Source organism: Lineus longissimus, chromosome 13, assembly GCF_910592395.1.
Source record: "Lineus longissimus chromosome 13, tnLinLong1.2, whole genome shotgun sequence".
Taxonomy (NCBI): domain Eukaryota; kingdom Metazoa; phylum Nemertea; class Pilidiophora; order Heteronemertea; family Lineidae; genus Lineus; species Lineus longissimus.
Genome location: NC_088320.1, coordinates 10,053,883 through 10,177,216, shown reverse-complemented (window position 1 = coordinate 10,177,216; position 123,334 = coordinate 10,053,883). Strand labels below are relative to the sequence as shown.

General features: G+C 41.3%; 1 long non-coding RNA gene across 1 annotated transcript; it reads left to right on the top strand.

The window, feature by feature from the left end:
- Nucleotides 1–34,846: 34,846 nt before the first annotated feature.
- LOC135497896 (uncharacterized) lies at nt 34,847–72,476 on the top strand. Its single transcript, XR_010448967.1, has 10 exons — nt 34,847–35,186; nt 38,824–38,941; nt 42,579–42,696; nt 50,885–51,002; nt 54,640–54,757; nt 58,396–58,513; nt 62,152–62,269; nt 65,909–66,026; nt 69,664–69,781; nt 70,285–72,476. It is a non-coding gene; the product is annotated as an uncharacterized LOC135497896 (long non-coding RNA).
- The last annotated feature ends 50,858 nt before the right edge of the window (nt 72,477–123,334 follow it).

The following is a 123,334-nucleotide window of genomic DNA, read 5'->3' as shown; positions in this document are numbered from 1 at the left end:
TACTGCCGAAAGGCGCATATCTACTGCTGAAAGGCTCTTATCTACTGCCGAAAGGCGCATATCTACTGCCGAAAGGCGCATATCTACTGCCGAAAGGCGCATATCTACTGCCGAAAGGCGCATATCTACTGCCGAAAGGCTCTTATCTACTGCCGAAAGGCGCATATCTACTGCCGAAAGGCGCATATCTACTGCTGAAAGGCTCTTATCTACTGCCGAAAGGCGCTTATCTACTGCCGAAAGGCGCATATCTACTGCTGAAAGGCTCTTATCTATTGCTGAAAGGCGCATATCTACTGCCGAAAGGCGCATATCTATTGCTGAAAGGCACATATCTGCTGCCAAAAACCTCTTTATAACCTATCTTCCGTTAAGATAAGTCAAACCTTCTGACAACAAATATGGCCATTGATCTTCCACAATATCGATTGGCTGTTGGTTGTTATGTACCCAAAGCAAGAGCTAAGAGCCAACCTCTACTGAAGCGATGTGGATGTCAGCCAAATACTAAGAACAGTTCAAATATGCCAAATATGAGAGATTATGGTATAGAAATCATTCCTAATTCTATGTGGTACCTTAGTTCAATTTGGTTTTTATTAGCAATGAAAACTAGAATTGAAGAATTGGTCAAAAAGCAGGTTCTGCTGGAAAAGAAATATCAGCTTCAACAAAAGTTCTCTTCTGAAAAAAGGCAGAAAAAATGGTTTGAAAGAATATTTGCTAATTATAAAAGTAGGAATTACTGTAAAGGAAATGTTCTTCATTCAGAATCTGTCACTGAAGTGAGAAGCACCAAAGGAAAGTTTGCGCATATACTTGACATATGCCTGTTACTGACTTTGACCATGGCTTGTGCTTTCACTAGTATTTCTTATTACTACTACTACTCATCAAATAAACTTAAACTCAGCAATGATGTCGAAACAAATCCAGGGCCATTTCCTAGCAATACGCTTCACGTGGTCAAAGTGACACAAGGTTCATTTCATCAAGCAAACACTAGGTATTCTGCAGACTCTATGGGAAAACAATGTGTTACAAATTCTGCTGCTGCTTTGTTTTATTCAATCATTGTTTCACCTTCCCATTGGCAATACCAAGATCTTGATGATATTTTAGATGAGGGCGATGCATGGTATAGAGAGCTGAGGCAATCAATACCATCTCTGAGAACAGGAACAAATTACCTAGCTGTTGATGAACTGCCTCTATATCATTCTTCTTTCAATGAACATTTCAAACTGACTTGTTCAGGAATACCACAAAACATTTTGTTAGATGACAGTGTCCCCACTGACAGTTTAGCTTTGTCTATAGAAGGTTTTATTGCAAAATTGGAAACTGAATATATGGTTATTGTAGTCATTGGATCTGACGCTTTTGCAATTATACACCTTGAAAGTAAATTTCATTTGTTTGATCCTCATAGTAGGGACAGGTTCGGTAATCCTACCTCTGATGGCCAATCAATTCTGCTTTCATATTCAGATGCATCGCATTTGAACATTTTTTTGCGGCAGTATGCTCTCAATTTAAACCGAAATATTTTCGAAGTGACATTCTTCAAAGTAAAAAAAATAACACAGAAGGCTTTGAAACTTGGAATAAAGAGACTCGGTGCTAAACCAACACATGAAATATCAACTCATTCATGCAATACTCATAATATACTTGCATCAACTACAAATATGCCACAGGTGGATCCAAATACTAGCGGTATTAATGATGTACCAACCTCTACCTCTTCTGAAAAAGAACCAAACAGAAACACAACTTTTCTGAATGTAAATCTGGATACCCACATTGAAAATATACATGGCTCAACTCCTATTTCTGATATAAAACATTTAGAAACAATGCTTCCAACAGCGAGTTCAGCCAATGTAACTACTACTGGTGATCAAACCAGGAAATTAATTCTGAACTATTTCCAGGATCAATCCCATAAAAAGAAAAAAAAATATCATAAAATGTACATGCAATTGATCAGAAAAAATGACTCAAAACATCAAATGGAAGTAGTTCGTGATAGATTTCGAAAGCAAAAACTACGAAGAAATCTTGTTAAATATGAGAAAGAGAAAGAATTTGACAGGATGAGAAGATGTAAAGCAAGACAAGATCAAGCCAAGCGTGATCGAGATAGAAACCTTGACAAAGTCCTCAGACAAGAAGCAAGACAAGATAAATCCAAACGTGAACGAGATAGAAACCTCGACAAAGTCCTCAGAGAAAAAGCAAGACAAGATCAACCCAAACGTGAACGAGATAGAAACCTGGACAAAGTCCTCAGAGAAAAAGCAAGACAAGATCAAGCCAAACGTGAACGAGATAGAAACCTGGACAAAGTCCTCAGAGAAAAAGCAAGACAAGATCAAGCCAAACGTGAACGAGATAGAAACCTGGACAAAGTCCTCAGAGAAAAAGCAAGACAAGATCAAGCCAAACGTGAACGAGATAGAAACCTGGACAAAGTCCTCAGAGAAAAAGCAAGACAAGATCAAGCCAAACGTGAACGAGATAGAAACCTGGACAAAGTCCTCAGAGAAAAAGCAAGACAAGATCAAGCCAAACGTGAACGAGATAGAAACCTGGACAAAGTCCTCAGAGAAAAAGCAAGACAAGATCAAGCCAAACGTGAACGAGATAGAAACCTGGACAAAGTCCTCAGAGAAAAAGCAAGACAAGATCAAGCCAAACGTGAACGAGATAGAAACCTGGACAAAGTCCTCAGAGAAAAAGCAAGACAAGATCAATCTAAACGTGAACGAGATAGAAACCTGGACAGAGTCCTCAGAGAAAAAGCAAGACAAGTTCAATCTAAACGTGAACGAGATAAAAACCTGGACAAAGTCCTCAGAGAAAAAGCAAGACAAGATCAATCTAAACGTGAACGAGATAGAAACCTGGACAGAGTCCTCAGAGAAAAAGCAAGACAAGTTCAATCTAAACGTGAACGAGATAAAAACCTGGACAAAGTCCTCAGAGAAAAAGCAAGACAAGATCAATCCAAACGTGAACGAGATAGAAACCTGGACAAAGTCCTCAGAGAAAAAGCAAGACAAGATCAATCTAAACGTAAACGAGATAGAAACCTGGACAAAGTCCTCAGAGAAAAAGCAAGACAAGATCAATCTAAACATGACCGAGATAAAAACCTGGACAAGCTTCTCAGAGAAAAAGCAAGAGAAGATGAAACAAAACGTGCCAGAGACAGAGTACTAAGCAAATTGCACAAACAAAAAACAAGAAGAGATAAGACCAAACAAGATTTTGAAACAAAGAGAAACTTTCAGCCTGGAACAAACATCACTCAGACAATCCAAACATGCCAAACAATTGAATGTACGAAATCAAACAATATGTACTGACAACACGGCCAAAACATCTTATGAACATGATAAGGTTACAAACAATGGCAACAGTCACAATGCATTCTCTTCCTTTCAAAAGAGAACCTATGGATCAACTTTAAGTGCCAATATTGAAATATTCCATAAATTGAGTTCAAAAGGTCCCATTTATGTTTGTGCTTGTTGCCAGCAAACCTGGTTCCATCATTCAGTAAAGCCATCTGAAATGTGGCCAAAAAGCTTTGATTCAGATTTTGTTCAGAGTATATTAACATCAATGTCATCAGTTGATCAAAAACGTTGGCTCTGTACTACATGTATTCTTAATCTGAAATCTGGCAAAGTTCCAAAGCTGGCTGTAGTGAATGATATGACATTTCCCGAAAAACCGCCAGAATTAAATTTGCACCAACTTGAAGAACGACTGATTGCTTTACGTATACCTTTCATGCAGATACGTCAATTACCAAGGGGTTCTCAATTGTCAATGAAAGGGTCTGTTGTAAATGTACCAGCAGATGTACAGGCAACAGTAAATTCTCTTCCAAGAACTATTAATGAAACAGCCACAATTCCAATAAAACTAAAAAGAAAATTATCTTACAGTCATGCTGTTACAACACAAAATGTGAGACCTGTTGCTATTCTCAATGCACTACACTACTTAATGAACCACTCTGAAATGTATAAAGATGCCAAAATAACAGTGAATCATGATTCGATTCAGAGCTTTCAAGCTCATCTAGAAAACAACAGCAGTCAGCTAAATGATGAGGAATCTTTGAATGAGGATATCATTGATGGGGAAAATCCAACTACCTACGACAAAGACAATAACGATACCAATAACATTGATGAAAATGACGATTACTTTGAAGAGATCACTGACGAAAATACTGGCAACCTAGACACATTACTTGATGAACCAGAAATATCTATATCTGATGTTTATTCTTTTGCTCCTGGAGAAAATCAAACACCACTGGGCCTTTTTCAAGATCAAGATTCTGAGTATTTATCTTTCCCATGTATATTTATTGGCCAAAGGAGAAAAAAGAATGAAAATAGGAAAGTTCCTGTCCACTACAGTGATATCTGTAAATGGGAATTAAGGTCTGTTGATAGAAGATCTGCCACTTCTGTTCCCAATCTATTCTATAAAATGAAAAAGCTTCAAATTAAACAGATATCAGATAAAGTTCAGCTTGCCATGCGCCGCTGTAAAACTAAAGGTAAAAATTATTCTGCCAGTGATTTACTAAATGCAAATACTGTAAATGAAATTGCAAGATTAGATGAAGGTTATCGTATTTTCCGAACAGTTAGAAGTTCCCCACCTTATTTTGAGTCGAGGAAAAAAGACATGTTTGCTATGATCAGACAATTAGGACTTCCTACATGGTTCATTTCACTCTCAGCTGCAGAAACTAGATGGGTTGATCTGCTACGTGCCCTTGGCAATCTCTTAGAAAATAAAAACTATTCTAATGAAGAAATAGAAAACTTCACCTGGACCAAAAAATGTGATCTAATCAAGGCTGATCCTGTAACTTGTGTAAGATTCTTCGATCACCGCCTCCATACCTTCATTTATAATGTCTTATTGAGTCCTCATAAACCCATTGGTCTAATCAGTGACTACTTTTATCGCATAGAGTTCCAGAATCGCGGTTCTCCTCATGCACACATGTTATTCTGGATTCAAGGTGCACCCCAGCTCGATAAAGATTCAGATGAAAATTTAATCCAATTCATTGATCAATATGTGTCATGTTCTCTTATCCCTGGCTCGCTTTTCCTAGATCTTCAGCTTCACAAACATAGTCGCACATGTCGTAAAAATGGGCAAGCCATTTGTCGTTTCAATTTCCCACTTCCTCCTATGCCACATACACAAATTTTGCATCCATTTGAAATTCCACCAGAAGACATAGAAAAACACAAGGCAAGTTATAAAAAAATAACTGCTAAACTCAATGAAATGAAAGATGGCTCAGATATATCATTTAGTGATTTCCTGGCACAACTAGAATTATCTGAAGAAGATTACTATTCAGCTCTTAGAACATCTTTAAAGGGGCCCAAAGTATTTTTAAAACGCCAACCATCTGAAATCAGAGTAAATGCTTACATGAAAAATTTGATTGATGCCTGGAAAGCAAACCATGATATACAGTTTGTATTAGATGCATTTGCATGTGCCTCATATATTGTTTCATACATTAGCAAATCAGCGCGAGGCATGAGCAATTTATTGCACAATGCTTGCCAAGAGGCTAGAAATAACAATAGCAATCTGCGCCAACAAGTCAGACAAATAGGTAATAAATTCTTAAATGCTTGTGAAATTTCCGCCCAAGAAGCTGCATATCTTGTCCTTCAACTGCCTTTAACCAAAGCAACAAGGAGCGTCATCTTCCTTCCAACTTCTCCACCAGAAGATCGTACCTTCTTGATAAAGAATACATCTGACTTAGAAAAACTACCTGCAAACTCCACTGACATCAGTGTTGGTAATATTATGACAAGATACAGTGCGCGTCCAAAACAATTAGAAAACTGGTGCTTAGCTGATTTTGCATCACAGATCGATATCATTTATCCTAAAACAAAATTCGACGATCCCTTTGAAGATAATTTAGATGATACTCCCAATGATACTGATGCAGATAACCTCGAAAGACACTATCAGGATATCACTGAAAATAATTTCATCAATTTCACTACAAGGCAAGGCATTACATACAAAATAAAAAAAACACCAAATGTTATACGTTATGTACGCTACAATAAATCCACAGATCCTGAAAACTATTACCGAGAACGACTATTGTTGTTTCTACCATGGAGAAATGAAAATACCGACTTACTTGATAATCATTCATCATACTATGCTCATTTTCAAACAAAACAAGCTCTGATAGAAAATAAGATGAAGCAATATGAATATATGGCTGATGTCATTGAAAAAGCTGCACAGCAAGCTGAAGCTGAATATTATGGAGATGTCGCCCCCAATAACATGCACATGGAAACTGAAGATGCTGCCAAAGATGTTGAAGACAGTGCAGAACTTGCATTTTTTAATCCAGCCAATAATAATACACAGACGAAAGAATATGATATAGGCATTGATATTGGTCTCCCTCCTCAAAGTCATTCACCCCAGTTTGAAAAACTACCTGGCAGGTTGCCTGATGAAGAATACCATCAACTTGTAAGAAATTTAAATGAACGCCAACGCCTAATTTTCAAACACATTTTAAAACATTTAAAAACATCACCTGACCAAAAACTACGCCTCTTCATCACTGGTGGAGCAGGTGTAGGCAAAAGTGTGGCAATAAAAGTAATTTATCAAGGCCTTATTCGGTATTTGACAAGCAGGCCTGGTGAAGACCCTGAAACATGCCATGTTCTTCTGACTGCTCCCACCGGTACTGCTGCTTATAACATCAATGGAACCACTTTGCATAATGCTTTCCACATTCTTCCAAACCAGGGGCTTACTTACACTTGTCTATCATCGAATCTAACCGAAAAATATGTTCAACACTATCGTAATTTGTCAGTCCTTATAATTGATGAAATAAGCATGGTTGGTAAAAATATGTTCAATTTTGTATCACTGAGACTACAAGAAATTACAGGTATTAAAAAACCATTTGGAGATATTCATGTCATAACGTTTGGTGACCTATATCAACTGCAGCCTGTTATGGATCAGTGGATTTTCTTGGACCCAACCAAAAACAGTTCCTCACTTCAAAAGACAAATGAAGACAAACCTCGCCGTGCTAAAAATAAACCCATTCGTGACTACACTGATTTGGCAAGTAATTTATGGTCAGGTCAAACCATAGATGTGGAAAAAAACAACGGCAACATCAACCCAAACATGCTAAATACTAATGCCACCAACAGTCAATTCAATGTTGAAATCTCAAATCCAGAAAATAATGTTGTAAGACAAGAACAGCCCTTTCAAATATTTGAATTAACACAGGTAATGAGACAACAGGAAGACATGGATTTCGCCATGCTTCTTAATCGCTTAAGAGAAAGCAACCACACTACCAATGATATAGAAACATTGAGATCTAGACAGATCAGCAGAAATGACCCAAATTATCCAGAAAATGCTTTACATCTTTTCTGTACAAAAGAAAAAGTTGCTGAACATAACCAGATTGTCTTTGATCGTGCTCTTAGTGAAAAACGGGTTATTTTTGCTGTTGACACAGTTTTAGCAGATTTGACTGAAAATGTAAAGAAACAAATTATTGAAAGAATTCCTGATGATCAGTCCCAAACAGCTGGATTAGTTAAAAAACTTTCTATAGCGATTAGCCTCCCATACATGGTAACATGTAACATTGACATTGCCGATGGATTAACCAACGGGACTATGTGTGAAATGAAACGTATTTATTACATGGACAAATTTGAAAACCCTGCTCTACTATGGGTATTGTTTCTAGATAAAAACGTTGGTAAATCTACAAGACAAAAATACAAATCATTCTACAGAACTGATATTCCAAAAGAGTGGACACCTATTTTTGCAATCAAACGAACATTTTATAGGAGTAAAAGCTACATTCCAGTTGTAAGAACACAATTCCCATTAGTCATAGGTGCCGCCAAAACGGTATGGAAAGCTCAAGGTTATTCCTTAAAAAAAGTTGTTGTTGATATGACCACAAAAAGTAATCGAAAAATCAGCCATATTCATTACGTTGCATTTAGTAGAGTAACAAGCATTACTGGATTATTCATTTTGAATTTGCTTGAGAACAAAATTGCTACAGATGAACGAGTCACAAGAGAAATCAACCGTCTTAGAAATAATTGTGAATTGAAACTCAATTATTTGATACCATCATCAATCGACTCCGCCAGCTACGTTAAAATTATTTTCCACAATACTAGGTCTTTACATGCCCACTTTCAAGATGTTGCTGCCGATGATCAGATAACTAAATGTAATCTCCTTATTTTTACAGAATCACGCCTCATGTTAACTGATAATGAGAACGATTTTCATATCCCACACTTCCATCTCTTTAGAAACAATCAGGCAATACCAACTGGACGCAGACCACCACATGGAATTGCATTGTATATATCAGATGAATATCTTCCATTTGCAAGAGTACATCATTTTTCAGAACAAAACTTTGAAGCTTCCCTTATTATTCTCTCCTCACCATCCCTCCAAATTGTCTGCCTATACAAGTCACCAGGAACTCCATTTCATCAACTGTTGTCAAAATTAAGAACCCTTGCCATTGAAGTTGACACCACCCAACCTTTGATAATAATGGGAGATTTCAATTTCGACATATCCAAAGGAAACAATAAAGATCAACTAAAAACTGTTTCCGAAATAATAAATTGTCATCAAATTGTTCATGAAATTACTACTGATTATGGATCCTTGCTTGATATGGTCTTCACAAACGAGCATGATGCCACCAAACTTCTCCTATCAACCATTGAAAGTTCTTGGTCAGATCATAAGCTACTGTTTCTTTCTTTCAAAACAGGCTGATGAGTTAAAAGACAGTCAAGTTCTACCATGCAACTCTTGCAGATGTTTTGCTTGGCCTAGCAATAAGGAACCACTTATATAAAAGCCACGAGTTCAGACTTGCCACTAGTCGCAATTCACGCAGTCTAGCAACTAGAAATCTTATTGTCAATCCCATTGCATTTACTTGCAGATATCAACATCATGGACCAACAAAAACCTGATTTAGAAAACCCAAAAAGTAGGTAAAAATCTTCTATACCTCATCTATACTCTTACACATATCTCAACCAAAGCCTACACTTTACCATTATCCCTCCCAAAATACTGAAATGAATGAATTTCAAGTACATGTACATTTGTATCTCTTTCACTTACAGACAGACAAGACATGACATGTTCAATAATAGGATGCACCGACATTCTTCACAGCCATCCACAATTTACAATTCTGTTTGCTTGTTTTCAAATCCTGCTACATCTACGTAACAACCTTATAATTACTCTCTAAATGGTCCATCTCTGCCACCACATAGGCAGATGGCAATACTAACACAACTTTTTATTCACACAATTTACTCTTCGGTTTAGTTTAAAAGAAGCCATTATCTTTTCAGGTCCAACAAGTGCCTCGACTCCAACAAGTGATTGTTCACCTCGTCTAAAAAAGGCCTCGACTAAGAGTACCAAAACCGCTTCTCCCAGTAAGAAATTGAAGACTGTAGAAAAAACAGGTAAATCTTGTTCCTGACCAATGTTTTAAGCAACTGATTCAACAGTTATTTTCTTTCTATTACAACGACTCTTCTAATTTGTTTACAGCTCCTCCTCCTCAACCTACAAGCCCTTTCAAAGTCAAATTCAAGCCTTCAAAGAAAGTTGACTTGAAACATGCAGGTAAATACGAAATTACATGCTTCCTACAGAAATTCACTATGCGTTGAATTTTCTAGTGTTGCATTCTTAAATAGAAGGGAGTCATTGCATTCAAATTCAGTGATATTGTGACTGTCATCCATGCTGTTGTCACAGTGCATTCTTAGATGAAAGAGAATCCACTGCTAGTGTCATCTACAGTGTTGTCATAGTGCATTCTTAGATGGAAGGGAATCATTGCATTGCATTGCAAGTTTTTGCTAAGGCCTTACTTACAACAGTTTCGTGGATGGAAAGTTATCATTCAATTCAAATTCACTAATAATGTTGTCCTTCCATACGTGTGTACTCATGAAATTATCAGCATATTGCAAAAATTCAGTTGTTTTGAAATTGTCATCTATGTTTATCTGAGTATACATTGTATGTGATTATAAGAGCACTTCTATAACTGGTATCATATCTATACTTGCAGCCTCTGCAGCCTCGCCAGGTCTAACTACCCCTACAAAATCGAACACTACATCATCATCAAGTAAGTCTCTTATCCATCATAGGCTACATTAGAAACAAAGTTTTTCCTAAGCCCTTACTTATACAATTTAGTGGATGGAAGGTTATCATTCAATTCAAATTCACTAATAATGTTGTCCTTCCAAACCTGTGTACGCATGAAATTATCGTATTGACATCTCTATTTATCAAAATAAAACCATGAGGTAAGAAAATTCCCTCAAATAGAAACTCTTTTAGAGGAATTTACTTCCTAAATTCAAAATAAAACATTCATTCAAATTTTCCACTCTGCAATATACAAAATGCACACAGTCAGGTGGAATGATATACTAGTACTCATGATGATCAAAATGGCCACTACATCAGTGTTGCATCTACAAATACCTATAATTATTCGCTGATTGACAATGTCCCTATTGAAATGTGTGAAGTTTTTACCGAAGTAAACAGATTACATAGGCATCACTGAATACACCATGCTCAAGACCAAGTGGGAAATACCTTTGCCCACAGCAGTTATGCAACCTCCATATTATATATAATCCATTATGACATCAGCTCATCACAGACAGTGATACAACTCCATCCATTATAGCATTAAAGTCTAACAACCACTACACTGTTTTAAATACTTTCTATCTGACTTCTTTCAGTTACTTCTGCAAGCCCATCAAAACTCGTCTTTAGCCCTGACAAAATTAAGACAGTTCACCCAGGTAAGTCAATGCTTATTAAATTCATTGTTCTACAAATCTATACCTCAAAATGAAAGTCTAATTGCAGGAATAATCAAAAAATCTTTTGTCTATTATCTATGCATTTCCAAGTCCACAGACAAAAACATGTCTTTCAATTACATGTTCCAAGCAACTGAGAACATATGATCATAAATCTTAACACTGATTTTGAGATCCAGTGAAGTCCCCCCTTTTCATTGCAAAAGCCATCAATACAATATGTACCAGTATATAAGTAACCAGGTCAAAGCCAAAGCTCCTCCCCCCCCATTGCAGCAACCCACTTTTCTATAGCTACAGCTCTAGATTGCATTACAGTTATTAAATTCCTTTATCAAATGCCAGGAAATCACCGACTACTGCTCTCCACTTGTCCTGACTCAGGCCTTCAGCTGTTGCGTGCCATTCACAAACGTGCAACAAATGACAAAACTAATTATGACTCCAGCTCCTCCCTCAGGAAGCTGGACTCAGTATTGTTTTCGCTCAGGTTTCTCGTACAATCACGTGACCTCTCCAACGCTCGATAATGCACACTTTTTCGTCCACGTTTTAGGCCAATCTTTGGCATGAACATCAAATCTAATAAGCGCAGTACTTAAATCAGATGTTTCCCTCGCCTTGAAAACATTCCTGGGTAATATCCATGGAGATTAGCCGAGTTAATCTACTTTTTCTGTGCTTAAAATCTCTGCCGCTGAATTCTATAAATAGAAACTATTAACATGGCGGCACTGTGGTTCCCATTGTGCGCCCTCCCACTTCACACCATGTCAGGAAGTTTTACGGAGGGGGAGGGCGTGCGGAAAGAAGAATGACCAAAATGACGTCACGTTTTTGCTCTTCCCAGACCAGTCAAGCATTGGGAAAGCATCTTTAATTCAGACAACGTTAGAACTAAAAGAACCAATATATTAATTTGCAAAAGTAAAAGCAGATTTCACCACTAACCAGTCAAATCGGAATACGACGGCGCAAAATGTTCTCGCTTTCCTCCTGCTAAAAAAAACATGTTCCCGCACTCGAAGGTTCCCATACTCAAGACCAACTCTTACGAAATCGCCCTCAAAACAACCCTGTAGTCATGAATTCACAGGTGCTGCCTGTGAAATCTAAGTTCTAGTGTTCCACTTCCTCTTCATATTTCCTAGATATCCCCCTGAATCAAGTTGATGCTTCATGTAAAATTGACATCATTCTATAACTTCAATAGATTCTTCTTATCATTTCAGCATCTTCAAAGACATCACCATCTCAGAAACCAGAACCTAGCAGCAGTCTCAACTCCTATACAGGATATGTTCACAATGTCTTGCGTCAGTCAACTTTCATCTCATTTCTGCTTCAATTAGATGAAGACAAGTATAGGCGTGTCATCACGTTTCAACCCGACAGATTCAACAACATATTGATAGATTACTGCCAAGAACGAACACTTGTTCAAATCAACAAACTGTCATTCATTCCCTCCAGATTCTCAAATGAACCTGATTTGAAATTGACCAATACAAGTGTCATTGCTGTCTCTGGTGATAAACCTCATTTTGCCTGCAATCCACCTGCAGAACTCATCACAGCCATTAAAGATGTTGAATCATTGACACCAAACAGCAAAATTAATATAATAGCAGTTGTAGTGGAGGAGGAAGATGGGATGCAAACCAAAATGACTGCATCTGGGTCCCTCAAGTTGCAACATAAATATGTTGCTGATGCAAGTGGCCTAATTGAATTGTCAGCCTGGGAAAACCATATTTTCACATTACAGAAGGGCAACACATACAAGATGACAAATGTTGTTGTTAAGTATTACATGAACAAGTTCTATCTCTCAACAAGTCCACAAAGTGGCATAACTCCAATTGCAGCTATGCAAAACTATGTGGAAATGCAAACCAACACAATTGAAGCAGAGCTGATCGGAATTGATGTCATCAAACATTTCCGATGTACCTCTTGCAGTGCTCTCAACCAGTACACTCCAGAATTGGAAATAAAATGTGTACACTGTCATATGAGCCAGAAATCAGTGAAAACCGAGAAGATTTATACAGGAGAAGCTAACTTCAATGAAGTTGTAAACCATCGCGCCCACAAACTAACATTCAGTCGTAACTGCCTAGCTGAAGTAGTTAATGCTATTAAAGAAGCCAACCAAGAACAGCACAATGACCTGTATCCATCCAACAAGGATATTGTATCCTTTCTTCTCAATTATGAATCCAACTTTAAAGTAGTATACCAGGAACTAACAAAGACCATCATTGACCTCACACCGGTAGAGTAACTACATGATCTCCTTCACACCAGTAGAGTAACTACATAACCAAACCCAAAAATGTGTCTTGTTTTTTGTAACCCACATAAATGCTATTCAAAACCTTTTATGACTCATGAGCCTTTAATTGAAAAAAAAATTTTTTCATAAAATAGAACAATGAAGTTACAGCAAACAGACATATTTTTGGGTATGGTCCGATCTGATTCCTCTGGAATACTCGTATCCTTTTAGATCAAAGTTTGTCCACTATGCAGTCTGGGTGAAGACTTCAAAGACCTTTTTTAGTGTCAAATTGACCCAAGGCAAGATGTTCAGTATACATGTACATGTAATAGTACTCGTTGTATACAAATACTGGTATACTCAGTTACTTGCAATAATTTTACCAGTGCGTGTATCAATAAACAAATATCAGTATCATTATTGCAACTTCATAATTTGGCAGTTAATGTTGACTGCTTCATTCTTATAATTTTGTGAAAGGGACCATCCATCACATACATTTCCTGTAAAAAATGTACAGTGGTATGCTCTTCGGAAAGTTCGCCCACATCATTTGGCCCTCAAGCAGAAGAACTGCTCTTCAGATGGAACTACCATCATGGATGGGCCCTGATATGCTCTTCTTACTTTTTGGCTCACCGTAGGGGAGTCTATACAATACCGCAGTGTCCGTCGTCCGTCGTCGTCCGTCGTCGTCGTCGTCGTCGTCGTCGTCGTCGTCGTCGTCGTCGTCGTCGTCGTCGTCGTCGTCGTCGTCGTCGTCGTCGTCGTCGTCGTCGTCGTCGTCGTCGTCGTCGTCGTCGTCGTCGTCGTCGTCGTCGTCGTCGTCGTCGTCGTCGTCGTCGTCGTCGTCGTCGTCGTCGTCGTCGTCGTCGTCGTCGTCGTCGTCGTCGTCGTCGTCGTCGTCGTCGTCGTCGTCGTCGTCGTCGTCGTCGTCGTCGTCGTCGTCGTCGTCGTCGTCGTCGTCGTCGTCGTCGTCGTCGTCGTCGTCCGTCGTATCCTAGTTCAAAAACAGTGGCACGTTTCTTGACCGCTAGGCCTATGAACTTAAAACTTTGTACACATGACCCCCTAGGTCAGATGACCTGTGACACTAAATTTCTGTCCGATCTGATTCTCTACTTGGCCACCAGGGGGCCAAATGTGGATATCTAAAAAGTGTGATATCTCGTTTATTAGTGACTTGTTTTCGATGAAACTTTTGTTGTAGGTACTCATAGCAGATATACATCTTATATCATACGGGTTTTTAATTTGACCTACTTTTCAAGGTCACAGAGGTCATATGGCGTAAATTGGCCGTTAGAGTGTAAACTATGGCACGTTTCTTAACCACTAAAGCTATGAACTTGAAACTTGGTACATATAACCCCCTATATCACATAGCCTCTGGTGCTGAATTTCAGTTTGATCTGATTCTCAACTTTGCCACCAGGGGGCCAAAAGTGGAAATCTAAAAAGTGTGATATCTCGCTTATAAGTGACTTGTTTTCGATAACATTTTTATGGTAGGTACCCTTAGGAAGAATACATCACATATCTTAGGGGTTGTCAATTTGACCTACTTTTCAAGGTCACAGAGGTCATATGGCGTAAATTGGCCGTTAGAGTGTAAACTATGGCACGTTTCTTAACCACTAAAGCTATGAACTTGAAACTTGGTACATATAACCCCCTGTATCACATAGCCTCTGGTGCTGAATTTCAGTTTGATCTGATTCTCAACTTTGCCACCAGGGGGCCTAAAGTGGAAATCTAAAAAGTGTGATATCTCGCTTATAAGTGACTTGTTTTCGATAAAATTTTTATGGTAGGTACCCTTAGGAAGAATACATCACATATCTTACGGGTTTTCAATTTGACTTACTTTTCAAGGTCACAGAGGTCATATGGCGTAAATTGGCCGTTAGAGTGTAAACTATGGCACGTTTCTTAACCAGTAAAGCTATGAACTTGAAACTTGGTGCATATAACCCCCTACATCAGATAACCTCTGATGCCAAATTTTGGCTCGATCTGATTCTTAATTCGGCCACCAGGGGGCCATAATGGAAAAAGTAAGAAGTGCAATATCTTGCTTATTTTTAGTGATTCGTTTTCAATAACATTTTTATGGTAGGTTCTCCTAGCAAGGATACATCACATATCATATGAGTTTTTGATCTGACCTGCTTTTCAAGGTCACAGAGGTCAAATGGCGTAAATTTGTCGTTTGATTGTAACTATGGCACGTTTCTTAACCACTAAAGCTTTGAACTTGAAATTTGATACACATGACTCCCTACGTCATGTAACCTCGGACACCGAATTTCGATCTGATCTGGTACTCAACTCGGCCACCAGGAGGCCAAAACTAAAATAGGTAAAAAGTGCAATATCTCGTTTATTATTGACTTGTTTTTGATGATATTCTTATGGTACTAACTCCAAGCAACAATACATCACATGTCATACCGACTTTGGTTTGACCTATATACTATACATGTATAATGTGTCTTAATCTGGATGAATTACAAAGCACCAAATATCTATACGGTGAGCACAATGGCCCCTGGCCGTTTCATTTTTCATAAAATAGAACAATCAAGTTACCTAGCAGCAGTCTCAACTCCTATACAGGATATGTTCACAATGTCTTGCGTCAGTCAACTTTCATCTCATTTCTGCTTCAATTAGATGAAGACAAGTATAGGCGTGTCATCACGTTTCAACCCGACAGATTCAACAACATATTGATAGATTACTGCCAAGAACAAACACTTGTTCAAATCAACAAACTGTCATTCATTCCCTCCAGATTCTCAAATGAACCTGATTTGAAATTGACCAATACAAGTGTCATTGCTGTCTCTGGTGATAAACCTCATTTTGCCTGCAAACCACCTGCAGAACTCATCACAGCCATTAAAGATGTTGAATCATTGACACCAAACAGCAAAATTAATATAATAGCAGTTGTAGTGGAGGAGGAAGATGGGATGCAAACCAAAATGACTGCATCTGGGTCCCTCAAGTTGCAACATAAATATGTTGCTGATGCAAGTGGCCTAATTGAATTGTCAGCCTGGGAAAACCATATTTTGACATTACAGAAGGGCAACACATACAAGATGACAAATGTTGTTGTTAAGTATTACATGAACAAGTTCTATCTCTCAACAAGTCCATAAAGTGGCATAACTCCAATTGCACCTATGCAAAACTATGTGGAAATGCAAACCAACACAATTGAAGCAGAGCTGATCGGAATTGATGTCATCAAACATTTCCGATGTACCTCTTGCAGTGCTCTCAACCAGTACACTCCAGAATTGGAAATAAAATGTGTACACTGTCATATGAGCCAGAAATCAGTGAAAACCGAGAAGATTTATACAGGAGAAGGTAACTTCAATGAAGTTGTAAACCATCGCGCCCACAAACTAACATTCAGTCGTAACTGCCTAGCTGAAGTAGTTAATGCTATTAAAGAAGCCAACCAAGAACAGCACAATGACCTGTATCCATCCAACAAGGATATTGTATCCTTTCTTCTCAATTATCAATCCAACTTTAAAGTAGTATACCAGGAACTAACAAAGACCATCATTGACCTCACACCGGTAGAGTAACTACATGATCTCCTTCACACCAGTAGAGTAACTACATAACCAAACCCAAAAATGTCTCTTGTTTTTTGTAACCCACATAAATGCTATTCAAAACCATTTATGACTCATGAGCCTTTAATGAAAAAAAAAATTTTTTCATAAAATAGAACAATCAAGTTACAGCAAACAGACATATTTTTGGGTATGGTCCGATCTGATTCCTCTGGAATACTCGTATCCTTTTAGATCAAAGTTTGTCCACTATGCAGTCTGGGTGAAGACTTCAAAGACCTTTTTTAGTGTCAAATTCACCCAAGGCAAGATGTTCAGTATACATGTACATGTAATAGTACTCGTTGTATACAAATACTGGTATACTCAGTTACTTGCAATAATTTTACCAGTGCGTGTATCAATAAACAAATATCAGTATCATTATTGCAACTTCATAATTTGGCAGTTAATGTTCACTGCTTCATTCTTATAATTTTGTGAAAGGGACCATCCATCACATACATTTCCTGTAAAAAATGTACAGTGGTATGCTCTTCGGAAAGTTCGCCCACATCATTTGGCCCTCGAGCAAAAGAATTGCTCTTCAGATGGAACTACCATCATGGATGGGCCCTGATATGCTCTTCTTACTTTTTGGCTCACCGTAGGGGAGTCTATACAATACCGCAGTGTCCGTCGTCCGTCGTCGTCCGTCGTTGTCGTCGTCGTCGTCGTCGTCGTCGTCGTCGTCGTCGTCGTCGTCGTCGTCGTCGTCGTCGTCGTCGTCGTCCGTCGTATCCTAGTTCAAAAACAGTGGCACGTTTCTTGACCGCTAGGCCTATGAACTTAAAACTTTGTACACATGACCCCCTAGGTCAGATGACCTGTGACACTAAATTTCTGTCCGATCTGATTCTCTACTTGGCCACCAGGGGGCCAAATGTGGATATCTAAAAAGTGTGATATCTCGTTTATTAGTGACTTGTTTTCGATGAAACTTTTGTTGTAGGTACTCATAGCAGATATACATCTTATATCGTACGGGTTTTTAATTTGACCTACTTTTCAAGGTCACAGAGGTCATATGGCGTAAATTGGCCGTTAGAGTGTAAACTATGGCACGTTTCTTAACCACTAAAGCTATGAACTTGAAACTTGGTACATATAACCCCCTGTATCACATAGCCTCTGGTGCTGAATTTCAGTTTGATCTGATTCTCAACTTTGCCACCAGGGGGCCTAAAGTGGAAATCTAAAAAGTGTGATATCTCGCTTATAAGTGACTTGTTTTCGATAAAATTTTTATGGTAGGTACCCTTAGGAAGAATACATCACATATCTTACGGGTTTTCTATTTGACCTACTTTTCAAGGTCACAGAGGTCATATGGCGTAAATTGGCCGTTGGAGTGTAAACTATGGCACGTTTCTTAACCAGTAAAGCTATGAACTTGAAACTTGGTGCATATAACCCCCTACATCAGATAACCTCTGATGCCAAATTTTGGCTTGATCTGATTCTTAATTCAGCCACCAGGGGGCCATAATGGAAAAAGTAAGAAGTGCAATATCTTGCTTATTTTTAGTGATTCGTTTTCAATAACATTTTTATGGTAGGTTCTCCTAGCAAGGATACATCACATATCATATGAGTTTTTGATCTGACCTGCTTTTCAAGGTCACAGAGGTCAAATGGCGTAAATTTGTCGTTTGATTGTAACTATGGCACGTTTCTTAACCACTAAAGCTTTGAACTTGAAATTTGATACACATGGCTCCCTACGTCATGTAACCTCGGACACCGAATTTCGATCTGATCTGGTACTCAACTCGGCCACCAGGAGGCCAAAACTAAAATAGGTAAAAAGTGCAATATCTCGTTTATTATTGACTTGTTTTTGATGATATTCTTATGGTACTTACTCCAAGCAACGATACATCACATGTCATACCGACTTTGGTTTGACCTATATACTATACATGTATAATGTGTCTTAATCTGGATGAATTACAAAGCACCAAATATCTATACGGTGAGCACAATGGCCCCTGGCCGTTTCATTTTTCATAAAATAGAACAATCAAGTTACCTAGCAGCAGTCTCAACTCCTATACAGGATATGTTCACAATGTCTTGCGTCAGTCAACTTTCATCTCATTTCTGCTTCAATTAGATGAAGACAAGTATAGGCGTGTCATCACGTTTCAACCCGACAGATTCAACAACATATTGATAGATTACTGCCAAGAACAAACACTTGTTCAAATCAACAAACTGTCATTCATTCCCTCCAGATTCTCAAATGAACCTGATTTGAAATTGACCAATACAAGTGTCATTGCTGTCTCTGGTGATAAACCTCATTTTGCCTGCAAACCACCTGCAGAACTCATCACAGCCATTAAAGATGTTGAATCATTGACACCAAACAGCAAAATTAATATAATAGCAGTTGTAGTGGAGGAGGAAGATGGGATGCAAACCAAAATGACTGCATCTGGGTCCCTCAAGTTGCAACATAAATATGTTGCTGATGCAAGTGGCCTAATTGAATTGTCAGCCTGGGAAAACCATATTTTGACATTACAGAAGGGCAACACATACAAGATGACAAATGTTGTTGTTAAGTATTACATGAACAAGTTCTATCTCTCAACAAGTCCACAAAGTGGCATAACTCCAATTGCACCTATGCAAAACTATGTGGAAATGCAAACCAACACAATTGAAGCAGAGCTGATCGGAATTGATGTCATCAAACATTTCCGATGTACCTCTTGCAGTGCTCTCAACCAGTACACTCCAGAATTGGAAATAAAATGTGTACACTGTCATATGTGCCAGAAATCAGTGAAAACCGAGAAGATTTATACAGGAGAAGCTAACTTCAATGAAGTTGTAAACCATCGCGCCCACAAACTAACATTCAGTCGTAACTGCCGAGCTGAAGTAGTTAATGCTATTAAAGAAGCCAACCAAGAACAGCACAATGACCTGTATCCATCCAACAAGGATATTGTATCCTTTCTTCTCAATTATCAATCCAACTTTAAAGTAGTATACCAGGAACTAACAAAGACCATCATTGACCTCACACCGGTAGAGTAACTACATGATCTCCTTCACACCAGTAGAGTAACTACATAACCAAACCCAAAAATGTCTCTTGTTTTTTGTAACCCACATAAATGCTATTCAAAACCATTTATGACTCATGAGCCTTTAATGAAAAAAAGAAATTTTTTCATAAAATAGAACAATCAAGTTACAGCAAACAGACATATTTTTGGGTATGGTCCGATCTGATTCCTCTGGAATACTCGTATCCTTTTAGATCAAAGTTTGTCCACTATGCAGTCTGGGTGAAGACTTCAAAGACCTTTTTTAGTGTCAAATTGACCCAAGGCAAGATGTTCAGTATACATGTACATGTAATAGTACTCGTTGTATACAAATACTGGTATACTCAGTTACTTGCAATAATTTTACCAGTGCGTGTATCAATAAACAAATATCAGTATCATTATTGCAACTTCATAATTTGGCAGTTAATGTTCACTGCTTTATTCTTATAATTTTGTGAAAGGGACCATCCATCACATACATTTCCTGTAAAAAATGTACAGTGGTATGCTCTTCGGAAAGTTCGCCCACATCATTTGGCCCTCAAGCAAAAGAACTGCTCTTCAGATGGAACTACCATCATGGATGGGCCCTGATATGCTCTTCTTACTTTTTAGCTCACCGTAGGGGAGTCTATACAATACCGCAGTGTCCGTCGTCCGTCGTCGTCCGTCGTTGTCGTCGTCGTCGTCGTCGTCGTCGTCGTCGTCGTCGTCGTCGTCGTCGTCGTCGTCCGTCGTATCCTAGTTCAAAAACAGTGGCACGTTTCTTGACCGCTAGGCCTATGAACTTAAAACTTTGTACACATGACCCCCTAGGTCAGATGACCTGTGACACTAAATTTCTGTCCGATCTGATTCTCTACTTGGCCACCAGGGGGCCAAATGTGGATATCTAAAAAGTGTGATATCTCGTTTATTAGTGACTTGTTTTCGATGAAACTTTTGTTGTAGGTACTCATAGCAGATATACATCTTATATCATACGGGTTTTTAATTTGACCTACTTTTCAAGGTCACAGAGGTCATATGGCGTAAATTGGCCGTTAGAGTGTAAACTATGGCACGTTTCTTAACCACTAAAGCTATGAACTTGAAACTTGGTACATATAACCCCCTATATCACATAGCCTCTGGTGCTGAATTTCAGTTTGATCTGATTCTCAACTTTGCCACCAGGGGGCCAAAAGTGGAAATCTAAAAAGTGTGATATCTCGCTTATAAGTGACTTGTTTTCGATAACATTTTTATGGTAGGTACCCTTAGGAAGAATACATCACATATCTTAGGGGTTGTCAATTTGACCTACTTTTCAAGGTCACAGAGGTCATATGGCGTAAATTGGCCGTTGGAGTGTAAACTATGGCACGTTTCTTAACCAGTAAAGCTATGAACTTGAAACTTGGTGCATATAACCCCCTACATCAGATAACCTCTGATGCCAAATTTTGGCTCGATCTGATTCTTAATTCAGCCACCAGGGGGCCATAATGGAAAAAGTAAGAAGTGCAATATCTTGCTTATTTTTAGTGATTCGTTTTCAATAACATTTTTATGGTAGGTTCTCCTAGCAAGGATACATCACATATCATATGAGTTTTTGATCTGACCTGCTTTTCAAGGTCACAGAGGTCAAATGGCGTAAATTTGTCGTTTGATTGTAACTATGGCACGTTTCTTAACCACTAAAGCTTTGAACTTGAAATTTGATACACATGGCTCCCTACGTCATGTAACCTCGGACACCGAATTTCGATCTGATCTGGTACTCAACTCGGCCACCAGGAGGCCAAAACTAAAATAGGTAAAAAGTGCAATATCTCGTTTATTATTGACTTGTTTTTGATGATATTCTTATGGTACTTACTCCAAGCAACGATACATCACATGTCATACCGACTTTGGTTTGACCTATATACTATACATGTATAATGTGTCTTAATCTGGATGAATTACAAAGCACCAAATATCTATACGGTGAGCACAATGGCCCCTGGCCGTTTCATTTTTCATAAAATAGAACAATCAAGTTACCTAGCAGCAGTCTCAACTCCTATACAGGATATGTTCACAATGTCTTGCGTCAGTCAACTTTCATCTCATTTCTGCTTCAATTAGATGAAGACAAGTATAGGCGTGTCATCACGTTTCAACCCGACAGATTCAACAACATATTGATAGATTACTGCCAAGAACAAACACTTGTTCAAATCAACAAACTGTCATTCATTCCCTCCAGATTCTCAAATGAACCTGATTTGAAATTGACCAATACAAGTGTCATTGCTGTCTCTGGTGATAAACCTCATTTTGCCTGCAAACCACCTGCAGAACTCATCACAGCCATTAAAGATGTTGAATCATTGACACCAAACAGCAAAATTAATATAATAGCAGTTGTAGTGGAGGAGGAAGATGGGATGCAAACCAAAATGACTGCATCTGGGTCCCTCAAGTTGCAACATAAATATGTTGCTGATGCAAGTGGCCTAATTGAATTGTCAGCCTGGGAAAACCATATTTTGACATTACAGAAGGGCAACACATACAAGATGACAAATGTTGTTGTTAAGTATTACATGAACAAGTTCTATCTCTCAACAAGTCCACAAAGTGGCATAACTCCAATTGCACCTATGCAAAACTATGTGGAAATGCAAACCAACACAATTGAAGCAGAGCTGATCGGAATTGATGTCATCAAACATTTCCGATGTACCTCTTGCAGTGCTCTCAACCAGTACACTCCAGAATTGGAAATAAAATGTGTACACTGTCATATGTGCCAGAAATCAGTGAAAACCGAGAAGATTTATACAGGAGAAGCTAACTTCAATGAAGTTGTAAACCATCGCGCCCACAAACTAACATTCAGTCGTAACTGCCTAGCTGAAGTAGTTAATGCTATTAAAGAAGCCAACCAAGAACAGCACAATGACCTGTATCCATCCAACAAGGATATTGTATCCTTTCTTCTCAATTATCAATCCAACTTTAAAGTAGTATACCAGGAACTAACAAAGACCATCATTGACCTCACACCGGTAGAGTAACTACATGATCTCCTTCACACCAGTAGAGTAACTACATAACCAAACCCAAAAATGTCTCTTGTTTTTTGTAACCCACATAAATGCTATTCAAAACCTTTTATGACTCATGAGCCTTTAATTAAAAAAAAATTTTTTTCATAAAATAGAACAATCAAGTTACACCAAACAGACATATTTTTGGGTATGGTCCGATCTGATTCCTCTGGAATACTCGTATCCTTTTAGATCAAAGTTTGTCCACTATGCAGTCTGGGTGAAGACTTCAAAGACCTTTTTTAGTGTCAAATTGACCCAAGGCAAGATGTTCAGTATACATGTACATGTAATAGTACTCGTTGTATACAAATACTGGTATACTCAGTTACTTGCAATAATTTTACCAGTGCGTGTATCAATAAACAAATATCAGTATCATTATTGCAACTTCATAATTTGGCAGTTAATGTTCACTGCTTCATTCTTATAATTTTGTGAAAGGGACCATCCATCACATACATTTCCTGTAAAAAATGTACAGTGGTATGCTCTTCGGAAAGTTCGCCCACATCATTTGGCCCTCAAGCAGAAGAACTGCTCTTCAGATGGAACTACCATCATGGATGGGCCCTGATATGCTCTTCTTACTTTTTGGCTCACCGTAGGGGAGTCTATACAATACCGCAGTGTCCGTCGTCCGTCGTCGTCCGTCGTCGTCGTCGTCGTCGTCGTCGTCGTCGTCGTCGTCGTCGTCCGTCGTATCCTAGTTCAAAAACAGTGGCACGTTTCTTGACCGCTAGGCCTATGAACTTAAAACTTTGTACACATGACCCCCTAGGTCAGATGACCTGTGACACTAAATTTCTGTCCGATCTGATTCTCTACTTGGCCACCAGGGGGCCAAATGTGGATATCTAAAAAGTGTGATATCTCGTTTATTAGTGACTTGTTTTCGATGAAACTTTTGTTGTAGGTACTCATAGCAGATATACATCTTATATCATACGGGTTTTTAATTTGACCTACTTTTCAAGGTCACAGAGGTCATATGGCGTAAATTGGCCGTTAGAGTGTAAACTATGGCACGTTTCTTAACCACTAAAGCTATGAACTTGAAACTTGGTACATATAACCCCCTATATCACATAGCCTCTGGTGCTGAATTTCAGTTTGATCTGATTCTCAACTTTGCCACCAGGGGGCCAAAAGTGGAAATCTAAAAAGTGTGATATCTCGCTTATAAGTGACTTGTTTTCGATAACATTTTTATGGTAGGTACCCTTAGGAAGAATACATCACATATCTTAGGGGTTGTCAATTTGACCTACTTTTCAAGGTCACAGAGGTCATATGGCGTAAATTGGCCGTTAGAGTGTAAACTATGGCACGTTTCTTAACCACTAAAGCTATGAACTTGAAACTTGGTACATATAACCCCCTGTATCACATAGCCTCTGGTGCTGAATTTCAGTTTGATCTGATTCTCAACTTTGCCACCAGGGGGCCTAAAGTGGAAATCTAAAAAGTGTGATATCTCGCTTATAAGTGACTTGTTTTCGATAAAATTTTTATGGTAGGTACCCTTAGGAAGAATACATCACATATCTTACAGGTTTTCAATTTGACCTACTTTTCAAGGTCACAGAGGTCATATGGCGTAAATTGGCCGTTAGAGTGTAAACTATGGCACGTTTCTTAACCAGTAAAGCTATGAACTTAAAACTTGGTGCATATAACCCCCTACATCAGATAACCTCTGATGCCAAATTTTGGCTCGATCTGATTCTTAATTCAGCCACCAGGGGGCCATAATGGAAAAAGTAAGAAGTGCAATATCTTGCTTATTTTTAGTGATTCGTTTTCAATAACATTTTTATGGTAGGTTCTCCTAGCAAGGATACATCACATATCATATGAGTTTTTGATCTGACCTGCTTTTCAAGGTCACAGAGGTCAAATGGCGTAAATTTGTCGTTTGATTGTAACTATGGCACGTTTCTTAACCACTAAAGCTTTGAACTTGAAATTTGATACACATGACTCCCTACGTCATGTAACCTCGGACACCGAATTTCGATCTGATCTGGTACTCAACTCGGCCACCAGGAGGCCAAAACTAAAATAGGTAAAAAGTGCAATATCTCGTTTATTATTGACTTGTTTTTGATGATATTCTTATGGTACTTACTCCAAGCAACGATACATCACATGTCATACCGACTTTGGTTTGACCTATATACTATACATGTATAATGTGTCTTAATCTGGATGAATTACAAAGCACCAAATATCTATACGGTGAGCACAATGGCCCCTGGCCGTTTCATTTTTCATAAAATAGAACAATCAAGTTACAGCAAACAGACATATTTTTGGGTATGGTCCGATCTGATTCCTCTGGAATACCAGTATCCTTTTAGATCAAAGTTTGTCCACTATGCAGTCTGGGTGAAGACTTCAAAGACCTTTTTTAGTGTCAAATTGACCCAAGGCAAGATGTTCAGTATGCATGTACATGTAATAGTACTCGTTGTATACAAATACTCGTATACTCAGTTACTTGCAATAATTTTACCAGTGCGTGTATCAATAAACAAATATCAGTATCATTATTGCAACTTCATAATTTGGCAGTTAATGTTCACTGCTTCATTCTTATAATTTTGTGAAAGGGACCATCCATCACATACATTTCCTGTAAAAAATGTACAGTGGTATGCTCTTCGGAAAGTTCGCCCACATTATTTGGCCCTCAAGCAGAAGAACTGCTCTTCAGATGGAACTACCATCATGGATGGGCCCTGATATGCTCTTCTTACTTTTTTTTCATAAAATAGAACAATCAAGTTACAGCAAACAGACATATTTTTGGGTATGGTCCGATCTGATTCCTCTGGAATACCAGTATCCTTTTAGATCAAAGTTTGTCCACTATGCAGTCTGGGTGAAGACTTCAAAGACCTTTTTTAGTGTCAAATTGACCCAAGGCAAGATGTTCAGTATGCATGTACATGTAATAGTACTCGTTGTATACAAATACTCGTATACTCAGTTACTTGCAATAATTTTACCAGTGCGTGTATCAATAAACAAATATCAGTATCATTATTGCAACTTCATAATTTGGCAGTTAATGTTCACTGCTTCATTCTTATAATTTTGTGAAAGGGACCATCCATCACATACATTTCCTGTAAAAAATGTACAGTACTATGCTCTTCGGAAAGTTCGCCCACATCATTTGGCCCTCAAGCAGAAGAACTGCTCTTCAGATGGAACTACCATCATGGATGGGCCCTGATATGCTCTTCTTACTTTTTTTTCATAAAATAGAACAATCAAGTTACAGCAAACAGACATATTTTTGGGTATGGTCCGATCTGATTCCTCTGGAATACCAGTATCCTTTTAGATCAAAGTTTGTCCACTATGCAGTCTGGGTGAAGACTTCAAAGACCTTTTTTAGTGTCAAATTGACCCAAGGCAAGATGTTCAGTATACATGTACATGTAATAGTACTCGTTGTATACAAATACTCGTATACTCAGTTACTTGCAATAATTTTACCAGTGCGTGTATCAATAAACAAATATCAGTATCATTATTGCAACTTCATAATTTGGCAGTTAATGTTCACTGCTTCATTCTTATAATTTTGTGAAAGGGACCATCCATCACATACATTTCCTGTAAAAAATGTACAGTGGTATGCTCTTCGGAAAGTTCGCCCACATCATTTGGCCCTCAAGCAGAAGAACTGCTCTTCAGATGGAACTACCATCATGGATGGGCCCTGATATGCTCTTCTTACTTTTTTTTCATAAAATAGAACAATCAAGTTACAGCAAACAGACATATTTTTGGGTATGGTCCGATCTGATTCCTCTGGAATACCAGTATCCTTTTAGATCAAAGTTTGTCCACTATGCAGTCTGGGTGAAGACTTCAAAGACCTTTTTTAGTGTCAAATTGACCCAAGGCAAGATGTTCAGTATGCATGTACATGTAATAGTACTCGTTGTATACAAATACTCGTATACTCAGTTACTTGCAATAATTTTACCAGTGCGTGTATCAATAAACAAATATCAGTATCATTATTGCAACTTCATAATTTGGCAGTTAATGTTCACTGCTTCATTCTTATAATTTTGTGAAAGGGACCATCCATCACATACATTTCCTGTAAAAAATGTACAGTGGTATGCTCTTCGGAAAGTTCGCCCACATCATTTGGCCCTCAAGCAGAAGAACTGCTCTTCAGATGGAACTACCATCATGGATGGGCCCTGATATGCTCTTCTTACTTTTTTTTCATAAAATAGAACAATCAAGTTACAGCAAACAGACATATTTTTGGGTATGGTCCGATCTGATTCCTCTGGAATACCAGTATCCTTTTAGATCAAAGTTTGTCCACTATGCAGTCTGGGTGAAGACTTCAAAGACCTTTTTTAGTGTCAAATTGACCCAAGGCAAGATGTTCAGTATGCATGTACATGTAATAGTACTCGTTGTATACAAATACTCGTATACTCAGTTACTTGCAATAATTTTACCAGTGCGTGTATCAATAAAAAAATATCAGTATCATTATTGCAACTTCATAATTTGGCAGTTAATGTTCACTGCTTCATTCTTATAATTTTGTGAAAGGGACCATCCATCACATACATTTCCTGTAAAAAATGTACAGTAGTATGCTCTTCGGAAAGTTCGCCCACATCATTTGGCCCTCAAGCAGAAGAACTGCTCTTCAGATGGAACTACCATCATGGATGGCCCCTGATATGCTCTTCTTACTTTTTTTTCATAAAATAGAACAATCAAGTTACAGCAAACAGACATATTTTTGGGTATGGTCCGATCTGATTCCTCTGGAATACCAGTATCCTTTTAGATCAAAGTTTGTCCACTATGCAGTCTGGGTGAAGACTTCAAAGACCTTTTTACCTCACCTCTTAGCAGAGGTGAGCTTATCCCATACCGTGGCGTCCGTCGTCCGTCGTCGTCGTCGTCGTCGTCGTCGTCGTCGTCGTCCGTCGTCCGTCGTCCGTTAGCAGGGCACGTTTCGTAACTGTTAGAGCTATTGAGTTGAAACTTGGTACACATGTACCCTTATGTAATGACACCTGGGAGACCAAGTTTCGGTCCGATTCGTTTCATGGTTTGGCCACCAGGGGGCCAAACGTTAAAAGTGAAAATATGCAATATCTCCCTTAATAGTAGTCGGGAAATTTTGAAAAAAATATGGTAGGTACTTCTAGCAAAGGTGCATCATATATCCTCCGGGTTTTTGATTTGACCTCCTTTTCAAGGTCACAGAGGTCAAATGGTGTAAATTAGCCGTTAGGATGTAATGATAGCACGTTTCTAAACTGCAATGACTATTGATACCAAATTTGGTACACATTTACCCCTTAGTCAGGTGATCTCAGGGACCGAAGTTTGGTCCAATATGATTCACCACTTGACCACCAGGGGGCAAAATCCAAAAACCTTAAAAATGTCATTATTCCTTAACTTCTTGCCCGATTGCCACCAATTTGATATCATGGGTACATCTAACCACCATACAGTATATGTCACACAGGTTTTTAATTTGACCTTCTTGTCCAGGTCACAGAGGTCAACTGGCGTAAATTGGCCGTCAGGCCGTAACTATGGCACGTTTCTTAACTGCAATGACTATTGATCACAAATTAAGTACACATGTACCCCTTGGTCAGGTGATCTCAGGTACCGAAGTTTGGTGCGATCTGATTTGCCGTTTGGCCTCCACGGAGGGGGCCAAATCCTAAATTCTTCAAAATGCCATTATTCCTAGTAATGACTTGCCCGATTGGCACCAATTTTATATCATAGGTACATCTAATTCTAACAACCATTCAATGTGTCACCCGGGTCTTCTTTGATTTGACCTACTTTTCAAGGTCACAGAGGTCGAATGTACTGTAAATTGGCCATTTTGGGGAAATTGTAATTGCTTGGACCTACATCAAACCTAACACTACATGACACAAGACCATGCTCTTTATCCATCTTTCCTCCACATGAGGTGAGCACAATGGCCCTGGCCATTTCATTTTTTAGTGTCAAATTGACCCAAGGCAAGATGTTCAGTATGCATGTACATGTAATAGTACTCGCCCACATCATTTGGCCCTCAAGCAGAAGAACTGCTCTTCAGATGGAACTACCATCATGGATGGGCCCTGATATGCTCTTCTTACTTTTTTTTCATAAAATAGAACAATCAAGTTACAGCAAACAGACATATTTTTGGGTATGGTCCGATCTCATTCCTCTGGAATACCAGTATCCTTTTAGATCAAAGTTTGTCCACTATGCAGTCTGGGTGAAGACTTCAAAGACCTTTTTTAGTGTCAAATTGACCCAAGGCAAGATGTTCAGTATACATGTACATGTAATAGTACTCGTTGTATACAAATACTCGTATACTCAGTTACTTGCAATAATTTTACCAGTGCGTGTATCAATAAAAAAATATCAGTATCATTATTGCAACTTCATAATTTGGCAGTTAATGTTCACTGCTTCATTCTTATAATTTTGTGAAAGGGACCATCCATCACATACATTTCCTGTAAAAAATGTACAGTAGTATGCTCTTCGGAAAGTTCGCCCACATCATTTGGCCCTCAAGCAGAAGAACTGCTCTTCAGATGGAACTACCATCATGGATGGCCCATGATATGCTCTTCTTACTTTAAATCAAAATAGTCTTTATTAAAAGTAATCTACATTGCAAGAACTTAACTTCTGCTGTCTATAATTTGTTCCTTGCAATCAACCTCAAAATCTATTTTATTTATTTATTTATTTAGTATTGCATGATCAAAGTTGACAGGGGATATTAAGTTCATCCAAAAAATCTTATCAGTCCGATTATGATGTGCTATCCACATGTTCTTCTACTTGTAAATTTCCATTGCAGATACTAAATTTCTCCAAACAGCTTATGAATCAGATTATGATGTGCTACTATCCATGTGTTTTCCTACTTATAATTTCCATTGTGAATATTAAATTTGTCCAAAACATGTTATCAATCAGATTGTCATATGCTGTCTACTTGTTTTTGTACTTGTAATTTTCATTGCAGATATTAAGTTTGTCCAAAACATCTTACCAGTCAGATAATGATGTGCTATCCACTTGTTTTCCTACTTGACATATTATCAGATTCTGATATGCTATCCATTTGTTTTTCTACTTGTAGTTTTCATTTTGATTCAACACTGATCCTGTGATTCTTTCTTATTTCAATGCTTATTCCAATCGCCTGCTGGACAGGATAGTCATTTTGAAATAAATATATTTTTCTTAAAAATGAATTGTTATTTCAACTTCTTCAGAACACATTTTGGACTACATTCATATTCCCCCACTCCAACCTCCACTCCCCATGCTAAAAGACTGTGAAGCAGGAAAATTCTGCAGCCAGGGGGGTGTTCATAATGTACGTACTCGCCCCCTCCCCCCTAATGTGCAGGCAAAATGTACATGCATGCATTAGCGAACATGACCCCCTCCCCCCGAGGTGCGTACATACTTTATGAACGGCCCCCAGTTTAATTTGGCAGTTTTTGCAGTGTGCTTCTATCAGTAAACAAAATAAATTGCACAAATTTCCTATTTTTAGCCCAGCTGACAAAGTTGGCGGAGCTAGTCAAATAGCTATTCGATTGGTGTCCGTCCTTCCACCCATCCTGCCATCCTTCCATCTAGCCATCTGTAGACAAAGTTGGGCATTTTGTAATCATACAACCGAGGCACTTCAAATCTAGTCTTGCTTAAAAACACCGCAGAAAATATTGCTTACGGAAACAAATTTGGGCGATTCGACTCCAATTCAGCTCCCCAGGGGGCAAAATGTGTAAATGAAAAAAAAAGTTTTTGACGCTCTATTCCAGCAAATAAAAGCTTGAAATAAAGTTCAAAAGGTCTTCATGATACAGAAGTTTTGATATAAAATAGATTAGTGTCGATTTATATCACCAGTTGGCGGTAGTGAGCAAATCTGTTGTTTGACCCCGGATGATTCCGCTTTAAATTTCCCGCCGAGGTTACCTGGACTACTATCATCAAGAAAATGCCGCTGACCTTTTTATTTCTACCGGAGCGATGATTTTGTAAGTGACAAATTTTCTTATTTAAGCCTTTACGGAAATGTATTTTAGTACGAAACTTCACACGTTTATAGAAAAGATCAGATGCCCTGTGTTCAGATGCCCTCATAACGATGAGTTCAACGGAATTTGGTCAAAACAACCTTCTAATGGAGTGTACTTTCTTTGCAAAATTGAAGCGACAACCTCATTATTTATCGTAATTTATGCAGATCTGAGTCCAGCTGATGGGTGATGTTCTGAGTTGTGTTCAAACTATTCAAAACTTCGGAAATTAGTTCTATTAGTTCTACTATTCTGCCATTGATGTTGGCAACTAAAAGCACGTAAACTTTGTTTATTTATCAAACTGTATCGAGTGTTATCTAATCGAATGGATGTGTCGATCGTCGGGACGGATTGATATGTGGTTGTGCGTCCAAGACGATTAGGTCATTCAGTTAGTTTGAGAAAGATCATGATCATGAAGATGCGTGTAGTGTTATCAAAACCAGAAAATAAGTTGAAGTTATTAGTGGTGTTGTCATTGCCATTTTTTGCATGAAATGATAGTTCGAGAGCTCTCATCGACGTATTCAGCATTGACGGAAAGTAGGTCCAGATTTGGCAACACGCCAGCTGTCTCACATGTTCCCCCTGAAGTCACCAGGTGCTACAGCCAACACTGTACAATCACTTTCCATCTTGACGTCTAGTAATAATCTTTGCCGAATCAGTGATTCTTATATAATTTACTCCATGATTGCAATCAGCCTTTGTTAAATTCCAATCGCCTGCAGGTCAGGTCAATCTTTTACCAATAAAGTTAATTTTCTTAAGCACCTGTTTATCTTACTTCTTCACATACAGGGCATCCCAATTAATTTACTTGTATTGTATCTGCTTACTCAGCTGAGCGCCAGGCCCTTGGGCCTCTTGTTAGATAAGCCGGTCACAATGACGGCACACCGGGCAATGTTTTTGTGTGACCATGATGAATTGAAATTCAAAACTGGCGCAGGTTATCATATAAGTCATCTTTGTCATAATCCTCTGTGCGTGAAAGTCGAGCACTTGACAATAGAAAGAGGAAGGGTCAATCAAAGTAGAAAAAGGTGCAATGCCAAGAAAGTCTGTGCAGGCCATGGCAACCGCCCTAAATGCATTTTTCCTGGTAAGCTATATGTTGAAGTTGAAAGAAAATATCATTATATTGAATTGACATTTGAAAGTTTTCTTACCGCGATGGCAACCTCTTGGATGTCTTGGTGGCTGGTTGGATCTTGAAGGATCGCCGAAAGTAGGAGTGGTCATAGTTTCTGCTGTTTGGGTCGAGACATTTCCACTCTGGTACAGGCGGTCTGTCTCGTCGTGCAACAGCCTTCTTGACAGCCTTCCTTCGCAAGTCCGGCATTGTTATCATCACATGTTTCTTGTAGTCACCACCCCTGGTTTTGTTTTTCTTTTTGGTGAAGTAATCTGTTGCCCTGATGTTTTTCAAAACACCAGCTAACTTCTGGTGTCTAGCACTCCGTTGGTACCTGACTGTGTACTGCCTGTTCATTGCAATTCTGTCCAGTGCTTTCATTGGGCGGCAACAAGTATCGACTTCGATGTTGAACCACTTTAGTTTCCGTCGCCCGCTCTCGGCTATGTTATGGTTCATTCTGTGGGCTGCTGAATGGATACGAGGGGTTGAGTTCCTGCTCCTGGTCACAATCTTAGGATCGCTGGCCGACAGACCTCGATTCTTGGACTCGACCCCCTGGGTTGTCACGCCAAGACTCAGCTGTTGCAACGCTCCTTTACTAAGGCATACCTCCAAAACGAGATGTACCAAGTTCTTGTCAATCACTGTCATTTTAAACTTGGGAATCTCACCGTAAGATGACCATCGTGTTGATTTGTGCCACCAAGAACCAGTTGTGCCTGAGCACAGTGAGAATTCGTTCTGTCGACAACCAGTGCAGTCACCACCATAGCAGTTCACAACACAGGCAACAGTGTCATACAGGTATCCCATGATCCTGTCAAGATCACCGTTGCAGCGCTTGAATAGAGATTGCAAAATCTTGGATGACCTTACCCTAAGATCATTCAGAAACGTTGTTTTTAACAGTGTTCTCTCCTCAGCAGTACGTCCCGGGAACATACCTTTACTGAATTCAGCTCTATGTCCTGCACGCGTCTGGGCTTGATGCAAATGTATAGAGTCAAGTTGATGCTTCACCGTGAACAAGCCGCCGAAGAGCTTTTTTGTTGCATCAGTTAACCCTTTGAATGAACTGGAATCACCATCTGTAGTCAAATGTTCTACATGTAGGCCCTGTTTCTCAAAAGTCTCGGCAAATGCAACCCCAAGATCATATTCTCTGAATGCATCTGCTTCAGGAAAGTTAGCCGTGCACTTCGAGTGTCGTTCGTCAACGTTTGTGCCAGTGGCACCACATTTAACTTCAAAACCTTTCGCCCGCATTGCAGCCCCTATCCAGCAGAGTTTTGTTTTAACCTCAATGTCAATGATTTTGTGTTCATCTGTCACATTTTCAACACATAATCCAGTCATTGTGCTCGCACAACGGCCCATCTTGTTCCTCGAAGTGAGGTGTAAACTATTATAGCGTCCATCAGCTTGGACATTGATTCCTGTGTCGTCCTGATTTCTTAGGCGCAGTATCCTTTTCAAGTTCTCGCGTATGTCTGCCATATCGGCCACATTCATTTTAACTGTTTCATCACCAACCTTATTTGCCTGCTTTTGCATGATACTCCTACAGGGGGGCGGGATTCCCATCATGCTCAGTATGTAACTCATACTCTCGTTGCCAATCATTGTGTCCTGCATCGCAATCTGTAAAGCAACATTTGGAAGAGCGGCTTTTCGTCCGCGCTTGCCAGTGTCTATGTCCTCAAAAAGTTTATACAATTTCGAATAAAAACCACAGTTTTTACACACCACAGTGACTGAACAACACACCCCCTGCTTACGTACCTCTCCATATTTGAATATCGGCTGACAGTTCACGTGATATTCGCTATGGGCCCTGTTAACGTCGTTGAGCACATCCATCAGTTTGGTTGTCTGAACAACGAAACTCTCGTGATCATGCTCCATGGTCTCATCTGGTATCTCCATCTCATCATCAGTGTCTTCTTTCATGTTCAGCCGTAGTAAGTTGACATTCTTGGCAGTACGGTTATTAATATCCGGTATGTGTCTTTTGCCGTCGTGTCCCATCGTTGTGACCTGTCCGTACTCCTGGGGCGTGAGTCGTCTCCATGTGGGTTATAGGCCTACTTCTCGTTCGTCGTCGCTCACCACCTCGACACCTCCACTCCGCACGTGTCCGCTCTTGAACATTGTTCTCATTGCTGCATTCGATGCCCTAGCACGCCTCGGAGAACCCCGTTTTCCTATCAATCTCCTCGCCTTTGTCCTCATCTTGTCTTGTCTTTTCGTATACTTGTCTTTCTTCGCTTAAAATCGTACTCCTAGGAGATGTCTATTTCGGGATGCTTCCTTCAACAGACTGAAAATACACAAGAAAGGACAAGAGATTACAAAAGGGTCGATGTTGATAGGACAATAGCGATGACAATGGTTGCTGTTGTGGAAGTGTCAGACTTGGATGTGACAGACAGGGAGATAACATATGGGTTAATCTTTTTCTCATTTCACACCTTACTAACAAGCTTTCCATGCTTATAATGCATCATATATTTGTTGTTTTTCAAATTTCAGACAAAGTTAATATTGTTCGATTTGAAATTTTGACATTTTCAGCATGATACCACTGTCACAACCTTGGAACATCCTTTAAAAAGACAACTTTTTTCCAAAAAATTGAAATTTTTGAATATTTGTCATGAATTAAAATTGTTTCAAATTCCTATTTCAGATTGACTGTAGACCACTGGTGATTTGTCGAAGATTCGGTACCATTCGATTAAGAATTCTACGAGTTAATGAGCTTAACTTGAAGACAGTCTGTAAACAATTTGAAGACGAAATATAAGGTAGGTTGTCCGTATCGGACAAAATTTTAAAACGTTAATAGCTCGCTCAAATCAAGTTCATTTTTGATGAAACTTGGTTATGTTAGTCAAGACATCTCAAATGCTTGGGAAAAGGCATATTTCATTGATATCTCAAGATTATCCCTCTTCATTAGAGGGTTTTGGGTTACAGGTCAAAAATAGTAAATGAGCTCTGAAATCCACAAAAACCGTTTGAATTGGCTGAAATGTGTTGAGAATGTGTGGACATATCATTGAAATTGGAAAATGTGGAAAAAAAGAAAATTCTCAAATTTAACCCCCCCTGGCCTACAGGGCTTTTAAGTGAAAATGCCAAAAATTGAAATTTTCAAAAAATTTCAAATAATTTCAAATTTTTCTACTTTTTTGGGCTAGATATGTTTCATAACAATCATCAATTGTGAATAGTAATGAAAGTGTTGATTGTTTTGCATGTTATTTTCATTTTGGGAGGTGTCGGGCACAGAGCACGCTGGGTGGCAGGGTACCAAGCTTTCACTAATTTTTTTATTTCAGCAGGTGAATTAAAGAGAAAAGTATCTGAATTACGAGCAAGAATATTAGCAAAGACTAAAAGTAATGGTTTTTGTTTGAATTGGGAGGGGGCTAAACAAAAAAAGAGGGGGGTAACATACGGGTTTGTTAAAGTAAGTTTTTTAGATAAGCCGGTCACAATGACGGCACACCGGGCAATGTTTTTGTGTGACCATGATGAATTGAAATTCAAAACTGGCGCAGGTTATCATATAAGTCATCTTTGTCATAATCCTCTGTGCGTGAAAGTCGAGCACTTGACAATAGAAAGAGGAAGGGTCAATCAAAGTAGAAAAAGGTGCAATGCCAAGAAAGTCTGTGCAGGCCATGGCAACCGCCCTAAATGCATTTTTCCTGGTAAGCTATATGTTGAAGTTGAAAGAAAATATCATTATATTGAATTGACATTTGAAAGTTTTCTTACCGCGATGGCAACCTCTTGGATGTCTTGGTGGCTGGTTGGATCTTGAAGGATCGCCGAAAGTAGGAGTGGTCATAGTTTCTGCTGTTTGGGTCGAGACATTTCCACTCTGGTACAGGCGGTCTGTCTCATCGTGCAACAGCCTTCTTGACAGCCTTCCTTCGCAAGTCCGGCATTGTTATCATCACATGTTTCTTGTAGTCACCACCCCTGGTTTTGTTTTTCTTTTTGGTGAAGTAATCTGTTGCCCTGATGTTTTTCAAAACACCAGCTAACTTCTGGTGTCTAGCACTCCGTTGGTACCTGACTGTGTACTGCCTGTTCATTGCAATTCTGTCCAGTGCTTTCATTGGGCGGCAACAAGTATCGACTTCGATGTTGAACCACTTTAGTTTCCGTCGCCCGCTCTCGGCTATGTTATGGTTCATTCTGTGGGCTGCTGAATGGATACGAGGGGTTGAGTTCCTGCTCCTGGTCACAATCTTAGGATCGCTGGCCGACAGACCTCGATTCTTGGACTCGACCCCCTGGGTTGTCACGCCAAGACTCAGCTGTTGCAACGCTCCTTTACTAAGGCATACCTCCAAAACGAGATGTACCAAGTTCTTGTCAATCACTGTCATTTTAAACTTGGGAATCTCACCGTAAGATGACCATCGTGTTGATTTGTGCCACCAAGAACCAGTTGTGCCTGAGCACAGTGAGAATTCGTTCTGTCGACAACCAGTGCAGTCACCACCATAGCAGTTCACAACACAGGCAACAGTGTCATACAGGTATCCCATGATCCTGTCAAGATCACCGTTGCAGCGCTTGAATAGAGATTGCAAAATCTTGGATGACCTTACCCTAAGATCATTCAGAAACGTTGTTTTTAACAGTGTTCTCTCCTCAGCAGTACGTCCCGGGAACATACCTTTACTGAATTCAGCTCTATGTCCTGCACGCGTCTGGGCTTGATGCAAATGTATAGAGTCAAGTTGATGCTTCACCGTGAACAAGCCGCCGAAGAGCTTTTTTGTTGCATCAGTTAACCCTTTGAATGAACTGGAATCACCATCTGTAGTCAAATGTTCTACATGTAGGCCCTGTTTCTCAAAAGTCTCGGCAAATGCAACCCCAAGATCATATTCTCTGAATGCATCTGCTTCAGGAAAGTTAGCCGTGCACTTCGAGTGTCGTTCGTCAACGTTTGTGCCAGTGGCACCACATTTAACTTCAAAACCTTTCGCCCGCATTGCAGCCCCTATCCAGCAGAGTTTTGTTTTAACCTCAATGTCAATGATTTTGTGTTCATCTGTCACATTTTCAACACATAATCCAGTCATTGTGCTCGCACAACGGCCCATCTTGTTCCTCGAAGTGAGGTGTAAACTATTATAGCGTCCATCAGCTTGGACATTGATTCCTGTGTCGTCCTGATTTCTTAGGCGCAGTATCCTTTTCAAGTTCTCGCGTATGTCTGCCATATCGGCCACATTCATTTTAACTGTTTCATCACCAACCTTATTTGCCTGCTTTTGCATGATACTCCTACAGGGGGGCGGGATTCCCATCATGCTCAGTATGTAACTCATACTCTCGTTGCCAATCATTGTGTCCTGCAACGCAATCTGTAATGCAACATTTGGAAGAGCGGCTTTTCGTCCGCGCTTGCCAGTGTCTATGTCCTCAAAAAGTTTATACAATTTCAAATAAAAACCACAGTTTTTACACACCACAGTGACTGAACAACACACCCCCTGCTTACGTACCTCTCCATATTTGAATATCGGCTGACAGTTCACGTGATATTCGCTATGGGCCCTGTTAACGTCGTTGAGCACATCCATCAGTTTGGTTGTCTGAACAACGAAACTCTCGTGATCATGCTCCATGGTCTCATCTGGTATCTCCATCTCATCATCAGTGTCTTCTTTCATGTTCAGCCGTAGTAAGTTGACATTCTTGGCAGTACGGTTATTAATATCCGGTATGTGTCTTTTGCCGTCGTGTCCCATCGTTGTGACCTGTCCGTACTCCTGGGGCGTGAGTCGTCTCCATGTGGGTTGTAGGCCTACTTCTCGTTCGTCGTCGCTCACCACCTCGACACCTCCACTCCGCACGTGTCCGCTCTTGAACATTGTTCTCATTGCTGCATTCGATGCCCTAGCACGCCTCGGATAACCCCGTTTTCCTATCAATCTCCTCGCCTTTGTCCTCATCTTGTCTTGTCTTTTCGTATACTTGTCTTTCTTCGCTTAAAATCGTACTCCTAGGAGATGTCTATTTCGGGATGCTTCCTTCAACAGACTGAAAATACACAAGAAAGGACAAGAGATTACAAAAGGGTCGATGTTGATAGGACAATAGCGATGACAATGGTTGCTGTTGTGGAAGTGTCAGACTTGGATGTGACAGACAGGGAGATAACATATGGGTTAATCTTTTTCTCATTTCACACCTTACTAACAAGCTTTCCATGCTTATAATGCATCATATATTTGTTGTTTTTCAAATTTCAGACAAAGTTAATATTGTTCGATTTGAAATTTTGACATTTTCAGCATGATACCACTGTCACAACCTTGGAACATCCTTTAAAAAGACAACTTTTTTCCAAAAAATTGAAATTTTTGAATATTTGTCATGAATTAAAATTGTTTCAAATTCCTATTTCAGATTGACTGTAGACCACTGGTGATTTGTCGAAGATTCGGTACCATTCGATTAAGAATTCTACGAGTTAATGAGCTTAACTTGAAGACAGTCTGTAAACAATTTGAAGACGAAATATAAGGTAGGTTGTCCGTATCGGACAAAATTTTAAAACGTTAATAGCTCGCTCAAATCAAGTTCATTTTTGATGAAACTTGGTTATGTTAGTCAAGACATCTCAAATGCTTGGGAAAAGGCATATTTCATTGATATCTCAAGATTATCCCTCTTCATTAGAGGGTTTTGGGTTACAGGTCAAAAATAGTAAATGAGCTCTGAAATCCACAAAAACCGTTTGAATTGGCTGAAATGTGTTGAGAATGTGTGGACATATCATTGAAATTGGAAAATGTGGAAAAAAAGAAAATTCTCAAATTTAACCCCCCCTGGCCTACAGGGCTTTTAAGTGAAAATGCCAAAAATTGAAATTTTCAAAAAATTTCAAATAATTTCAAATTTTTCTACTTTTTTGGGCTAGATATGTTTCATAACAATCATCAATTGTGAATAGTAATGAAAGTGTTGATTGTTTTGCATGTTATTTTCATTTTGGGAGGTGTCGGGCACAGAGCACGTTGGGTGGCAGGGTACCAAGCTTTCACTAATTTTTTTATTTCAGCAGGTGAATTAAAGAGAAAAGTATCTGAATTACGAGCAAGAATATTAGCAAAGACTAAAAGTAATGGTTTTTGTTTGAATTGGGAGGGGGCTAAACAAAAAAAGAGGGGGGTAACATACGGGTTTGTTAAAGTAAGTTTTTTAGATAAGCCGGTCACAATGACGGCACACCGGGCAATGTTTTTGTGTGACCATGATGAATTGAAATTCAAAACTGGCGCAGGTTATCATATAAGTCATCTTTGTCATAATCCTCTGTGCGTGAAAGTCGAGCACTTGACAATAGAAAGAGGAAGGGTCAATCAAAGTAGAAAAAGGTGCAATGCCAAGAAAGTCTGTGCAGGCCATGGCAACCGCCCTAAATGCATTTTTCCTGGTAAGCTATATGTTGAAGTTGAAAGAAAATATCATTATATTGAATTGACATTTGAAAGTTTTCTTACCGCGATGGCAACCTCTTGGATGTCTTGGTGGCTGGTTGGATCTTGAAGGATCGCCGAAAGTAGGAGTGGTCATAGTTTCTGCTGTTTGGGTCGAGACATTTCCACTCTGGTACAGGCGGTCTGTCTCGTCGTGCAACAGCCTTCTTGACAGCCTTCCTTCGCAAGTCCGGCATTGTTATCATCACATGTTTCTTGTAGTCACCACCCCTGGTTTTGTTTTTCTTTTTGGTGAAGTAATCTGTTGCCCTGATGTTTTTCAAAACACCAGCTAACTTCTGGTGTCTAGCACTCCGTTGGTACCTGACTGTGTACTGCCTGTTCATTGCAATTCTGTCCAGTGCTTTCATTGGGCGGCAACAAGTATCGACTTCGATGTTGAACCACTTTAGTTTCCGTCGCCCGCTCTCGGCTATGTTATGGTTCATTCTGTGGGCTGCTGAATGGATACGAGGGGTTGAGTTCCTGCTCCTGGTCACAATCTTAGGATCGCTGGCCGACAGACCTCGATTCTTGGACTCGACCCCCTGGGTTGTCACGCCAAGACTCAGCTGTTGCAACGCTCCTTTACTAAGGCATACCTCCAAAACGAGATGTACCAAGTTCTTGTCAATCACTGTCATTTTAAACTTGGGAATCTCACCGTAAGATGACCATCGTGTTGATTTGTGCCACCAAGAACCAGTTGTGCCTGAGCACAGTGAGAATTCGTTCTGTCGACAACCAGTGCAGTCACCACCATAGCAGTTCACAACACAGGCAACAGTGTCATACAGGTATCCCATGATCCTGTCAAGATCACCGTTGCAGCGCTTGAATAGAGATTGCAAAATCTTGGATGACCTTACCCTAAGATCATTCAGAAACGTTGTTTTTAACAGTGTTCTCTCCTCAGCAGTACGTCCCGGGAACATACCTTTACTGAATTCAGCTCTATGTCCTGCACGCGTCTGGGCTTGATGCAAATGTATAGAGTCAAGTTGATGCTTCACCGTGAACAAGCCGCCGAAGAGCTTTTTTGTTGCATCAGTTAACCCTTTGAATGAACTGGAATCACCATCTGTAGTCAAATGTTCTACATGTAGGCCCTGTTTCTCAAAAGTCTCGGCAAATGCAACCCCAAGATCATATTCTCTGAATGCATCTGCTTCAGGAAAGTTAGCCGTGCACTTCGAGTGTCGTTCGTCAACGTTTGTGCCAGTGGCACCACATTTAACTTCAAAACCTTTCGCCCGCATTGCAGCCCCTATCCAGCAGAGTTTTGTTTTAACCTCAATGTCAATGATTTTGTGTTCATCTGTCACATTTTCAACACATAATCCAGTCATTGTGCTCGCACAACGGCCCATCTTGTTCCTCGAAGTGAGGTGTAAACTATTATAGCGTCCATCAGCTTGGACATTGATTCCTGTGTCGTCCTGATTTCTTAGGCGCAGTATCCTTTTCAAGTTCTCGCGTATGTCTGCCATATCGGCCACATTCATTTTAACTGTTTCATCACCAACCTTATTTGCCTGCTTTTGCATGATACTCCTACAGGGGGGCGGGATTCCCATCATGCTCAGTATGTAACTCATACTCTCGTTGCCAATCATTGTGTCCTGCATCGCAATCTGTAATGCAACATTTGGAAGAGCGGCTTTTCGTCCGCGCTTGCCAGTGTCTATGTCCTCAAAAAGTTTATACAATTTCGAATAAAAACCACAGTTTTTACACACCACAGTGACTGAACAACACACCCCCTGCTTACGTACCTCTCCATATTTGAATATCGGCTGACAGTTCACGTGATATTCGCTATGGGCCCTGTTAACGTCGTTGAGCACATCCATCAGTTTGGTTGTCTGAACAACGAAACTCTCGTGATCATGCTCCATGGTCTCATCTGGTATCTCCATCTCATCATCAGTGTCTTCTTTCATGTTCAGCCGTAGTAAGTTGACATTCTTGGCAGTACGGTTATTAATATCCGGTATGTGTCTTTTGCCGTCGTGTCCCATCGTTGTGACCTGTCCGTACTCCTGGGGCGTGAGTCGTCTCCATGTGGGTTATAGGCCTACTTCTCGTTCGTCGTCGCTCACCACCTCGACACCTCCACTCCGCACGTGTCCGCTCTTGAACATTGTTCTCATTGCTGCATTCGATGCCCTAGCACGCCTCGGAGAACCCCGTTTTCCTATCAATCTCCTCGCCTTTGTCCTCATCTTGTCTTGTCTTTTCGTATACTTGTCTTTCTTCGCTTAAAATCGTACTCCTAGGAGATGTCTATTTCGGGATGCTTCCTTCAACAGACTGAAAATACACAAGAAAGGACAAGAGATTACAAAAGGGTCGATGTTGATAGGACAATAGCGATGACAATGGTTGCTGTTGTGGAAGTGTCAGACTTGGATGTGACAGACAGGGAGATAACATATGGGTTAATCTTTTTCTCATTTCACACCTTACTAACAAGCTTTCCATGCTTATAATGCATCATATATTTGTTGTTTTTCAAATTTCAGACAAAGTTAATATTGTTCGATTTGAAATTTTGACATTTTCAGCATGATACCACTGTCACAACCTTGGAACATCCTTTAAAAAGACAACTTTTTTCCAAAAAATTGAAATTTTTGAATATTTGTCATGAATTAAAATTGTTTCAAATTCCTATTTCAGATTGACTGTAGACCACTGGTGATTTGTCGAAGATTCGGTACCATTCGATTAAGAATTCTACGAGTTAATGAGCTTAACTTGAAGACAGTCTGTAAACAATTTGAAGACGAAATATAAGGTAGGTTGTCCGTATCGGACAAAATTTTAAAACGTTAATAGCTCGCTCAAATCAAGTTCATTTTTGATGAAACTTGGTTATGTTAGTCAAGACATCTCAAATGCTTGGGAAAAGGCATATTTCATTGATATCTCAAGATTATCCCTCTTCATTAGAGGGTTTTGGGTTACAGGTCAAAAATAGTAAATGAGCTCTGAAATCCACAAAAACCGTTTGAATTGGCTGAAATGTGTTGAGAATGTGTGGACATATCATTGAAATTGGAAAATGTGGAAAAAAAGAAAATTCTCAAATTTAACCCCCCCTGGCCTACAGGGCTTTTAAGTGAAAATGCCAAAAATTGAAATTTTCAAAAAATTTCAAATAATTTCAAATTTTTCTACTTTTTGGCTCACCGTAGGGGAGTCTTTACAATACCGCAGTGTCCGTCGTCCGTCGTCGTCTGTCGTCGTCCGTCGTCGTCGTCGTATCCTGTTTCAAAAACAGTGGCACGTTTCTTAACCGCTAAGCCTATGAACTTGTAACTTTGTACACAGGACTCCCTTGGTCAGATGACCTGTGACACTAAATTTCGGTCCGATCTGATTCTTAATTTGGCCACCAGGGGGCTGAATGTAGATATCTAAAAAGTGTGATATCTCGCTTATTAATGACTTGTTTGGAATGAAATTTTTGTGGTAGGTACTCATAGCAAGGATACATCATATATCATACGGGTTTTTAATTTGACGTACTTTTCAAGGTCACAGAGGTCAAATGGCGTAAATTGGCTGTTTCAGTGTAACTATGGCACGTTTTTCAACCTCCACAGCTATGAACTTGAAACTTAGTACATATAACCCCCTATACCAGATAACCTCTGGTGCTGAATTTCGGTCTGATCTGATTCTCAACTTGGCCACCAGGGGGCCGAATGTGGATATCTAAAAAGTGTGATAATTCGCTTATTGATGACTTGTTTTCGATAAAACTTTTGTGGTAGGTACTCATAGCAAGGATACATCATATATCATATGGGTTTTTAATTTGACCTACTTGTCGAGGTCACAGAGGTCACAACGCAGACACAGATATGGCCGAAATTGCATGTTTTGTGTTTTTCGTGTTGTGGCAATCCAAAGGTCGTGAGTTCAAATCCCGGTCGGGGACGGCCAAAAATATTTTTTTATTTTATTATTTTTTATCTTTTCCCTTTTGTCTTTTCTGACTTGTATCTTACATTTTCTTGATTTTTGGCTCACCGTAGGGGAGTCTTATGTAATACCGCAGTGTCCGTCGTCCGTCGTCCGTCGTCGTATCCTATTTAAAAAACAGTGGCACGTTTCTTAACCGCTAGGGCTATGAACTTAAAACTTTGTACACAGCACCCCCTAGGTCAGGTGACCTCTGACACTGAATTTCGGTCCGATCTGATTCTCAACTTGGCCACCAGGGGGCCAAATGTCGATATCTAAAAAGTGTGATATCTCGCTTATTAGTGACTTGTTTTCGATGAAACTTGTGTTGTAGGTACTCATAGCAAATATACATCTTATATCATACGGGTTTTTAATTTGACCTACTTTTCAAGTTCACAGAGGTCATATGGCTTAAATTGGCCGTTAGAGTGTAAACTATGGCACGTTTCTTAACCACTAAAGATATGAACTTGAAACTTGGTACATATAACCCCCTATATCACATAGCCTCTGGTGCTGAATTTCAGTTTGATCTGATTCTCAACTTTGCCACCAGGGGGCCAAAAGTGGATATCTAAAAAGTGTGATATCTCGCTTATATTAAGTGACTTGTTTTCGATAAAATTTTTATGGTAGGTACTCTTAGGAAGAATACATCACATGTCTTACGGGTTTTCAATTTGACCTACTTTTCAAGGTCACAGAGGTCATATGGCGTAAATTGGCCGTTGGAGTGTAAACTATGGCACGTTTCTTAACCAGTAAAGCTATGAACTTGAAACTTGGTGCATATAACCCCCTACATCAGATAACCTTTGATGCCGAATTTTGGCCTGATCTGATTCTTTATTCGGCCACCAGGGGGCCATAATGGAAAAAGTAAGAAGTGCAATATCTTGCTTATTTGAGTGAATTGTTTTCGATAAAATTTTTATGGCAGGGACTTCTAGCAAGGATACACCACATGTCCTACGATTTTTGGATTTGACCTCCTTTTCTAGGTCACAGAGGTCAAATGGCGTAAATTGGCCATTAGAGTGTAACTATGGCACGTTTCTTAACTGCTGAAGCTATGAACTTGAAAGTTGGTACATGTAACCCCCTACATCAGATAATCTCTGACACCGAATTTTGGCCTCATCTGATTCTTGATTTGGCCACCAGGGGGTCAAAACTGAAAAAGTAGGACGTGCAATATCTTGCTTATTAATAACTTTTTTTCGATGAATTTTTTATTGCAGGGACTCTTAGCAATCACACGATATCGATCTTGTTGATGTCATAGACAATTATTGGTTGGATCATAAACTTATATATACTGCCCTGTCTTATTACTTGACATCAATACACATCTAAAAATCAATACACATCTAAAAAAAGTCTTCATGCCTGATTGTGTTCACCATATTCACCTCTAAACTAAGCATGATCCTGCCTACTAAAAGATGTATACGGTGAGCACAATGGCCCCTGGCCGTTTCATTTTTGGCTCACCGTAGGGGAGTCTTTACAATACCGCAGTGTCCGTCGTCCGTCGTCGTCTGTCGTCGTCCGTCGTCGTCGTCGTATCCTGTTTCAAAAACAGTGGCACGTTTCTTAACCGCTAAGCCTATGAACTTGTAACTTTGTACACAGGACTCCCTTGGTCAGATGACCTGTGACACTAAATTTCGGTCCGATCTGATTCTTAATTTGGCCACCAGGGGGCTGAATGTAGATATCTAAAAAGTGTGATATCTCGCTTATTAATGACTTGTTTGGAATGAAATTTTTGTGGTAGGTACTCATAGCAAGGATACATCATATATCATACGGGTTTTTAATTTGACGTACTTTTCAAGGTCACAGAGGTCAAATGGCGTAAATTGGCTGTTTCAGTGTAACTATGGCACGTTTTTCAACCTCCACAGCTATGAACTTGAAACTTAGTACATATAACCCCCTATACCAGATAACCTCTGGTGCTGAATTTCGGTCTGATCTGATTCTCAACTTGGCCACCAGGGGGCCGAATGTGGATATCTAAAAAGTGTGATAATTCGCTTATTGATGACTTGTTTTCGATAAAACTTTTGTGGTAGGTACTCATAGCAAGGATACATCATATATCATATGGGTTTTTAATTTGACCTACTTGTCGAGGTCACAGAGGTCACAACGCAGACACAGATATGGCCGAAATTGCATGTTTTGTGTTTTTCGTGTTGTGGCAATCCAAAGGTCGTGAGTTCAAATCCCGGTCGGGGACGGCCAAAAATATTTTTTTATTTTATTATTTTTTATCTTTTCCCTTTTGTCTTTTCTGACTTGTATCTTACATTTTCTTGATTTTTGGCTCACCGTAGGGGAGTCTTATGTAATACCGCAGTGTCCGTCGTCCGTCGTCCGTCGTCGTATCCTATTTAAAAAACAGTGGCACGTTTCTTAACCGCTAGGGCTATGAACTTAAAACTTTGTACACAGCACCCCCTAGGTCAGGTGACCTCTGACACTGAATTTCGGTCCGATCTGATTCTCAACTTGGCCACCAGGGGGCCAAATGTCGATATCTAAAAAGTGTGATATCTCGCTTATTAGTGACTTGTTTTCGATGAAACTTGTGTTGTAGGTACTCATAGCAAATATACATCTTATATCATACGGGTTTTTAATTTGACCTACTTTTCAAGTTCACAGAGGTCATATGGCTTAAATTGGCCGTTAGAGTGTAAACTATGGCACGTTTCTTAACCACTAAAGATATGAACTTGAAACTTGGTACATATAACCCCCTATATCACATAGCCTCTGGTGCTGAATTTCAGTTTGATCTGATTCTCAACTTTGCCACCAGGGGGCCAAAAGTGGATATCTAAAAAGTGTGATATCTCGCTTATATTAAGTGACTTGTTTTCGATAAAATTTTTATGGTAGGTACTCTTAGGAAGAATACATCACATGTCTTACGGGTTTTCAATTTGACCTACTTTTCAAGGTCACAGAGGTCATATGGCGTAAATTGGCCGTTGGAGTGTAAACTATGGCACGTTTCTTAACCAGTAAAGCTATGAACTTGAAACTTGGTGCATATAACCCCCTACATCAGATAACCTTTGATGCCGAATTTTGGCCTGATCTGATTCTTTATTCGGCCACCAGGGGGCCATAATGGAAAAAGTAAGAAGTGCAATATCTTGCTTATTTGAGTGAATTGTTTTCGATAAAATTTTTATGGCAGGGACTTCTAGCAAGGATACACCACATGTCCTACGATTTTTGGATTTGACCTCCTTTTCTAGGTCACAGAGGTCAAATGGCGTAAATTGGCCATTAGAGTGTAACTATGGCACGTTTCTTAACTGCTGAAGCTATGAACTTGAAAGTTGGTACATGTAACCCCCTACATCAGATAATCTCTGACACCGAATTTTGGCCTCATCTGATTCTTGATTTGGCCACCAGGGGGTCAAAACTGAAAAAGTAGGACGTGCAATATCTTGCTTATTAATGACTTTTTTTCGATGAATTTTTTATTGCAGGGACTCTTAGCAATCACACGATATTGATCTTGTTGATGTCATAGACAATTATTGGTTGGATCATAAACTTATATATACTGCCCTGTCTTATTACTTGACATCAATACACATCTAAAAATCAATACACATCTAAAAAAAGTCTTCATGCCTGATTGTGTTCACCATATTCACCTCTAAACTAAGCATGATCCTGCCTACTAAAAGATGTATACGGTGAGCACAATGGCCCCTGGCCGTTTCATTTGGGCTAGATATGTTTCATAACAATCATCAATTGTGAATAGTAATGAAAGTGTTGATTGTTTTGCATGTTATTTTCATTTTGGGAGGTGTCGGGCACAGAGCACGTTGGGTGGCAGGGTACCAAGCTTTCACTAATTTTTTTATTTCAGCAGGTGAATTAAAGAGAAAAGTATCTGAATTACGAGCAAGAATATTAGCAAAGAATAAAAGTAATGGTTTTTGTTTGAATTGGGAGGGGGCTAAACAAAAAAAGAGGGGGGTAACATACGGGTTTGTTAAAGTAAGTTTTTTAGATAAGCCGGTCACAATGACGGCACACCGGGCAATGTTTTTGTGTGACCATGATGAATTGAAATTCAAAACTGGCGCAGGTTATCATATAAGTCATCTTTGTCATAATCCTCTGTGCGTGAAAGTCGAGCACTTGACAATAGAAAGAGGAAGGGTCAATCAAAGTAGAAAAAGGTGCAATGCCAAGAAAGTCTGTGCAGGCCATGGCAACCGCCCTAAATGCATTTTTCCTGGTAAGCTATATGTTGAAGTTGAAAGAAAATATCATTATATTGAATTGACATTTGAAAGTTTTCTTACCGCGATGGCAACCTCTTGGATGTCTTGGTGGCTGGTTGGATCTTGAAGGATCGCCGAAAGTAGGAGTGGTCATAGTTTCTGCTGTTTGGGTCGAGACATTTCCACTCTGGTACAGGCGGTCTGTCTCGTCGTGCAACAGCCTTCTTGACAGCCTTCCTTCGCAAGTCCGGCATTGTTATCATCACATGTTTCTTGTAGTCACCACCCCTGGTTTTGTTTTTCTTTTTGGTGAAGTAATCTGTTGCCCTGATGTTTTTCAAAACACCAGCTAACTTCTGGTGTCTAGCACTCCGTTGGTACCTGACTGTGTACTGCCTGTTCATTGCAATTCTGTCCAGTGCTTTCATTGGGCGGCAACAAGTATCGACTTCGATGTTGAACCACTTTAGTTTCCGTCGCCCGCTCTCGGCTATGTTATGGTTCATTCTGTGGGCTGCTGAATGGATACGAGGGGTTGAGTTCCTGCTCCTGGTCACAATCTTAGGATCGCTGGCCGACAGACCTCGATTCTTGGACTCGACCCCCTGGGTTGTCACGCCAAGACTCAGCTGTTGCAACGCTCCTTTACTAAGGCATACCTCCAAAACGAGATGTACCAAGTTCTTGTCAATCACTGTCATTTTAAACTTGGGAATCTCACCGTAAGATGACCATCGTGTTGATTTGTGCCACCAAGAACCAGTTGTGCCTGAGCACAGTGAGAATTCGTTCTGTCGACAACCAGTGCAGTCACCACCATAGCAGTTCACAACACAGGCAACAGTGTCATACAGGTATCCCATGATCCTGTCAAGATCACCGTTGCAGCGCTTGAATAGAGATTGCAAAATCTTGGATGACCTTACCCTAAGATCATTCAGAAACGTTGTTTTTAACAGTGTTCTCTCCTCAGCAGTACGTCCCGGGAACATACCTTTACTGAATTCAGCTCTATGTCCTGCACGCGTCTGGGCTTGATGCAAATGTATAGAGTCAAGTTGATGCTTCACCGTGAACAAGCCGCCAAAGAGCTTTTTTGTTGCATCAGTTAACCCTTTGAATGAACTGGAATCACCATCTGTAGTCAAATGTTCTACATGTAGGCCCTGTTTCTCAAAAGTCTCGGCAAATGCAACCCCAAGATCATATTCTCTGAATGCATCTGCTTCAGGAAAGTTAGCCGTGCACTTCGAGTGTCGTTCGTCAACGTTTGTGCCAGTGGCACCACATTTAACTTCAAAACCTTTCGCCCGCATTGCAGCCCCTATCCAGCAGAGTTTTGTTTTAACCTCAATGTCAATGATTTTGTGTTCATCTGTCACATTTTCAACACATAATCCAGTCATTGTGCTCGCACAACGGCCCATCTTGTTCCTCGAAGTGAGGTGTAAACTATTATAGCGTCCATCAGCTTGGACATTGATTCCTGTGTCGTCCTGATTTCTTAGGCGCAGTATCCTTTTCAAGTTCTCGCGTATGTCTGCCATATCGGCCACATTCATTTTAACTGTTTCATCACCAACCTTATTTGCCTGCTTTTGCATGATACTCCTACAGGGGGGCGGGATTCCCATCATGCTCAGTATGTAACTCATACTCTCGTTGCCAATCATTGTGTCCTGCAACGCAATCTGTAATGCAACATTTGGAAGAGCGGCTTTTCGTCCGCGCTTGCCAGTGTCTATGTCCTCAAAAAGTTTATACAATTTCAAATAAAAACCACAGTTTTTACACACCACAGTGACTGAACAACACACCCCCTGCTTACGTACCTCTCCATATTTGAATATCGGCTGACAGTTCACGTGATATTCGCTATGGGCCCTGTTAACGTCGTTGAGCACATCCATCAGTTTGGTTGTCTGAACAACGAAACTCTCGTGATCATGCTCCATGGTCTCATCTGGTATCTCCATCTCATCATCAGTGTCTTCTTTCATGTTCAGCCGTAGTAAGTTGACATTCTTGGCAGTACGGTTATTAATATCCGGTATGTGTCTTTTGCCGTCGTGTCCCATCGTTGTGACCTGTCCGTACTCCTGGGGCGTGAGTCGTCTCCATGTGGGTTGTAGGCCTACTTCTCGTTCGTCGTCGCTCACCACCTCGACACCTCCACTCCGCACGTGTCCGCTCTTGAACATTGTTCTCATTGCTGCATTCGATGCCCTAGCACGCCTTGGAGAACCCCGTTTTCCTATCAATCTCCTCGCCTTTGTCCTCATCTTGTCTTGTCTTTTCGTATACTTGTCTTTCTTCGCTTAAAATCGTACTCCTAGGAGATGTCTATTTCGGGATGCTTCCTTCAACAGACTGAAAATACACAAGAAAGGACAAGAGATTACAAAAGGGTCGATGTTGATAGGACAATAGCGATGACAATGGTTGCTGTTGTGGAAGTGTCAGACTTGGATGTGACAGACAGGGAGACAACATATGGGTTAATCTTTTTCTCATTTCACACCTTACTAACAAGCTTTCCATGCTTATAATGCATCATATATTTGTTGTTTTTCAAATTTCAGACAAAGTTAATATTGTTCGATTTGAAATTTTGACATTTTCAGCATGATACCACTGTCACAACCTTGGAACATCCTTTAAAAAGACAACTTTTTTCCAAAAAATTGAAATTTTTGAATATTTCTCATGAATTAAAATTGTTTCAAATTCCTATTTCAGATTGACTGTAGACCACTGGTGATTTGTCGAAGATTCGGTACCATTCGATTAAGAATTCTACGAGTTAATGAGCTTAACTTGAAGACAGTCTGTAAACAATTTGAAGACGAAATATAAGGTAGGTTGTCCGTATCGGACAAAATTTTAAAACGTTAATAGCTCGCTCAAATCAAGTTCATTTTTGATGAAACTTGGTTATGTTAGTCAAGACATCTCAAATGCTTGGGAAAAGGCATATTTCATTGATATCTCAAGATTATCCCTCTTCATTAGAGGGTTTTGGGTTACAGGTCAAAAATAGTAAATGAGCTCTGAAATCCACAAAAACCGTTTGAATTGGCTGAAATGTGTTGAGAATGTGTGGACATATCATTGAAATTGGAAAATGTGGAAAAAAAGAAAATTCTCAAATTTAACCCCCCCTGGCCTACAGGGCTTTTAAGTGAAAATGCCAAAAATTGAAATTTTCAAAAAATTTCAAATAATTTCAAATTTTTCTACTTTTTTGGGCTAGATATGTTTCATAACAATCATCAATTGTGAATAGTAATGAAAGTGTTGATTGTTTTGCATGTTATTTTCATTTTGGGAGGTGTCGGGCACAGAGCACGTTGGGTGGCAGGGTACCAAGCTTTCACTAATTTTTTTATTTCAGCAGGTGAATTAAAGAGAAAAGTATCTGAATTACGAGCAAGAATATTAGCAAAGACTAAAAGGAATGGTTTTTGTTTGAATTGGGAGGGGGCTAAACAAAAAAAGAGGGGGGTAACATACGGGTTTGTTAAAGTAAGTTTTTTAGATAAGCCGGTCACAATGACGGCACACCGGGCAATGTTTTTGTGTGACCATGATGAATTGAAATTCAAAACTGGCGCAGGTTATCATATAAGTCATCTTTGTCATAATCCTCTGTGCGTGAAAGTCGAGCACTTGACAATAGAAAGAGGAAGGGTCAATCAAAGTAGAAAAAGGTGCAATGCCAAGAAAGTCTGTGCAGGCCATGGCAACCGCCCTAAATGCATTTTTCCTGGTAAGCTATATGTTGAAGTTGAAAGAAAATATCATTATATTGAATTGACATTTGAAAGTTTTCTTACCGCGATGGCAACCTCTTGGATGTCTTGGTGGCTGGTTGGATCTTGAAGGATCGCCGAAAGTAGGAGTGGTCATAGTTTCTGCTGTTTGGGTCGAGACATTTCCACTCTGGTACAGGCGGTCTGTCTCGTCGTGCAACAGCCTTCTTGACAGCCTTCCTTCGCAAGTCCGGCATTGTTATCATCACATGTTTCTTGTAGTCACCACCCCTGGTTTTGTTTTTCTTTTTGGTGAAGTAATCTGTTGCCCTGATGTTTTTCAAAACACCAGCTAACTTCTGGTGTCTAGCACTCCGTTGGTACCTGACTGTGTACTGCCTGTTCATTGCAATTCTGTCCAGTGCTTTCATTGGGCGGCAACAAGTATCGACTTCGATGTTGAACCACTTTAGTTTCCGTCGCCCGCTCTCGGCTATGTTATGGTTCATTCTGTGGGCTGCTGAATGGATACGAGGGGTTGAGTTCCTGCTCCTGGTCACAATCTTAGGATCGCTGGCCGACAGACCTCGATTCTTGGACTCGACCCCCTGGGTTGTCACGCCAAGACTCAGCTGTTGCAACGCTCCTTTACTAAGGCATACCTCCAAAACGAGATGTACCAAGTTCTTGTCAATCACTGTCATTTTAAACTTGGGAATCTCACCGTAAGATGACCATCGTGTTGATTTGTGCCACCAAGAACCAGTTGTGCCTGAGCACAGTGAGAATTCGTTCTGTCGACAACCAGTGCAGTCACCACCATAGCAGTTCACAACACAGGCAACAGTGTCATACAGGTATCCCATGATCCTGTCAAGATCACCGTTGCAGCGCTTGAATAGAGATTGCAAAATCTTGGATGACCTTACCCTAAGATCATTCAGAAACGTTGTTTTTAACAGTGTTCTCTCCTCAGCAGTACGTCCCGGGAACATACCTTTACTGAATTCAGCTCTATGTCCTGCACGCGTCTGGGCTTGATGCAAATGTATAGAGTCAAGTTGATGCTTCACCGTGAACAAGCCGCCGAAGAGCTTTTTTGTTGCATCAGTTAACCCTTTGAATGAACTGGAATCACCATCTGTAGTCAAATGTTCTACATGTAGGCCCTGTTTCTCAAAAGTCTCGGCAAATGCAACCCCAAGATCATATTCTCTGAATGCATCTGCTTCAGGAAAGTTAGCCGTGCACTTCGAGTGTCGTTCGTCAACGTTTGTGCCAGTGGCACCACATTTAACTTCAAAACCTTTCGCCCGCATTGCAGCCCCTATCCAGCAGAGTTTTGTTTTAACCTCAATGTCAATGATTTTGTGTTCATCTGTCACATTTTCAACACATAATCCAGTCATTGTGCTCGCACAACGGCCCATCTTGTTCCTCGAAGTGAGGTGTAAACTATTATAGCGTCCATCAGCTTGGACATTGATTCCTGTGTCGTCCTGATTTCTTAGGCGCAGTATCCTTTTCAAGTTCTCGCGTATGTCTGCCATATCGGCCACATTCATTTTAACTGTTTCATCACCAACCTTATTTGCCTGCTTTTGCATGATACTCCTACAGGGGGGCGGGATTCCCATCATGCTCAGTATGTAACTCATACTCTCGTTGCCAATCATTGTGTCCTGCAACGCAATCTGTAATGCAACATTTGGAAGAGCGGCTTTTCGTCCGCGCTTGCCAGTGTCTATGTCCTCAAAAAGTTTATACAATTTCAAATAAAAACCACAGTTTTTACACACCACAGTGACTGAACAACACACCCCCTGCTTACGTACCTCTCCATATTTGAATATCGGCTGACAGTTCACGTGATATTCGCTATGGGCCCTGTTAACGTCGTTGAGCACATCTATCAGTTTGGTTGTCTGAACAACGAAACTCTCGTGATCATGCTCCATGGTCTCATCTGGTATCTCCATCTCATCATCAGTGTCTTCTTTCATGTTCAGCCGTAGTAAGTTGACATTCTTGGCAGTACGGTTATTAATATCCGGTATGTGTCTTTTGCCGTCGTGTCCCATCGTTGTGACCTGTCCGTACTCCTGGGGCGTGAGTCGTCTCCATGTGGGTTGTAGGCCTACTTCTCGTTCGTCGTCGCTCACCACCTCGACACCTCCACTCCGCACGTGTCCGCTCTTGAACATTGTTCTCATTGCTGCATTCGATGCCCTAGCACGCCTCGGAGAACCCCGTTTTCCTATCAATCTCCTCGCCTTTGTCCTCATCTTGTCTTGTCTTTTCGTATACTTGTCTTTCTTCGCTTAAAATCGTACTCCTAGGAGATGTCTATTTCGGGATGCTTCCTTCAACAGACTGAAAATACACAAGAAAGGACAAGAGATTACAAAAGGGTCGATGTTGATAGGACAATAGCGATGACAATGGTTGCTGTTGTGGAAGTGTCAGACTTGGATGTGACAGACAGGGAGATAACATATGGGTTAATCTTTTTCTCATTTCACACCTTACTAACAAGCTTTCCATGCTTATAATGCATCATATATTTGTTGTTTTTCAAATTTCAGACAAAGTTAATATTGTTCGATTTGAAATTTTGACATTTTCAGCATGATACCACTGTCACAACCTTGGAACATCCTTTAAAAAGACAACTTTTTTCCAAAAAATTGAAATTTTTGAATATTTGTCATGAATTAAAATTGTTTCAAATTCCTATTTCAGATTGACTGTAGACCACTGGTGATTTGTCGAAGATTCGGTACCATTCGATTAAGAATTCTACGAGTTAATGAGCTTAACTTGAAGACAGTCTGTAAACAATTTGAAGACGAAATATAAGGTAGGTTGTCCGTATCGGACAAAATTTTAAAACGTTAATAGCTCGCTCAAATCAAGTTCATTTTTGATGAAACTTGGTTATGTTAGTCAAGACATCTCAAATGCTTGGGAAAAGGCATATTTCATTGATATCTCAAGATTATCCCTCTTCATTAGAGGGTTTTGGGTTACAGGTCAAAAATAGTAAATGAGCTCTGAAATCCACAAAAACCGTTTGAATTGGCTGAAATGTGTTGAGAATGTGTGGACATATCATTGAAATTGGAAAATGTGGAAAAAAAGAAAATTCTCAAATTTAACCCCCCCCTGGCCTACAGGGCTTTTAAGTGAAAATGCCAAAAATTGAAATTTTCAAAAAATTTCAAATAATTTCAAATTTTTCTACTTTTTTGGGCTAGATATGTTTCATAACAATCATCAATTGTGAATAGTAATGAAAGTGTTGATTGTTTTGCATGTTATTTTCATTTTGGGAGGTGTCGGGCACAGAGCACGTTGGGTGGCAGGGTACCAAGCTTTCACTAATTTTTTTATTTCAGCAGGTGAATTAAAGAGAAAAGTATCTGAATTACGAGCAAGAATATTAGCAAAGACTAAAAGTAATGGTTTTTGTTTGAATTGGGAGGGGGCTAAACAAAAAAAGAGGGGGGTAACATACGGGTTTGTTAAAGTAAGTTTTTTAGATAAGCCGGTCACAATGACGGCACACCGGGCAATGTTTTTGTGTGACCATGATGAATTGAAATTCAAAACTGGCGCAGGTTATCATATAAGTCATCTTTGTCATAATCCTCTGTGCGTGAAAGTCGAGCACTTGACAATAGAAAGAGGAAGGGTCAATCAAAGTAGAAAAAGGTGCAATGCCAAGAAAGTCTGTGCAGGCCATGGCAACCGCCCTAAATGCATTTTTCCTGGTAAGCTATATGTTGAAGTTGAAAGAAAATATCATTATATTGAATTGACATTTGAAAGTTTTCTTACCGCGATGGCAACCTCTTGGATGTCTTGGTGGCTGGTTGGATCTTGAAGGATCGCCGAAAGTAGGAGTGGTCATAGTTTCTGCTGTTTGGGTCGAGACATTTCCACTCTGGTACAGGCGGTCTGTCTCGTCGTGCAACAGCCTTCTTGACAGCCTTCCTTCGCAAGTCCGGCATTGTTATCATCACATGTTTCTTGTAGTCACCACCCCTGGTTTTGTTTTTCTTTTTGGTGAAGTAATCTGTTGCCCTGATGTTTTTCAAAACACCAGCTAACTTCTGGTGTCTAGCACTCCGTTGGTACCTGACTGTGTACTGCCTGTTCATTGCAATTCTGTCCAGTGCTTTCATTGGGCGGCAACAAGTATCGACTTCGATGTTGAACCACTTTAGTTTCCGTCGCCCGCTCTCGGCTATGTTATGGTTCATTCTGTGGGCTGCTGAATGGATACGAGGGGTTGAGTTCCTGCTCCTGGTCACAATCTTAGGATCGCTGGCCGACAGACCTCGATTCTTGGACTCGACCCCCTGGGTTGTCACGCCAAGACTCAGCTGTTGCAACGCTCCTTTACTAAGGCATACCTCCAAAACGAGATGTACCAAGTTCTTGTCAATCACTGTCATTTTAAACTTGGGAATCTCACCGTAAGATGACCATCGTGTTGATTTGTGCCACCAAGAACCAGTTGTGCCTGAGCACAGTGAGAATTCGTTCTGTCGACAACCAGTGCAGTCACCACCATAGCAGTTCACAACACAGGCAACAGTGTCATACAGGTATCCCATGATCCTGTCAAGATCACCGTTGCAGCGCTTGAATAGAGATTGCAAAATCTTGGATGACCTTACCCTAAGATCATTCAGAAACGTTGTTTTTAACAGTGTTCTCTCCTCAGCAGTACGTCCCGGGAACATACCTTTACTGAATTCAGCTCTATGTCCTGCACGCGTCTGGGCTTGATGCAAATGTATAGAGTCAAGTTGATGCTTCACCGTGAACAAGCCGCCGAAGAGCTTTTTTGTTGCATCAGTTAACCCTTTGAATGAACTGGAATCACCATCTGTAGTCAAATGTTCTACATGTAGGCCCTGTTTCTCAAAAGTCTCGGCAAATGCAACCCCAAGATCATATTCTCTGAATGCATCTGCTTCAGGAAAGTTAGCCGTGCACTTCGAGTGTCGTTCGTCAACGTTTGTGCCAGTGGCACCACATTTAACTTCAAAACCTTTCGCCCGCATTGCAGCCCCTATCCAGCAGAGTTTTGTTTTAACCTCAATGTCAATGATTTTGTGTTCATCTGTCACATTTTCAACACATAATCCAGTCATTGTGCTCGCACAACGGCCCATCTTGTTCCTCGAAGTGAGGTGTAAACTATTATAGCGTCCATCAGCTTGGACATTGATTCCTGTGTCGTCCTGATTTCTTAGGCGCAGTATCCTTTTCAAGTTCTCGCGTATGTCTGCCATATCGGCCACATTCATTTTAACTGTTTCATCACCAACCTTATTTGCCTGCTTTTGCATGATACTCCTACAGGGGGGCGGGATTCCCATCATGCTCAGTATGTAACTCATACTCTCGTTGCCAATCATTGTGTCCTGCAACGCAATCTGTAATGCAACATTTGGAAGAGCGGCTTTTCGTCCGCGCTTGCCAGTGTCTATGTCCTCAAAAAGTTTATACAATTTCAAATAAAAACCACAGTTTTTACACACCACAGTGACTGAACAACACACCCCCTGCTTACGTACCTCTCCATATTTGAATATCGGCTGACAGTTCACGTGATATTCGCTATGGGCCCTGTTAACGTCGTTGAGCACATCTATCGGTTTGGTTGTCTGAACAACGAAACTCTCGTGATCATGCTCCATGGTCTCATCTGGTATCTCCATCTCATCATCAGTGTCTTCTTTCATGTTCAGCCGTAGTAAGTTGACATTCTTGGCAGTACGGTTATTAATATCCGGTATGTGTCTTTTGCCGTCGTGTCCCATCGTTGTGACCTGTCCGTACTCCTGGGGCGTGAGTCGTCTCCATGTGGGTTGTAGGCCTACTTCTCGTTCGTCGTCGCTCACCACCTCGACACCTCCACTCCGCACGTGTCCGCTCTTGAACATTGTTCTCATTGCTGCATTCGATGCCCTAGCACGCCTCGGAGAACCCCGTTTTCCTATCAATCTCCTCGCCTTTGTCCTCATCTTGTCTTGTCTTTTCGTATACTTGTCTTTCTTCGCTTAAAATCGTACTCCTAGGAGATGTCTATTTCGGGATGCTTCCTTCAACAGACTGAAAATACACAAGAAAGGACAAGAGATTACAAAAGGGTCGATGTTGATAGGACAATAGCGATGACAATGGTTGCTGTTGTGGAAGTGTCAGACTTGGATGTGACAGACAGGGAGATAACATATGGGTTAATCTTTTTCTCATTTCACACCTTACTAACAAGCTTTCCATGCTTATAATGCATCATATATTTGTTGTTTTTCAAATTTCAGACAAAGTTAATATTGTTCGATTTGAAATTTTGACATTTTCAGCATGATACCACTGTCACAACCTTGGAACATCCTTTAAAAAGACAACTTTTTTCCAAAAAATTGAAATTTTTGAATATTTGTCATGAATTAAAATTGTTTCAAATTCCTATTTCAGATTGACTGTAGACCACTGGTGATTTGTCGAAGATTCGGTACCATTCGATTAAGAATTCTACGAGTTAATGAGCTTAACTTGAAGACAGTCTGTAAACAATTTGAAGACGAAATATAAGGTAGGTTGTCCGTATCGGACAAAATTTTAAAACGTTAATAGCTCGCTCAAATCAAGTTCATTTTTGATGAAACTTGGTTATGTTAGTCAAGACATCTCAAATGCTTGGGAAAAGGCATATTTCATTGATATCTCAAGATTATCCCTCTTCATTAGAGGGTTTTGGGTTACAGGTCAAAAATAGTAAATGAGCTCTGAAATCCACAAAAACCGTTTGAATTGGCTGAAATGTGTTGAGAATGTGTGGACATATCATTGAAATTGGAAAATGTGGAAAAAAAGAAAATTCTCAAATTTAACCCCCCCCTGGCCTACAGGGCTTTTAAGTGAAAATGCCAAAAATTGAAATTTTCAAAAAATTTCAAATAATTTCAAATTTTTCTACTTTTTTGGGCTAGATATGTTTCATAACAATCATCAATTGTGAATAGTAATGAAAGTGTTGATTGTTTTGCATGTTATTTTCATTTTGGGAGGTGTCGGGCACAGAGCACGTTGGGTGGCAGGGTACCAAGCTTTCACTAATTTTTTTATTTCAGCAGGTGAATTAAAGAGAAAAGTATCTGAATTACGAGCAAGAATATTAGCAAAGACTAAAAGTAATGGTTTTTGTTTGAATTGGGAGGGGGCTAAACAAAAAAAGAGGGGGGTAACATACGGGTTTGTTAAAGTAAGTTTTTTAGATAAGCCGGTCACAATGACGGCACACCGGGCAATGTTTTTGTGTGACCATGATGAATTGAAATTCAAAACTGGCGCAGGTTATCATATAAGTCATCTTTGTCATAATCCTCTGTGCGTGAAAGTCGAGCACTTGACAATAGAAAGAGGAAGGGTCAATCAAAGTAGAAAAAGGTGCAATGCCAAGAAAGTCTGTGCAGGCCATGGCAACCGCCCTAAATGCATTTTTCCTGGTAAGCTATATGTTGAAGTTGAAAGAAAATATCATTATATTGAATTGACATTTGAAAGTTTTCTTACCGCGATGGCAACCTCTTGGATGTCTTGGTGGCTGGTTGGATCTTGAAGGATCGCCGAAAGTAGGAGTGGTCATAGTTTCTGCTGTTTGGGTCGAGACATTTCCACTCTGGTACAGGCGGTCTGTCTCGTCGTGCAACAGCCTTCTTGACAGCCTTCCTTCGCAAGTCCGGCATTGTTATCATCACATGTTTCTTGTAGTCACCACCCCTGGTTTTGTTTTTCTTTTTGGTGAAGTAATCTGTTGCCCTGATGTTTTTCAAAACACCAGCTAACTTCTGGTGTCTAGCACTCCGTTGGTACCTGACTGTGTACTGCCTGTTCATTGCAATTCTGTCCAGTGCTTTCATTGGGCGGCAACAAGTATCGACTTCGATGTTGAACCACTTTAGTTTCCGTCGCCCGCTCTCGGCTATGTTATGGTTCATTCTGTGGGCTGCTGAATGGATACGAGGGGTTGAGTTCCTGCTCCTGGTCACAATCTTAGGATCGCTGGCCGACAGACCTCGATTCTTGGACTCGACCCCCTGGGTTGTCACGCCAAGACTCAGCTGTTGCAACGCTCCTTTACTAAGGCATACCTCCAAAACGAGATGTACCAAGTTCTTGTCAATCACTGTCATTTTAAACTTGGGAATCTCACCGTAAGATGACCATCGTGTTGATTTGTGCCACCAAGAACCAGTTGTGCCTGAGCACAGTGAGAATTCGTTCTGTCGACAACCAGTGCAGTCACCACCATAGCAGTTCACAACACAGGCAACAGTGTCATACAGGTATCCCATGATCCTGTCAAGATCACCGTTGCAGCGCTTGAATAGAGATTGCAAAATCTTGGATGACCTTACCCTAAGATCATTCAGAAACGTTGTTTTTAACAGTGTTCTCTCCTCAGCAGTACGTCCCGGGAACATACCTTTACTGAATTCAGCTCTATGTCCTGCACGCGTCTGGGCTTGATGCAAATGTATAGAGTCAAGTTGATGCTTCACCGTGAACAAGCCGCCGAAGAGCTTTTTTGTTGCATCAGTTAACCCTTTGAATGAACTGGAATCACCATCTGTAGTCAAATGTTCTACATGTAGGCCCTGTTTCTCAAAAGTCTCGGCAAATGCAACCCCAAGATCATATTCTCTGAATGCATCTGCTTCAGGAAAGTTAGCCGTGCACTTCGAGTGTCGTTCGTCAACGTTTGTGCCAGTGGCACCACATTTAACTTCAAAACCTTTCGCCCGCATTGCAGCCCCTATCCAGCAGAGTTTTGTTTTAACCTCAATGTCAATGATTTTGTGTTCATCTGTCACATTTTCAACACATAATCCAGTCATTGTGCTCGCACAACGGCCCATCTTGTTCCTCGAAGTGAGGTGTAAACTATTATAGCGTCCATCAGCTTGGACATTGATTCCTGTGTCGTCCTGATTTCTTAGGCGCAGTATCCTTTTCAAGTTCTCGCGTATGTCTGCCATATCGGCCACATTCATTTTAACTGTTTCATCACCAACCTTATTTGCCTGCTTTTGCATGATACTCCTACAGGGGGGCGGGATTCCCATCATGCTCAGTATGTAACTCATACTCTCGTTGCCAATCATTGTGTCCTGCAACGCAATCTGTAATGCAACATTTGGAAGAGCGGCTTTTCGTCCGCGCTTGCCAGTGTCTATGTCCTCAAAAAGTTTATACAATTTCAAATAAAAACCACAGTTTTTACACACCACAGTGACTGAACAACACACCCCCTGCTTACGTACCTCTCCATATTTGAATATCGGCTGACAGTTCACGTGATATTCGCTATGGGCCCTGTTAACGTCGTTGAGCACATCTATCAGTTTGGTTGTCTGAACAACGAAACTCTCGTGATCATGCTCCATGGTCTCATCTGGTATCTCCATCTCATCATCAGTGTCTTCTTTCATGTTCAGCCGTAGTAAGTTGACATTCTTGGCAGTACGGTTATTAATATCCGGTATGTGTCTTTTGCCGTCGTGTCCCATCGTTGTGACCTGTCCGTACTCCTGGGGCGTGAGTCGTCTCCATGTGGGTTGTAGGCCTACTTCTCGTTCGTCGTCGCTCACCACCTCGACACCTCCACTCCGCACGTGTCCGCTCTTGAACATTGTTCTCATTGCTGCATTCGATGCCCTAGCACGCCTCGGAGAACCCCGTTTTCCTATCAATCTCCTCGCCTTTGTCCTCATCTTGTCTTGTCTTTTCGTATACTTGTCTTTCTTCGCTTAAAATCGTACTCCTAGGAGATGTCTATTTCGGGATGCTTCCTTCAACAGACTGAAAATACACAAGAAAGGACAAGAGATTACAAAAGGGTCGATGTTGATAGGACAATAGCGATGACAATGGTTGCTGTTGTGGAAGTGTCAGACTTGGATGTGACAGACAGGGAGATAACATATGGGTTAATCTTTTTCTCATTTCACACCTTACTAACAAGCTTTCCATGCTTATAATGCATCATATATTTGTTGTTTTTCAAATTTCAGACAAAGTTAATATTGTTCGATTTGAAATTTTGACATTTTCAGCATGATACCACTGTCACAACCTTGGAACATCCTTTAAAAAGACAACTTTTTTCCAAAAAATTGAAATTTTTGAATATTTGTCATGAATTAAAATTGTTTCAAATTCCTATTTCAGATTGACTGTAGACCACTGGTGATTTGTCGAAGATTCGGTACCATTCGATTAAGAATTCTACGAGTTAATGAGCTTAACTTGAAGACAGTCTGTAAACAATTTGAAGACGAAATATAAGGTAGGTTGTCCGTATCGGACAAAATTTTAAAACGTTAATAGCTCGCTCAAATCAAGTTCATTTTTGATGAAACTTGGTTATGTTAGTCAAGACATCTCAAATGCTTGGGAAAAGGCATATTTCATTGATATCTCAAGATTATCCCTCTTCATTAGAGGGTTTTGGGTTACAGGTCAAAAATAGTAAATGAGCTCTGAAATCCACAAAAACCGTTTGAATTGGCTGAAATGTGTTGAGAATGTGTGGACATATCATTGAAATTGGAAAATGTGGAAAAAAAGAAAATTCTCAAATTTAACCCCCCCCCTGGCCTACAGGGCTTTTAAGTGAAAATGCCAAAAATTGAAATTTTCAAAAAATTTCAAATAATTTCAAATTTTTCTACTTTTTTGGGCTAGATATGTTTCATAACAATCATCAATTGTGAATAGTAATGAAAGTGTTGATTGTTTTGCATGTTATTTTCATTTTGGGAGGTGTCGGGCACAGAGCACGTTGGGTGGCAGGGTACCAAGCTTTCACTAATTTTTTTATTTCAGCAGGTGAATTAAAGAGAAAAGTATCTGAATTACGAGCAAGAATATTAGCAAAGAATAAAAGTAATGGTTTTTGTTTGAATTGGGAGGGGGCTAAACAAAAAAAGAGGGGGGTAACATACGGGTTTGTTAAAGTAAGTTTTTTAGATAAGCCGGTCACAATGACGGCACACCGGGCAATGTTTTTGTGTGACCATGATGAATTGAAATTCAAAACTGGCGCAGGTTATCATATAAGTCATCTTTGTCATAATCCTCTGTGCGTGAAAGTCGAGCACTTGACAATAGAAAGAGGAAGGGTCAATCAAAGTAGAAAAAGGTGCAATGCCAAGAAAGTCTGTGCAGGCCATGGCAACCGCCCTAAATGCATTTTTCCTGGTAAGCTATATGTTGAAGTTGAAAGAAAATATCATTATATTGAATTGACATTTGAAAGTTTTCTTACCGCGATGGCAACCTCTTGGATGTCTTGGTGGCTGGTTGGATCTTGAAGGATCGCCGAAAGTAGGAGTGGTCATAGTTTCTGCTGTTTGGGTCGAGACATTTCCACTCTGGTACAGGCGGTCTGTCTCGTCGTGCAACAGCCTTCTTGACAGCCTTCCTTCGCAAGTCCGGCATTGTTATCATCACATGTTTCTTGTAGTCACCACCCCTGGTTTTGTTTTTCTTTTTGGTGAAGTAATCTGTTGCCCTGATGTTTTTCAAAACACCAGCTAACTTCTGGTGTCTAGCACTCCGTTGGTACCTGACTGTGTACTGCCTGTTCATTGCAATTCTGTCCAGTGCTTTCATTGGGCGGCAACAAGTATCGACTTCGATGTTGAACCACTTTAGTTTCCGTCGCCCGCTCTCGGCTATGTTATGGTTCATTCTGTGGGCTGCTGAATGGATACGAGGGGTTGAGTTCCTGCTCCTGGTCACAATCTTAGGATCGCTGGCCGACAGACCTCGATTCTTGGACTCGACCCCCTGGGTTGTCACGCCAAGACTCAGCTGTTGCAACGCTCCTTTACTAAGGCATACCTCCAAAACGAGATGTACCAAGTTCTTGTCAATCACTGTCATTTTAAACTTGGGAATCTCACCGTAAGATGACCATCGTGTTGATTTGTGCCACCAAGAACCAGTTGTGCCTGAGCACAGTGAGAATTCGTTCTGTCGACAACCAGTGCAGTCACCACCATAGCAGTTCACAACACAGGCAACAGTGTCATACAGGTATCCCATGATCCTGTCAAGATCACCGTTGCAGCGCTTGAATAGAGATTGCAAAATCTTGGATGACCTTACCCTAAGATCATTCAGAAACGTTGTTTTTAACAGTGTTCTCTCCTCAGCAGTACGTCCCGGGAACATACCTTTACTGAATTCAGCTCTATGTCCCGCACGCGTCTGGGCTTGATGCAAATGTATAGAGTCAAGTTGATGCTTCACCGTGAACAAGCCGCCGAAGAGCTTTTTTGTTGCATCAGTTAACCCTTTGAATGAACTGGAATCACCATCTGTAGTCAAATGTTCTACATGTAGGCCCTGTTTCTCAAAAGTCTCGGCAAATGCAACCCCAAGATCATATTCTCTGAATGCATCTGCTTCAGGAAAGTTAGCCGTGCACTTCGAGTGTCGTTCGTCAACGTTTGTGCCAGTGGCACCACATTTAACTTCAAAACCTTTCGCCCGCATTGCAGCCCCTATCCAGCAGAGTTTTGTTTTAACCTCAATGTCAATGATTTTGTGTTCATCTGTCACATTTTCAACACATAATCCAGTCATTGTGCTCGCACAACGGCCCATCTTGTTCCTCGAAGTGAGGTGTAAACTATTATAGCGTCCATCAGCTTGGACATTGATTCCTGTGTCGTCCTGATTTCTTAGGCGCAGTATCCTTTTCAAGTTCTCGCGTATGTCTGCCATATCGGCCACATTCATTTTAACTGTTTCATCACCAACCTTATTTGCCTGCTTTTGCATGATACTCCTACAGGGGGGCGGGATTCCCATCATGCTCAGTATGTAACTCATACTCTCGTTGCCAATCATTGTGTCCTGCAACGCAATCTGTAATGCAACATTTGGAAGAGCGGCTTTTCGTCCGCGCTTGCCAGTGTCTATGTCCTCAAAAAGTTTATACAATTTCAAATAAAAACCACAGTTTTTACACACCACAGTGACTGAACAACACACCCCCTGCTTACGTACCTCTCCATATTTGAATATCGGCTGACAGTTCACGTGATATTCGCTATGGGCCCTGTTAACGTCGTTGAGCACATCTATCAGTTTGGTTGTCTGAACAACGAAACTCTCGTGATCATGCTCCATGGTCTCATCTGGTATCTCCATCTCATCATCAGTGTCTTCTTTCATGTTCAGCCGTAGTAAGTTGACATTCTTGGCAGTACGGTTATTAATATCCGGTATGTGTCTTTTGCCGTCGTGTCCCATCGTTGTGACCTGTCCGTACTCCTGGGGCGTGAGTCGTCTCCATGTGGGTTGTAGGCCTACTTCTCGTTCGTCGTCGCTCACCACCTCGACACCTCCACTCCGCACGTGTCCGCTCTTGAACATTGTTCTCATTGCTGCATTCGATGCCCTAGCACGCCTCGGAGAACCCCGTTTTCCTATCAATCTCCTCGCCTTTGTCCTCATCTTGTCTTGTCTTTTCGTATACTTGTCTTTCTTCGCTTAAAATCGTACTCCTAGGAGATGTCTATTTCGGGATGCTTCCTTCAACAGACTGAAAATACACAAGAAAGGACAAGAGATTACAAAAGGGTCGATGTTGATAGGACAATAGCGATGACAATGGTTGCTGTTGTGGAAGTGTCAGACTTGGATGTGACAGACAGGGAGATAACATATGGGTTAATCTTTTTGTCATTTCACACCTTACTAACAAGCTTTCCATGCTTATAATGCATCATATATTTGTTGTTTTTCAAATTTCAGACAAAGTTAATATTGTTCGATTTGAAATTTTGACATTTTCAGCATGATACCACTGTCACAACCTTGGAACATCCTTTAAAAAGACAACTTTTTTCCAAAAAATTGAAATTTTTGAATATTTGTCATGAATTAAAATTGTTTCAAATTCCTATTTCAGATTGACTGTAGACCACTGGTGATTTGTCGAAGATTCGGTACCATTCGATTAAGAATTCTACGAGTTAATGAGCTTAACTTGAAGACAGTCTGTAAACAATTTGAAGACGAAATATAAGGTAGGTTGTCCGTATCGGACAAAATTTTAAAACGTTAATAGCTCGCTCAAATCAAGTTCATTTTTGATGAAACTTGGTTATGTTAGTCAAGACATCTCAAATGCTTGGGAAAAGGCATATTTCATTGATATCTCAAGATTATCCCTCTTCATTAGAGGGTTTTGGGTTACAGGTCAAAAATAGTAAATGAGCTCTGAAATCCACAAAAACCGTTTGAATTGGCTGAAATGTGTTGAGAATGTGTGGACATATCATTGAAATTGGAAAATGTGGAAAAAAAGAAAATTCTCAAATTTAACCCCCCCTGGCCTACAGGGCTTTTAAGTGAAAATGCCAAAAATTGAAATTTTCAAAAAATTTCAAATAATTTCAAATTTTTCTACTTTTTTGGGCTAGATATGTTTCATAACAATCATCAATTGTGAATAGTAATGAAAGTGTTGATTGTTTTGCATGTTATTTTCATTTTGGGAGGTGTCGGGCACAGAGCACGTTGGGTGGCAGGGTACCAAGCTTTCACTAATTTTTTTATTTCAGCAGGTGAATTAAAGAGAAAAGTATCTGAATTACGAGCAAGAATATTAGCAAAGAATAAAAGTAATGGTTTTTGTTTGAATTGGGAGGGGGCTAAACAAAAAAAGAGGGGGGTAACATACGGGTTTGTTAAAGTAAGTTTTTTAGATAAGCCGGTCACAATGACGGCACACCGGGCAATGTTTTTGTGTGACCATGATGAATTGAAATTCAAAACTGGCGCAGGTTATCATATAAGTCATCTTTGTCATAATCCTCTGTGCGTGAAAGTCGAGCACTTGACAATAGAAAGAGGAAGGGTCAATCAAAGTAGAAAAAGGTGCAATGCCAAGAAAGTCTGTGCAGGCCATGGCAACCGCCCTAAATGCATTTTTCCTGGTAAGCTATATGTTGAAGTTGAAAGAAAATATCATTATATTGAATTGACATTTGAAAGTTTTCTTACCGCGATGGCAACCTCTTGGATGTCTTGGTGGCTGGTTGGATCTTGAAGGATCGCCGAAAGTAGGAGTGGTCATAGTTTCTGCTGTTTGGGTCGAGACATTTCCACTCTGGTACAGGCGGTCTGTCTCGTCGTGCAACAGCCTTCTTGACAGCCTTCCTTCGCAAGTCCGGCATTGTTATCATCACATGTTTCTTGTAGTCACCACCCCTGGTTTTGTTTTTCTTTTTGGTGAAGTAATCTGTTGCCCTGATGTTTTTCAAAACACCAGCTAACTTCTGGTGTCTAGCACTCCGTTGGTACCTGACTGTGTACTGCCTGTTCATTGCAATTCTGTCCAGTGCTTTCATTGGGCGGCAACAAGTATCGACTTCGATGTTGAACCACTTTAGTTTCCGTCGCCCGCTCTCGGCTATGTTATGGTTCATTCTGTGGGCTGCTGAATGGATACGAGGGGTTGAGTTCCTGCTCCTGGTCACAATCTTAGGATCGCTGGCCGACAGACCTCGATTCTTGGACTCGACCCCCTGGGTTGTCACGCCAAGACTCAGCTGTTGCAACGCTCCTTTACTAAGGCATACCTCCAAAACGAGATGTACCAAGTTCTTGTCAATCACTGTCATTTTAAACTTGGGAATCTCACCGTAAGATGACCATCGTGTTGATTTGTGCCACCAAGAACCAGTTGTGCCTGAGCACAGTGAGAATTCGTTCTGTCGACAACCAGTGCAGTCACCACCATAGCAGTTCACAACACAGGCAACAGTGTCATACAGGTATCCCATGATCCTGTCAAGATCACCGTTGCAGCGCTTGAATAGAGATTGCAAAATCTTGGATGACCTTACCCTAAGATCATTCAGAAACGTTGTTTTTAACAGTGTTCTCTCCTCAGCAGTACGTCCCGGGAACATACCTTTACTGAATTCAGCTCTATGTCCTGCACGCGTCTGGGCTTGATGCAAATGTATAGAGTCAAGTTGATGCTTCACCGTGAACAAGCCGCCGAAGAGCTTTTTTGTTGCATCAGTTAACCCTTTGAATGAACTGGAATCACCATCTGTAGTCAAATGTTCTACATGTAGGCCCTGTTTCTCAAAAGTCTCGGCAAATGCAACCCCAAGATCATATTCTCTGAATGCATCTGCTTCAGGAAAGTTAGCCGTGCACTTCGAGTGTCGTTCGTCAACGTTTGTGCCAGTGGCACCACATTTAACTTCAAAACCTTTCGCCCGCATTGCAGCCCCTATCCAGCAGAGTTTTGTTTTAACCTCAATGTCAATGATTTTGTGTTCATCTGTCACATTTTCAACACATAATCCAGTCATTGTGCTCGCACAACGGCCCATCTTGTTCCTCGAAGTGAGGTGTAAACTATTATAGCGTCCATCAGCTTGGACATTGATTCCTGTGTCGTCCTGATTTCTTAGGCGCAGTATCCTTTTCAAGTTCTCGCGTATGTCTGCCATATCGGCCACATTCATTTTAACTGTTTCATCACCAACCTTATTTGCCTGCTTTTGCATGATACTCCTACAGGGGGGCGGGATTCCCATCATGCTCAGTATGTAACTCATACTCTCGTTGCCAATCATTGTGTCCTGCAACGCAATCTGTAATGCAACATTTGGAAGAGCGGCTTTTCGTCCGCGCTTGCCAGTGTCTATGTCCTCAAAAAGTTTATACAATTTCGAATAAAAACCACAGTTTTTACACACCACAGTGACTGAACAACACACCCCCTGCTTACGTACCTCTCCATATTTGAATATCGGCTGACAGTTCACGTGATATTCGCTATGGGCCCTGTTAACGTCGTTGAGCACATCCATCAGTTTGGTTGTCTGAACAACGAAACTCTCGTGATCATGCTCCATGGTCTCATCTGGTATCTCCATCTCATCATCAGTGTCTTCTTTCATGTTCAGCCGTAGTAAGTTGACATTCTTGGCAGTACGGTTATTAATATCCGGTATGTGTCTTTTGCCGTCGTGTCCCATCGTTGTGACCTGTCCGTACTCCTGGGGCGTGAGTCGTCTCCATGTGGGTTGTAGGCCTACTTCTCGTTCGTCGTCGCTCACCACCTCGACACCTCCACTCCGCACGTGTCCGCTCTTGAACATTGTTCTCATTGCTGCATTCGATGCCCTAGCACGCCTCGGAGAACCCCGTTTTCCTATCAATCTCCTCGCCTTTGTCCTCATCTTGTCTTGTCTTTTCGTATACTTGTCTTTCTTCGCTTAAAATCGTACTCCTAGGAGATGTCTATTTCGGGATGCTTCCTTCAACAGACTGAAAATACACAAGAAAGGACAAGAGATTACAAAAGGGTCGATGTTGATAGGACAATAGCGATGACAATGGTTGCTGTTGTGGAAGTGTCAGACTTGGATGTGACAGACAGGGAGATAACATATGGGTTAATCTTTTTCTCATTTCACACCTTACTAACAAGCTTTCCATGCTTATAATGCATCATATATTTGTTGTTTTTCAAATTTCAGACAAAGTTAATATTGTTCGATTTGAAATTTTGACATTTTCAGCATGATACCACTGTCACAACCTTGGAACATCCTTTAAAAAGACAACTTTTTTCCAAAAAATTGAAATTTTTGAATATTTCTCATGAATTAAAATTGTTTCAAATTCCTATTTCAGATTGACTGTAGACCACTGGTGATTTGTCGAAGATTCGGTACCATTCGATTAAGAATTCTACGAGTTAATGAGCTTAACTTGAAGACAGTCTGTAAACAATTTGAAGACGAAATATAAGGTAGGTTGTCCGTATCGGACAAAATTTTAAAACGTTAATAGCTCGCTCAAATCAAGTTCATTTTTGATGAAACTTGGTTATGTTAGTCAAGACATCTCAAATGCTTGGGAAAAGGCATATTTCATTGATATCTCAAGATTATCCCTCTTCATTGAGACAAGACCACTAATGAATATTCATAGGTTGGAGGGTCCAGGCCTATCTATTAGACGAGTGCATGTTTTTTACTCTCAAGTACATATTTGGAGAGGTATTGAAAAAATATTTGCTGTGGCAAGTCTACAGATATAAATAAATTGTTTGGTAAAAAAAATAATTTTGAATTTTGACAACCTGGCCATAGGGGGGGTGGTTCAAATTTGGAGTGAAAATGGCCGAAATGGGTAAAAATGTCCACTTGTGTCAAACTTGTCAATTTTAAAAAAAATTTCCGTGGTCAATCACCAATTTCCATCGCACCAGTTACTCGCAAGACTAACCCGTATATCATATCCGAATTTCAGTTTCACAGCTCCACGCATTCTTTAATGGCAGGCATTTTAAATAACTGGAAATGGCTTGGAAAATCAATTGTGGTCTTGTCTCCGATCCACGGCCAAGGGAAAATCAAGTCATCAAAAAAGTTAGATTTTTCGCATCAAATCAGAGTTATTAGTACTTTTCTGCTATGAAATAAGTCTTCAGACAATAAGCTATCATTTGAATAATGAAAAGTGCTGTTTTGATGGGGAAAATAGGGTTTTTTAAACCAAATAGCCGGGCACCGATCTTCCAAAATTAGCGATGGTTTCAAAACAGTCTCCCAGATATGGGGCAATCTCTTCATTATCATAATGGGATTTGGAGGCATGTTTACAGATTTTACAAGTTCGAGACCTGTAATACCTAAAACTCGCATAGATCCCCATAGATCCCCTCTATTTGTCGAGTTAGCGCCCCTGTAAGATCATGCATTTTCGGACACTAGAACGAAATCTTCCTGCGGATATCGCGGTTTCGGTGATGATTTAAGGAGAAACTGACTGTTCTTAGAGTTGTATGGGACAGAAATGAGTCATACTTCATGAATACATGAATATATTATGATATGGGCGGGCTTCTAAGTCAAAACAATAACAAACTCAACTGCATCTCTACTGTATATTGCGTAGTGCATTGCCTAGTGTATTTCGTAGTGTATTTTAGCGGAGACATTATTTCCGCACTTTGGCCACGTCAAACGTCTTTTTTATTCGTGGAAGTTAATCTGCTCTGTAAATTTTATTTTACACAGGAAGAATCCATACTAGGTATTGCAATATTTCATGTCTATTGGTGTTTTTGTGTACAGGAGCGCACCAGACAGTGAGACATGGAGGTTGTGTTCAGTGCTGGTGCTGTCAGTAGACTGAATCTGATTGGCCATAGCGATCACTAATATGGGTCGGGATCACGTGATGTGACGTCACCGCGGTATCCTCCTTGATTAATGCTTTTGGTATTTGATGTTGTTGGTCTGATGTCATTGGTGAAGAATGTCATGATTTCTGTCTCAAAAGGGAAATTTCGAGAAGGACACTACATGTATGCCATCTACTATACAGGGTGATAAAAAGACCTGTAATCCTGATAGAAGGGGTTAATACTAGTGTAACAAAATTTGTCTTTCACCTCTTCGTTCCATCTAGGACAACTCCTGGGTCCGTATTTTACATGCACCCGCTGTGCAGCAAGTACCTGTTTTCCAGGTCGGGATTTTGTATACAACCGGACCATTTTTACTGGAGCAAATTTTCGTGTTGGAAGTCTATTTTCATCAAAACTGCGCCAAGTTAGACTGTCAAGCTTTAGGGATACATTTGTCCTTGGGGGATCTATTGATTTAGAGCCTCCTGGTAAGTTGTTAAGTTGGTGAACGCTTGTATTTCACCATTTCTTAGGTTGCGATTTGCGACTTTCTGAAAGCTGTCCTCCGTGTTGGATGACGTCAGACCTCCACATTGTTTTGGATTGTCAGTGACGAACTTTGCAAAGTGTTTTAAATCAGGTAAATGTTGGTGTAAAAGTTATTTCAAAGGCATGATTTATTTCAAATTCATAAATATCTGTAGCATCTTTTGGTGTCATTTTCAAAGCTGTGACTTTTTGGAATCTCTTGTACTTTGGGCCTAAAGTTGGCACATGTTTCAAAACGTGTTTGTTTTGATCATTTCGAGGGTCTGTAGGGCTTGATTGCAGAATCCCTGACAAATGCTTCAAAGAGAGGTTTTGGTTAGGGTTAGCTATAGAACATTTTGGAAGTGATGGTCATTTTGTACGGGATCCTGCAGTAGTGCCGTCTGTAGTCCGTGGGTGACCCCCGTGGATTCTGTATAAAACCCTAATCGGCTGGAATCAGCTGGGCGTGAGAATAGATCGGGTGCTAGTAGGTACCCGAATCACAGGCCTAATCCCTTATCTGACCTGTTTTAGCATGGGAATGTTCATAAATCAACAATTTTCAAATCGCTGTGAAAAAATTACTATTCCAGGCTAATTCTTTGAATTGCAATAAAACGTTCATCATCTTAAACTTGCTAATTCACTCTTTCTTATGCTGCTTGCCGTTTTTGGCTCACCGTTAGGGGAGTCTATACGATAGCCCTGTGTCCGTCGTCGTCCGTATCCTGTGTGGCACGTTTCTTAACCGCTTGACCCAGAAAGTTCATACTTGGTGTGTGGGTACCCCAAGGCAAGACCTTCCTTCAGAATGAAAATCAGCGCAATTTGACTGCTGGTCTGCCATATAGGGGGCGCTCTTTGAAAACCTTTTTTTGTCAGTTTGAAGCTTATGGTTAAAGCTAGAGCGATGAAAATTTTATGGTGGGTGTATCTAATAAAGGTACATCACATATCACACGGGTTATTGATTTGACCTTCATTTCAAGGTCACAGAGGTCGAACTCTAAAATTTCTTTGATCATGGCACGTTTTTTTGCTATTGGTCATAGACTCTCCAAATTTGATATGTAGACACCTATTGGGCATCTCTACATGTTGACACAGATTTAGGTCAGTGTGACCTACTATTCAGGTATAAGTAGGTCAAGGTTAAAAAAGCCCATTTTCTTTATTCCAGCAGATTGAAGTTTGAAATGAAGTTTTAGAGGTCGGCCTGATATAGAGGTTTCGATATTAAATAGATTAATTTCTTTTCATATCACTAGGTGGCGGTATTGTGCAAAAATGTCAGTTGGCACATTGCCAGCAGTTTTGAATTTCGCGGTTCGAGGCAATCCGTCGGGGTATCCCATATGCGCAGTGTTGTACTGCGCCACTAGATCTGCATACTACAAGTATGGAAGACAGCCATTTTATGAATTTGAAGCGAGACGAAGAAGGAATTAAATCACCTTGAATAAATGCTAAAACTTAATCATACGCTCTGCGGATGAGGTCGTATGTGTTGATTACATTCTTGTGATTGGTTTGAGATGATTAGTTTGTCCTCATTGCCGGTTGTTTTAGAAAATTTTGACTGTGATTGGAAGGTAAAATGAGAAACTTGTCACACTGTTCTTCGGCTTGGAATGGGGATAGTCAATGCAGAGCCAGTTGGTACAAGCTGCCTTGCGAATCGGGGTGGCGTAATAATACTGTGAAAGAACAATAAAATGATGAATTGTAGCAGTGTGTGTCAGAAATTATGTGATTTCCATTGCATTTGACGATCCCAAAGTTTCGAGAGTATGGCAAAATGGCAGCTGCCGTCAGTGGAGATTAGCGTCAAGCCGGAACCTTTCGTTACAATGTGGGCTTTTAAACACAAGTTAATGGTTTATAATCACCCAGACGCTATTCATTAGGTAAACCTCTACTAAAAACACTTGCTTTAATTTTTGTAAACCTGTCACGAGTGCTTAAAAAGAACCATTTTTGTGATCGTTTTTCGTCGCTGTAGAAATGTACACAGTCAGAGTCAGTCAGTGTGTCAACACAACAACGGTGTTGGTATTCACATGAATCCATGATACACGGAGCTGAGACATGAATGTAAACATTTGCCTGTTGGGTCGGAGGAGTTCACCGTTACCGATCACTGCCCCAAGAAAGGTCATCTGAGCTGGTTGACTAAAGTAGATGATGATAATGATGAAAATGTAGCACTGCTGCAGCTGTCATCAGTGCTTTTATATAGGCCTAAGTAGTATAGTCGGATTCATAAACTTAAATGTCACTGCATGCCCTTTTAGGTCGCTGTGCAAAAACTATTGGGCGGATTTCTTCAAAGTTTGGTTTTTCTTGAATCTAATTTCAGGACCCAACTCAATTTCCAGGTTAGAGATTTGCAAATTATAAAGAAAAAAATTGGCCATTTTTGGGGAACTACAAAAAACACTTGCTTTAATTTTTGTAAACCTGTCACGAGTGCTTAAAAAGAAGAACCATTTTTGTGATCGTTTTTCGTCGCTGTAGAAATGTACACAGTCAGAGTCAGTCAGTGTGTCAACACAACAACGGTGTTGGTATACACATGAATCCATGATACTATGGGCCGTGAAAACCGCAAAAAATCTGTACATGTTTTTGTAAGCGGTCGTCGCTCGCGCAAACTTGTCTTGCATGTTTTTGTGAAAGAGGACGTCGGCGAACGCGGTCGTATATCAAAACAGACGTTGGGTGGCGCTCGCGCAAACTTCCCTCACATGTTTTTGTGAAAAAGGACGTCGGCGAACGCGGTCGTATAAAAAAACAGACGTTGGGTGGCGCTCGCGCAAACTTCCCTCACATGTTTTTGTGAAAGAGGACGTCGGCGAACGCGGTCGTATAAAAAAACAGACGTTGAGTGGCGCTCGCGCAAACTTCCTGATGCCAGATCCCGATTCCGCTTTTTCTTTAAACCCAAGGAACGGCAGCTAAAACAAACATGGCGTCCAGTACTTTTGCTGGACGCATACTAAGATCGTTTTCTTGTGATAATTATTCAAAAACTAGGTTTGCAAACTCCACCAAACTTCTAAATCTTGTTTATTGAAAGTGTTTTAGGAGCTTGAAAACATTTTTAACCATATACACCCTATTATTTCGCGTTGGACGCCACTGGTCGCCACTGGACGCTAAATAGGATGACCCGTCTCGAGCGCCACCCAACGTCTGTTTTTTTATACGACCGCGTTCGCCGACGTCCTCTTTCACAAAAACATGTGAGAGAAGTTTGCGCGAACGCCACCCAACGTCTGTTTTGATATACGACCGCGTTCTCCGACGTCCTCTTTCACAAAAACATGTGAGGGAAGTTTGCGCGAGCGCCACCTAACGTCTGTTTTGATATACGACCGCGTTCTCCGACGTCCTCTTTCACAAAAACACGCAAGACAAGTTTGCGCGAGCGACGACCGCTTACAAAAACATGTACAGATTTTTTGCGGTTTTCACGGCCCATATGATACACGGAGCTGAGACACGAATGTAAACATTTGCCTGTTGGGTCGGAAGGAGTTCACCGTTACCGATCACTGCCCCAAGAAAGGTCATCTGAGCTGGTTGACTAAAGTAGATGATGATAATGATGAAAATGTAGCACTGCTGCAGCTGTCATCAGTGCTTTTATATAGGCCTAAGTAGTATAGTCGGATTCATAAGTAAATGTCACTGACTGCCCTTTTGGGTCGCTGTGCAAAAACTATTGGGCCGATTTCTTCAAAGTTTGGTTTTTCTTGAATCTAATTTCAGGACCCAACACAATTTCCAGGTTAGAGATTAGCAAATTATAAAGAAAAAAAATGGCCATTTTTGGGGAATCTGGAGGGCCCGATTTTTTTGATGGATAGTTCTAAATGAAACTTGGCAGCTTTAAAGATACACACGAAAAAAAATTAACCTGAACATTTTAGCAAAATGCATCCAGAAATAAGCAGTACAGAGGAGAAAATGTCAAAATCAATACACTACGTCAATGTACACCAATACATACAAAAATTTTTTTTTCGTAACCATGGTTACTGAAATATAAAAATCCTCTTGGGTCCCGAAATTAGATTCAAGAAAAACCAAACTTTGAAGAAATCGGCCCAGTAGTTTTTGCGCAGCGGCCCAAAAGGGCAGTGACATTTACTTATGAATCCGACTATAGGGCTGTCTTGTAACTATGTTATTGTCTCAAAAATGAATACAAACTGCTACCTAGTTACTCAGTACATCATATTCTATACTGTGCATTCCTTGCTTCAATTGTTCTTGTATCATATTTTTCAACATTTCTCTCTAATCGCAAGCCGAGGATAAATACTCCTTTCTAGATAGCGTAATCACACGCAATTCCACAGGTACATCCCATTCATTTGAAATTTCGGCCAATGCCAGCAGGTTTTATAAAATGTAAATGCGCTGTTTATTTTCAATAGTCACTGAATAGCTAAGACACATGTAAACCCGTCTTAATTGGCCAGAAAACATCTCTCAGCTTCTCCCACAAATATCGATTCACTTATTTCAACGTCAGTAACATGTGCACGCGGAAAACAATACGACTAACTCCATTTTTTAAAGACAAACTACACCATCCCACAACTATTGCATGATTAACCCCTAACAATGACAAGTTCTTCCTCATACTCTCCCTTTCATATCGACAGGTGAGCACAATGGCCCTGGCCATTTCATTAAATGCACCATACCGTTAGTGAGAAAACACAAGTGAAAGTTGGACCACTTTGGCTTGTTTTAAACAAATCTAAGATTTTGGCCGCTTAACCAAGCCCAACTATTCACACAACGTGCTGGCGCTGTTTCACCATTCAATTAAATCAAATAAAACCTAGACAGAAAGTTAGCCACAGTTATGACGAATCCATCGATATGCATTTCATCTGTAGAAAACTTTTAAATTCATTTGAAAATGAGAGTTTAAAATTTCAATCTCAAAATTTTCAACGAGGTACTGTCACACTGTGGTGGTATTTAGTATCGTTGGAAAGGTTAAACTTCGTAAAATATTTTTAATCAAATGAACAAATCATTCACCCATGTGCGAAACGGCGCCTCGCAATAAGTCGTAGTTCCACCTATCATAAAACCCAGTGTTTTTTCAAGACCCGTGTCTTCGCCGTGTGTCAAAAAACCCGGGGCGCACTTACACCTATCAGTGGTGCTAGATAATGGTTAATAGCCCCGGCGACAGGTGCGCTGTAGGTAGGGAGCTCTCCTGTGTTTCTTTCCCGTTGGAGGGGAATTTCACATGCGCAATACCGAGGCAACTACACCGCGCCATCTGTCGCCGGGTCTTCGAGCTTGCAATTGCCGTGGCTATTCAGATTCCACCTATCAAAAAACCCGTGTTGAACATGGGGCTAATAGACACAGGGATTTGACACACGGGTCTTTTTAGACACGGCAATTCATAGGTGTTAGCGCAAAAGACACGGGGATTTGATAGGTGGAAGTACGACTATAGTTTGCATAGCTCTCTGCACAATCTCAACAATGGAGCCCTAAGTAAACAATGCCGAATTTTCTGCTGGACAAAGTGATCAATTTCGTCGATATCAAGATATTTTTTTGGAAATAAGTAAGTACACATGGTTTCTCAACATATCTACCATCCTTGTATCGTATTGAATAAGTGTTTTGTTGATAAGTTTCATTATAATTTGATGTTTTATAATTGCTGTTTGAAAGTCTTTTTCAAACCCACCCGCTTCAATTGATCCCGACCTGCAAATAATGTGATGGTTATGTTGGAATTCGAGGCGGATTTCATCATGATGAACGAGTTCAATTAGGGTACCTCAAAAATAAATAGTTGTAAACTGCATATGTGTGAAAGCTGTTCACAAGTGGTTTGGGTGACATATGTGCCCTAGTTTTTGCAATACTTGTCATTGAAAAAATAATTTTCTGTCGATTCAAAGTTTTTCAAAATGGCCGACTTGAAAAAGCAGTGTTTATCCAACCTCGCTTCCAGTGTACAGTGCACCCGTGCCTGTACATAACTCTGTACATTTAAGATCCTGGGATATCATATTACAGGTTATTGATTTATTTTGCAATATCATATTCCTGTTAGTTAGTTTTGGTCTAGTTTTGCCATGTATTTTTATACGTTTATTTATTTTTCAGGTGATGAAACCCAAGCTTTGCTCGAATCGGTGTTCCTGAAGGAGGGCAGATGTCGTCGACCAAGCCTGCCGTCCATAGACGGAAAAGCGGTGACACAACGCCTAATCCTGCAGATATTTGCCGTGAAAGAGGCATCCGGGAGAACATAGAAGGATACAGAGACGTGGATGTCGAAGATATTTCCGCAGTACCCAAGGAAGAGTTTTCGGCAGCTTGTTATCCGGGTGTGTGCGGGAATTCTGAAATGTAAAACGAGAGACGATAGAGATGCATTTTATGCTACAACGCTGAACTTGAACTATGTCGGTCCAGAATGTGACAAAGCCGGACTCGGATGGTCAGATCTACTTGATTTGACTACTGCTCCATGTGATCGACTTCAACCAGTGTTAACGAATGGTTTGTTGCTAGAACTGGACAGCTTTTGTTCTCATGATCTCCAACTGATTCTAGAAACATTGTTTCCTGAATTTTCTTGCGCTAGAGATCGAACACTGCTGAAGAAACAAATCCGTGAAAGCACTCGGAGGAAAAAGACTTTAGCGAAATCGAAGTCCAAGAATTCGAATGCTGCCACTGTGTTTTGTGGTCAGCCAGTGGTACCAATTTGTGTTCTTGCCTTTCCGCCTGTGTTTCCAGTAGCAGATGCTGCTTCGTTGCTGAGCGAGGAAGTGGGAGTTTGTGTACCCCAAATTCAAATTGGGAAGGGTGCTCCTGACTCTGCTGATTGTGGCAGTTGGAATCAGCAAAAAGCTAGCACGTCATGTGATGCTGCTGCATTTAGTAACTTAAAAACTGAACTGGCTGATTGTAAAAAAGTTGAAGAAGCGCACAGACTGCTAATTGATAAACTGAAAGACGATTTCAAAAAGCAAATTGGTGTGGTTTCAAGGTTTAAGGAACGTGCAGAACATTTAAGTGGTGCATTGAGCGAAAAATCAGAACAGTTAGAATCATCAAAGGAACAGCTGAAGGATGCGAAAAGTAGGAAACAATACATTCGAAATGGGAGAAGGAAAAAATACCTGGAAGAGAAGGAACTGAACTTGATCCATAAATCGCTTGTAAACGCAAATTCCAAGAACAGTAAACTCAAAAAATCGGGAAAGGCCTTAGAATCGCAAGTTGCCAGTCAGAAATTGACAATAAAAACATTGAAAAAGGACAAACAGAGACTCAAAAAGGATATCTCCTCATTGAAATGTGAATGTGGAGAGCTCGAGTCTGAACTGATTGACATAAGGTCTGAAAGTGTGACAACTAGGGATGGCTATCAATTTACAGAGGCCATTGAGAAGTGTGTTATGGAGGTGGTCGGTGAGTTGGAAGTGTCCTCTGAAAAATGTTCGAAAATAATACAAGCTGTAGCTTTTTGGGTATTTGAGAAAGAAATACCACTCAAACAACTTCCTTCTGCTGATACTGTAACGAACATGGTTGATAGAGCTCAGGTTTTGAGCAAAATGCAGGTTGCTGAGGGCGTCTTAGATTCAAATCGGTGGAATTTCCACAGTGATGGTACTACGAGAGATCGTAGAAAGATCATGGGTCAGCAGATTGCTCTAGATAGTGGTAAAATTATGTCCGCTGGATTTTCACCCATTGCGGTTGAAGATCAGGTTACCCTCCTTGATAATGCCATAGCGTTGATGGAAGAACTTGTTGATGCTATTGTGTCAGAATCTGGCTTCAATTCTGAAAATGAAAAAGAGCAGTTCTACAAATCTATGTTAAGAAAAATGTTTGGTACCATGTCTGATAGGGCAAGTGTAAACAAGGCGTTTAATGAACAATTAAATGAACACAGACAAGAGTTCATCGGTGATGAGACTATATTACATTTTCTGTTTTGTAATGCGCATTTTCTTCTGGGCCTTTCTTCAGCTTGTGAGATGAAACTGAAGGAAATTGAAACCGGGTTGTGTGAGATGTTAGGGCGTAAACTAGGCCGGGATGCGGAACCAAGGTTTAGGAGTTATGTGAGTGCCTCTGAATCAAGTGTTTCCCGGTTCATTAGACTTGGTTGTGAGGTCTTGGGTCCGAGGGGGATGAGAAAAATGGTTGTAGGGCGGATTGGGAAGCATACTGCCAGGAAATGCTGGGGATTACCGTATTTTGCTGCGTATAAAACACACCGGGGTATAAAGCGCACCCATTGAGTCCGTAGACAAAATCCAGACATAAGGCGCACCTACGTTTAACACGCAGTACATTTTACATACTACAGGTATACACTACATAATAACTTCTGAGATGCCCCCTGCCTATCTTTCCTTCGTAAAAGCCTCGCTTTGATGTTAAATCATGGCGGCACACGATCAGCTGATTTATCGATTTGGATTTATCTCGCATCTACGCTCTGAATATTGCCGCTAAGGACCCTCAAAAACATTTATAGAAGTAACTGAAATGATAATGAGGATACTAATATGTCTTGCGTACAGAACAGGCGAGTTAGCATCGGTGAACTATGCAAAGTGCATCGATATTCCCGATTTTTCTTTCGTGCAAAAATATAAAATGCGCCGACTTGGTTGCGAGCCAAAAAAGCCGTCAAAAGAAATGAGTTGATGGAAAAAATCTTGTGATCATTTGGTGGCTTCCTAGGGCTAGGCCATAGATAACACACACCTTCGTATAACGCGCACCCCCCGATTTTAGGGCTTTCTTGGGTCAAAAAGCTGCGCCTTATACGCAGCAAAATACGGTATGTCCAAAATACAGAGCTTTCGAATGAATAGATTATATACAATACATACATACAAATAGCATTTATATAGCGCAAAATCCAATTAGAAAAATTGCTCAGCTGCGCTTAACAAAAACACTGTTCAAATAGTTTGGTTTTTAATCTTCTTTTGAACTCGCTGACGGTGGAGCTGTTGCGGGTGTTAGTGTCCAGCGAGTTCCATAATTTGCTGGCATAAACTGTAAAGCTTCTGCCACCAAATGTCTCAAGGCGATACCTGGGAGTCACCAACAACTCTTGGTTATCCGATCTCAGGGATCGCCCTGGGACATACGATGGCAGGATGTCCGAGATATATGATGGAGCCATGTTGTTTTTGGCTTTGAACACCATGAGTAAAACCTTGAAATCGATACGATATGGTATCGGAAGCCAGTGGAGAGTTCTCAAAACGGGTGTTATGTGCTCACGTAGTGGAGTCCTTGTAATTATTCTTGCTGCACGGCTCTGCACTAGTTGTAATTTGTGCAGGAGTTGCTCATCAACCCCAGCTAACAGACTATTTCCGTAGTCCAAACGAGACATCACCAGTGAGTGCACTAGCTCTTTCGTTGCTGCAGTTGTAAGGAGCTTGCGAGCGCGACCAATAATGCGCAAGTGGTAAGTTGCAGATTTGATGATGTAGTTTATGTGTGATGCCATAGAAAGAGTTTGATCAAAATACACTCCGAGGTTCCGCACAGGGCCACTGGACGGAGTGACCTGGACGCCAGCGACTACAAGTGATTTAACGTTCAGTGAATCGATTACTCTCTGTGAGCCAAAGAGTTCGATCTCTGTTTTAGAAGGATTTCCTTTGAGCTTGTTAACAGTAAGCCAGTCATGAATATCAACGAGACAGATCTCGAGGTCGATGATCCTTGAAGCGGCCTGAGTGACAGGAAGTGCTACATACAACTGATTGTCATCCGCGTATCCGTGCCTAGGGGTGCCAAAACCATCGATAAGGGGACCAAGTGGCAGGATGTAGACCAGGAAAAGGATGGGGCCTAATACTGACCCCTGTGGTACGCCATAATTGAGTGTTTGAGGCGCTGATCTCTTTCCGCTGATACACACATGTTGCGTCCTCCCCGCCAGATATGAACGAAACCACTTTAGCGGGATACCGTTGATACCAAGGAGATTTTGTAGACGCGAGAGGAGACCTTCGTGGTCGACCGTGTCGAACGCGGCACTGAGATCTAGTAACACTAATACAGCTGCACCATGTTTATCAACCATGTTGCGAATATCGTTCTGGACCCTCAGTAATGCCGATTCAGTACTATGCTTAGCCTTGTAGGCTGATTGGAAGGCATCGTGAAGGTTGTGAGTGTCCATGTACGTATTCAACCGGGCTGCAATAACAAGTTCAAGTACCTTTGACAAAAAGGATAAGTTGCTAACTGGTCGATAGTTTTGTAAGATTTCAGGATCGAGTGACGGCTTTTTTAGTAGGGGTGACACTAGAGCAATTTTCATCTGCTCGGGCACGTCACCACTTTTCATCGAAGAATTGACAATGTCCCTTATCACCTCTACAACCTCGGGGAGCGTTGCTTTAATCATCCAGGTAGGAAGTGGATCCAACGGGCATGATTTCGTGGGCGATTTCTTCATAACACTGGAGAGTTCATCACAGGTGACAGGCTCAAAAACGGTAAACGAATGGTTCTTGGTGGCGAGTACTGCATTATCCACAACATCCTTGTCGACGGTAGGTAACCCCGAGCGGATTTTCTTCACTTTGTCATGAAAGAAGTTGGCAAACTTGTCAGCCAGTTCCCTTTGGTCCGAGTGCTGTGGAAGTTTTACTTCACGACTAGTGTGGAGAATGTTCTGAAAGAGTTTTTGCCTCTCTCTCAGGTTACCGTCCGCCTCTTCAATCCGCCTGTTGAAGTAAGCGGATTTAGTGGAGTCGATCAACATGTTGAAGGTGTTACGTGCCTGCTGGTATATTTCCTTGTGTACAGTAAGCCCACTTTTTCTCCATAGTTTTTCAGCCTTCCTTTTCTTGGTCTTGACTCCATGAACCTCAGGCGAGAACCAGGGTTGCGATGGCCGGACAGTGACAGTCTTGGCTTTTTCCGGAGCGTGTTGGTCAAGGAGATCCCTTAGTCCAGTGTGGAACGCTGAGCACAGAGAGTCCAGGTCGGAGTCAGCTGCGGGCCACTCCATTTCGGAAATGTCCTTTGTCAGTGAGTTCAGATCAATGTCCCGAAGTTTTCGCGTCATCACAGTGACACGCTTTGGGGATGGCTTTGGATGGGACACATTGACTACGACTAAGTTGTGATCTAAAATCATGTCCCCTTGCACCAGACTAGAAATGATGTCACTGTCACTGCGAGGAGTTCAAGAAAGCGTCGAGGCGCCGACTCACTTGGGACATCGAGATGAAAGTTGATATCCCCAGTTATGAGAAGATCACCATGACTCGTGGCAAAGCTCTGGAGAGTAGGAGTAAACTCCTCGAAGAATAACGGAATTGATAGTTTGTTCTTCGTTGATGGCGGTGGTCGGTACACGACAACTACTCTGAGACACTTGGCTCCTAGGGAAAACACTATTTCACAGGTTTCAAAACTAGTGGCACTCTGGGTCGAAGAGGAAGATGACACAACCATGTTGGACTTGTAGAGTACAGCGACTCCACCCCAGCCTTTGTTTCCTCTGCGGGGAACACTGAAGAGTTTATACCCTTATATGGCCAGGGCTTTGAGGAAATACTCATCTTTGGCCTTGGAAGTTACCCAGGTCTCAGTAAAAGTAAAAATGTCAATGTCAAATTCAATGATAATGTCATGAATCTGGTCCACTTTATTTCTGATGGATTGGGCATTCAAAATGCCAACAGTGAGTCCTGATTTTGATCGGTTTCTCTTAATCCTCCCGGCTTTCATTCGAACACCAGCTCTCTTTCCCCTATGGGTTCGTTTCGTTGGTCTTGGAAGAATAACTCTCTTTGTTGCAAAGTCCAATGTTGTTATCCAGGATTGATCGGAAATGTGATTCCTGTTGGACATACTCCACAGATAATCCCTTGAGTAGGTGGTTATATGCATGTCTGAAACTGGTGTGTACAATCCATATGCATTAGCACTGCTATACAAATGTGTGTACATACATGTACACAGCAATGGCACCAGGGCCCACAGGAGAGTTGAAAAAGTTTTGGCCATCCGTGTATAATTCCAATGAAGTCCCACTCGATAGCAAAAGTGTTCAAAGTGCTCCATGGGCATTCATAAGAAGATTGAAACTGATGAAAAGGAAATCCAACACTATATGATTCGAAAAACAGTGATTTTGTTGGGAGCTGTTTTGGCAGGCAGCTACAAGCGCACACACCACATTCCAGATTCAATAATTTTTTGAGGGGGCAGCAGCATTATACCATCACAGTCAGTCTATTGTAAATTTCTTGAAGGATTTTAAATCGGATGGCAATGGAAAATTGCAGAGTGTATATTTTGATGCAAAATGTGCCGAGTTAATGGCACTTGTTCGGGCTATAGGTATTGTTTTTGTGAAGGTCACAGGACCATTTTGGCAGTTGTTAGAGAGCCAGACGGGAGTATGTAGACTTATACAAATATGGGAGCATCCATTAAGTACGTACGCACTGAGGGGGGAGGGGGGGTCTATGAAATCCGTACACTATGCGTACAGGGGGGGGGGAGGGGGGGTTAATGGTCTTGCGTACGTACGCAACCCAAGAACCATTTTTTGAACAAATAAAAAATAAATAAATATTATCATAATAATCTTCTCCTCTTTCTTATTTTTATTTGGATAATCATACTTGTTCTTCCAAGATGTGTGAACTTATACGCTTCTGGGTTCGGATGTTACCCGACTAGCCTACAATGTTTTAGCAATTTCCAGCGCCGTTAAATTTCCCGGTAATGCGTGTCGCTGTCCAAGAAAAATTGCGCAGTCGACTTGCCAATATGACGCCAATCCGATTGTGGCGCCACAATGTAGTAAAATCAGGTACTATGTCTGTTCGTCTGCTAGGGAATTCAAGGTTCTCTAGGCGTACGCTCGTAGAGGGGGGAGGGGGGTATGAGGCAATGCGTACAATGTGCATACAGGGGGGAGGGGGGGGTCTCAAAATTGGCATTTTCATGCGTACGTACTTAATGGACGCTCCCTTTGTTCAAGGCATGCTTGCCCATTTCAAGCGGTGGGAGATAGATGCTACCGACTTGCTTGATCCTGACCACCCTGGTATTTTTGAAGATTTTGTTACCAAGCCTGGTGTTGTCCAGGAATCTTAGTTTGTAAGTGTCCCTGGTGTGTTGCAAAATATAACAAAGAACGCTCTCCAGACCTTGATGGGCTCATTTATAGTGGTGACTGAACGGCAGTTGGCCGATTTTATAGATGGTCCGTATAGCAAAGAGCCAGAGCAAAACCTTCGTGTCCAAATGAAGCATTGTCGTTTGACAAATTTAGTATCTGAAAATCACTTTGGGGATCTTGATTTTAGCCAGCACAGATGCCGAAATGCATCACTTCATTACCACTCGGGCATACAGATGATAAAACAAAATTCCACGGTGTCTGTTTGGCTGAAATCAAAACCGCCCAGTGATCAAACTAAACTCCTGTTGGAAGCTCGAAAGAAGAGCAAGGCGTTGCGGTTAAAGCATCGCCAAGGTGAAAAGATGGTGTTGGTGAAACTAAAAGAGCGTCTCGAAAAAAAAATAGACTTGAGCAAGAAAAGGCGGCAGCAAGGGACCGGGCCAAAAAAGAAATTGTTCAGAATGTAAAAAAAATGGTGGCCCATGTTCAAATGTTGCAGATGTAGATCACATATGTCGTACTTCCACCTATCAAATCCCCGTGTCTTTTGCACTTACACCTATGAATTGCCGTGTCTAAATAGACCCGTGTGTCAAATCAACGTGTCTATTAGCCCCATCGAGCTCGATGGGGCTAATCGGGGCTAATTTAGACCCGTGTTCAACACGGGTTTTTTGATAGGTGGAATCTGAATAGCCCCGGCAATTGCAAGTTCTAAGACCCGGCGACAGATGGCGCGGTGTAGTTGCCTCGGTATTGCGCACACGAAATTCCCCTCCAACGGGAAAGAAACACAGGAGAGCTCCCTACCTACAGCGCACCTGTCGCCGGGGCTATTAACCATTATCTGACACCACTGATAGGTGTAAGTGCGCCCCGGGTTTTTTGACACACGGCGAAGACACGGGTCTTGAAAAAACACGGGGTTTTATGATAGGTGGAACTACGACTATTCTTGAGCCGTTGAAGTCAAATGCTCAGAAGATCAAAGTCTTGAAAGACGAGTTCAGGTATTTGAAACAGGTGCTTGGGATCAAAGATCCAAGGCTGATTATGAGTAACAAGTAGGTAGATGAATTGAGGTCAGATCTAAAATCAATTTTAGGTACCGGTAACTGATGCCCTTGTACAACCAGAGAATGAACATGTGCTGGAGGTTGAAGAAGATGCTGTCCTTAGTGTCAGTGAACCTCTGCCACTGCCACATGTAAATGAAAGCATTCCTCTTCAAATTGAGGAAACAATTCCGGTGTTGGAGCCAGTCGTCAAGAAACGCAAAAAGACACCGACAGGTCAAAACAAACCTTGCAAAAAAATGAAGAAGTCTGGTCAGAACGAGCCAACACTTACAGGTGATAGTCAAAGTTCTGAAAGGCTTGATACCTTTCAATTCACAGCAACAAATGTTTGGGTAGCGGTCGCATTTGAAGACAATTGTTTTGTAGGTGAGGTGACTGAGGTGAAAAGTAAGAAGTCTGCAGTTGTACAGTTTATCAAATGTGGTTTTCGGGACACATTCAAGTGGCCTTTGGTAGAAGATGTGTTAACAGTTGAGTCGGAATTTGTGTTTGTCTCAGATTTTGAGGTCAGTCGGCAGAATAGTCGTCAATGGATTGTGCCAGAACTAGATTACATTGAGGCACTCTACGCATCCTACAAACACTTTTCTGAGTTGATTGATTGCATTGAAAATCGGCAAAGTTCATCTTTTTGAATTGAATTTTGTTTTCAAATTTCAAATTGAACTGTTAGTAAATGCCAAATGGTTCCAAAGTGTGTCATTATAAAGCCCTTGGTTAAGAGTACATAATTTACACTTGATTTGAGCCTTCTTACACAATTTTTGTTCAAATTTTGAAAAATTTAATTTTTTCAAATTTTTTAAAAAATTGAATAGCTCGGTTATTTAATAATGAAATGTAAGGTTGGTCACTAATTCAAGTAGATGATAACACTCTTCAGCATTCCTGTAAATGTCATTCTTTTATTTTGAAGAATAAGCATTTTACAGTAGTTTATGTGCAGTATTTGGTTTTTTTTCAAGTTTAAATTTAAAATTTTTAATTGACGCATCATGTAGATTGTGTCAAGTTGGGGATCATTCAATTCAGGGCATTATTGGCTATTTACAGGGAAATAGGGCGAAAAGTTTTAGTTGGAATGGCTATCCGATCACATTGTCGAATAAAGGGTAACAAATTCTACAGTCCTTAAAAATTTCATGTTATTATCTTTAGAAATTAACATTCTGTACCAATTTTTGTGAATGTGTTTGTAGGATCTCCTAATGACCTGCAATTTATGCAAAAAGGGTAACAGCGGTGAAATTGAGGGTTTTTGATATTTTGGCTGTGAATATCTTGAAAACGTCGGGATATAAATGGCTGAAAAAAATAGGCATTGGCTGTGGTGTACCTTCTGTTGATACAAAAAAGCCTGGTGCACCTGGAAGGTTAGTTTCTGTGATACTGCACTCTCAAAATGCCAAATCCTTCAATCAATTTTCACTTGTACTCCATTGGTGATATATTCAATTTAGACAATTTAAAATATCTTTTTGAGTCCTTTGTAAATGTCACTGATATCTGATTCTTCTTCTGTGCAATAAAAGTACCATTGATGATATATATTCAGCATTTATTAGTCTGCTGTAGTGTTAGAATGACAGTTCTGGGTTGTTGAAAATGGTATTAATCAATATCAGATTTTATGGGCGTGGCCACTTCGGGAGATTTTCATGAAAAATTGCCATAAAATTGCAACCGATAGCCCGAATTTGAAAATTTAAACTGATCTGAGCTTGTTTCATCAAGGACTACAAGCTGCAATGATTTATACCATTATTTGACAGACTTTGAATTTTGCTCTAGGATACCTAGTGCTAGCATATCTAGCATCAGGAGGTTCTAGCCCTCCGGAGTTGACACTCACCCCAGTCACGTACTCCTAGCTTAAAGTTGCACAACATTGCAGAACTGTTGGTCTTGCATTGAGATTGTTGTGTGAGTCAAGTTTCAAATACTACACAGCTTTGAAGGTGATCACACTGATACTGATAGAATTTAGCCTAGGTAAGTGCCATAAAGATATCTTTCTATTATATTTGCAATTTGAATTGTTCAGGACGGGGGTTGGGTGGGGAGGGCTCTCCATGTCGACAGTTGCGCGAGCTCAATAGAGCTTGCACTTTACATTAGAATCTGCCAGAGTACCAGACTACGATAGCCCAGACACCTTTCTTGGGGGGGGGGTGGGACATTTTCCATTTCTTTGCCGGCTATTATGATGATGGAGTTGAGTAACTGCTAAAGAGATACACGGAGAAAACTGTCTATCAAAACAAAACAATTGGCGGAAGGAAATATAGCAGGTTCCCAACCAGGGGGTTTGGGGGGTTTCCCCCCAACCTAAAGGCGCTGCGCGCTTACTAGGGCACTGCACCGATAATATGCCTATGCATACTTGGTCCGATGTGTCATTACCTTTCCAATTTATACCATTCTACTTTCTACCATTGAGATTTACCTTTCACAGATATACCCTTGGAGAGTACCATTCATTTTACCTCACAGCAAACAATACCCTTACCCTTCAGAAAACACCCTTGGAATGTACCCTTCAATTTACCTCACACAAAAAATACTCTAATATCTACCATTGAGATTTACCCTTCACAGATATACCCTTGGAAAATACCATTCATTTTACCTCACAGCAAATAATACCCTACAATCTACCATTGGGATTTACCTTTCAGAAAAAACCCTTGGAGAGTACCCTTCAATTTACCTCTCAGAAGAAGTACCCTACACGTTTACCTTTCAATTTACCATTCAGTTTACCTCACAAAAATATACCCTAGAGTTTACCCTACATTTTACCCCTCAGAAATGACTTTACCCTTGAGTACCCTACAAATACCTTAGAAAACCCTTCTCTTATTTTTAGTAGGGTAATTGAGTCCCACTGTACTCCCAGTACCAGTCTAGTTGTATTCTCACGAAAACGTACATTTTGTCTTGGCTATATCTCGAAGGTTTACTTTCTTCCTGACTTCTGTCTGGAGGTAACCCATCTGCAGATGGTAGAACTGCAACACCATTTATCTCTCAAGTTCTCTGATCCTTGTCAACTTCCAGCTGGTTTTGTGTCAGTCCTGAAAAGTTAACCAATTTCTATGTGTGTCTCCAGGCTCCCTTAGGGTCACTATCAAAGGATATGAACGTCTTCCGCGCTCGTTGTGGTGGATGTGGTGAGGAGGGGATAAATAAATGGACCACCAACATAGGCTTGACTAGCTCATTTAGAAACCTGTTGCAAAATGTTTCAGCACTTTGCTTTCCTCGCTTTCATTTTCTGAAGCGAAGTTTCGCACTTTTTAGCTCACCTGTCAGGTGAGCTAATAAGATACCGTGGCGTCCGTCGTCGTCGTCCGTCGTTAACTTTTGACAAAATCGTGGCACGTTTCTTAACCGCTTGACCCAGAAAGTTCATACTTGGTGTGTGGGTACACCTAGGCAAGACCTTCCTTCAGAATGAAAATCAGCGCAATTTGACTGCTGGTCTGCCATATAGGGGGTGCTCTTTGAAAATCTATTTTTGTCATTTTGAAGCTTATGGTTAAAGCTAGAGCGATGAAAATTTTATGGTGGGTGTATCTAATAAAGATACATCACATATCACACGGGTTTTTGATTTGACCTTCATTTCAAGGTCACAGAGGTCGAACTCTAAAATTTCTTTGATCATGGCACGTTTTTTTTGCTATTGGTCATAGACTCTCTAAATTTGAAATGTAGACACCTATTGGGCATCTCTACATGTTGACACAGATTTAGGTCAGTGTGACCTACTATTCAGGTATAAGTAGGTCAAGGTTAAAAAAGCCCACTTTCTTTATTCCAGCAGATTGAAGTTTGAAATGAAGTTTAAGAGGTCGGCCTGATATAGAGGTTTCGATATTAAAAAGATTAATTTCGTTTCATATCACTAGGTGGCGGTATTGTGCAAAAATGTCAGTTGGCACATTGCCAGCAGTTTTGAATTTCGCGGTTCGAGGCAATCCGTCGGGGTATCCCAGATGCGCAGTGTTGTACTGCGCCACTAGATCTGCATACTACAAGTATGGAAGACAGCCATTTTATGAATTTGAAGCGAGACGAAGAAGGAATTAAATCGCCTTGAATCAATGCTAAAACTTAATCATCCGCTCTTCGGATGAGGTCGTATGTGTTGATTACATTCTTGTGATTGGTTTGAGATTATTAGTTTGTCCTCATTGCCGGTTGTTTTAGAAAATTTTGACTGTGATTGGAAGGTAAAATGAGAAACTTGTCACACTGTTCTTCGGCTTGGAATGGGGATAGTCAATGCAGAGCCAGTTGGTACAAGCTGCCTTGCGAATCGGGGTGACGTAATAATACTGTGAAAGAACAATAAAATGATGAATTGTAGCAGTGTGTGTCAGAAATTATGTGATTTCCATTGCATTTGACGATCCCAAAGTTTCGAGAGTATGGCAAAATGGCGGCTGCCGTCAGTGGAGATTAGCGTCAAGCCGGAACCTTTCGTTACAATGTGGGCTTTTAAACACAAGTTAATGGTTTAAAATCACCCAGACGCTATTCATTAGGTAAACCTCTACTAAAAACACTTGCTTTAATTTTTGTAAACCTGTCACGAGTGCTTAAAAAGAACCATTTTTGTGATCGTTTTTCGTCGCTGTAGAAATGTACACAGTCGGAGTCAGTCAGTGTGTCAACACAACAACGGTGTTAGTATACACATGAATCCATGATACACGGAGACACGAATGTAAACATTTGCCTGTTGGGTCGGAAGGAGTTCAGCGTTACCGATCACTGCCCCAAGAAAGGTCATCTGAGCTGGTTGACTAAAGTAGATGATGATAATGATGAAAGTGTAGCACAGCTGTCATCAGTGCTTTTATATAGTTAGGCCTATAGTCGGATTCATAAGTAAATGTCACTGACTGCCCTTTGGGTCGCTGTGCAAAAACTATTGGGCTGATTTCTTCAAAGTTTGGTTTTTCTTGAATCTAATTTCGGGACCCAACACAATTTCCAGGTTAGAGATTTGCAAATTATAAAGAAAAAAATTGTCAACTTTGGAGCCCTTTGGCCATTTTGGGGGAATCTGGAGGGCCCGATTTTTTTTTATGGATAGTTCTAAATGAAACTTGGCAGCTTAAAGATACACACGAAAAAAAATTAACCTGAACATTTCAGCTAAATGCATCCAGAAATAAGCAGTACAGAGGAGAAAATGTCAAAATCAATACACTACGTCAATGTACACCAATACATACAAAAAAAATTATTTCGTAACCATGGTTACTGAAATATAAAAATCCTCTTGGGTCCCGAAATTAGATTCAAGAAAAACCAAACTTTGAAGAAATCGGCCCAGTAGTTTTTGCGCAGCGGCCCAAAAGGGCAGTGACATTTACTTATGAATCTGACTATAGGGCTGTCTTGTAACTATGTTATTGTCTCAAAAATGAATACAAACTGCTACCTAGTTAGTTACTCAGTACATCATATTCTATACTGTGCATTCTTTGCTTCAATTGTTCTTGTATCATATTTTTCAACATTTCTCTCTAATCGCAAGCCGAGGATAAATACTCCTTTCAAGATAGCGTAATCACACGCAATTCCACAGGTACATCCCATTCATTTGAAATTTCGGCCAATGACGGCAGGTTTTACAAAATGTAAATGCGCTGTTTATTTTCAATACTCACTGAATAGCTAAGACACATGTAAACCCGTCTTAATTGGCCAGTAAAACATCTCTCAGCTTCTCCCACAAATAATGATTCACTTATTCCAACGTCAGTAACATGTGCACGCGGAAAACAGTACGACTAACTCCACTTTTTCAAGACAAACCACACCATCCCACAACTGTTGCATGATTAACCCCTAACAATGACAAGTTCTTCCTCATACTCTCCCTTTCATATCGACAGGTGAGCACAGTGGCCCTGGCCATTTCATGTATGTTTCACTCTTTCCAGGCTCCCATTCAAATTCAATTGTGCAAAGTTTAGATAGAAAAGAGACTTACTCTGTGTACAATAAATTTCTCAGTTGTCATCGTTCACAGGTCTGGCATTGCTTTTTCTTGAAACGTGAGGATTATATGCTGAACATTTTGCAACAGGTTTCGTGCGGTTGGCATGGTTAGTAAATGAGCTAGTCTAGCTTAGTTCTAGGGTGGGGCAATTAGGGACGTTTGGCGGGGGTTACCCCACCCGCTCAAAATGTCTGGCGATGATCAATCTTGATACATGTAAATATGCTGAACATTTTGCAACAGGTTTCGTGAGGTTAGTCAAGCCGAATCGGTAGATGTCGTCCTGGGTACCCCTAAAAGGTAAAATTACCTTCCGTTTTTAGCTCACCTCTGGGGAACTCATACGATACTGTGGTGTCCGCCGTCGTCGTCGTCCGTTAGCGGAACACGTTTCGTCACCGCTAGGGCTAGATGGCTAAAACTTGGTGTGATGGTAGCTTTGGGCAATACGCCCGGAAATATTTTTCTTTTTCGCGATATGACCAACTTTCTGGCCTCCAGGCGGCCATCTTGGAAATAGTTTTTTTGCCTTTTTGAAGCTAATGGTTGTACGTAGAGTGACGAAATTTTAATGGTAGGTGTATCTAATAAGGTTTAATGCCATATTACCCGGGTTTTTGATTTGACCTACTTTTCAAGGTCACAGAGGTCAAAGTTTACTAAATCACCGATAGGTGGCACTTTAGTTTTTATTTGAGCTAGAAGGTTCTAAACTTGTGACGACATATATCAAGAGACCCTCTATTCTACCCCAAAAATTTGTCTCACTCGGACTTCAAATATGGCCGCCATGCGGCCATCTTGAAAATGAAACAAAGTGGGATTGCAACCAATTTCGAGGAAAACCGTTCGTTCGATTAAATTCATTTTTAGTTCAGCTGACAAAGTCAGCGGACCTAGTCAAATAGCTATTCGATTGGTGTCCGTCCTTCCATCCTTCCATCCATCCTGCCATCCTTCCATCTAGCCATCTGTGCTACTGATATGAACGTGATTGGTGATCTGTCGGTTGGTGCATCATTGATGTCAGACCATTGCCCTGTGACTTTCACTCTCCCAGGCAAATGCGTGAAACAGCCAAATCGTGTGATGATGGATGTAAGAAGGCTGAGGTCAATAGATGTTGGTGCATTTGCTCTTGATGTTGCAGCATCTGCAGTGAACCAATGTGTCCAAGACAATGCCTCAGTCTTGGTGGAAACCTACAACCACGATCTGAAGGCAATCTTGGACAAGCATGCACCAATTCATTCTAAGGCAGTTACAATACGGCACAAGGTACCATGTTATAATGCTGAGGTGCCCGAGGCACGCATGTTCCGCAGAAAGGCTGAGAGACAGTGGGGCCACTCAAAGCTTGAAATCCATAGGGAGGTCTACCCTGAAAGCATGTGCAGGTTATTCGGAAGATTGAGAAGGCAAACAGGGACTTTCTAGTTGAAAAAATTAAGGACGATGGTGGTGATCAGCGTAAACTCTACAGAACTGTGAACTCATTGCTCAACAGGAAGAAAGACCGCTCATTGCCTGACTTCTCTGTTGGGGAAGGGCAGCAGCTAGCCAATAGATTTGCTCATTTTTTCCAAAATAAGGTCAATGGCATTAATGTCTACCTTTCAGGGCTCCGCGATTCAATGGGGTCATTGGTTACTGACGCTGAGCAACCTAGCTGCCAACAAAAGCTGTCTTTCTTTCAACCTGTTACTGAGGATGAAATTAGAAGGGTGATCAAGAAGTCGCCAACAAAATCTTGTGCACTTGATCCTCTTCCCACACATCTTCTTAAAGAGGATGCGATTGCTGAAGCAATTTCTCCTGCAATCTGTAAGCTTGTAAACTCGTCAATTTTATCTGGTTCAGTTCTGGATTGTCTCAAATCAGCCAATGTCACGCCACTTTTGAAGAAACCTAGTCTACAAAGGGAGGACCTTAAAAACTACCGGCCTGTTTCCAACCTAAGCTTCATCTCCAAAATTTTGGAAAGGGTAGTTGACCACCAGTTACATGACCACATGTCCGAAAACGAGCTTTTCGAATGCATGCAGTCGGCATACCGGGCCAACCGTAGTACCGAAACAGCCTTGGTCAGGGTTGAATGACATCCTCTTGGCACTAGACAAGAAGCAAATGGTTGGTCTGGTATTGCTTGATTTATCTGCAGCATTTGATACTGTCAACAGTGATTGGCTTTTGAGGCGCGCGATCGCGCCCGCGCACCATCGCGCGCCTCAATTTTTTTAGGTGAATGAAACATCGCGCGCCTGCCCTTTAAAATGCATTAAAAAATCGCGCGCCTAAAAAATGATTGCGACGCAGTGGAAAGTGATGCTAATTACACAGGGGTCAGTAAGTCAGACATTTCAATTATCGAACTATTTTTGTGCTAAAGACTAGGCCATGATAGACAGAAATTATAGAAACCGGACGCGACTGCCGCAGGTGCACGAGCCGAGATGCAATATTCCCGCCGAAATTATATACTCAAGAGAAGACATACTATACCGGTACTCCGACGTAAATCTCGCAGTTCTGGAAATATCTTTGCGGTAGTCTCGCGCGTACCGGATATAACCCATCAAGCTTTTCTCCTTCAGAGAAATACTGCGTTGCGCTCAAGTGCCTTAAAAGGCTGTGAACAAAATTAACGTTCGACCAATGAGAAAGCCACATTACCCTGCATACGAGGTTGGACGCGTGATCACTTAGTGACAAGTAAAAATAGAATCAGACCACATGTTTCTATATGTCAGAATGCAAGGATTTCAAGCAAGTTTAAGGCCAACCTCGTGTCCACCAGACTAACGTTGTCGATGGATACCAGAAGAAAAGTTGGTTGGTGGTAAAAAAAACAGTGCACCTAGGATTTTATGGTGCACTGAAAACCATGCACCTGGCTTTTTCAAAAGGCAGTCACTGTGTCAATCATTCGGTCCTCCTTGATCGTCTGCGTGACAGGATTGGTCTGAATAGTACCGCTTTGGAGTGGTTTAGGTCCAACCTGACAAACCGGTCACAGAAGATTATAGTTAAAGGAGAGTCATCTTTAGCTAGAGACAGGCGTTCCCCAAGGATCAGTCTTGGGCCATTGCTTTTCAGCATTTACATGGCTTCACTGGCTGATCTGATTCGACGTCAAAGTATAAAGGTTCATTTGTTTGCTGATGATACTCAACTCTACATATGTTTTGAGCAGACCGATTCAGTACAGTCAATCGGTAAACTTGAAGCCTGTATTGCGGAAGTTCGCCAATGGATGGCACAAAATTTCCTCAAGCTAAATGCTCCAAGCCAATGGATATATCTCTGCAAATGAAATGAGCACCTGTTTGTAAGAAATGTCAAAAAGCTTTTGAGGAAGAGCATCATCTAAGATAAACATTGGTACTGGTAGAGTAGACCATTGTGAGCAAAATACACCTACTTTAACTGAATACAGATATAATAGTTGATCCATAGTAGGGCATTTGTGACCCCAGTGGTTAAACGTAAGTATTTGAAATTGGGTGGAGATTCACCCAGGTGCCCCAAATTATGTGAAAAAAGAAAACATGAACCCACCCATGGATTAAAGTTGGAATGACAGCCTTATGCAACAAAAACAATAAATTGAATACACTCACACTTCTGAATCCATACTCCAGTTAGGGTCATTTTCCTCATTGTCTTCAAATGACAGCGATGAAACAGTATCCATTGTGTCATCTCTATGCTCCACCATCATTTGCTGTTCTTGTGCCTTTGCTTTGGGTGTTGAGCAAGTGGGCATTGGCAGGTCACTGCTTACATTTTGAGTTTGACCATCAAACTGGGTGCCCTTTGACCTTTTTAGCTCACCTCTTAGCAGAGGTGAGCTTATCCCATACCGTGGCGTCCGTCGTCCGTCGTCGTCGTCGTCGTCGTCGGCGGCGGCGTCGTCCGTTAGCAGGGCACGTTTCGTAACTGTTAGAGCTATTGAGTTGAAACTTGGTACACATGTACCCTTATGTAATGACACCTTGGAGACCAAGTTTCGGTCTGATTCGTTTCATGGTTTGGCCACCAGGGGGCCAAACGTTAAAAGTGAAAATATGCAATATCTCCCTTAATAGTAGTCGGGAAATTTTGAAAAAAATATGGTAGGTACTTCTAGCAAAGGTGCATCATATATCCTCCGGGTTTTTGATTTGACCTCCTTTTCAAGGTCACAGAGGTCAAATGGTGTAAATTGGCCGTTAGGATGTAACGATGACACGTTTCTAAACTGCAATGACTATTGATACCAAATTTGGTACACATTTACCCCTTAGTCAGGTGATCTCAGGGACCGAAGTTTGGTCCAATATGATTCACCACTTGACCACCAGGGGGCAAAATCCAAAAACCTTAAAAATGTGATTATTCCTTAACTTCTTGCCCGATTGCCACCAAATTGATATCATGGGTACATCTAACCACCATACAGTATATGTCACACAGGTTTTTAATTTTACCTTCTTGTCAAGGTCACAGAGGTCAAATGGCGTAAATTCGCCGTCAGGCCGTAACTATGGCACGTTTCTTAACTGCAATGACTATTGATCACAAATTAAGTACACATGTACCCCTTGGTCAGGTGATCTCAGGTACCGAAGTTTGGTGCGATCTGATTTGCCGTTTGGCCTCCAGGGAGGGGGCCAAATCCGAAATTCTTCAAAATGCCATTATTCCTAGTAATGACTTGCCCGATTGGCACCAATTTTATATCATAGGTACATCTGATTCTAACAACCATTCAATGTGTCACCCAGGTCTTCTTTGATTTGACCTACTTTTCAAGGTCACAGAGGTCGAATGTACTGTAAATTGGCCATTTTGGGGAAATTGTAATTGCTTGGACCTACATCAAACCTAACACTACATGACACAATACCATGCTCTTTATCCATCTTTCCTCCACATGAGGTGAGCACAATGGCCCTGGCCATTTCATTAGGACATCCGGTTGTCTTCGGAACCTGAACACGTTTATGTGCTACAGCTGATGCAGGAAAATGAATGCATTCAACTGAAAAAGAGAAAAAGAAAGTTGCTAAAGAGCAGACCTTTCAATCTAATGGGAACAACTGCTCCTGCATGCACACCATAGATCATGGGAGGTGCATTGCTCTCCTATGATTCTGATTATCATAATTCAAAATAAATCAGAATTAGTTTTGTGAAAATAATCAGCAGACAGCAGACAGACAGACACCATTTGAACTATTTTACTAGCTTAGTTGACCTTGTCAGCAGAGTTAAAAAGATTTACTTACCTTTTCTTTTTGACAACATGGCTGGAGGTTTCGGGGGGATATCTTCATGCAAAACTGCAAAGAAGCTTCAGTTTAAAAACAGTGTTGTGTCTAGGTAACATAGCAAGTACATAGGCAGATTTAGAGGGGGTGGCAGCGGAATACTACCCCCTTCCTAATTGCCAGCGTTGTTTTCAAAGTCAGAAAATTAAATCCTCATTTCTTCCTCTCAGAAAGCAGGAAAATACTCCTAGAGCACTTCACTTTTTTCAAATTTTTCTTGGGGAGGCCCCTGAAACCCTTAAGGTCGCACTGAGAAGGATTGCATCCCCTAGTTTAAGTCAACTCTGGATCTGCCCTTGAAGTACGGTGCAGCTGTTTAAATGATTAATTAGATAAAAATCTGGTGTTCATGATTTAAATTTTCATTACAAACACATGCCATACAGTGGACTTAGAGTACACTTACCTAAACTTCTTGACAGATGGAAGCAGGAAGGATGAATACCTGAGGCTTCAGGTATGTCCTGACCGTCAACTCCGACAACGGTCAAGCCCTCAGCTTCAACAGATGTACTGGGGTATAGAGCATCATACACTGCCACTGCCTCAGCAACAATCTGAAAATCAAATCACCATAATTAAATGAAGTAAACAAGATCAAAATGAAATCACCATGATCGCACTCACACCATGCAGACTTGTAATCATGTCATTGCTTTGGGACTTATCATCATCATATACATGTATGGCATTAGGCCCCTAGGTACTGTACATGGCATCATGAATTTAAGCTAGTGGAAATTAACAACTTCTGTAAGCAAATACAAAGAGAAAGAGGTACGGCGATAATTAAACTTAAAAAGTCTAGAACTGTTGTCTATTATTACAGCCTGACAGTAAGGGCGCCGTAGGGTTAACAGGATTTGAGTGCATCCAGTTGATACTTACACGCTTCCTCTCTCTCTTCTTGATGGCACCACTTGGCTCCTTCGAAACCTTAGCCTTTTCTGGAAAGAGAATGCTGGATACTGCATCCTTCTTTCTACGCAGCACAACCCTGAAATGATATGGATAAACTAAAAATTTTGTGAGGGTGCGGTTAGAAATTGGACAAAATGACAGATACCAGATACAGGTCAAAGGCCAAGCTGTCCACAAAGAAAAACAATTCTAGGTATCCGGGGGGGGGGAGCAGAACTATAGGATTTGAGATTCCGTCAGTTTAGCGCAACCTTCTCTTTAGTTCCATGGCATGACCATGATTTCGATTCAATGCAAACCATTGCAACACAGTTGCTTGCGATTGACCACTCCGGGCTGCACTGACTGACACACGCACACAATCACAAGCCACTGGCACTGTGCAGTGTGCAATGATATATCCTCAGAAAAGATACCCACATAATATATAATATATAGTGTGTGCCTAGCCTACATTTACTGTACATCATGTCAGTGTACATTTTGTAATGTAAAATACACATGCTGTTTGTTTGAGCAATTCTCTATTTACTACGAGGCAGATGACATTGTTTACTTAGTAGGCTACTATTAACTATATATCGTCGGCGGAACATATTATCGCCTACCTTTTTCCATTCCCCAACATGATATCATGAGGCTGGATCAAACAATCGCTGGTGAAATGCCTCGAACAAATCACAGCCGATCTATTGCCTGGGGCAGGTTCCTGGAACCCAATCCTTGATCTTTGTACAAATTTTACCCATGCGGGCCTTCCCTCCGACCCAACAGCCGGGAAAGCAAACGTCGAAATGCCAAGTGCGGCATTGGCCACGTTCTTGCAGCCCCCAACTACACAATAGTTTGGCATAATCGAGAACAAATACGGCTATTCAAAACAGCTGAACAATGCAATGCATCCAACCATTATCAAATTATTGTTTGCAGTATGAACTCCCTGTAATGACGTCACTGCCGAAGATTACCGAAGATTGCCGAGCGTTTTCAAGGTGTTTTTTTTCCTCGTTCGGCCGGAAAGAGAGGCACACAAAAATGCCAAAATAATGAAAACTACGGAGAAATAAAGTTTATCAGGTGCCATTTATTGACAGTTTATATGCATATATTATTGTGACAAATTCTAGTTTTGGTCCGATATACCACTTTAAATCCCAAATGATTGATTGATTGATTGATTGATCTGTAGACAAGTTGGGCATTTTGTAATCATACAACCGAGGCACTTCAAATCTAGTCTTGCTTATAAACACCGCAGAAAATGTTGCTTACGGAAAAAATTTTGGGCGATTCGACTCAAATTCAGCTCCCCAGGGGGCAAAATGCGTAAATGAAAAAAACAATTTTTTGACGCTCTATTCCAGCAGATAAAAGCTTGAAATAAAGTTGAAAAGGTCTTCATGATACAGAAGTTTTGATATAAAATAGATTAGTGTTGATTTATATCACCAGTTGGCGGTAGTGAGCAAAACTGTTGTTTGACCCCGGATGATTCCGCTTTAAATTTCCCACCGAGGTTACCTGGAGTACTATCGTCAAGAAAATGGCGGTGACCTTTTTATTTCTACCGGAGCGATGACTTTGTAAGTGACAAATTTTCTTTTTTAAACCTTTACGGAAATGTATTTTGGTACGAAACTTCACACGTTTATAGAAAAGATCAACGAGAATGTGTTCAAATGCCCTCATAACAATGAGTTCAACGGAATTTGGTCAAAACAACCTTCGAATGGAGTCAACTTTCTTTGCGAAATTGAAGCGACGACCTCATTATTTATCGTAATTTATGCAGATCTGAGTCCAGCTGATGGGTGATGTTCTGATTTGTGTTCAAACTATTGGAAACTTCGGAAATTAGTTCTATCTATATATTATTACTGGAGACGTCTGGAGAGTAATTTGCTCTATCTCCTCTGAAACCACAGAAAGAATTGGCCATGTTGAGGGTTATTTAGGGGTATACTATTTGGACGTCCCGAAGACGATCCGCTATATTTTGAAACCAAATTTTCATCGGAATATGATGTTTTTCGTGATTTTTGCCTTATGAATGGGCCACCTCCATCATCAGCAAGTGCTGCTACCTATGAGGAAAATATGTAAGTTACTTGACCTGCCAGGCAGCCTCAGAGCTGTTTTCAGCAGTTAGGGCACTCATACCTAGGATTAGACTTGCGCAATCCCACGCCAACTTGCCGTTCACCCGCGTTGCCTACTCAATTACAATCAGCAAGGCCCAATGAAAAACATTCAATAGACTAGGCATATACCTGCCCGCCCCGGTCTTCTCACATGGCCAACTCTATGTCGCCTTCTCCGGTGCTAGGACATTCAACAACATATACGTCAAAGTCGACAACAACAGCAACCAAGGACTACGACAGGACAAAACCATAACACGGAACGTTGTCTTCAAAGAAATACTGTAGATCAATCTATGACATTTTCCGCACACCATCACATTCTCAGCAAGATACTGGTACGCAAAAAACGCTCCTAACAACTTCACCACAAATGAAATTGACACTTTATTTTATATAAGCTCCCTCAACCACCGTGCAGAGCACGGGTTTAAGCTAGTTAGTTCTACTATTCTGCAGGAGTATATTATAGCCATTGATGTTGACAGCTAAAAGCACGAAAACTTTGTTATGACTCCAGCTCCTCCCTCTGGGAGCTGGAGTCAGTATTGTTTTCGCTCAGGTTTCTCGTCCAATCACGTGACCTCTCCAACACTCGATAATGCACTCTTTTCGTCCACGTTTTGGCCAATCTTCGGCATGAACATGAAATCTAATAAGCGCAGTACTTAAATCGGATGTTTCTCTCGCCTTGAAAACATTCCTGGGTAAAATCCATTGAGATTAGCCGAGTTAATCCACTTTTTTCGTGCTTAAAATCTCTTCCGCTGAATTCTATAAATAGAAACTATTAACATCGCGGCAGTGTGGTTCCCATTGTGCGCCCTCCCACTTCATAATAGTAGAAGTAAAACTGGATACCGTCACTGTAGTTCACAACAATGTCCATCGGTCCCTATTGTTGGGCTGTTGTGTTGCTCCACCGACGCGCGTTTCTGCCCCTCTAGGCTTCATCAGGGTGGCTGGGGTTGACTTGCATCTGTCCTGTTTGAAGTTCACAGTTTGAATGACATCATGACTCAGGGGTGGTTTCTCAATGACGTTGTGACGTTATAGACTTTGTTGCGACTCTGTTGTTGAAACATTCTGTTGTAGTCAAGCAGGTGGGCTGTCCAAATGGCACATGTTGAGAAGTACAGGATCAACCGATGATACACACGGACCAGACAATAAAATCAGAATAGTAGAAGTAAAACTGGATACCGTCACTGTAGTTCACAACAATGTCCATCGGTCCCTATTGTTGGGCTGTTGTGTTGCTCCACCGACGCGCGTTTCTGCCCCTCTAGGCTTCATCAGGGTGGCTGGGGTTGACTTGCATCTGTCCTGTTTGAAGTTCACAGTTTGAATGACATCATGACTCAGGGGTGGTTTCTCAATGACGTTGTGACGTTATAGACTTTGTTGCGACTCTGTTGTTGAAACATTCTGTTGTTGAAACATTCTGTTGTAGTCAAGCAGGTGGGCTGTCCAAATGGCACATGTTGAGAAGTACAGGATCAACCGATGATACACACGGACCAGACAATAAAATCAGAATAGTAGAAGTAAAACTGGATACCGTCACTGTAGTTCACAACAATGTCCATCGGTCCCTATTGTTGGGCTGTTGTGTTGCTCCACCGACGCGCGTTTCTGCCCCTCTAGGCTTCATCAGGGTGGCTGGGGTTGACTTGCATCTGTCCTGTTTGAAGTTCACAGTTTGAATGACATCATGACTCAGGGGTGGTTTCTCAATGACGTTGTGACGTTATAGACTTTGTTGCGACTCTGTTGTTGAAACATTCTGTTTTAGTCAAGCAGGTGGGCTGCCCTCCCACTTCATACCATGTCAGGAAGTTTTACGGAGAGGGAGGGCGTGCAGTAAGAAGAATTGCCAAAATGACGTCACGTTTTCCTGGCAATGCCTCTTGCCAGACCAGTCAAGCATTGGGAAAGCATCTTTAATTCAAACAACGTTAGAACTAGAAAAACGAATATTTTAATTTGCAAAATTAAAAGCAGATTTCACCACTAACCAGTCAAAGTGGAATACGACGGCGTAAAATGTTCTCGCTTTCCTCCTGCTAAAAAAACCTTGTTCCCGCACTCCTATTTTAATTTATGCCAAGGAATATGATATGATCTGTTTTCACTTGTTTGTATTTAAATGGTATTCATATAATGAGATCAATAGTAGTGTCCGTGTCAGATCCCATCGACCGTTCAACTAGTCTTCTCTCCCCAGCCCAGGTGCCTCACACGGACCACCAGGACCCCATACTCAAGACCAACTGTTACGATATCGCCCTCAAAACAACCCTGGAGTCATGAATTCACAGGTGCTCCTGTGAAATCTCAGTTCTAGTTTACTTATCAAACCTTATCGAGTGTTATCGAATCGAATTGATGTGTCGATCGTCGGGGCGGATTGATATGTGGTTAGGTTGTGCGTCCAAGGCGATCAGGTCATTCAGTTAGTTTGAGAAAGATCATGATCATGAGGATGCGTGTTGCGTTATCATAACCGGAAAATAAGTTGAAGTTATTATTAGTACTACGATTCTTACATGAGTAAAAAGTAGACATTTTAAGCAACACAATAATGTTACTCCCATAAAAAACTGTCAATTCTCCTTACCACTCACAGAAGCCAAGCCATTGCTGTTAAGTTATGCAGAGGCTTAATCAATTACCTGCACTCCCTGTGGGGTGAATAACATTACCATTTGAACAGCTGGCTGTAGGGGGATGATTGGAACAGCCGATATACCTGCTGACTTGCTGAACCCAGGTTAATGTTATTTTCAATCCACGATTGCAGGTCACCTGATTTTCGAGATTTCGCGGGAAATGAAATTGTAAAGAAACGCATGTGTGCAGTTCAAATGTAAACAAAAATGTATTTTTGGTACTTTTGGTTGCTGGACTTGGGTTCCCGCTGTTAGGAGCTGGGGTCAAATTGGTGGTCTATTGTGCTGTTTTAGTCAGAGGTAGCCCTTGATTATGAAGGGATTTTCAAATTAAGGTGACCATGGTCTTTTTATGTGCTCAGCTCACCACAGCTTTCAATACTTGATGTATCTGAAGAGGCGTGCGGAACCTGACATGGCCTTACCAAGGAGCTGCTCACGGTGCTGAACTTCTAGCTTGCCTGTCCGACTAAGTGCCTTTTTGGCCGAGACATTGCTACATGTAGGAGGAGCACACATTTTAAATTAATAGTAGTGATAGTACAGTTGGTTCGAGCCATTTGGAAGCCGACATGTGAAGGCCTATCTGGGTTCTCCTTCTTCTCCGTATTAAAAGGGGCATATTGCTGACTAAGGAACAAGGCATATTGACATTGCCTCATCACCTCTATGGGACCAATTGATATACTTTTATATGCACGCATACATCATGCCATTTCAGGGTCCGAGTCTGTGGACAATTGGTTTGATTAATTTGTCTCTTCGATATTGCTCCTTTTTTGCATTAGATTTTCATCGCAATTCAATCTATTCAAGATATAGCCAATTTGAACCTGTCTGTGCCAAGGGTAGATTGGTTCCAGATCAACTCACTAGGGATACGCAGTAGAGCACAATGTCATGAAAAACGACCCTTTGTATTGTAAATTCCATTCACCTGCAGGACAGGTCAATTTCTCTCAATAAAATTAATTTTGTTGACTCCTGTAATCCCTACCTTATTAAAAAAAAACAAAACAGTGGTGTTCGTCCCAAACTGGTAATTTCTATTTATTTTGACCTCTGTTAAATCAGGATACCTCTCAATTACAGACAGCATTTTGTATCCTTGTGCTGTACAACCCAGCCTGGACATACCACAGTTGTCCATGGAGAAGTCTCATCCTCTCTGACACTTCTTTTCTGTAAAGCTACCGATACAACATACTGAACTAGGGATATCTTCCGTTGCCTCCTGTAATATTTACATACCATGGCTGATTAGTTCAATCATATTTCATCCAGCTGGCAGCTCTGCATTGGAAATTTTAGTGGCATAACGTGTTCTCTTGACCTTCAAACAGTAGTATAAAGCCGATATTTACTACTTTACACCCTCCGTCCTATGTTATTAGGTCATCCAGCTGAGCGCCAGGCCCTTGGGCCTCTTGTTGGTATGTACGTTGAGGGTGACTAGAGCGAGGTTCCTTTCGAAAACGGGTTCATTCCAAATATCAATATGGCCACTAGGGCGGTGTGCTTGAAATCGGTTTCCGTCAATTTCGAGGATAACGGCTTGGAGGATGGGAATCAATTTTTAGCTCAGCTGACAAAGTCAGCGAAGCTGGTCATATTACTAAGGGAATGGTGTCCGTCCTTCCTGCCATCCTTCCTTCCATGTAAATTTTGGGCATTTTGTAACCGTAAGACCTAGGCACTTGGTTGGCGCTGCTAAATTAGGAGTAGCCCAAGGGGAACTCAGAAACCAAAAATCAGCACGATCTGACCTACATTCGGCGAATGAGGTCATCGGGAAGTTTAAACTTCTTTCCTTTATACCTCGGTCCACAGAGGAAATATTGTTTTCAAATCTGGCCGAATATTTTAAAATAATTTTTCATTTTGACTTGTAATGGAATTAGTTTAGTTTTCACCGCCAGTTGGCGCTACAGGCACATTTGACAGATTTTTGACGATTTAAAAGCCCGGGTTAAGACGTATAGTTGCGCAGTTGTATTCTGCGCATTGAATTGGCCAAGGAACCAGGCTATATTTCAGCATACCCACTGTGACCAGTCTAAAGATGGAAGATTGATTTTGCAACAAGTAACCAATTTTCTGCTAAAAAGTAGTCAAGTAGGCGATATTATCACTAGTTCCTTTCAGTGGGTAGTCATAAGGTCTTAAGGGAATACTTTCAGAAATTAGTTCTTGAAAATTTGGCCACAATTCTGTGAAAACGATATCGGAAGTGCACGCTCTGTTTGGCGATGTATTTTGAAGTGGAGAATTCCCACAGTATGTGCAGTGAATCGGCATGATTCTGTTTGCATATTAGTTTTTAGTACTACGATTCTTACATGAGTAAAAAGTAGACGTTTTAAGCAACACAATAATGTTACTCCCATAAAAATTGATTCAAAATTGACGGAGCTACGGCATTCTGTTCGGCAATTGGCAGCGCTGATAAAATACATTGCATGCTAATACATGCCAAATGGCACACTTTAAAAAGCGCTCATTGGACAACGTAGGGAATCACCAGTAATGACGTCATCGCTGATCTAAATCTTCTATATAATAATATTAGAAGGGGGACGAATAAAGTCACACTTAGAGGCGTTGGATCGCCTTGAAATTTTGCATGAATGGTGGTGACACCTTACCCTGATGCAACGTCTTGGTTTTATTCAAAAATTTACTTCAGAGGAGCAGTAATGAGGGATTTTTAATCAGACACTGTCAATTCTCCTTACCACTCACATAAGCCAAGCCATTGCGGGAAATGAAATTGTAAACAAACGCATGTGTGCAGTTCAAATGTAAACAAAAATGTATTTTTGGTATTTTTGGTTGCTGGACTTGGGTTTTCCCGCTGTCGGGAGCTGGGGTCAAATTGGTGGTCTATTGTTTATGGGTGCTGTTTTAGTCCGAGGTAGCCCTTGATTATGAAGGGATTTTCAAATTAAGGTGACCATGGTCTTTTTATATGCTCACCACGGCTTTCAATACTTGATGTTTCTGAAGAGGCGTGCGGAACCTGACATGGCCTTACCAAGGAGCTGCTCACGGTGCTGAACATCTAGCTTGCCTGTCGACTAAGTGCCTTTTTGGCCGAGACATTGCTACATGTAGGAGGAGCACGCATTTTAAAGTTATAGTAGTGATAGTACAGTTGGTTCGAGCCATTTAGAAGCCGACGTGTGAAGGTCTATCTGGGTTCTCCTTCTCCGTATAAAAAGGGGAATATTGCTGACTAAGGAACGAGGCATATTGACATTGCCTCATCATCTCTATCGGACCAATTGATATACTTTTATATGCACACATACATCACGCCATTGCAGGGTCCGAGTCTGTGGAAAATTGGTTTGATTAATTTGTCTCTTTGATATTGCTCCTTTATTGCATTAGATTTTCATCGCAATTCAATCTATTGGCTTACTGTATTTAGCGCAATATTACGCCTATTTAGCGCAATATTACGCCTCGGGAGCAATCATTATTTTCTGACTCTAAAAAATACAATGGAACAAGGGTAGATGTCAGTTATCGTATTATCTCATAGATGGCGCGCCTATTGATCTATTATTATATACTAGTAGTAGTACATGGTGTGGTGGCGGTGACCTATAAGCTTGAATATCATGTCTGTTTTGCATTGGGATAATAAAGATTACCTTAAAGAGACAAAGGCAGCAAGATAAAGTTACACAAAGTCGCCAAAAGGGTTCTCTCACATCTCACGCTTGTGTAAGGAATATATTAAGTGCTGAATCGGACATGGCCCAGCGCCCTTAGTTCGTGACGGGTGCCGGTTGGCTGGTCGGGGAACTAAGTCTACCTACCACCCTGCCATCTTACGACGATTATGGAACCAAGGTAAACACAAACTCACACTCGCGAAAGTCGTCGACCTAACAGTACCCGTACTTCAGTTTTTTGTTATTGGATTAGTAGTGTTAGTATACATCGAAAATATCGGAGCTACAGGTCCGTCCTCGAACGTTTATCCATGGTAAATCATCATGTGTGGGTAAATGTATTAAACCAAAAAATGAACACTCCCTAAGCGGAAGTAGTTGATCTCGTGCCCTATGTCCAATTACATGCATTTCATCGTGTTTCTCAATAGGCAGAGAAATAGGTACCACATTTTGGGTTTTCCCCCATTCATTGCGCTAAGCGTAATGATTGCGCTAAATACAGTAAGCCCAATCTATTCAAGATATAGCCAATTTGAACCTGTCTGCCCCAAGGATAGATTGGTTCCAGATCGACTCACTAGGGATACGCAGTAGAGCACAATGTCATGAAAAACGACCCTTTGTATTGTAAATTCCAATCACCTGCAGGACAGGTCAATTTCTCTCAATAAAATTAATTTTGTTGACTCCTGTAATCTCTACCTTATTAAAAAAAAAAAAAACAGTGGTGTTCGTCCCAAACTGGTCATTTCTAATTCTATTTATTTTGAACTCTGTTAAATCAGGATACCTCTCAATTACAGACAGCATTTTGTATCCTTGTGCTGTACAACCCAGCCTGGACATACCACCGTTGTCCATGGAGAAGTCTCATCCTCTCTGACACTTCTTTTCTGTAAAGCTACCGATACAACATACTGAACTAGGGATATCTTCCGTTGCCTCCAGTAATATTTACATACCATGGCTGATTAGTTCAATCATATTTTATCCAGCTGGCAGGTCTGCATTGGAAATTTTAGTGGTATAACGTGTTCTCTTGACCTTCAAACAGTAGTATAAAGCCGATATTTACTACTTTACACCCTCTGTCCTATGTTATTAGGTCATCCAGTTGAGCGCCAGGCCCTTGGGCCTCTTGTTAGTGGGTGTAGGCCTAATGCAGTTTTGTAAGGGGAAGGTTCCTTTCGAAAATCAGCGCGATTCGAAATTCAATATGGCCGCCACGCTCACATCCTCAAAATAGGTGTCTACAATTTTAATTTCCATATGCAAACTAGCCACTCCACTAAGCCAACTTCACCATCATCTCACCTTCAACCTTAATAGGCTGAGGGGTTATGCTCGCTTTGCGATGCTATTTTTGCCATTTTGAAGTTAATGGTTGTAGCCAGAGTGATGATAGGTGGCACGTTTCATTTCCATTTGAGCTAGAATGTTCTAAACTTGTGAGGACATACAACGAGGGACCCCTCTATTTCTCTATTCAGGCGGCCATCTTGAAAATTAAACAAAGTCAGATTGCAACCAAATTTCATGTGATTGTATATCTAAGTACTCTCTACAACATCCCTGATTTTCGGGCAAATCCATTTACCAATATGGCCGCCAGGCGGCCATCATGAAAATTAAACAAAGTCCTGTTACTCCGAAACTAATGATCGGATTGCAACTAAACTTTATGTGATTATCTATGTACTCTTATAAATATCCCTAATGTTCAGTCAAATCCCATGACAAATATGGCCGCCAGGCCGCTAGGCCGCTATCGTGAAAATCCAACAAAGTCCTATACTCCTAAACTGTTGAACAGATGTCAACCCAATTTCCAAGTGACATGTGAGGGGTTCAGGCGCAAAACCCAGTAAGTCCACAATACCCCTATTGTTTTAAAACAAGAATTTTTGTTTGGGAGTAGGTTCATTGGTTACTGGTTTACTCTCATTGTAATCAAATAGTTTTTTGGTTGGTAAACAAAAGGCCAGAATTTCAAAAATTAACCTTTATTATGAAAACTTGTTATCAAGCAATTTTGATTGATATTGGCGGCAAAACTCTGTAAGTCCAAATGCGTTATTTTTGCAAAATTCAGTAAGTCCAAAAAATCTGTGTTTGCAAAACCTATCACTGGAAAAATATGCATGAAAATGTAACAGAACACAACTCAGTTAGCAATGTACTCAAATTGGATTAATAAAAGAGCAAATTCCTGTCTGTGAATAGTTTTGAATGTTAGTGTTTTTTGCCAGGAGTCTATAGACCAGAAACTACCGACTGTCCGTCACTTGGGAGGCCAAGCCATCCTGCTGTGATAAGTGAATGAAATCAGTACTGGGTACCACAATTTAATTCAATGCCTCCCATAAAGCCAAACTTTTAAAATCCAATTTATTCATCTTAATTTTGCGTAAATTCAGCAGAAATTGACAAAAAAACGCTATTCTACAGCGAAAGCCTTGCGAACGTGGGCGCCGCCATTTTGTGCATCATGTGACATGCAGTTCATCAGTGATTGGCTTTCAGGGACTTACGTGTTTCTGCGCCAATATGATGGTGGCGTTTACTGGGTTTTGCAAACAAACTGGGTTTAAGGTAGGCATTTACGATGGGACTTACGGGATTTTGCAACAATATGATTTGACTAACGTCATCTACATGCCAAAAGCTGCACATTGGTACAGCTATCTCATTTTTCATAGGAATGGCGTTTACGGGGTTTTGCGCCTGAACCCCTCATGTACACTCTTCAATAACCTGAAATTCAGTCAACTTTATAACCAAAATGCTATACTTAGATGGCACCGGTATTTTTCTTTTTGCCATTGAGCCGAGAAGAATAATATTATCCAATACGTGTGACATATACGAAGAAATAATGAAGAGAACGGCTGGATGGTTCCTATAAACCCTGTTTCTGAAAAAATGTAAAATGATACAAAATTGAGAACACTCTCAAATCCCATAACACCTTGTCACATGTCACTTCCGTTCTATAGTAATAAAAGAAATTACTACCTGGAGTCACATAATTAGGCCTAGAAACAAGTACCTTGACCAAGAAACCCATTGCGAACTATTCCCATATTTTAATTCAAGACTGTCAGGTGCTGCCACCAACACTACGGTGGACAAACTACAAAATCAGGGAAATCTCACATTTTCACTCTCTGTCATGAAAAGACCAATAGTTTAAGGAATTAATACCAAGCTGGCGGTCATTGGTTGTATAATCAAGACCGCTCGGGTAGACCGAAAATGCAGTCCAAAACCCGAGGCGCTTCGCCGAGGGTTTTGGACGTAATTTGAGGTCTACCCGAGCGGTCTTGATTATACAACCAATGACCGACAGCGAGGTATTAATTTCTATTCTAAAAGGTTTCAAAATTAAACAAATCAAATACGATTTGAAAGGTATATATGTTCCATTTTCGTCAAAGAATGATCCAGCCTGGTGTCCGGAACTCCGCCATATTGTTGCTTGTGAAGATGACGTCACGCAGCAAGGGAATTCCCAGTCAAGCTCGATTTCTACCATTTCCTCGTCTTTGACCTCTTCTGAATCCTGACTGACGACCTCGAAAGAGTCCTCGGGTATCCTCCCTACTTCACAAATCCCAATATCGGGGAATACTTCAAAATCTCGTGTTCTTGACATTGTTTTGTGGGGCTGAGTCGTTGCTTCTTGGTGAAAATAATTCGTCTGCTAAAATTCAGAATTTTATACCTACCCAGGCGGTCATTGGTTACGATACCAAGACCACTCCGATCAAAACGAGGCGTAATGTATTTTGTATTAGAAACAATGATATACTGTGACTAAGGCCTTTTAGAATCCCAATCAAATACCTAGATCAAACCAAGATCGAGTACAACAGTTCAGCTACCAGCAATGGCATTTAAAATGTAATGGGAACTCACCAATATTGCAAATAGAGACTACGCCCTTTTCCCTTGAGTAAAGAATGTGCTGAGATTAACAGATTGTTAAACTAAAGAAGTGGCTTGGACTATCAACTAGTGCTTTCGGACGCTGGCCAAAGTCAGAGTCACAAGGCCAATAAACCTTATTGGGTCAACAATGACTCCAGTTCTGACATGCATTCACATATTGATTGTGAAAATTACTCAAGGCAAACTTATTCTCGAATTTACTGAGTCAGTTTGCCGATCAACAAAAACGATCACAGCCGTGCCTATTCAAATCATTCTACTTTGTCTGGTTGGCCCTGGACTTGACAGGTGGCAGATACACATTGGATTTCTTTTGCTGAAAAACAGAAAGAGAGGAATGAAATTTCATGATAGTAAGATTGCATTTTGACACCTGAAAATAAGAACATATTCATTCGACTGAAGAAGCTGTATGAAGCTTGCAGGGAAATGCTTCATACGAGAAACTTTCACAGATTTCATAACTTCAAAGATACCTCCACTCCTTATAAACCCAGACTCTAACTACAAGTTGACCAACAATAGATTGAAAACTTCTGTGGCACAAGTTGGTCAACTGACCCTTTCCTGGTAGTGCCTCTCATAGAAATCCATCTCCGACTCCCCGGGTTGACGCATCTTGGACTTGAGCTCCTGCTGCTCTCGGTCAGAAATCCTCAAGCCCTGGGTCTGCTTGACCATGTCGACCTCCTCGAGGTTAGCACGGAGGAACGGGTGGTCTTCGCTTGTGATTGGCTGATTCAAGAAGGCCTTTGATGGCAGGGCTGAAAAAGGGATTCGGTCGTTAAATATTGCATTGAAGTTGCCACGTAAATACTGAGTTGAGAGATGAGGGTCAGTCACTCAATGAGAACAAAAGTACTATTGGCAAAGTTTGTTTCTAATGCATCTCGTGAAGTACTGGTCTAGATCCCAGACAAGCACCGATGTTAATTCTGAACAGTGGTATTGTTCATCGTTCCACTTTCACAGTCCTTTGCAATCTGCCAATCTAAAATGTCACTGTTTCCATGTAACTGAAATTATAATTTTCTCTAATTGAAAATATTATCCACTAGTAGCGTACTTACCTGTTAGAATTACTTTTGAGTATTATCCCGGCTACCCGGATCCAACGCCGATTCCATTTTTTATACCCCACCATTATCACCTCCTGCGCATGCGTACAACGTACTTCCTCTTTATCTGAGGTTGCTATACACAAACCAAAAATCCACAACAGCGGGGAGGAGGGTGGGAACATTCTAACAGGTAAGTACGCTACTAGTGGATAATATTTTCAATTAGAGAAAATTATAATCCACTGCGTAGCTCCCTTACCTGTTAGAATTACTTTTGAGTAGAAATACTGAAGCTTATTAGGATGGTGGGAGTCTTGAAAAAAGGAGGTGATAATTAAACACGAGATGTTGAAAGGACAGCCTGGGCAAACCTCGCCCTCTGACCTGTAACATCCCTCATGTAAAAAGCAGTGAACGTAAAATCTGATTTCCAGTTTGCTGCTTGCAGGAGTTCCTCCATTGGTACTCCCTTGGCTAAGGCCCACAAGGTGGCCATTGCCCTTAACTCATGTGCCTTACAATGTACCCTCTCCCTGAGCGAGGCATTGTCATAAGAAAACTTGTTGGTTTCTACCAGCCAGCGACTGATAGTGTCTCTAGCACAAGGTTTTACTTTCCCTTTCGCATATGTCAGAAAGAGCTGATTCTGGCCGTCTCTGACACTCTTGGTCCTATCTAGGTAAATTCTAAGTGCCCTGCATGGGCACAACCAGGTGTCTTCCTGCACACTGGAGACTGAAGACATTTCAGGTAAAAAGATTGCTTTACTCATGTAGTTGGCGGATTCATTTTTGGCCATGAACTCTGGGGATGGAATGAGTGTCAGCCCTTCCCTTGACCAAGACAAATGGCCTTCGTCGATGGATAAGGCATGAAGAGTGCTTCTCTGCCTCGCCGAGGCTGCTGCTATCAAAAAGGCTGTCTTCCAGGACAGGAATTTCATATCTGCCTTCCCCAGAGGCTCAAAAGGTTCCAAACAAAGTTTCATGAGGACTAGAGGCAAATTCCAACCCGGGCAAATATGCCTAGACGGAGGTCTGATGTAAATGAAAGACTTAATGATGTCAGAAAGTAGAGGGTGCCTACCCACTACTATTCCACCCCAACCTGGGTGCACCACTGATATAGCAGCCTTGTAACCCAGAATAGTTCTAACCTGGAGATTCTTAATCTCGAACAAATAAGTAAGGAAAGAGGAGACCTCGGCTAAAGTGGCCTGCAATGGTCGAACTCCCTCTCCCTGCACCATTCAAAGAAAATTCGAAGTCTGGCATCGTATGTGTCCCGGGTTGACTTTCTTCGGGCCTGGGCTGCATGCTCTGCAGCGTTGACAGGTATGCCTTTCTTAACCCAGGCATTCTTGATAATCTCCATGCAACTAGCTTCATGATGGAGGGATCTTTGTGGAGTTGTTTGTTGTGTGGTTGGTACAGTAGGTCGGGTCTGTCCGGAAATTTCAACGACGACTCGATCAGGAGATCTAGTACCCCCGAGAACCAAGGCTGTCGGGGCCACCACGGTGCTATGAGGAATACAACACAGTCCTCCTCTTGTATTTTGTTGAGTACCCTCTGTATCAGGGCTACCGGAGGAAAAGCATAACCCAGGATCCCCCTCCAAGAAATTGACAGGGCAACTACTGCCCATGCCTGAGTGTCTTGAACTGGGAAGACATATACAGGAAGCTGGTGATTTAGACTTGTTGCGAATAGATCGACATGGGGTCTGTCCCATCTGCTGAATACCAGCTTCAGAATGTCCCCCTTTAGGGTCCACTCTGTGGGGAATGTCCCGTCTCTCCTGGACAGAGCATCCGGGACTATGTTTTTCACCCCTGCGATGTGTCTGACCTTCAGGGAAATGCCCAGGCGTGCACACCAAAGCAGGACTGACCTCGTGAGGAGACACAGGTCCTTCGAATGAGTGCCCCCTTCTTTGTTTAGATATGCAGCCACCGTGGTGTTGTCGGTTAGAACAAGTACCATCTTGCCCCCCAGCGATTTTTTGAATCCCATCAAGGCTAGCTGTACAGCTCTCAATTCTAGCCAGTTTATATGTTTTATTGCCTCTGCCTTGGTCCAAACTCCTGAAAGGCTGCTGCCCTCCTTGAGTGCTCCCCAACCCTCGAGAGATGCATCTGTTGAAATCGTCACTTGGGTTTTTTGGGGGGTTATACTGACCCCTTTGAATAAATTGGCTTCTACTGTCCACCAGTGGAGCTGACGTTTCAGATTGAAAGGTAGAGAAATATGTTTCGATAGGATATTCCTCTGGGGGCACCAGGACTCCCGTAAATGAAGCTGAAGGAGCCTCATCTGAAGCCTCGCCCATTGGACAACGTCTGTGCATGATGCCATCATTCCAAGGATGCTGAGAATTTCTCGAGCAGTGGCCCACTCTCTGTCCATTACGGATGAAATTGCAGACTAGAGAGCTGATGCTCGTTCCCGTGATGGGAAGGCCAGACTGTCCACTAGGTTCAATATTGCCCCAAGACTATTACCTGGGTTGGTGCCAATTCAGATTTTTTCCAATTTATCAAGAAGCCCAGGGCTGTGACAGTCTGGGTCTCTAAGCTTAAGACCTGTTTCAGTCGGCGTCGACTGAACGCTCTTATAAGCCAGTCGTCTAAATAGACATGAATTCGGATTCCTCTGGTCCGAAGGTGGGCCATGAGGGTTGCAACTACCTTTGTGAATACCCTCGGAGCCGATTTCAGTCCAAAAACCAGGGCCTTGAACTGAAATTGTTTGCCCGCAAACTGGAATCTGAGGAATTTCCTGGATTCTATGTTCACAGGGACGTGAAAATATGCTTTGGACAGGTCCAGCGATGCCACCCATTTGTCGGGTTTCAGAGACCTCATCACTGACCTGAAGGTCTCCATCCTGAACGGACGGTCTACTATGTATGAATTTAAAGCCTTTAAATTCAACACAGGACGCAAACCCCCCAGATTTTTTGGGAACAAGAAAAAGATTTGAATAGAAACCTACCTCTTGTTGGTGCACCGGGACTTCCTCTATTGCCCCCTTTTCCAACATCTTTTCTATTTCCAAGGACATGGCCCCCCTCTTCTCTTGGCTGAGAGAATTTGCTGTGTCCGGACGGAAGTTTGACAAGGGAGGGCTTTTTTCGAATTCTATGGAATAGCCATTTTCCAAGATGTTGAGCACATACTTGTCTTTTGTAATCTTTCGCCATTTTTTGGCGAAAGAGCCCAGCCTGCCCCCCACTGGAGGCCTTGAAGATGTTGTGGTGGTGGGGGGGGGGGGGCTGGGGACAATGGTTGCTATTGTGACTGTTTGGGGCGATAGGACTGCTTGAATGACCTTTGCCCTTTTCCCCATTTGTTGCCCTGGCGACCTTGAGTTGCCTGCTGTTGTGCCCCCCATTTTTGCTGCGGCTTCTGCAGACCTTTTTTGTCTGCTCTTGAATCATAGCCTGGGGCCCAAGCCTCGTTCCTCGTGGGGGGCCAATCCCTTGAACTGGTTACCAACGGAAGAAGAAGCTTTCCTCTTGGTATTTCGAGAACTGTCCCTGCCAAAACTGCTGGCAGTTGACGCCATCGTGCTTGCCATTTCTCGAGCATCACGTCTTAACTGTGAAGATTCCTTCGCAATATCATTAAACTTTCCTCCAAAAAGTTTAGATTCCTCAATGGGAACCTTCAGAAGGGCGTCCCTGTCTGACTTGTCTGGAAGATTTAGGGCTTCCACATACACATGCCTACGCTTGTTGACACATTTTGCCAATGCTGTAGTGCTCAGGGCGGCCACATCGCAAGTTGCCGTCGCTAGTGACCTCAAAATCGAAGCAATGTCCGCCTCCGTGGAGCTCGCTTCTGGAGCCAGGGCCTGTCTGAAGGCTGCTAACAGGTACGATGAGTGACACACCACTCTCTGTTGACAACGAAGAACTTTGTCGATCCCTTCTAGGGCCTTCTCCGTCTTCACTTCAGAGGGGTAAAGTGACCTAGGTTTGAACCTACCTACCTTGGTGTTAAGGTAAGTGGCAACCGACTTGTCGAGACTTGGACATTTGCCCCTCCGTTCGAAATCAGTCTCCGGCCATCTATATTGCCTCCTTAGTCTATTCTCATCCGAGAATGACACCCTAGGAAGGCTCTTGTTAACTTTGTCCCACCTGATGTCCACGCTGCCATCCTGTCCACGCTGCCGGTCTCTTAGGGAAAGGAGATTCTCCCCCTCCAAAAATACTATCTTCATAATTGTCTCCAAGTACAGAATTAATATCCCCACGATGGACAGGTGGACTCCTCCCAGTCCTGTTGGAAAGGAAACTGGGCGAATCTGGAGAAACCGCACGACTGTCCCTACTAGGGCCACTGATCGGACCACTGCCGGCTACACCGGGCCTCACCCCTTGCAGTGAGGATGCCATTATGCCCAAAATTTTAGTCTCAAAGTGGGACATTTTTTCTTCCATGAAGGAACTCATCTTTTTCTCCCAGTCTGCCCCAGCTGTGTGAGGATTTTTTTGAAGATGATGACCTTTACCTATGACCCTCATGGCCATGAGAGTGATCATGGTGACGAGACCCCTTTTTTGACGAGTGGGATTGGGAAGACCGTTCCCTTTCTGTAATATCCTTCTTTCCCGATCCACTAGGAACCCCCACCTGAGGCTCAGAGGATGGGCCGCTATCCTGTCCTGCTTTCTCAATGGAGCTGGATCCCTGTCCAAGGGAGCCCACATTGGAATTCGGTATGACAACTTATTAACTTATCATTCGCTAATTTTGGTTATACAGAGTCGAGATGACCGATTAGACAAACTGAGACCACAATTTCGAGATTCTGCGATGATAAGTCGTCATTCGATAGCGATATTACACTACTGGCGATGAAAGTCGGTCGGCGATGGCGCTCGTCGCGACCGATCACGCTAATTTTGGTTTTTCAGAGTAGAAGTGCCCGATTAGACAAACTGAGACCACAATTTCGTGATTCTACGATGATTAGTCGTCATTCGACTAGCGATATTACACTACTGGCGATGGCGCTCGTCGCGACCGATCACGCTCATTTTGGTTATACAGAGTCAAGATGACCGATTGGTCAAACTTAGACGGCAATTTCGAGATTCTGCGATGAGAAGTTGTTATTCGACTAGCAATATTACGCTACTGGCGATGACAGTCGGTGAGCGATGGCGCTTGTCACGAACGATCACGCTGATTTTGGTTATACAGAGTCAAGATGACCGATTGGACAAACTGAGACCGCAATTTCGAGATTCTGCGATGATAAGTTGTCATTCGACTAGCAATATTACACTACTGGCGATGAAAGTCAGCGGCGATGGCGCTCGTCGCGACCGATCACGCTCACTTTGGTTATACAGAGTCAAGATGACCGATTGGACAAACTTAGACGGCAATTTCGAGATTCTGCGATGAGAAGTTGTCATTCAACTAGCGATATTACACTACTGGCGATGAAAGTCAGCGGCGATGGCGCTCGTCGCGACCGATGACGCTAATTTTGGTTATACGGAGTCAAAATGACCGATTGGACAAACTTAGACGGCAATTTTGAGATTCTGCGATGAGAAGTTGTCATTCGACTAGCAATATTACGCTACTGGCGATGAAAGTCGGTCGGTGATGGCGCTCGTCGTGATCGATCACGCTAATTTTGGTTATACAGAGTAAAGATGACCGATTAGACAAACTGAGACCACAATTTCGAGATTTTGCGATGATAAGTCGTCATTCGATAGCGATATTACACTACTGGCGATGAAAGTCGGTCGGCAATGGCGCTCGTTGCGACCGATCACGCTCATTTTGGTTATACAGAGTCAAGATGACCGATTGGTCAAACTTAGACGGCAATTTCGAGATTCTGCGATGAGAAGTTGTTATTCGACTAGCAATATTACGCTACTGGCGATGACAGTCGGTGAGCGATGGCGCTTGTCACGAAGGATCACGCTTATTTTGGTTATACAGAGTCAAGATGACCGATTGGACAAACTGAGACCGCAATTTCGAGATTCTGCGATGATAAGTTGTCATTCGACTAGCAATATTACACTACTGGCGATGAAAGTCAGCGGCGATGGCGCTCGTCGCGACCGATCACGCTCACTTTGGTTATACAGAGTCAAGATGACCGATTGGACAAACTTAGACGGCAATTTCGAGATTCTGCGATGAGAAGTTGTCATTCAACTAGGGATATTACACTACTGGCGATGAAAGTCAGCGGCGATGGCGCTCGTCGCGACCGATCGCGCTCATTTTGGTTATACAGAGTCAAGATGACCGATTGGACAAACTTAGACGGCAATTTCGAGATTCTGCGATGAGAGGTTGTTGTTCGACTAGCAATATTACGGTACTGGCGATGACAGTCGGTGAGCGATGGCGCTTGTCACAACCGATCACGCTTATTTTGGTTATACAGAGTGAAGATGACTGATTGGACAAACTGAGACCACAATTTCGAGATTCTGCGATGATAAGTTGTCATTCGACTAGCAATATTACACTACTGGCGATGAAAGTCAGTCGGCGATGGCGCTCGTAGCGACCGATCACGCTCATTTTGGTTATACAGAGTCAAGATGACCGATTGGACAAACTTAAAAGGCAATTTTGAGATTCTGCGATGAGAAGTTGTCATTCGACTAGTAATATTACGCTACTGGCGATGACGGTCGGTGAGTGATGGCGCTTGTCACGACCGATCACGCTCATTTTGGTTATACAGAGTCAAGATGACCGATTGGAAAAACTGAGACCGCAAGTTCCAGATTCTGCGATGAGAAGTTGTCATTCGACTAGCGATATTACACTACTGGCGATGAAAGTCGGTCGGCGATGGCGCTCGTCGCGACCGATCACGCTCATTTTGGTTATACAGAGTCGATATGACCGATTAGACCAACTGAGACCACAATTTCGAGATTCTGCGATGATAAGTTGTCATTTGATAGCGATATTAAACGACTGGCGATGAAAGACGATTGGCGATGGCGCTCATTGCGACCAGTCACGCTCATTATGGTTTTACAGAGTCGAGATGACGAATTGGACAAACTGAAAACGCAATTTCCAGATTCTGCGATGATAAGTTGTCATTCGACTAGCGATATTACACTACTGGCGATGAAAGTCGGTCGGCGAAGCCGCTCGTCGCGACCGATCACGCTCATTTTGGTTATACGGAGTCGAGATGACTGATTCGACTAACTCAGACCACAATTTCAAGATTCTGTGATGATAATTTGTCATTCGACCAACGACATAAGACTACTGGCGATCATTGTCAGTGGGCGATGGCGCTCGTCGCGACCTATCACGCTAATTTTGGTTATACAGAGTCAAGATGACCGATTGGACAAACTGAGACTGCAATTTCGAGATTCTGCGATGAGAAGTTGTCATTCGACTAGCAATATTACGCTACTGGCGATGAAAGTCGGTCGGTGATGGTGCTCGTCGTGATCGATCACGCTAATTTTGGTTATACGGAGTCAAGATGACCGATTGAACCAAACTGAGACAGAAATTTCGAGATTCTGCGATGAAAAGTTGTCATTCGACTAGCAATATTACGCTACTGGTGATGAAAGTCGGTCGGTGATGGCGCTCGTCGTGATCGATCACGCTAATTTTGGTTGTACAGAGTCGAGATGACCGATTAGACAAACTGAGACCACAATTTCGAGATTCTGCGATGATAAGTCGTCATTCGATAGCGATATTACACTACTGGCGATGAAAGTCGGTCGGCAATGGCGCTCGTCGCGACCGGTCACGCTCATTTTGGTTATACAGAGTCAAGATGACCGATTGGACAAACTTAGACGGCAATTTCGAGATTCTGCGATGAGAAGTTGTTATTCGACTAGCAATATTACGCTACTGGCGATGACAGTCGGTGAGCGATGGCGCTTGTCACGAACGATCACGCTTATTTTGGTTATACAGAGTCAAGATGACCGATTTGACAAACTGAGACCGCAATTTCGAGATTCTGCGATGATAAGTTGTCATTCGACTAGCAATATTACACTACTGGCGATGAAAGTCAGCGGCGATGGCGCTCGACGCGACCGATCACGCTCACTTTGGTTATACAGAGTCAAGATGACCGATTGGACAAACTTAGACGGCAATTTTGAGATTCTGCGATGAGAAGTTGTCATTCGACTAGCAATATTTTGCTACTGGCGATGAAAGTCGGTCGGTGATGGCGCTCGTCGTGATCGATCACGCTAATTTTGGTTATACGGAGTCAAGATGACCGATTGAACCAAACTGAGAAAGCAATTTCGAGATTCTGCGATGAGAAGTTGTCATTCGACTAGCAATATTACGCTACTGGCGATGAAAGTCGGTCGGTGATGGCGCTCGTCGTGATCGATCACGCTAATTTTGGTTATACAGAGTCGAGATGACCGATTAGACAAACTGAGACCACAATTTCGAGATTCTGCGATGATAAGTCGTCATTCGGTAGCGATATTACACTACTGGCGATGAAAGTCGGTCGGCGATGGCGCTCGTCGCGACCGATCACGCTAATTTTGGTTTTTCGGAGTAGAAGTGCCCGATTAGACAAACTGAGACCACAATTTCGTGATTCTGTGATGATTATTCGTCATTCGACTAGCGATATTACACTACTGGCAATGAAAGTCAGCGGCGATGGCGCTCGTCGCGACCGATCACGCTCATTTTGGTTATACAGAGTCAAGATGACCGATTGGACAAACTAAGACGGCAATTTCGAGATTCTGCAATGAGAAGTTGTTATTCGACTAGCAATATTACGCTACTGGCGATGACAGTCGGTGAGCGATGGCGCTTGTCACGACCGATCACGCTTATTTTGGTTATACAGAGTGAAGATGACTGATTGGACAAACTGAGACCACAATTTCGAGATTCTGCGATGATAAATTGTCATTCGACTAGCAATATTACACTACTGGCGATGAAAGTCAGTCGGCGATGGCGCTCGTCGCGACCGATCACGCTCATTTTGGTTATACAGAGTCAAGATGACCGATTGGACAAACTGAGACTGCAATTTCGAGATTCTGCGATGATAAGTTGTCATTCGACTAGCAATATTACACTACTGGCGATGAAAGTCAGTCGGCGATGGCGCTCGTCGCGACCGATCATGCTCATTTTTAGCTCAGCTGACAAAGTCAGCTGAGCTTGTCAAACAAGCTGCTCAGTGGCGTCCGTCTGAGGGTCCGTCCGTCCGTCCGTCCGTCCGTCCGTCCGTCCGTCCGTTAAACCCATGGTGCACATTTTGTAACCGTAAGACCTAGAGACTTCAATTTTGCATTTCTGGATACTTCTGGTCAAACTCTACTTTCAAAACAAAATTTGTCGCCATTCGACCTACTTCCTGCGAGCGAGAGCGCATGAAGGAAACTGGCCTATATCGGCCTAGGAGCAGCAGAATTAGTCGAAATATGCTTTAATATTAAGATAAAATTCTTGAAAAACTATTTTATTGAGAAAAAGTTCAAAATTTTAACAGGAGAGGGCGCTACCTGCCTTTTAATTATTTCTGCTGATTCAAATTCCCGCCCGATGACGTCAGCCATCAATGAAGTCTCCTATTTGCCAGTTCTAAAAACATGGCAGCTACACAAAAAAGCAGCAGTAGCTCCAGGAATAAATCACTGTTCACTTCAGCTTCGTAATCGATTGTAGCCCCACTTTATTGTGTTTTGTGTGGTGTTCCTATTCAATCAACGATGTGAGGCCTTATTATGTTGGTTTTAATTGAGAAGGTGCATTTTAGCGGCCTACGAAATACCGAAGCGGAGACAAAATGGCGGCATGTTGTTTACTCGATCCATGTGCAATAATCTTGGAGCTCAATGACACTCAGCTCGATGACGATGGTAGTCTGGTAGGCGATATTATCACCAGTTCGTTTCAGTGGTAGTCGTAAGGTCTTTAGGGACTACTTTCAGAAATTAGTTCTTAAAAATTTGGCCACATTTCTGTGAAAACGATATCGGAAGTGCATGCTCTGTTATTCGCGATGACATTGCCGATGTATTTTGAAGTGGAGAATTCCCACAGTATGTGCAGTGAATCGGCATGATTCTGTTCGCCTGTTAAGTTTTAGTTCTACGATTCTTTCATGAGTAAAAAGTAGACATTCTAAGCAATACAATAATGTCACTCCCATAAAAATTGATTGGAAATTGAGGGAGCTACGGCACTCTCTTCGGCAACTGACAGCGCTGAAAAAATACATTGCATACTGTACAATACCAAATAGCGTAGGGAATCACCAGAAATGACGTCATCGCTGGTCTAAATAGAAAACTACGGTGGCGCAGTAGAGCACAAGAAAAGGTTTAGCATTAACTTCGTCATGCAAGCTTCAGCAACAAAACGATTTCTCATGAATGATTTACTTGATCATCATCAGCTTGTTTCCCCTGATAGATAAAAAAAATGATTTACAATTTCCACCAAAGTTTTCTATTTTGTGTATAGTCACATGTTATTTAACTGGCAAGGAGCCAAGCAGACAATCAAAACTTACTATTGTTCAATAAAACATAATTTTCTTAACTCTGTCATATTTTTCACTTTCATACTAAACAACGCAGGTTTCCCTTCATGACCCAAGAATAATTCTTTAGACATTTTTTAATGACTCGGAATCCATGCACTCTGATTCTCCATAAATGGATGTATGGTTTGACCAATTCTTGCATGACATGTCCACCAAACAAAATGTGAATGCAGTCCGGCAAAGAGGAACAACCAACCATTCACTTCGACTTTTAAAGGCTACATGGTTCAAAGAAAATACATTTATACTACCAAGTAAAAGGTTCATCCTACATTTTCGTTCATATGTAGTCTAGCATTTACTTGTTTTGGTAGCAAATACTGATTTCTAAAAATCCTTTGCTTTCACAAGAACTAAACTATTCCAATTTTTGAAGCATACTAAATACTTCAAAAATCTGGAGTAAAAGCTTATGCTAGTTTTTATTCATATGGCCCATCAACAGGTGCATACCATAAACCATGAGAATGTTCCAACAGTGGCATAATTATGTCAACCAAAAACATTGGTACCGTAGTGAACGCAAAAGGATATCAAATACCATGGAGCATGCCATTTTCATGCATAATGAACTAAACACCGGGAAGATATTAATGATATTAACTCAGCTGAGCGCCAGGCCCTTGGGCCTCTTGTGGTTATACAGACTCAAGATGACCGATTGGACAAACTTAAAAGGCAATTTTGAGATTCTGCGATGAGAAGTTGTCATTCGACTAGTAATATTACGCTACTGGCGATGACGGTCAGTGAGCGATAGCGCTTGTCGCGACCGATCACGCTCATTTTGGTTATACAGAGTCAAGATGACCGATTGGAAAAACTGAGACCGCAAGTTCCAGATTCTGCGATGAGAAGTTGTCATTCGACTAGCGATATTACACTACTGGCGATGAAAGTCGGTCGGCGATGACGCTCGTCGCGACCGATCACGCTCATTTTGGTTATACAGAGTCGAGATGACCGATTAGACCAACTGAGACCACAATTTCGAGATT